A 105,439-nucleotide genomic window follows, 5' to 3' on the forward strand; every position below is an offset into this window, starting at 1 on the left:
GGAGTCTCATGGAGTTTCCTGCCCAGGCTGGCCTGGAGTGGTGACCTCAGCTCTCACTCTCTTGAGGAGCTGGGGTGACCCACACACCATTGGTTTAGCCACTTTAGGGTTTTGTTGTTGTTTTTCAAAGAAGCAGAAGTGGATTTATTTATTAATTCTGGCTGTTTTCTTCTTTTGTAAGCCCTTACCTTTGGCTTTTATCTTTATTAATTTGTTCTCCACTTTCATCCATTTTGTTTGGTGCTTTTTTTCTTTTTTTCCCTCTTCTGGAGGCACTGACTTTATTTACATTTGCTGTGATTTTCCCTCCTTTCACAACATAAGCATTTAACGCCCGGGATTTATGCCCAGCTCCAGCCCATGTATTTTGATGAGGTGACTTCTCATTATTTTTAAAGTAGCCTAGAATTGCTCTGACCCAACAACTAATTCCTTTCCATATGTCCTTGCTTATCTCTAGTTTTATTCATTGTAGCCTACAAGCATGGCCAATACTCTTTCCATTCTTATAAATTTATTAAGGATTTCTTTTTTTTTTTATCACTAGGGTTTGAACTCAGATGTCTTATCTAAGCAGATATCCTATCCCCTGTGGTGTGAGTCACAGCTCCAAGCTATTTGTTTTCTTATTGTGGAGTATTTTGTTTTGTTTTCCTGATTTCTGGGGATGGAACACAAAGCCTTGTGCATGCTAGGCAAGTGCTAAACACGGAGTTACATTCATGTTCAATTGTTGTGTTTTAAGAGCAGTATGGAGGTTCCTCAAAAAGGTCAGCATAGACCTACCCTATGACCCAGCCAGACCATTCCTAGGCATCTATCCTGAACAACAGGTCTCAGGATTTCATAAAGATATGTGTACATCCGTGTTTTTCGCTGCACAATTCACAATAGCCAAAATATGGAAACACCCAGATGCCCCACTACAGATGAATGGATCCAAAAAATGTGGTTACTATACACAATGGAATACTACATAGCTATTAGAAATGATAAAATATTGGTATTCGCGGGGAAATGGTCAGAACTTGAACAAATAATGTTGAGCGAGACAAGCCTAGAACACAGAGAACAAAGGGGCATGGTCTCCTTGATACATGACTGTTAGGGTGTGGGGGGAACAGTAGAGACCAGGTCGGAGAAACAAAAAACTTCTTTTCAAATGGTATTTCCACAGGTTTGGGTCAGCAACCTTACATTATGTATCTAAAACCAAACAACTACTAAACATAAAAAGGTCTAGAATAGATCTATCAGTGGATCACAATAGCTCAACAGCTATGTACATATGATCATATAAGATGAGAATAAGCAAAAACAACTCCAAGAGAAGGACACAGGAGGATTCTATTGTTGATGTTACATTTAAACTTCTAGGTGAATTTCCTTTGGTGTATGCCACTTGGCTACTGTATATGATTTTGGTACACTGGGTATTGTATATATGCCTACCTGATCTAGGGAAGGGAAAGAAAAACGAGGGTGTAAGATATCACAAGAAATGTACTCACTGCCTTATTATGTAACTGTACCTTTTGCACAACACCTTGTCAACAAAATTTAATTAATAAAAAAATTAAATTAAAAAAAGAGCTCTTTATATATTTTGGACCCCAGTCATTAGTCATGTATACATTTTCAAGTGTATCTTCCTAGCCTGTGACACATATGCCCCTTCAATTAGCAGTGCAAATAAATGTTGTGAGTTCTAATAAAGTACAATATTTGGTGTTTGTTTGTTTGTTTTTGTTTTTTGTTTTTGTGGCCAGTCCTGGGACTTGGACTCAGGGCCTGAGCACTGTCCCTGGCTTCCTTTTGCTCAAGGCTAGCACTCTGCCACTTGAGCTACAGCGCCACTTCTGGCCGTTTTCTGTATATGTGGTGCTGGGGAATCGAACCTAGGGCCTCATGTATACGAGGCAAGCTCTCTTGCCACTAGGCCATATCCCCAGCCCCTATTTGGTGTTTCTTTCTTCTGGTGCCTTTTGGGTTGATATCTAAGAAGTCAGAACCAAAGTTAAAGGCATCTAGATTTTCATCAGGTAGTTTAGAAAAACAGTTTATTTTGGCTTGGTGTGGCAGTTCATGTCTGTAATCCCAGCATGCAGGAGGTAAAGATGCAGAAAATGGAAGTTCAAAGTCATCCTACACACAAAAAAATTATTGACATCCCACCTGACAACAAGCCAGATGTAGTGCTTCAAATCTGGAATCCAAACTAGGCAGTAGGCAGAGATAGGAGGATCGCAGTGGTTGGAGGCATGGCTCGTTTGGTAGAGTGTTAACTAATGAGTGAAAGCAGCAGGTACTGAGTTCTAGTCCTGGTCTCAGATCAAAAAAAAAAAAAAAAAAGGGAGGCTGCAATCTGAGGCTAGCCCTGAACAAAAATACATGAAACCTATACCCTATCTGAAAAATAACTCAAGTAATGCTGGGTGCTGGTGACTCTCACCTGTCATCCTAGTTACTCAGAAGGCTGAGATCTGAGGATCTCAGTTCAAAGCCAGCCTTGGTGGGAAAGTCCTTGAAACTGTTATCTCCAATTAAGCACCAGGAAACTGGAAGTAGAGATGTGAGTCAAAGGGGCAGAGCACTAGCCTTGAGTGAAAAAGCTCAGGGAGAGCTGAGTTCAAGCCCCACATCCAACAATAACAGCAACAGCAACAACAAAATGAAGTAAAAGAAACTGGGGATATGGCTCAGGTGGTAGAGCATCTGCTTAGCAAGTGCTGGATCCTGACTTCAAACTCCGGTATTTCTTGCTAAATAAAAATAAATAAGGAAGGAAGGAAGGAAGGAAGGAAGGAAGGAAGATTGAAAGAAAGAAAGAAAGAAAGAAAACACGGAAAAATAGAAGGAAAGGAAGGAAGCCACATCTAGAATGGAATTTGAAGTATGGAAATAAAATGAAATTCTTTTGTTCAGTAAATTTATACTACTATTACTAAACAAATGTTTTTAAAATCCACACTTCTAGCTGTATGCATATCTGTATGTATGTCTGTATTTATGTATGCATGTATATTTGTCCTGGGGCTTGAACTCAGAGCCCGGGTGATCTCCCAGAGCTGTTTTGCTCAAGGCTGACATTCTACCCCTTCTGGCTCCACTTCCAGCTTTTTGCTGGTTAATTGGAGATAAGAGTCTCACAGACTTTCCTGCCCAGGGTGGTCTCAAACCTTGATCATCAGCTCTCTGCCTCCAGGGTAGCTAGGATTAGTTAGAGGCATGAACCAAGAATTCTTATTTTTGTTTTGTTTTTAGTTGAGATGATTGTTTTGTTTTAGTTTACATTCTTATACCTTTACTCTTTGTCTTGGAATGTACCAATTTCCCTGGACATCTAGGAATTATTTTACTTCAAAAATGGAAGGGCTTTTCACTGTGAACTCAGACCTTTCTTCGATTGCAGCAAAGCATCCCCTGCTCTCTTCTGGAACACTGTTCTGTCTGCGGACATCAATACTCCGCTTTGCCTTTTTCCTTCGGCCTTCTGGAATAATCTATCAAGCTATTGCTCCATATTATAGATTTGATTCTCTGTAATATTGAGTCAGATCCACACGGCACCCCAGGATACTTGAAATTTTCTCTCTTCTTTACATCCTATCCTTAGCCCTGGGGTCTCTCTGCACCCCAGTTTCAAATGTTAGCATTTTATCTGGCTACCTATTTCTAGAAAATCTGAGTCTGTTTTCATTGCTTCCAGAGCTCACTTGACATTTTCCTTCTGACTCCGGGAGAGGATTTCTGCAGCATGCACCCTACATGAATCTCTCTCTCTCTCTCCCTCCCTTTCTCTCTCTCTCTCTCTGGCAGTACTGGGCAATTGCTAGGTAGGCATTCTACCACCACACCCCTCAACCTTTGGTTGCATTGATTATATTTCTAAGAAGGTTTCACATTTATGTCCTACACAGCTGGGATGCTACACACGCACCACCATGCTCATATTTTTCTGTTGAGATGGAGTCTCATGAGCTTCTTTGTCCAAGCTGACCTTCAACTTTGATCCTCCTAATCTCTGCCTCCTGCTTTCCTGCTTTCACCAGGAAAGTCCTTGATATTCTTATTTCCAATTAACGACCAAATATCTAGAAGTAGAGTTGTGACTCAAAGGGAAGAATGCTAGCCTTGATGAAAAGCTCAGGGACAGCACCCAGGCCCTCTGTTCAAGCCCCAGAACTGTTGGGGACTCAGTTTTAGCCTTGGTGGGGAAAGGGCGCCAAGAGCGAGACACTGCCCTTCCCCCAGCCCTGGGACAGTGTGAGAGGGAGCCCATCCCACCTTCCGGCCTCCACCAGAAAAGAAGGCCCCTGCCCCTGGGGGGCAAACACATGGATGCCACCATGATAGGGTTGTCCAGCCCACAAAGGAAGTTTCATGACATCACTTGATGGGCAGCTCGGCTTAGCCAATGGCCCAAGTCCTTCCCTTTCCCCCCATTACCGCTATATAAGCCCCCCTCCCAATTAAAGCCTTTGAGACTCATTCAACCATCCAGCTGTCTCCCCGTTATCTTTGTCCTGCGGTTCCTGACACGTTATGGGGGACCGAGGAAGGGATTTCCGCATCCCACTTCAGCCTAGAGCTGTCCAGGAAGGACACGCCTTACTCCTTCTGCCCATATGAGGGGTAGGGCGGAGTTTCTTCCACAGAATCCAGGTTCAGGCATTTCCCCCCTGGTGATTGGGGGGGGAAAGGGGTCCTCGAGACCCCGACATTGGAACATCTCCTCCGGGGAAGGGAGGAGAAGGGGTCCTCAGAGATCCCGACACAGGACTACCAGCAAACAACAACAAAAGAACATATAGGGCATCTTTTCATAATTCCCACATTTGTAACCTTTGCTTACTCATTTTAATTGTTTTTCAGTGTGGGCAGGCAGAGCTAGGATGACCACAGCTTGCTGAAGGTGCTGCTGCTGGCTGCCTTGCTGGATTTCCTGGCTGCTGGTCTCACCCGTGGCCCTCTCATCCCCCCTAGCCAGCATGTGGTAGGGTTAGAATGCTTACCTAAATTAAGCAAAGACAAACCCAAGCCTGGTGACCCTGTGATGCCACCCCTGGGGACCTGCTCTCAGCTGAGGGTTTGCATCCCTAAAGAGACATGCTCAAATGACTCCGAGCAGGGCTGGGACTAGCCAAAGCCCTGGCTCATCCTCTGTACTATACACACATGAGATTTGCTGGTGGCAGTTCCAAAGTGAAGACACTCAATGTCTGTGTAAACTATAACCGAATGGTGTTGTATTCATACAAGAAATACTACAGAGCAATTAAAAGAATAAATAAAAAGTACAAAGCCAGGCATCAATAACTGACATCTGTAACCGTAGCTACTCAGGAGGCTGAGATCTAAGGATCATGGTTTGAAGCCAGCCTGGGTAAAAAAGTTTGGGAGAGCCTGTCCAACTAACAAATGGGGCATGGTGATTCCTTAACAGGTATCAATGGGTCATGCTTGTAATCCTTGCTACTTGGGAGGCTGAGATCTGAGGACTGAGGTTCAAAACCAGCCCAGGCAGAAAAAAAAGTACATGAGGCTTTTATCTCTAGGTAACCACCCAAAAGCCAGAGGTAGAGCTGTGGCTCAAGTGTTAATGTGTCTTTTCTCTCTCTCTCTCTCTCTCTCCCTCCCTCCCTCCCTCCCTCCCTCCCTCCCTCCCTCCCTCCCTCTCTCTTATGGTACTAGGGATTGAACCCAGAGTGTTGCATCGGCATCTCATCTCCCCACTTTACAAAGATGAGAGTGGGCAGGTTTTGGTGTGTGTGTTCTGGCCACATTATGCACACACAGAGGGAGCCCACATCCCAGGGTCCCAAGGGCCAGGCAAGGATGGTTTGATCTTGTGGACTCACAGAGACGAGGAACTCACCTGGCCCAGGCTGTGAAGGTCTGGTGGCCTCTGTCCCCTAGGATGCCTGCCTGCAGCTGTCCTGGATGACCCAGGTGAGTTGATGCGAACTGAATTAGAACAATCAAGTTGGCCACATGATCAAGTGCATGCTCTCAGGGTCTGTCTCTAACTGAAGAAGCTGGAGCTGGAGCTCAGGACCTAGGCACTGCTTATGGGTTTTGTTTTGTTTTTCCCACTCAGGGCTAGTGTTCTATCACTTGAACCACAGTTCTACTTCCAGCTTCAAAAAAAGTTTATTGTTATTATAAAGGTGATGTACAGCATGGTTCCATTTACGTAAGTCAGGTGAGGAGTACATGTCTTTTTAGATGATGTCACACCTTCTTTCTCTCTCTCCCAGTTTCTCCCTCCAGCTCCCACCCACAAGTTGTCTAGTTCATTTTCAACATAGTGTCCAATGAGCACCATGGCTGCATCTGTTCACCCTCTGTACCTCCATTCCTGTGCCTCCCCTTGAGGGACTTTTGTGCATGCCATCTACCCCACGCTCTGCTCCTGGACCTGCCCTTACTAGGGAAGGAGAGGAAGCCTGGTGGACTCTGGGCTTTGTGTCCCCCTGGTCCAGGGTGAGCCAGGTGGGAGATGGAGGCCACAGGAGGCAAGGGCTGCATCCAATCTCGGAAATGCATTTGCATGCCAATGGGACCTGGGAGGTGATGACACTGCCCTGCCGTGAGGAACCCATGAGGACAACTCCCTGCCTAAGGATGTCTTCAGCTTTTCATCCATCCATATGAATAATCAGCCATCCACCTGCCCATCCAGCCATCCACCCATCCAGCCATCTACCACCTATTATCTACCCATTACCCTTAGTACACCTACCCCTATATCCATCTTCCATCCATCTGTCCATCTACCCATCTATCTCTCCATCCTTCAGTCTGTCCAGATATACTACCTCTGTTCATTTGTCATAAACCCAAAGATCTGTCATATACCCATAGATCCACCCTCCCACTCCTCTTCCACTTGCCCACTCACACATCTACCATGTACAATGTTCTCTCCATCCTCTCAGTCATCCATCCATCCATCTAGGAAGGAAAGGTGTGATGGTAGAGCACCAGCCTTGAGTGAGAAAAGCCAACTGAGAGTGGGAGAGCCTAAATTCAAGCCCCAGTACTGCCCGTACACACACACACACACACACACACACACACACACACACACACACATACACAAGCAAATAAACCATTTCTATCTCTACTCATAGACCTATTCACCATCTTGTCATCTACATGTCTTTCATCCATCTACCTGTCCTTTCACGTGTCTATCCATATCTCTACCATACACCTAGCCTCCATCCATACATTCATTCCCTCATCCATTTATACTTCACTCATCTATCCATCTATTATCCATCCACCCATCCATCAGCCATCCGCCTATCCATATATATTTATCACCTACAATGTGCCATTTCAGTCCTCCATCTGCCCAAACATCTGTCATCCAACCAGAAACCTATCTACCTACCATCCACCAATTGGTCACCTCTCTGTCCATTTATCCAACCACCCACCCATCCATCACTCATCTGTTCACCCATCCACCTATCTGCCCACCCAGCAAACTATCATCTATCTGTCCATCCATCTACCCATTCACCCATCAATTAACCATCTGTCTGTCCATCCACCCATCTATCAACCCATCCACCCATCCATCAACCTACCACATCCATCTTATGTCTATCCATCCATCCATCCATCCACCTAGCTAGCTAGCTATCATCTATCTGACCATCATCCATCCATCTATTCACCTACCATCCGTCTGTCCATCTATCCAATTATCCATCTGCCCATCCATCTACCCATCCATTCATCCATCAGCCTACCTACCACCCATCCATCCATTCACACATTCATTTATGTGACAGTCTTCCAACTAGTCATCCATTTACAATCCAACTTCTGGTTCATTAGCCTATCTCTTTTACCTGTCCCCTATCCTTCCAACCATTTATTGGATGGAAAAATGGCACCCACCTGTGTTTCCAGCACTGGGGAGACTGAGGCAGGAGAGCTGGAATTCAAGGTCAGCCTGACCTTATTAAGACTCTGTCTCAAGCATTTTCTGTGCCAGTATCACAGCCTAGGTGCTGTGTCTTACCTTCTGGGCTCAAGGCTAGCACTCTGTCACTTGAGCCATAGCTCCATTTCCAGCTTCTTGCTGGTTGATTACACAGAAGAAACTCACAAACTATTCCAACTAGACTGGCTTTGAACCCCAGTCTTCAGGTCTCAATCTCCCGAGTAATGTCACAAACACTGTGGCCCCCAAGACACAGCCTGCCCCCTTCCCAAGAACCAGTGGTATCTGCATTTCAAGAGGAGGCGCTTGCTCAGGAGTATATGTCTCTGGGTCTCGGCTTTGATGCTCCCGGCCTCATGGTTTTCATGGCATGACATACATTGGGTTCAGCCTAGAAGATCCACTATCCTACCTTATCGGCAGGGGCTTCACCAGGCAGCCCAGGATGACTTAGAACCTGTGATTCTCCTGCCTCCCCTCCCCCATGCTTCCATGAAAGATGTAAGCTACTAGATTACCTTCTTTTTTTTTCTTCTTGGTAGTACTGGGGATGGAACTCAGGGCCATACCCTTGCTAAGAAGGTGCTCCGCCACTTGAGTCATGCCTGCAGCCCCCTTTTTGCATTTGTCATTGTCTACCTAGAGTTATGCTTTAGACCTGGGGTCAGCCTGGGTGTGAGTCTCCGATTTGTGTCTCACTGTATTGCAGATATTGACAGGCTCGGGCCTCTGTGCCCAGCCATTTTGATTGCTGATAGCCAGACTGAGCATGAACCACCATACTAAGCCATTAGTTGAGATGGAATCTCCTGAACTTTTTCTTTAATTCAACTTTTGAATTTTAGTAGGAAAAAATTTAATTGATTCATTTTTAATTGACATAGAATAAATGTACATAGTTATGGCATGCAGTATAATAATTTGAAACACACAACATTTATTTATCAATCAAACAAGGATATATATAATTTCTATTTCCTAAAACAGTTTTATTAAATTATGTTATGAACCATCAAATTCCTTTCTTCTAGTTCCTTATATAAATTTTTGTGAACTATAGTCACTCTACTGTGTTGTAAAAACTCTCTTATTATTCCTAAATAACTATGTGTATTTAAGTTTGAATGATAATGAAATTGGGTATGGAATTTTATATCAATAGCTGTTTCCTGGCTAGGAATGTGGTTTAGTGGTAGAGTGCTTGCCTAGCTTGCATGAAGCCCTGGGTTCAATTCCTCAGGACCACATAAACAGAAAAGGCTGGAAGTGGTACTGTGGTATAAAAGTGGTATAGCACCAGCCTCAAGCAAAAGAGCTCCCAGGTCCTGAATTCAAGCCCCATGACTAACCAAAAAAAAAAAAAAAAAATTTTGGGTCTAGGAATGTGGCTTAGCGGTAGAGTGCTTGCCTAGCATGCATGAAGCCCGGGGTTTGATTCCTCAGTACCACATACACAGAAAAAGCCAGAAGTGGTGCTGTGGCTCAAGTGGTAGAGTGCTAGCCTTGAGCAAAAAGAAGCCAGGGACAGTGCTCAGGCCCTGAGTTCAAGCTCCAGGAAAGCGAAAAAAAAAAAAAAAGAAGCTATTTCCTCTCAGTCCTTATAAGTTAACATTTTTATTTATTTATTTATTTAGCCTGTCTTGGGGCTTGGAGTCAGAGCCTGAGCACTGTCCCTGGCTTCTTCTTCTTCTTCTTTTTTTTTTTTGCCAGTCCTGGGGCTTGGACTCAGGGCCTGAGCACTGGTTCCCTGGCTTCCTTTTGCTCAAGGCTAGCACTCTGCCACTTGAGCCACAGCGCCACATCTGGCTGTTTTCTGTATATGTGGTGCTGGGGAATTGAACCCAGGGCCTCATGTATACAAGGCAAGCACTCTTGCCAGTAGGCCATATCCCCAGCCCCCCTGGCTTCTTCTTCTTCTTCTTTTTTTTTTTTTTGCTCAAGGCTAATACTCTATCACTTGAGCCACAGTGCCACTTCCAGGTTTTTCTGTTTATGTGGTGCTGAGGAATGGAACCCAGGGCTTCATGGGTGCTAGGCAAGCACTCTACCACTAAGCCGCCTTCTCAGCCTCATTTCAATGTCTTATAATTTTGTTTTTCCTTGTTTGCATTATGTATGGTGTATATAGTATCTGCTTTTGAGACATCTTTGTGATTAATGTTCTACAGTATCTCTCTGTGTTTTCTAGGGGTAGATTTCTTCTTTTTCTGCTAAGCAGTCATTATGTGTTCTGAATTGAAAGATTAGTGAGTTTTGTTACTTCCATGACAATCTCAGACACTATCTCTTATTTAAGATCTCCCATGAGTCTAGGCGCTGGTGGCTCAGGCCTATAATCCTAGCATCTCAGGAGTCAGATCTGAGTATCACAGTTCAAAGCCAGCCCTGGCAAGAAAGTCTGTAAGACCCTTATCTCCAATTAACCACAAAAAAAGCCAGAAGAAGAGCTGTGCTCAAGTGGTGGAGAGCTAGCCTTGAGTAAAAAAAAGCTAAGCAAGAGTTCCAGGCCTTAAGTTCAATTTCCAGTACTAGAACAAAAGAAAAAAGAAAAAGAAATCCTCCTTTTCACAACTGAGTAATATTCCAGCATGTGGATGCACCACACTAAATACGCTGATGTATATTTGGATTATAATGGATAATACTGGTATGGACATCGGCATGGGTATTTATTTAATTACTTTTTTATTTTTATTTTTATTTTTTTTGCCAGTCTTGGGCCTTGGACTCAGGGCCTGAGCACTGTCCCTGGCTTCTTTCTGCTCAAGGCTAGCACTCTGCTGGCCATTTTCTATATATGTGGTGCTGAGGAATCGAACCCAGGGCTTCATGTATACGAGGCAAGCACTCTTGCCACTAGGCCATACTCCCAGCCCCATGGGTATTTATTTAAACACCACTTTTTAATTATTTAGGAGATAGCTCTAGAAGCAGAGTTGCTGAATCATATACCTTGATCTTGTTTTATTGTGCTGAGAAAGGAGTGTAGGTCCTCACATATGCAAAGCAGGTGCATTGCCACTGTGTGCTCTGCCTCTGAGCCACACCCCCAGGACAGGAGGGCCAAGGGATGGCCTTTAGTTCACTCTGACTTTGTTTCTTTTTTGGGGGAGTGGTACAGGGTCTTGCATTATAGGTCAGGCTAACCTAGAATTCATTTTTCCTCCAGCTTCAGTCTACTTGTTGGAATTACAAGTGTAGCCACCATGCCCAGTATTCTCTCTGGAATGAGGACTCTTGAGGATATTTTTCTGGGGGAGATCTGAGTTGTTTGTGTGGTTTTTTTCTTTTTGCCAGTCCTAGGCTTGAACTCAGGGCCTGGGCACTGTCCCTGAGCTTCATTTTTGCTCAAGGCCAGCACTCTGCCACTTTAGCCACAGCGCCACTTCCGGCTTTTTCTGCATATGTGGTACTGAGGAATCGAACCCAGGGCTTCATGCACGCTAGTCGAGCACTCTAGCGCTAAGCCACATTCCCAGTTCCAGCTCTCAGGTTCTTGTTTGGGTTCAGTGAAGGTACGCTGGAAAACAAAGGCTGGGGATGATTCACCTATGAGCAAGCAGAGAGCTAGGTATGGAGGCCATGACTGTCATCCCAAAACTCAGGAGGTGAAGGCAGGAGAAGCCAGAGCACTAATCTAGCCTGGACTGTGAAAGGAGAGAGAGAGAGAGAGAGAGAGAGAGAGAGAGAGAGAGAGAGAGAGAGAGAGAGAGAGAAAGCAAAGCAAAAGACACAGAGGGACGGGCTGGGAATATGCCCTGTGGTAGGTAGAGTGCTTGCCTAGCATGTATGAAGCCCTGGGTTCACTTCCTCAGCACCACATAAACAGAAAAAGCCAGAAATGATGCTGTGGCTCAAGTGGTAGAGTGCTAGCCTTGAGCAAAAAGAAGTCAGGGACAGTGCTCAGGCCCTGAGTCCAAGGCCTAGGACTGGCAAAAAAAAAAAAAAAAAGAGGGAAACAAGGAACATTCACAAACAACACACAAAAACATGGAGTGGGACATAGTATCGCACGCCTATAATCCTAGCTATTCAGAAGGCTGAGATCTGAGGATTAGAGTTCAAAACCAGACCAGGCAGGAAAGTCTGTGAGACTCTTATCTGCAATTAACCATTTTTTAAAAGCTACAAATGGTAAATTGCTAGCCTTGAGTGAAAAACTAAGGGACAGCATCTAGGCACTGAGTTCATGCCCCAATACCAGCAAAGGAAATGGAAGGGAAGGGAAGGGAAGGGAATGGGAGGGGACAGGATGGGAAGGGAAGGGAAGCCAAGTCCTGTTGGCTCACTCCTGTAATCCTAGCTACTCAGGAGGCTGATCTCTGAGGATCACAGTTCAAATCCAGCTGGGGTAGAAAAGTCCATGGATTTCACCTCCAATTAGTAACCAAAAAAGCTGAAAGTGGAGCTGTGGCTCAAGTGGTAAATAAAGCACTAGCTTTGAGCAATAAGCTCAGGTATGGTGCCCAGGCCCTGTGTTCAAGCCCCAGGACTAGCACAAGAAGAAAAAGAAAAGAAGGAAGGCAGAAAGGAAGGGAGGAATGGAGGGAGGGAGGAAAGGAAGGAAGGAGGAAGGGAGAGAGAAAGAGAGAGGGGGAGGGAGGGAATGAGGGAAAGGCAGGGATAAGAAAGGAAGGGAAGGGGGGAATGGTGGAACAGGAGGGGACAAAGAAAAGAGAGAGCACCACAGAACAGAGAGCTCTAGAGCAAAAACAGGGGGCCTACAAATCACATGTGGACATGGACCCCCAGCCCTACTCTGCTCTCCATGCTCTGCCACCTCCGCAGCTACAGATTAGCCTTTGTCACCATCCAGGGCACAGGCAGGGCAGGGCCTCATCATGGTCACCAATCTCCTTCCATGTATTACAGTCCTTGGACCTGCTCGAAGTCACTGCCACACAGAGCCCCAGACACACGTGGGCAGAAGGAGGGACCCCTGAGGAGCCATGTGCTGTCTCTAGAGACACGAGGACAGCAGGAGGCCATGATGTGGGGTGTCCCTTCCTCATCCTGATGGGCTAGGTAGGGTACCAAGGAGATATCCAAGAGCACCCCTCCTGCTTGTAATCCAGAGACTGGAGCTCCCTGCGCAGTCAGACATGAACACTTGGCTCAGGTCTGGAATTGAAGAGTCTTTTTTCATGGCGCTCACCTTGTGCCTCCCTGGGTCCAAGGGAAAAGTAGAGCCTCACCCCTGCATTGCCCTGGGGCCCCGAAAAGCACACCATGTCCCTATCTAGGAAAGGGCCGGTGGCTGAGCAGACTTGGTGACAGGAACGCCACAGTGTGGACATCACGCGGCCATGGGGGCTGGCCCCATTCCGTGCCTGTCTCTGGAGAAGGAGGGCAGGTGGCCTCAGGGCTGCGGGTGAACAGGGCCACCAAACATTCTTCACAAATCTTCCAGGCTCTGAAGCAGGGAGGAAAATCCCAGCTACCAGGCCGGATGGGCCCAGGTATTCAAGTTCTCCTTCAGCCACAAAATGTCACCGCAGGACCAGACCCATCAGAGCCCATTTCACGCACACACACCCTACCCCACCTGGCGGGCCCAGCAGAACCTCAGCCTCTAGGTCTAGGTCTCCATGGGCAACTTTGACTGTCAGACTCAAACTCCCCACAATCCTCCATTCTCCCTTCTGCCCTATTGGGACAGCAACCCAATTCCAATTCACAAGCTCACCAGGCCCAAGATGGCAGCCTCACAGGGGTGAGCCAGGGGCCTTGCTGGCCTTCCCTGTAAGCTGGTACCCACTGGAGCTGGCCTTGGGCTTGGGTTTATCCTGTGAAATGAGGTTTCCATGCCCGGAACATGTCATCTTCCCAGTAGTACCAGGATACCCCAGCAGGAAGAGTACCACCATTTGGTCCTGACCTAGAGCCAGTCTAGATGGGTCAGTCAGGAGGCAGGCCAGGACCACAAAACTCCATCGTAGTGCTAGGGAGCACATGGCCCACGCCCACCATGTTGGGGCCCAGTCTATGGTTCTTAGTAGTCATCTATCTCCAGAGTCATGAGACTTACTCCTAGTCATATATAAAAGACTGATTTTACTTCTCTGGCCAACTGTCACCATGCATGCATTAAAGTCATTAGGCTCCAATCTGGAGACCCTGATCATAAATGCCTAGGTCTTCAGGTTCTGGCCTAGATCAGCAAACAGTCCCCCTTGAAGGCTCCAGCGGCCCCCAGTCTCTCTCCCCCCCCAACCCCCTTCCGGGCCCCTTCACTGAGCCTCTTCCCAGATCGATTTTATGAAAGCAACTCAGGTTCGTCAATGCTTCCGCCATCGCTTTATGCCCCTGTTTAAAAATTCTTAATTAAGCAGGTTTTTTCTGTTTACACTTGAACTAATTACACTTTTAAAACCAACAATAAAACATTAGGCCCAGGCTATTAAAGTCTTCGGTGCCGGCCTGCGGCACAGCCCATCGGGGTAATTCAGGAACTGGGTTCTTCCATAAGAGATAGGATTGCCGGGTGGCAGACGGGTGCCCAGCGTCCCTCAAGAGGGTCCCTGAGCCTTATCCCTTTTCCTGAAGGGTGGAGTGGGGGACAGCAGGCAGCCGGATGCACCTCGCTTCCGCCTGTCCTGTAGACTGCTGGAGATATTGAGTGGCTGTCGGTGCCCTGGTCTGTTTTCCTGGGCATCACTGAGAGGCCAGAATCTGTGCCAGGAAGGCCTAGGGGGAACTAGAGGGTGTCCTGAGAATCAAGAAGATCCCAGGTTCAGTGCTGAGTACCAGGGCAATAGAACACCCCGCCCCCCAGGCTTCTCTATGGGATGTTCAGTAGCCCTTCTCTGCGTGTGTGTGTGTGTGTGTGTGTGTGTGTGTGTGTGTGTGTGTATTAAAAAGGTACAGTGGAGAGCCGGGCACTAGTGGCTCACATCTGTCATCCTAGCTACTAAGGAGTTTGAGATGTGAGGATGGAGGTTCAAAGCCAGCCTGGGGCAGAAAAGTCCATGAGACTCTTATCTCCAATGAACCACCAGAAAACCGGAAATGGCGCTGTGGCTCAAAATGGTAGAGTGCTAGCCTGTGCTCAGGGACAGCAGCCTAGGCCCTGAGTTCAAGCCCCATGACTGACAAAATTTTTTTTTAAATGTACAGTGGTGACCGGGGCATTGCACAGAGGTTCAACAGTCCCTGTAAGTTCCAGATGAAGCCCCTGCTGCTCTGGGGGGGGGGGGGGCGCATCTTGAACCTCTATCAGTCGATCTCGGCATAGCTGTACCTCCCACCACCCCAGCAACTCTGCTTGGTCACTTACAGCTGCTCTGACCCCTTGACCACACTCCGGGCTCCTAATATCTCATCTGCAATCATTCCCGTGTGGGTGCCCTTGTCATAGAACACTCCCCCCCACAAACCTGCCTACGACATAGCTAGTTCCAGTCCCAGCTTGGCAGTCACTTAGCCTGGGGCTCCCCAAATGTGTCATCACCTCTGCATGTCCTTTGGGACCCTTGGAGTCCGTAGAGTGTGGGACTCTTAAGTCACCCAGATGAGTCACCAAGTGAGGGGGTGAAGCTCAAGGAGCTTCTAATGAGAGTCAGCAGGGTTCTGGGGCTCATAGTGGGGTATTTGCCACCCAGCAAGGCTCCACAGAAGGTTCCGGGCCTTGGCTTGCACTCCATCCCCCACAGAGTGAGCAAATTTTGCTCCTTCTCAGGGCACTTGACCCAGCAAGGCTGGGCCGCCTGCCAATTCCCCCCTGTGTCCCCCTCCCAGTGAGCCCCTGCCATGTCTTCCCTCTCCTCAGCCTGAGCACTGCCCCATCTCTCCCTGGCACCTCCTTTAGCTTTCCAAGCACCTTTGGGTTCCTGTTCCTGCACCTTTGCAGTGTTCCCACCACGCCTCTTCCTTGGGGCTCCCCAGAGCTCTTCTCCTTGCTAGCGGTCCAGTCTGGAAAATCTTTCCTGGGATGGACTGGAAAGGCAGGAGTTTTAGCTTTGCAGGCCCAGTCTCTGCCAATGTCGGCGAGCCATGCCCGGGCAATGGATGCTCTATAGACCTTATGTGAATGAGCGAACACAGCTGGGTACCAATAAAACTTTATAAAAACAAGCTATGGGGCCACATTGTCTAGACAAGGCCTTACTCTGCGAACTCGGAAGAAATGGCTCTTCAAAAACCCAGACTAGCCTTTCCCTATTCACACTTTCTTTTATAACCATTCTCTCTCTCTCTCCACATATAAACATGTATATATATGTATGTATATGTATGATATTGTTTGGTCTGCCTTTCACCTACGTCACCAGGCAAACCCTAGTCGCTCCTCTAAGACCCAATTCCAATGTCTCCTTCTTCATTGCCACTGGCTCACCTTAATTCGGTAAGAAGTTCCAAACTTCTTGGCCACGATCTTGGGCATTTCTTATCCCACCCCCACCATCCCTCGAGCCCTCTCGGTGTGCTAGCCCTAACCATTTGAGCCTGGAACTTTCTGTGTCTGGCTGAGATTACCAGAGACCAAGTCCAAGTCAGTTTTTGGAGTGATCTTTGTACTCAGTATCCTTATCCTCTGGGGGTGTCTCTAAGTCATGTCTTGGCCATGGGAGTGGGTGCCCCTCAAGTCAATCAGTCACATTGTGTCCCCGTGGCCATGGTGATTGGTTCACAAATGAGCCCATAGTCTTCTCCAGCCAATCACAACCCTCCTCTGAGGTCTTTCAGTCACATCCCTACTATGCAGGGAGGCCAGCCTGAGAGAATGAGAATGAACAAGTCCCTCTTTTTCTTGAACAACTTCATGTTGAATAAGAATCACCCACAACACATAGGAAGCATTTAATAAATGCAACAAATAAATAGATGCTGACTGTGAGATGTGGCTTAAGTGATAAAGTACCTGCCTGGAAAGCCCTGAGTTCAAACCCCAGTACTAAGCAATTATCCGTGGCTCACACCTATCATCTTAGCTACTCAGAGGCAGAGAGATCTGGAGGATCAAGAAAGACTCAGAGCCAGGCCAGGCAGAAAAGTTCAGGAGACTCTATCTCCAATTAACCAACAAAAATGCCAGATTAGAGGCGTGACTCAAGTGGTAGAGCACCAGCTAGGAGCAAAACAAAGCTAAGCGAGCAAGAGGATGACAGCCTGAGTTCAAGCCTCAGTGTTGACACCAGAAAGTGCTTAATAATAAAATGATATTTTTCAATGAATTTAAGCCATTACTTCCAAGTAAAAATAAAGAAATAGATGCAACGCCCCAGCCTCCTTAATTCTCCACCACTTTATTTTTCTCCACAGCTCATATAGCTCTTTTTGCATAACTTGTACTTACAATGTTCATTTATTTCAAAATAAATGAAATATCCACTTATTTCCTTTGGAACATCTAGCCCAAAAAAGCAGAGAATTTTTCTTTTACTTTTTATTCATTGCTTTCTTCAGAGCTCTGTATACAGAACTTGCACACAGTTTGCAGGGCTGGCTACAAGATGAAAAATGCAGGCTACTGGATCACAAATACAAGAATAAAACATATTATTAGCCAGATATAGTGACCATGCCTGTAATTCCAGTCCTTGAGCAGCTGAGACAGAAGGATTCTGGGTTCCAGGCCAGTTTTTATTACCTAGTAAGAGCCTTTCAGGAAGGAAGGAAGGAAGGGGGCTGGGGATATGGCCTAGTGGCAAGAGTGCTTGCCTCGTATACTTGAAGCCCTGGGTTCGATTCCCCAGCACCACATATACAGAAAATGGCTAGAAGTGGCGCTGTGACTCAAGTGGCAGAGTGCTAGCCTTGAGCAAAGAGAAGCCAGGGACAGTGCTCAGGCCCTGAGTCCAAGGCCCAGGACTGGCCAAAAAAAAAAAGAGGGAGGGACGGAGGGATGGAGGGACTGAGGGACGGAGGGACGGAGGAGAAAGAGAAAAATAAAAAATGTGTGACTCATTCAGAATCACTGAAATTCTGCCATTTGTGTTTTGTAGATTGTATGTGTATATGTGTTTGCTCTAACCAGAAAAATTGAAATACTGCACGTAACTCCTGTAACTTTTATTTTCTTTTTTTGTGTGCGTGCAAGTCTTGGGGCTTGAACTCATGACCTGAGCACTGTCCTTGAGCTTTTTCACTCAAGACTGGCCCTGTATCACTTGAGTCATAGCTCCACATCCAGATTTTTCATAATTTATTGGAGATAAAATCTCATGGGATGAGTTGGGAATATAGCCTAGTGGTAAAGTGCTCGTCTCCTATACATGAAGCCCTGGGTTTGATTCCTCAGCACCATATATATAGAAAAAAGCCAGAAGTGGCGCTGTGGCTCAAGTGGCGGAGTGCTAGCCTTGAGCAAAAAGTAAGCTAGGGACAGTGCTCAGGCCCTGAGTTCAAGCCCCAGAACTGCAAAAAAAAAAAAAAAAATCTCATGGGACTTTTCCTGCCCTTGCTGGCTTTGAACCGCCATCCTCAGATCTCAGCCTCATGGGTAGTTAGGATGACAGGCGTGAGCCACATCAGTACGCGGCTGGTTGTGTGATTGTTCGTCATCATCTCCCAAGCTCAGCTGCAACCTTGCTGTGATCCGAGCATTGTCCCATTCTACAGATGTGGAGAGCAAGGCTGGGGGGGGGGGCGTCTCCCACATCCCTCTCCCACCTTCCTCCGCCAGCCAGGCTGGAGAAGATAAAGCCATGAACCGTTATCGGGCTGCACATGGTGACGGATGAGCCGGACAATTCCTCGCCCCATCGATCGGTGCTCAGCTTCCGTGGCTAGCCACGATTAATTTATGTGGAACTGGAGAACACTAATTAAGTCTGGTTAAGAGGAAGTTAACTTTAATGCACCATGAGCACACTGGAGTGGCTGAAACCAGACTGGCCTGGGAAGACCTCGGGTCGGCAACACCTGTGGGTGGGCCAGCTATGCTGGGTCTATCTTATCACATGGCCCCTCGGAGCCTCCTGACAGCACCTCCCTTGGTGTAGAGATGACTCAGGACAGCCAGGCGCCAGTGGCTCACGCCAAACATCCTAGCTGCTCAAGAGGCTGAGATCTGAGGATCATGGTTCAAAAGCAGCCCAAGCAGGAAAGTCTGTGAGACTCTTGCCTCCAATTAACCAGAAAAAAAGCTGGAAGTAAAGCTGTGTGGCTCAAGTGGTAAAGCACCAGCCTCAAGCGAAAAAGCCAAGTTAGAGAGTGAGGCCCTGAGTTTAAGCCTCACTACTCTCTCTCTCTCTCTCTCTCTCTCTCTCTCTCTCTCTCTCACACACACACACACACACACACAGTAGAAGCAGGAGGAGCAGAATTCTAGACCAGCCTGGGTTGCATGTTAAAACCTTGACCCTCTCCCCAAAACTGGGAGCCAGTGACTCACACCTGTCATTCTAGCTACTCAGGAGGCTGAGATCTGAGGATCACAGTTCAAAGCCAGCCAGGGCAGGAAAAGTCCCATGAGATTCTTTTTTCCCCCCATGAGATTCTTTTTTTTTTTTTTTTTTGCCAGTCCTGGGCCTTGGACTCAGGGCCTGAGCACTGTCCCTGGCTTCTTCCCGCTCAAGGCTAGCACTCTGCCACCTGAGCCACAGCGCCCTTCTGGCCGTTTTCCATATATGTGGTGCTGGGGAATCGAACCGAGAGCTTCATGTGTAGGAGGCAAGCACTCTTGCCGCTAGGCCATATTCCCAGCGCCCCCCCCCCGCCCCCCATGAGATTCTTATCTCCAATAAACTATGAAAAAGCCAGAAGTGGAGCCATGGCTCAAGTGGTAGAGTGCTAACCTTGAACATAAAAGCTCAGGGTCAGTGCTTAGGCCCTGAGTTTAAATCCCAGGACCAACACACACACACACACACACACACACACACACACACACACACACACACACACACACACAGACCTTGCCTCCTGTACACACAGAGAAAAGAAAGGTAATAAATGAAGTAATAATAAATAAAGGAAGCAGAGTCCAAGTGTCATCCTTGCTTAGGAACAGAGCTGAGGCGAAGCAGGAAGAGCTGATGGAGTAACTCCCCAGAGTGATTTCAGGTGCCCTGGAGCAGGTAAACGAGAGTCCTGGCTGGTGGCCAGGTGGCAGGGACCCTTGAAAAATGACTCAAGACCTCAAAGGAGCCGAAGAGGCGAGCAGGTCTTGCACTGCAAAATGGGCAAAGGCCCTGAAGTAGAGGCCTATGGGACTGACTCCCAGGAGCAGATGGGAAGAGAAGTGGATGGAGGCCCAGAGGTCAGCCAAGCCAGGTGAGTCTGGACTTTCTCCCCAGTGCTCTTGGGAGCCATGGGCAGGGGTGTGTGTGTTAACTGGAAATAAGAGCCGCATGGGCTTTCTTGCCCTTGGCTTTGAACCTTGACCCTCTCAGATCTTAGCCTCCTGAGAAGCTGGGATTACAGGTGTAAGCATCAAAGCCCAGCTCCATGAAAGCAGGGGAAGGATGTTGTGATATTTCTTCTCCAACATCCCTGTGGATAAATCAGCCAGAAAGGGAGACAGACAGGCAGACAGGCAGGCCAGGTGGCATGGGACTGGGGGCACAGGACCACCTCAGCCAGTGAGCATCAAGCTGTCATTCACCTCCCAGAGCCCTCCTTGGTCCTCTGCGACCCCTGTGCCTCCTCTAGGCAGCCCCTCCTCTATTCCAGCCCCCGTCTCCACCCCCCCTCCTGCCAGCTGCTGTCCCCCCAACCTGCCGGGGCACACTTCCTCGGATGCCCCTTCATGTGGCTCTGAGCCTCTCCCCACGTGCCCGGCCCGCCTCCCTCCAGCTTCTCCCAGCCAACATCTTCATTACAGAGCCGAGTTGTTTAAATAAATGAATTAATATTGACGAGCCTTCAGTGACCTAATAAATGATTAGTTAAGGCGCACATACATCACGCCGTGGGGACGCCAGGAGCCCTTAATTACTGCTGCCGAGGGCCCTGCACCCCGTGTTCCCCGACCCCCTTCCCCAGCCGCCAGCTCCCCCCAACCCGGGCAGGCACAGAGGCGTCCACGGGTCCTTCTTCATCCCAGTCCCCGCCTCTGGTCCAGCTCAGATCCACATGTCACCTCTGGGGCCTGGGCTCCCCTGGCTTCAGTACTGCCCCCCCCCTTCTCCTGACCTCCCGCCTCACCTCCTGCTCACCCCAACACACCTTCCCTCCAAACACCCTGAGCCCGGTAGATGCCAGGGTGGGGCGTGGCACAGAACAAGGCCCTGAGCTCCATCCCCACCGCCACAGAGGGGAACGACTCCAGCTATGTGTCTATGGCTCATGTCTGGTCGTCCCAGCTGCTCCGGAGGCTAAGATCTGAAGATCATGGTTCAAAGCCAGCCAGGGCAGGACAAGTTTGTGAGGCTTTTATTTCTAATTAACCACCCCCCTCCAAAAAAAAAAAAAAAAAAAAACAACAACTGGAAGGGAAGCTATGGCTCAAGTGGTAGAGTGCCATCTTAGAGCACAAAAGCTCAGGGACAATGTCCAGACCCTGAGTTCAAGCCCCAGGACTGGCACAAACACAAAGAAGCACACAGACAGACACACACACACACAGATGCAGGCTTGCACACACACACACTAACAGAACTGACTCCATTCATATCCCTCCCTCACGCCATGTCCTGCTGTGGCTCCCCAGTGCCTGTCAGAAAAAAGAAAGAAAAGAAATCCATGTTCCCACTGCGGTCTACAGTAAGGCCCCAAGTGGCTCATCCCTACCAGCCTTCTTCTTCCCACATCAGTGGTGGGGCTTGAACTCAGGGCCTAGGCACTGTCCCTGAGCTCTTCAGCTCAAGGCTGGCACTCTACCACTTTGAGCCACAGCACCACTTCCGGTTTTCTGGTGGTTAACTGGAGATAAGAATCTTACAGACTTTCCTGCCCAGGCTGGCTTTGAACTGTGATCCTCAGAGCTCAGCCTCCTGAGTACCTACGATGACAGGTGTGAGACACTGGCCCCCAGCTCACAGGAACTTTTCTGCCTGACTGGCTTCGAACCGAGATCCTCAGATCTCAGCCTCCTGACTAGCTAGGCTCATGAGCCACCCACGCAAGCCACACATCATCTCCTGAACCCTTGGTCCCTCCAGTTCTCTCTATCAGGTGTGCCTCAGTCCACAACCTAAACATCCCCTCCTCCCAGAAGTCCTCCATAGCTGAAGGCCCCTGAAACCTTCATGGCTGTGCTGGCCATCGCTGTGTGGCCCTATCTATGCCCCCTTGGTGCTCCCAAATTGACTTCTTATGCAGGTCCTGGGGCTTGAACTCAGGGCCTTGTGTTCTCACTTGTCACTCGAGACATACCTCCAGCTTCCAGCTCTTTGGCGGTTAATTGGAGATAAGAGTCCCACAAGACTTGCCTGCCTAGGTTGGTTTCGAACCATGACCTCAGATCTCAGCCTCTTGGGTAGCTGGGATTATAAGTGTGAGCCACTGGAGCCTGCTTTATTTTTGTATTTAATGGGTTCCCCCTCTGTAACCAAATTGGGGGTCGCGACTGTGTCCTCTACTGCTGGCCTTCACAGATGCTTGGAGGAATAAGACGGAACAAAGCCTCCCCACCACCCCTAGGAAGCCTGAAGTGTGCAGGCCTCCGTTTGCTCCGTTTGTCTGGTGGGAAATGAGCCTGGGCGGGCATCTGTCCCACAGGCCTTGGAGGGTCCCCACCATGACATTCCCTGCTGGGAAGCAGAGGTCCTGAGGATGTCCACTGTCAGGAGCCTAGGAAGGGGGACAGACTGGATCTGGAGCCCAAGGGCTGTCAGGAGCTGGGGGCTCTGTGGTGCCCTACAGGCCCTCTGGTAGGGATGAGGGAGGGGGCAGCCAGAGCTGAGAAGGGGGGCAGAGGGATGGAGCAGAGGCCATGGAGCGGTGAGCGGGGCAAGCCAGGTAGGTACTGGTGGCTCAGGCCTGTCATGGGAGCTACTGGGGAGGCTGAGATCTGAGGACCGTGGTTCAACGTCAGCCCAGGCAGATGAGATCCTTATTTCCAATTCACCAGCCAAAAGCCAGATTGGAGGGGTGGCTCAAGCAGGAGAGTGCCCACCTTGAGTGAAAAAAGTTAAGGGACAGTGCCTAGGCCTTGAGTTCAAGCCCCAGTACCTAGTACTGGCATTAATAATAATTATTATAGGCTGGGAATGTGTCCTAGTGGTAGAGTGCTTTGCCTTGTATTCATGAAGCCCTGGGTTTGATTCCTCAGCACCACATATATTAAAAAAGCCAGAAGAGGCGCTGTGGCTCAAGTGGCAGAGTGAAAAAGCTCAGGGACAGCACACAGGCTCTGAGTTCAAGCCCCAGGACTGTCAGGGAAAAAAAAAAAAAAGAAAGAAAAAAGTCCAGGCTCTTGTTCATAAAAACAACACTTGATTATACTTTCAGGTACGGCAGCAACTACTGAATACAAACACCCCCAAAAGCTGTAAGGGTGCTTAATAAATGCACGAATCCAGCCTTGCAAAAATATCCTTGGCCTAGCGCTCCCACTTCCAAACCCACAATGGCAGGGATGCTGGCAGGGGAACTCCCCAGCTCTGAGCACCCCAGGATCAAGCTCCGGCTACCGCCCCAGAGCCCTTGGGAGCTGCTGACAAGAAGCTGGCTGGCTTCCCTGGGCCCAGTTGCGGTTCCCAGCCTCCCCGATAATCTAATCATGTTTCCAAGGCTTCAATCAATAACCCTGAGGCTGTGCCAAAACGAGGCTCTTAAAGGGCCAGCAGCTTACCCGCCGCCCCCCCCCCCCCCCCCAAGCCTCTCCTAGAGCCTGCCACACTGAATGCATAGGCCCGCTATCTGCTGGCTGTGTAGCCCTGGGCAAGTGGCCTGGCCTCTCTGAGCTACGGGCACCCCATATGTTACAGGGGGCTCAGTAGAACAGAGTGCACATGGATACCTCCTCCAGTGCCTGGAAATGCATGTGTGGAAACTGAGTCTCCAAAAAGGTGGCCAGCAGGCTGATGGCTCTCTGGGTGCTCTGTGACCCAGCAGGCCTCTGTCTCCCAGGCCCACCATCCCTTGGGCCACCCTGGGTACCTGTCCCCGAATCTACACCAACACAGGTAGTGGTCAGTGCCCCCTGGGGTGCCCCTCACTGTCCCCAGCACGCCCTGCCAGGCCAGGCCACCTTCATTGTTGTCCCCATCAGAGAGCAGAGGGCCCAGCGCCACCTCGTGACTCCAGCCTGTCCTGCTTGCCATGTCCTCTCCTACCTGGACCAGGCCCGCACCCACCGCCCTGGCCTGTGTACAGGAGTGGCCAGCTGCCCAGATGTGGAACGCTAGGATTTTCCAGAATCAGGAATGGAGGCATCTGCTAGAGGTAGAATGATCCACTCTGAATAGGCCAGGCACTTGTGGCTCACACCTGCAATCCTAGCTGCTCAAGAGGCTGAGATCTGAGGATCCAGGTTCAAAGCCAGTCTGGGAAGGAAAAAAAATCCACACCTGAGACTCTTATCTCCAATTAACCAGCAAAAGCTAGAAGTGGAGCTGTGGCTCCAATGGTAGAGTATCAGCCTTGAGTAGGGGGAACAAAGCAAAGACACAGTGCTCAGGCCTTGAGTTCAAGCCCCAGGACTGTCAATGAATGAATAAAATAAATGCAGAAAAACAGCTGAGGAGTCACAATGGAGGAATCTTCCAGTAGCAGAATGGGTGGCTTAGGAGCCACGATGGTGGAATCTTCTGTCCAGCTGAATGCCCTGGCAGTCAGTCCGGTCCACTGCCTGCCTGGCGGCAGCCAGGCCATAACCTCTAACCTTTCCCTGCTGTAATCTGGGATGAGGGAATGGCCTTCCTCTGGAGTCAACCTGCCACTGTACGGCCAGTCCTGGATTCAGAACTTGAAGTCAGAGAGGCTGCACCTAGGGGAAACTGAGGCCCGGGGATAGCCATGCCATCCGTGTGAGCCCCAGCCTCTACCACCCAGGGCTCACCTGCCCTCTCACCCTGCTGGCTACCCTGGGGTCCAGCAAGTGTCTGGCACTCAGAAAAATCTAGCTGACCCCACTTCCTCGTCACCTTCCGGGTCTGAGGTCGGAGCCACTGGGGGTGACAGGAGATCGATGGAGTCACTGACCTTGCAGCCTCTGTTGCCAAGGAGATGACCCAGGGGGCCAAGGGGGGGATGCGGCATGGGGACCACGGGAGGGGGCATGAGGGGAGGGAGAGGGAGGGGGGCGGTCGGCAGTCCTCATACTGGACACTCCAGGCAGCTTCTCAGGGGTGTGGGCAGCTCCGTGGGTCCGGCCCGGAAGTCCACCCTGACCAGACTGACCGGAAGTCCAGAGGCAAAGCTGGCTCCCTGCCAGCTCTCCCCAGAAGTCTCAGCCCATGTACCACCAAGCGGTCACATCAAGTATCCTGGACAAGGCCTGGGTGTCACAGGACCCTGTAGGATGAATAGGAGTTTGGTGGCTGGAGGAAGAGGAAGGCAGCACCAGATTCTGTCCCTGAGTCTGGCAGTTGGGTGTCAAGGAGGGGCTCTGGCCACAGTGGATGCCCACAGTGGCTGTGGCCAGCTGCCCTTGGCTGGGTTGTCAGGGCTAGTTGTGTGTACTTCTAGGGCAGAACTGTAAACTCCCAGTCACGGCCCTGTCTTGACAGTGTGCCCTGAGCCTCCTGGGAGGCAGGGAGACAAGGGAACAGCTTTGATGGAAATTAATGTAGCAAATACAAGCCACGGAGGGCACAGTGGAGAGGTGAGGTTGAGCAAGGAGAGCAAGTGGCATGTAGGGTGAGAGGGCCTTGGGCACGCAGGTTGCAGTGGGCTGCGGCTGCGGGGGGGAGGGGGAGGAGGGGAGAACGCGTGAGGGATTCGCGCCTGCGCATCTGCACCACGACCCCCACGCGCGAAGCTGGACGCAAATGCCAGCGCTCCACCTGCGCGCAAGCATGCGCATCGTACGCATGCGTAAACGCAATGGCGTGGCGAGGGCACACCTGAGCAGCCAGGATGCGCAAGTGCCCCGCGCCAATGGTCAGGTGCGGTCAGGTGCGGGAGCCGCCCCTGCTCGCCGCGCGTGCGCACACCGGGCCGCCCGCAGCGCACGTTCCTGGGCGCCGCGCGCCCCCTGGTGGACAGCGGGCTCGCTGCAGCTAGTGCCGGGGGCTGGGGATCGTGGTCTAGGGCCAGGCCTCCTCCCCAACCTCCTCCCCTCCCCTCCCTCCCCTCCCCCTCCCCTCCCTCCTCCCTCCTCCCCAACCTCCTCCCCTCCCCTCCCTCCCCTCCCCCTCCCCTCCCTCCTCCCTCCTCCCTCCTCCCCTCCCTCCTCCTCCCCTCCCTCCTCTTCCCCTCTCCTGCCCTACCTCGTTCCCCTCCTATCCCTCCTCCCTCCTATCGCTCTTCCTCCCTTCCCATCCCTCCTCCCCTCCCTCCTCAGGTCAGGTGCGGGAAGGGACAGCCATGCAAAGGCTCCAGATGCCCACAGGAGGAGCTGAGAAGTTGGATAGCCAGGCTCGGCCAGGCTGCAGAGGGTGCCCCAAGTCCTGGTCTGAACTGGGGAGGTTGTACCCCAATAGTGATGCTTACCCAGGACATGGGATCCAGAGGTTTCCAGCTGTGCAAATTCGAATTTCCCACACGTAGCCACTGGGAGGTAATTGGGAAATTCCAAGTCCTCGTTGGGATCCACAAATTCAGGGGTGGCAAGAGCGCTCTGGCTCCTTTGCACCTCAGCAGCAGGTCCCTGAGAATCCCTGGCCAGGGGTGGCTCCCACAGCAAGCAACCCACCCCCCAAAAAATCCGGAGACGGCCCCCCCCAGCCAGTTGAGGAGGCCCCATTCCAACCCTCACCTCTACCCTGAACTGTCCCAGCTTCTGTATCTCTAACATATGCAGCAAAGTTAGCAGTTCTGCTGATGTTAATATGCAAAAATGCAAATCAGGAGGTAATGAAGCCACAGCCTCCAGGATGTTTCCATGGGGAAAGGTTCTGTGTTCTGTCTCAGTCGGCTTTGAGAAATTCAGGGCTAGGAAAGAGAGGGGCACTAGAGAGGGTCCTCCCCTTGTGTTACACAGCAGAACCCTACATGGGGGACCCCGGGGCAGAGAGACAGACAGGTCAGGCTGGGTACCCACAGGTGCACATCAGGATGTTGGCCAATGGAGGTGCAGGCCTCAGGGCCTTTGCACTGACCAGGCCCCCATCCAAGATCCTCCTGGCCTCCACGTGCCCTTCCTGGACACTCCCGCGGCCCAGAGGAGGCTGGCTGAGAAGGAGGCAGAGTCAGGGAGCTGGTGGCTCCCGCCTGCCATCCTAGCTCTTCAGGAGGCTGAGATCTGAGCACCGACATTCAAAGCCAGCCCAGGCAGGAAAATCCAAGAGATTCCAGTCTCCAATTAAGTGTTAGAAAAAAGAAAGAAAAAGCTGGAAGTGGAGTCGTAGGGACTCCAGTGGTAGGGCACTAGCCTTGAGCAAGAAAGTTCAGGAACAGTGCCAGGCACTGAGTTCAAGCCCCAGTGCCTGCACAAAAAGACAGAGAGAGAGAGAGACAGACAGAGACAGAGACAGAGAGAGACAGAGAGACAGAGAGAGAACAAGAGAAAGTTAAAAAGAGAAAGTCAGAGGCAGCAGCGGGCTCCATCTGGCTGGGGGCCAGCCACCAGCTGCTGCAGCCCCCTCCCTGCACTCCCCTCCCTCCTCCCTCCCCCTCCCCTGAGCTCCCCTCCCTCCTCCCTCCCCCTCTCCTGTGCTCACCTCCTTCCTCCCTTCCCCTCCAGCCCCAGCTGCCCTCCACCAGCCCTAGGTCCCCCAGCCACCCCCACCAACAGCACAGCATGCTGGGCCCAGGAAGTGCCTCCCCCCTCTCCTCCGCCTCCCCCCCCACGAGGCTTCCAGATGCCCTCCCTCCAGGGAACCCATTTCTTCACCTGTTGATGGAGAGCAGACCTGGCAGCCCATGCAAGTCTGTGACAGTTCTAGACCTTGTTGGGAAAAGGGGAAAGATAATGAATAAAGGAGTGTAACAGGGTTGGCTCATCTCTGGAGAAAGGACATTCAATAATGAGAAAGTAGACCATGCAAAGGTCCTGTGGTCAAAATAAGGCCTGGCCTACTGGGTGCTTGGCACGCTGCTGCTTCTTCCTCCCCCCCACCCCACCCACCCACCCACATTTATTTTTCTAGATGTCTCCCAGGCCTGTCTGACCCAAGCCTGACCAAAGTGTCTGTCCAGCTCAGTGTTCCTTTCCCCAGCTGGGCCTTGCTGAGCTCCAGTATTGCCAGGTGAGAGCCACCAGCAGCCGGCTACCCTTTTTCTTGATCAAAGGCACAGAGAAGCCACAGGCCCACCCGGACCCTACCTGGACAGTCAGCGATAAGGACCCCAGAGCCTCTTGCCTAAAGCAGGGGCATGGGAGAGCAGCCTTTCGCCTTGCCCCCTTGGGGCTGTGCGGCCCAGTTCCCCTTGGGCGAGGCTTGGGGCTGTCCCTGCGCTCTGGGAAGGGAATGCCCCTCCTTGCCACCCCAACACCTGCTGGGGGCACTAGGGGTTCCTGCACCTCAGCAGGAGAGATCACTTGCTCCCTGTGACTCCTCAGGGCCAAAGCACTTTGCTTAGACCGAGCATGGTGAGGACACTTGCCTTCAAGAGCTGAGGAAGGAAGGAAGATTACACCTTACAGGCTGGCCTGAGCTCCCATGTTAAGACCCAGTTATAATAATAATAATAACAACAACAACAACAACAACAATAGTAATAATGGCAAACAGGCTGGGTAGGGTGGCTCAGGCCTGACAACTCAGCAACTCAGGAGGCAGAGACTGAGAGGATTGAGGTTCAAGGCCAGCCGGTGGCAAGACAGTAAGGCCCCATACCCACCAACAAGCCAGGCGAGGTGGCTCACACCTGTCCTCCCAGCTATATGAGAGGCCAAAAGTAAAGCCCTGGCTCTCACAAAATCATGAGACTGTACTTGAAAATTAACCTACAGAAAAAAAAAAAAAAGCTGGGTGTGCGTGACTCAAGTGGTAGAGAACCTGCCTTGCTGGTTCAAGACCAGGAGTGCAAGAAAAGTGAACATGTTTTTAGAGATAAGATGGTAGACTCCTTCCACAGTGCTCCTCCTCCTCCTCAGCTGTGCTCAGGGTCCACCGACTGGGCACTCCCCATCTCCCCCCATCCCAACAGCTCATCTTGTGGGTTTCCCCACAAGAACCCTGGGGCTGTTAGAACGTTCTTACTGAAAGGCCCAGCCCAGATGCTGCCACCCCAGAAGCACCTTCAGGGCCTCGGCTGAAAAGTTTGAAAACAAACAAAACACCAAGAACAGAAAAGTCCAATATAAAGTCTCAACTAATACCACTTTTAAATTAAATATATATATATATATATATATACAGTAAGAACTGAAAATCTCCCCCATCCCCACCACTAAGTCCTTTTGTTTAAAAAAAATTGTTTAAGCCCTGCTAAGGTTAAAGACAGGGTCTCACACACTTCCTTAGCTTTCTTACTCAAGGCTGGTGCTCACCCACTTGAGCCACACCTCCACTTCTGATTTGTGGTGGTTCATTGGAGATGTGGGTCTAATGGACTTACCTGCCTGCTGGGGCTGGCCTTGAACCAGGACTCTCAGATCTCAGCCTCCCAAGTAGTTAGGACTACAGATGTGAGCTACTGGGCACCTAGCTGTTTGGGTTTGGCTTTTTGAGTCAGGGTTTTTTTAGTCCAGGCTGGTCTAGAACTTGCAATCCTCTAGCCTCAGCCTCCCAAGTAGCTGGCAGGACCGGTGTGGCCACCACGCCCAGTTTTGTGCGGCTTATTTGTTTTTCTCTGCAAACAGCCAGAGGGGCAGCACAGGCAGGAGGACCTCCCAGGCCCAGACAGCCTGCTGGCCTCAGCTTCTCCTTCCCGGTATAATGGAGCTAACCATGGCCCCTCCTTGACACCCAGCAGGGGAGAGGGGGGGGGGAAATATAGCAAACCACAGGCTTCATGTGACCTCAGCAACTTGCCTCTTCTGGTCACAGGCCAGTAGCTCACGCGTATAATCATCCTAGCTGCCCAGGAGGCTGGGACATGAGGTTCAAAGCCAGTTCAAAGCCAGCCCTGGCAGGAAAGTCTCTGATACTCTTGTCTCCAATGAACCCCCAGAAAATCAGAAGTGGCACTGTGGCTCAAGTGGAAGAGCATCAGCCTTGAGCTGAAGAGCCCAGGGACAGTGCCCAGGTCCAGAGTTCAAGCCCCACCCCCCCCAACCGCAAAAATAATAATAAAATCCTTTCACTTGCGTATTTATTTGTATTTCTTTCACTATGGCTGACTTTTAGATCCTTTCTCTGTTCATCCTGTTTCTATTACTTCTTTTTTTGTTGTTGTTGTTTTGCCAGTCCTGGGGCTTGGACTCAGGGCCTGAGCACTGTCCTTGGCTTCTTTTTGTTCAAGGCTGGCACTCTGCCACTTGAGCCACAGCGCCACTTCTGGCCTTTTCTATATATGTGTTGCTGGAATTGAACCCAGAGCTTCATGCTAGGCCATATCCCCAGCCCCTTCATGTACCATTAATTGCTCATCTCTTTGTCTGATGTTCTTGGGTTTCTTTTATTTTCCTCGTTGAGTGTCAGGAACTGTTTGTATATGAAGGATATAGATTCTTCATACCTCCTCTAGTTCAATCTGCAAGTCTGTTAAAATTCAGAAGTGTTTAATGTTTTTGTTCGCGCGTGAGTGTGTGTGTGTGTGTGTGTGTGTGTACACCTGTGCCTGCTTGTCACTCCTGAGGCTTGAACTCAGGGACTGCCTGCTCTCCCGGAACTTGTTTGTTCAAGGCTAGCGCTCTACCACTTCGAGCCACAGCTCCATTTCCAGCTCTTTGGTGGTTCGCTGGAGACAAGAATCTCACTGGTTTTCTTGCCCAGGCTGGCTTTGAACTGTGATGCTCATCGCTCAGCCTCTTGAGTGGCTCTGGCTAGGATTACGGGTGTGAGCCCCAGTGCCCAGCTGTGGGCCTACCTTTTGATCCCAGTACCCTCAACTCAAATCAGCCCCTGTTTCACACGGCAGTGGCTAGGACTGATTCTGACCTTTCCTGTGCGAGGCAGGCTGGCCCTGATGCCCACCTTGTCCGCTGCCAAGGACTGACTGCCTGTAGAAGCTCAGCCTGGCTTCGGTTCAGTTCCTCCATCTGAATAGGGTCCGGGGACCAGGGGACCCTCCCTTATTGCCCCAGAGTGGCCAGAAGCAAGGGTAGATTTGCACAGGTCAGCGGGGCGGCACATGGGTGGGGGTGGAAGGGAATCCACTCCCCCCCACATCCCTGTGCCTGACAGAGGCACCCCGTGTTTGCACAGGCTGCCCGGAATGTGGCAGGACAGGCCCTGGGGCCCTGAGTCAGGAGGCAGGAGGAGGCAGGGCGCCCGGCCAGGAGGGGCAGGCTGCCCCTGTGCTCTGCCTCCATACAGGGACGGACAGCAGTGCCCTAGGATGGAGGGTGGATGGGTCAGACAGGAACTGAAGTGGAGGGGTGAGGGGAGGGACACCAGCGGATCGAGCTTAGCCCAGGCCCTCACTGAGGTTGGGGTTCCGTCTAGGTAAAGAAGCTCAGCCCACCCATTCATTCACTCATTCACCCATTCATTCATTCACTCATTCATCCAACCATGCCACTGCCCCATTCAGCCCTGCTTCTGTTCCAATGGCACACACCCCCCCACACACACGCGTGCGTGCGCGTGCACACACACACATGCACACTTGCTTCCCCTCATGCGGCAGCCATGGGATTGCTGCACGGACGAAGCAAGTACTGTCCCTCCCATGCTTAGTTTCCTGGTGTAGCTCCCTAGTGCTCTTGCCATCAAGACTGGCTTCCATCTTGCATTATTCCAGAACCTACTCTCTCTGTCATTGGCCCATCCCCTTAATTTCTTTCTCTCTCTCTCTCTTTTTTTTTTTTTTTTGCCAGTCCTGGGGCTTGGACTCAGGGCCTGAGCACTGTCCCTGGCTTCCTTTTGCTCAAGGCTAGGACTCTACCACTTGAGCCACAGTGCCACTTCTGGCCATTTTCTATATATGTGGTGGTGGGGAATCAAACCCAGGGCTTCATGTATACAAGACAAGCACTCTTGCCACTAGGCCATATTCCCAGCCCCCTTAATTTCTTTCTCTAGCTCTGCGGCCTTCATTTCTTAAATAGACCGTCCTAGGTATGGCCTCGGGCCCTTTGCCTCTGCAGGCCTCTGTCTGCCTTGGGGTTCTCTGTTCTCTGCCCACTGACCATCCCCCCCCATTCTTCCTTGTGGCCACAGCCCAAGAGCCTCTGCCCCCCAAGAATCCACCTTGGGTCCCAAGAGAGGCTCTCAGAGCCTGTTCTAGGCCTTTACCTGAGGCTCCCCAAACTGAAGGGTCAAGGGCCCATCCTGGGGCTGGAACACAGGGCCTGGACACTGTCCTGGCTCAAGGCTGGCACTCTACCACCTGAGCCACAGCTCTACTTGCAGCTTTTGGGTGGTCGGAGATAAGAGTCTACTCTTTCCTACACAGGCTGGCTTCAACCCTTGATCCTCAGATCTGAGCCTCCTGGGTAGCTGGAATCATCTAGCTTCATCCTGGTTTTTCTTCCTTTATTTCCTTTTCTCCCCCTCCCCCATGGTACTGAGTTTGTTTAAACACAGGGCCTCAAAGTGGCTAGGCAGGTGCTCTACTGAGCCACACTTGAGCCTCCTTTTTGTTTGGGGCGGGGGGAGGTGGATGCCAGTCCTGGGGTTCAAACTCAGGGCCTGAGCACTGTCCATGGCTTCTTTCCGCTCAAGGCTAGCACTCTACCACTTGAGCCACAGCACCAATTCTGGCTTTTTCTATTTATGTGGTGCTGAGGAATCAAACCCAGGACTTCATATATGCGAGGCAAGCACTCTACCACTAGGCCATATTCCCAGCCTGCCCCTAAGCTTTTTTTGCCCAAAGCTCACTCTCTATCACATGAGTCACAGCTCTACTTCTAGCTTTTTGGCGGTTCCTTGGGTGGCTTTGAGCCTCCACCCTCAGATCTCAGCCTCTTGAGTAGGTAAGATTACAGGTGTGAGCCACCAGGGCCTGGCCCGTGAGACGCTTATCTCCAATTAACCAGCAATAAGCCAGAATTGGAGCTGTGGCTCAAGTGATAGAGGACCAACCTTGGTGAAAAAGCCAAGTAAAAGCATGAGACTCTGCGTTTAAGTCCCAATATGGGGAAGGAAGGAAGGGAGGGAGGGAGGGAGGGAGAAGGAAGGGCAGGGAAAGGAGAAAGGAAGGAAGGATGGGAGGGGGGGAGGGAGGGAGGGAAGGAGGGAGGGAGGGAAAAGGCAGGGTAGGGAAAGGAGAAAGGAAGGGAGGGAAGGAAGGTTGGTTGGTTAATCTCTCATTCTATCCCACCAGCGAGCAACCTGGGCCTGCACCTCTACTGTACAGTGCCTTCTAGAAGTTTCCACCACCAAACTCCCATCCTCTTTCCCCTTTCCCTGGTGGAAATCTGTGCTAGGCCTGGGTTTTCCCAACACCAGTGGGTTTGGGTGGCCGTGAGCAGTGGGTGTGGCGGGCGGGGAGGGCCTGGCGGGTGGCAGGTGGAGAGGCCCCACAGGAGAACAAAGGCTGTAGTCAGGAGGGAGGGGGTGTTGGGCTGTGGGCCGCCCTGAAGGGCCCCTGGCACCAGCCACTGGCTGCCTGTCCCCGAGTCATGGTGCCAGGGCCCTGCAGGGTGCACCCAGGCCTTGGGGCTCGGGCAGAGGCCGCAGCTGAGGGGAGGCCGCTCCTCCTTGGGCTGTTCCGCCCAGTGACTCAGCCCCAACATGGGCCTCCCCAGGGAAGACAATGGTGGCTTGTGGCTGCCAGAGAGCTTCCTGGCAGGTGTGTGAACTCCAAGGTAAACTTGACCCTGGGGGTGTTGGGAACTCTCAGCCTCAGTCTCCTCATCCATTGCAATGGGTTTAATTACTTGGGCCGGAGACTTGATTGTCAACTCCTGGCTGTCAACGTCACCTTTGACACCAATAAGGGAGGGCTCTTCTGGCCTTGAATGGCAAGGAACAAAAGAGGTCCCGGCCACCAGGGCCACCCGGCTAAACACAAAGCCCACACACGGCCAGCGGCCCAGTAACACGGAAGGGCCTCTCTAGGAACACAAGCCTCAGTTTTATGGTTTGGACCCTGATCGTGAGTTGAGGAGGGGCTGGCATGGGATTGGGGCCCCCTCCCCCGCCTCAGCTGCAGCCTGACCCTCAAGAAACCCCCCAAACTGGAGTGAGGAGAACTGGAAATGGCCGGATACCCTCGGACTCATGGGGTGAGAGTCTATCACGGAGAAGAACAGTGGCTGACAAGGGTTGGGGGACCCAGACCCCTCAGTGGAAGCATGCTGAAGGAACACAGGCACAAACCAGGAGCTGTCAGAACCTGCTCCTTGCCCACGGCTGCTCTCTTCCTGCTCATTTCCTGATGGGGAAACAGAGTGCCAGAAAACAGCAAGAATTTGCTTATGGTTGAGTGCCAGTGGCTCACATCTGGAATCCTAGCTACTCTGGAGGCTGAAATCTGAGGATCCCAGTTTGAAGCCAGACTGGACAGGAAAGTGCATTAGACTCTATTTCCAATTAAACAGCAAAAGGCCAGAAATGGAGGTATGGCTCAAGGGGTAGGGTACCAGCCTGGAGCAAAAAACAACAACAACAAAAAATCACAAAATGAGTCAGTGCCCAAGACCTGAGTTCAAGCTCCAGGACTGGCTTGCACACACATCCTTGCCCACTTGTCCAAGGTCTCAGGTGAGAGATGAGATTGGAACCCAGATCCCCAGATTCACACTTCACTCTCCAGATTTGCAAATGTGGGGGGGGGGGCTCCGTGGGGTCACAAAGGGTCAGATTGTGGGTATAGCAGGAGGGAGTTGGTTTGTGGCTTTTTCAGCAGCTCTCTATGTTTGTGCCTGGACACCCACTTTTCTTCCTTCCCTTCAGCTGTGTGCCTGGGTGAGGAACAGCCAGGGCAAAAGGCCAGGAGCAGGCAGAGTCCACACCAGCACTATGGCCAAGGAGGGATGGTGATTTCACTTTGGACTCCCCAGGATTCCTAGAAGACTGATCTCGTTTTTTCTAATTGTTCTGATTCTGTAGGGTGTTGGTCCTCAAAGGCTGAAAAGCCCTCTTCCAAGGGCCGAGACCTGAAATGGACACACTAAGGCAGGGAATGTGGCTTAGTGGTAGAGTGCTTGCCTAGCATGCATAAAGTCCTGGGCTCAAATTCTCAGGACCACATACACAGAAAGAGCCAGGAGTGGTGCTGTGGCTCAAGTGGTAGAGTGCTGGCATTGAGCAAAAGAAGCTCAGGGGCAGTGCCCAGGCCCTGAGTTCAAGCCCCAGGACTGGCCAAAAAAAAAAAAAAAAAAAGAAAGAAAGAAAGAAAGAAAAGAAATGGACACAAACATCATTGAATGTCAGGAAGATCCCATTTTGCTTTTAGTTCTGTCCAAACTTATTTTTGCAGATGAGGAAATGGACCCTCAGAAAGGCAAAAGAGCAGCCTAGTGGGCACCAGTGGCTCACGCCTGTCATCATAGTTACTCAGGAGGCTGAGATCTGAGGATAGAGTTCGAAGCCAGCCCGGCCAGGAAAGTCCATGAGATTCTTATCTCCAACTGGTGCTGTGGCTCAAGTGGTAGAGCGCCAGCCCTGAGCAAAAAGAAGCTCACGGACAGCGCCCAGGCCCCGAGATCAAGCCCCAGGACCGGCAAAAAATTAAAAATAAAAAACAGCCTAGGATCCTCGAAGGGCACTCGAGCCCAGAAACAGAGTGAGACAACAGTAATACGGATCTGATGTCCACGCTGGGCCTGACGGGCACGCTCGCAGTACACAATACGGAGAGCCAGCCCTAGAAACTCAAAGATGACCGACCCAGCGTAACTGAGCGGGCGGTGACGCCAAACGGAGAGTAAAATCCCACTATCCCCCGCCCCCACTCCCGCCCCACCCTCCATCGCTTCTCGCGGACTCTGATCCATAGGGTCCCGCCCCTGTCTGGGGGCGGGAACAAAGTGGGGCGGGACCTCCTTGCGAATGGTTAGAAAATACCACCAATCATACTTTAGCGTCCTCCGATTGGTCATTCTCACTGTGTCTCATCTTTCAATCTCACGGTTCTCCCGCTTGCGTCAAAAACGATGCGCTTAGTCCTGGTACCCCTCCGCGCAAGGAGATAGTCCCTACCTCTTCCCGGGCCTTGGAAGTCGTATCTCTACCCGGCGCACCCCCTCGCAGACAGAGAAGACTTTAGAGCTTCAGGTCCTCTTTGAGGGTGATCGGAAGTGGTCTGAGTTTTTAGGGGCTGCGCCGGCGGTGCGGAAGGATTCTTGGCGTGCGGCCGGGCGGGGCGCGGAAGGGGGCGGGACTTGTCCAGGGGCGGGCCCTATCCGGGGCGGAGCCGTGCAGGCGGCGCGGGGCGGGGGGCGGAACATGTCTCCCGCCGCAGGAAGATGAGGCAGCGGCGGCGGCGGCTGCGGGTGTAGCGGGCCGCAGCGGAGCCGGACCCGAGGCGGGCGGCAGGCACCGCGGCCACCGCACGGCGCTGCCTCACCTCCCTGGCTGGCCGCGCGGGGCCGACGACGCGGCGTGGGGGGGGGGAGAGGAGGCCCGGGCCACGCGCGCCGCCGCCGCCCACGCGCGACCCTCGGGGGCTCGGCCGTGACGCCCCTTTGTCCGGGGGGGGCCAGTTCATGCCGCCGCCCCCCCGTGCTCCGCGTGCGGGGCTGTGCTGAGCAGGTGAGCGCGCCGAGACCCGGGGAGGGTGGGCGGGAGAGGCGCGCGACGCCGGGGAGCCGCGCCCGGGACCCCCGCCGCTTTGTGCAAAGTTGGCCCCGGCGCCTCCCCCACCCGCCCCGCCTGGCCCACGCGGGGCGCGGCGGGGCCTGGGCCGCGGGCGCCGCGCGGTGCGCGTCCCGCGGGGCGGTCGGGGGCGGCGGGCCGGCCCTGGAGGCATTGTTCTCCAACTTTGCGCGCCGGAGGGGGGCGGCCGACGTGGAGGGCCCCGCGCCGCCCCCCGGCGCCCGCACTTGGGAAACTTTGAGCAGCCCGGAGCCGGCGTGCGGGGGGCGCCCGAGAGGTTGTCCAACTTGGTGGCGGGGGGGCTCCCTGGGCCCCGGGGTGAGGATTCCGGGGCGCCCTCTCCCCAGGGAGGGGCCCGGCCGAGGTTGGAGTTTGGGAGTGGGTGGGAGGGGAGAGGACGGTCCTTTTGTCTGCGCTTCGGAAGGTGCCACCGCGCGCACCGCACGTTTAGGGTGCTGGGCCGGCGCTGGGGGGCTGGGGGCGGGCCGGGCGGGAACATCTGCTCCGCGTTAATGCCGGGGCGCGGCGCGGCCCGGGGTCGAGGACACCGCGGTGGCGCGGCAAGCTTCAAAGGGTTCCCGGGCCGCACCGGCTGCCCGGGGAAGGAGGGCGTCCTGGAGCCTTCTCCCCTCCCCCCCAATAAAAGATGAAACCAAGTGGTTTTCAAACACCTCTCAAGTCCGCCACTAGTCTCCTCCCCCCTAAAGTCCTGTGATACATCCCCCCCGAAATCTTGAGTTTCTCTAAAAAGCCTGTTTCAGTCCTCCCCCCAAGTCGGCTTGAAAATCGGTTTCAACTAACCCCACATAAAAGTGCGGTTTCGTACTACTCAAAAAAAAGTTAAGTTTCACACGCCCTCCGAAAAGGAAAGAAGAAAAGAGAGAGAGAGAGACACGTAGAGGGAGGGGGTGCGACGGGGTGTCCGTTTCACACCCAGTGTTGGGAGTTGGCAAACAAAGAGGGGGTTCCTCTGCTTTTGAAGTTGGGTCTTCCTCCACCTCAGACATCCTCTACCCCAGCCTGCACGGGGTTTTCTGGCAGTCCCTTGCCCAGGGAGTCCTGGAAAAAGTTCCTTTGGAAGGGAGGCCTTGCTCTAACTCCCTCTCGGGGTGGGACAGGGCCTGGCAGGTGGAACCCCTTCCCCCATTCCAAAGTGGAGCCCCCTTGGGACTGCTTGGAGAATCCTTAGTCTTGGAAACCCCCCCCACCTCCCTCCTCTAGGAGTGGGGAGGCAAAGGATGTTTTCAAAGTTGTTTAAAAATAATTGCCGGATACATCATGACAATAAAACAACCTCGGATTTTTTTTTCCTCCTGAATTTAGTTGGAGGGGGAGGGGTTAATGTGAAGGGAAGCCTAGCAGGTCCCCTGATCAGATTCTCTTTGCTTAAAGTTGTAAAGCCAGAAGTGGCCCCTCCCAGCTTTCTGACTTCTGGATTTATTTCTCATTGGATTTGGGGGTAACCAGGGTCTTAGCTGTGCTATGACAGCTGCTTAGGGAGGGGAGAGTCTAGTGAATTTCCCTGGGGGCTGGACCTGGACTGTCCCTCCCCCCTAAGGGCTGGGCTGGTGGTATCGCCTGGACATAGTTGGAAATGAGAATCCGGGAGTCCTACATCCCACTTAAATTGTGCAACTTGATTCTCTGGTGGTTGAGGGCTCTTGTATTTGACACCCCTCTCCCATTGTTCAGGCTCCCTGTGGGTTCTTGGGCAGTCTCAACAAGGCACCCAGTGGGCATCCCAGCTTCCTGGGCCCCTTCCCTCGGACTCTCATAGACTCCAAACTCACCTATTCCCCACAACCTTCTTGGGTCCTACTTACTGAAACCTTTTTCTCCCCCCCTTCCCCCCCCCGCTTCATGTGTACATGTTGCTCACCTCTACCTGTGTCCACTACTCTGGGTTTTGTACAGGGCTGTCTCTAGACCTGGGGGAGCCACCCCAGTTCCTGCACAGGCCCCTGCTGGAGGATGAACCAGTCCCAGAGAATGGCGCCCGTGGGCACGGACAAGGAACTGAGCGACCTCCTGGACTTCAGCATGGTGAGCCAGCCAGCCTCCTCTGTCTGCCTCCCGCTCCCAGGGTTCACCATCAGGTTTTCAGGAGGGAAGAAGCACCGGTGAGCCTGGAAGTGTTGGGCCTCCGGCTTGCTTCGATGGAAGGCTCCCTAGATATTGCTCCAAAGGCTGACACCTCCCATGGGTGTCTTAACTGGAAGGGCTTTGCCCAGCCAAAGAATGGATAGGTGACATTACAGGTGGGGAAACAGACCAGGGATGGAGGTGGGGAGCTGGGCACTCCCCACCAGAACTTGGCTGTGTGAGCCATTGTGGCCTGAGGGTCTCATCTAAAATGGGGCTCCTTGCTCCATCACAGATACAGAGAAGGAGAGTGGAGCCAGTGCTGAGCCAACCCACCCTGGGGACCTCAGCCTCGATAGGACTCCCTGCGCTTGTGGCAGAGGATACAAAGTGATTCCTCAATTGGCCACACTTTCTGGCAGGCAGGGTGGAGTGGAGGGGCCACAAGCCCCATGTGAGTGAGTAGGGATTTGTGGGTAGAGCTGGGCCTGGAGGTAGGGCCATGTTCACAAACCCTGTTAGTGTACAGTCAAGGTCCTGGTTGGGGAGAGACACCCTCCCCATTTGGTCAAAGGGGCCCTAAAAGGCCTGGTTTCCAGCTGTGTGGATGGAACTCAGAGATGGTGCTATCTTAGAAATGTCCCAGCACAGACTGGCCTAGCAACGCGGAGAAACCAGAACTCCTTCAAGTGCTAGGAACTGCTCGTTTTACCCATCAACGCAGTGAGATCTCCCCCATAGGAATCAACCCCCCAAACCATGACTTTTTCCTTCTCACTTGAGTGTGGCCAGTTCCCTAAATCCTACCTCCAAGCTCCATCTTGGTCTGAAACAGCTGGGTAGAGGTACTTTCAGTCTTCATTGAACCCTTCCTGGTTGACAGCCCAGGCCCCTAAGACCTGTCAAAAACAAAAGTCCCCAAACCGAAACAGCACCAGCTACCCTGCGGAAAAACAGCCCACGCGACTGAGCGGCCGAGGTTCCGGAAGGACCATGCTGGTATTTTTAAGTGCTGTTTTATTTTTGCCTCCTTGGCTGAGTAACCAGAGGTACAGTTCAGGGTTTTTTTTTTTTGTTTTTGTTAAACTGACAGGTCACAGCTTACTGGACCAGAACACAGCAGTTTGAGGGTATAGGCTGATCCTCATGGGAACAGTCAACCCCACAGTGCCTCCCATCCAAACACTCTGAGGCCCTTGTCCAGGCTAGCCCAGCAGAACATTGCACAGCCGAGAAGCTGAAAGTGAGGAACTTGCCTCACACAGTGCTGGAGTGTGACCCTCCTTGCTGTTGAAGAGGATGCTTGTGGCCGGTGGGGGAGCAGAGGCAGCCCTTTACCCCCACTCAATACTCTTCAGGACTTCCACAGCCACTTAGGCTGCTTGACCCAGCAACAGGGAGTTAAATTATTAGTTTGAGCCATGCACAGCAAAGAAAGCTCTTCCCTGGGCCAGGGTTACAGGAGGCAGAGAAAGAGGCTGCTCTCAAAATAATTATAGAGAAAAAATATGTGTCCAGTTAGAATCCCACCAGTGTCAGACGATCCTACACTTGAGCTCCCTTGTCTGAGGAGAGAGAATGGCTCTAAGGACATGGAGGTGGACTGGGTATCCTAGAAACCCCCTGCATGGGTCTAGGATTGTCCCTGGGCCTGAGGAACAAGCTTGCAAGGTAAAAGGTGAGGCCCTGTGGCCCCTCCGCCATTAGTGGCCAGTGCTTCACGCCATACACAGGTCTGTCTGCAGCCCTTCCCATGGCCAGCACCCTGAGTACATTTGACAAAAGAGGAAACTGATTGAGGGGTGTAGAGTGGGTCTGGGCCGAGCAGGAAGCTTGTGGAGTTCATGGGACAGTTCCCAGTACCCTCTGGGCAAATGCCACATCAGTGTAACCCTGGCACTCAAGGATAAAGCGTGTAGGAATAGAAACCAAACACTTCCTCAAGGCTGCAAGCCTCAGTTTCCCCATTAGGATCTGACCTTGGGAAGTGGGCTGTGTCCATGTGAGGGGATATTGACCTGATTAAAACCATCTATAACTCAGTATAGCTTGGCCACTCCTTGGAAGTGAGAAATGTCCAGCCCTCCCCCCCCCCCCACTTGCAAGACTCAGTTTCCTCTCAGGGTGGAGACTAGAGTCTGCTTCCCAGGGTCACTTCCTGGCTGGGGTTTCTAGGTCCACACTGCTTAGCTGGCTTGAAGATGTTGGGAGTCTGGGGTGGGGGTTGACTCTCGAGAAGAGCCTTCACCCTTATTCCAGCCCCTAAAGTCACCTGGGCCCTGCTTGGAGAGCCAGCTTCAGGGAGCAGGGCAGGGATGCGCTTTGTTTTCTCTGTGGTCCAAGAGTTTGTTGATGGTGGGTCTTTGAGTTAACACTGCTAAGCTGTTTGGTCACTGGGGACGGGTGAGCCAGTGTAGAGTTGGGGGCAGTGAATGGCAGCCTCATAGCCTTGGTGTCTGGGATAATTGCAGTGTCAGTTGGACGGCAGATGGATCTGGACACTTCATGCCAGGTGTCCAGCTCCACCTGGGCTCTGCCACTCTGGAACTGCACTTTCCTCTTCTGACCTGTGCCTTACTGTGCCTGCCTATCAGGTGTGGTGTGAGGAGACAGCCCATAGAAGGGTTGTGACACCCTGGCCCATGGTCCCTGTACACAAGGCTACAGTTGCATGGGCCCCGGCTTGAGCATTGGAGGCCTGAGCTTCTTCCACTTGTTGAGCATCGACACCTTACTTTTCTAAGCTGAAGATGAAGGAAATCTTCAGATCGCCGTTGCAGTTCATGAGCTGCAGCCCCTGCCTAGACAGTTTGTTGCCTAGACAGGTTACATTCAGACCCACTCCCACCCCACCTAATAACACAAACCTGGGACTGAAGCCTTGGACACTGGCCTGGTGGGCAGTATGAGGGCACGCCAGCAGCCAGGACCACTGTGACCTCTCCACCGGCTGCGGATACTTGCAGGGGCACCGAGTTTCAGGAGATAGCGGGCCTTGGGGCTGAGGTCAGTGGTGGGCAAAACACCCCCGTCAGATCTCGGCCCCAGCATCCCTGAGCTCTGCCCTTCTGAGGAGCCAAGAAGCATGTCGTCACTGCTGTCCTTCTCTGTCCCCTGCAGATGTTCCCGCTGCCTGTGGCCAATGGAAAGGGCCGGCCAGCCTCCCTGGCTGGCACCCAGTTTGGAGGTTCAGGTAGGACTATGTGGCGAATCAACTGGATGTAGGGCAGGGCAAAGGTCCCCTGGGGGTCAGTGGGGAGGGCATGCACTCGTGGCATTGGGGACTGCAAGCCAAGGGGCACCCCCAAGTTAGCTGTCTATATTCAAAATTGACATGGCCTGAGGGGGCAGCGTGGCATTCCCATGTCTTATTCTGAGTTGGGTTGGGACTGGGTGAAGTTCGCTGGGAGGACCAATCTATAACCACGTCCATGCGTGGATGGGACTCAGGCCTTGTCATGTCCAGTCTATCCACAGGGAAACTGAAGCCTAGTCTGCCTTGTCCTTTGCGTTCCAGGAGGTATTAGACCCTTGCTGTGCCCACCGTCTTACTGCTGGGCCACCCCAGTTTTTGAGGATCAAGGGGGCTTCTTGGATCGGACCTCAGAGCACTAGCAGTGGAGGCATCCCAGGCCAGTCCGAGCAAGTCAGCCACCCTGGCTGCTGGTGACTGGCCAGGGACAGCACGATGGGGATCCTTCTTAGATAGAAGAGCAGCAGGCTCAAGTCTGGAACACATCAAGGGCTTAGAGCAGTGCAGCCTAGAGGGGGTCCTGTCATAAACCCAAATCTGGGGGAGAGTATCCAGGCAAAGAGCAGAGCCCAGGAGCAGAGGAAGGGAGCAAATATCTGTGCAAAGCAAGCCCAAGAGGGCAGGGGGAGCCGGTGGATGGGATGGCGGGAGTGGAGCCAAGTGGTGAAGGCCTGGGGGGTCACAGTAGGCACCGTGGATCTTTGTTCTTGGCACCACAGAAAGCCACAGAGGGTGTAGAGCAGAGGTTATCCCTCAAGTCAGAGCCCACCCCTAGCTGTGAGCAGGGCTTGGTGGGGAGGGTGGGCAGATGCTAGTTGCCAGCACATCTGGCTGTTTTCATGGCCTTGAGTATCTTACTAGGGGCTTGGAATTGGGGCCTCCCCAGCTGTGTCCTTCCCAGCACTGGAAGAGAACTTGTTCTGTCTTATAGTGACCTCTGAGGCCTATTGGGGTGACCCGTGGGTTGTGGCCCTAGGACAGGGGTTTGAATTTATTTACACCCCCCACCCCCCAAGGAAGGCCCTCAGTCCCTGGCCTGCTGGCCTTCCCCTCTGTCTGAGGAAGTGACTGTGGATCTGGCCAGGACTCCCAAAGACATGGAAATCCCCACAGGCCCCCACTGCCACAGAAGCGGGCCCCCAACACCATTAGACTAAGGCTCCTAGCCTCAGACAGGGTTAGGCCACTGTCCATCCTGCACCTGGAGGGAGAGGGAGAGGCCTCAGCCCTCATCCACTGTTCGTGTACCCTCCCATCCCCCTCTAGCCCTTCCACAGACCCTCTGCAGCCAGGACCAGCAACTCCAGCTTGCAAAGCCACAGGACAGGCACAGGCCCCTAGGCCTGCGACCATTGCTCACTGGGCCCTGGGTGGTAGAACTGGGCCCTGTGGACTTTGCAGACTGGTTTTCATGTTTCCCATACACCCTGTCCTGCCTGCTCCTGGCCTCTGCCCTTGTGCGTCAGGGCCCAAGGAGGCCTGTCAGACTCATTTCTTGTTCTGGTTCTGGAGGTACAGGTATAGTAGTCTCCATCTTGCCACCCTGTTGCACAGTTCTAGCAGGTAATGCCAGTAGCCTCAAGGGCATTAGGGATACAGAGACCTGAGCCACCCTCTTCTCACAAATGGGTACCAGACAGACATGTCACTTGCCAGATGATGTCACTTTTACAGTCCCAGGCTTTCTTTTTTTTTTTTTTTTTTTTGGGGCCAGTCCTGGGCCTTGGACTCAGGGCCTAAGCACTGTCCCTGGCTTCTTCCCGCTCAAGGCTAGCACTCTGCCACTTGAGCCACAGCGCCGCTTCTGGCTGTTTTCTGTATATGTGGTGCTGGGGAATCGAACCTAGGGCCTCGTGTATCCGAGGCAGGCACTCTTGCCACTAGGCTATATCCCCAGCCCTACAGTCCCAGGCTTTCTTGACTGCAGAAGGATCATCTGCTTCATTCACAGAGGATGCAGCAGGTCTGTGGACCCGAGAGGGCTGGGGTTGCCCTCTCTGAGGCATCTCCACCCCTGCTCCTATTCCGTGGAACCAAGGACCACAAAAAGGGTCTTGGTGGTCCACCAGTGGGTGGTGGGCAAGTATCTTAGCTTCGTGGGCCATTCCCTGGGTAAATTTCTCCTTACTCTTTGGAGCCCTTATTTTGGAGCCAATCAACTTTTTTTCACTGGTAAGCATTTTAATTTTAAAATCCCAGTTGCAGGAAGATGCAGTGTAGAAGGTGCCTGTGTAGAGGGCCCTTGCGCTCAAGGTGGCAGCCTGTATAGCTGCCGTAGAGCAGGAATCATGCATGCATGGGTGGCGTGGGCACTGCCTGGTATTGCATGTGTATGCAGGCTGGTGTTCTGTGTAGCTTTATCCACTGGCATTGCATTTGTTCCTTAGAATTGTCTCCTATCTCCATCACTCCTGACCTTAATGCCAGCCTGTTCTCTCTGCTGTGCAAATGGAGGTTCTTTTTCTATTGCTGAGGGATCATCTCTTTAAGGACTGCAGACCGTCAGTGCACATCACTGTTCCCTAAGCACTGCATGTATTGTGCCATCCTTGGGTCACGGCTTGAGAACTCCCAGGGCTCACAGGTTGAATGCCAAGCTGCCGTTATCCTAGCAAGGAAGCTGAAACTCCAGGTTTCATTCCAGCTGTCTAGTGATGCCTCCCAATAGTGTCCTGATCCCCACCCTTTATGACTTGTTGATTTGTAAGCACTCTTTGTATAGAACCAGTCTTAGTCTTCAACATGCTTATTAGGTGGGGAGAATGAAAAGGAACAATCAAGCATCAAGGTTCAGGAGTTAGTCACCAGAATAAACTCAAGGAAGTCTTTCTAGGTGTTTGAAGTATCTCCCCTGGTCGCATATTTGCAGAGAGGATTCGGTGTGGGTAGCTTTGCATTTTCTGTGATGCCTTTGGAGCTTTTCCTCCAGCTTTCTACCTGGTGCCCTTGGCATCCCTTAGTCTTTGTACTTTTGCCTTGGTTAGCTTTGTCTTGTCCTTGTGCTCAGCCATGTTCTTTGCATCTTGTGACCTCGGCTGCTGCTTCTAGATTGGTGGCAGGGGTAGGGGTGGGGGTTGACCACAGGAACCTACCCCAGGCAAGTGGCAGTTGGCCTGCTAAGCAGGCCTTCTCCACCCTCTTGGCTGGCCTGACACTGGCTGTCACTTCCAGATAGGCCTGTCTGTCCATCCGTCTTTATCATGTTCAGGATCCTACTGACCCCACTGATCGACTCAGAGCAGTGGTGGGTCTGTCTCTGGGTTCTCTCCCTCAGTTCTGAGGCTCCCCATGATCAAACAGAGCAGCCTTCACACACAGAGACTCCTCTGGGAGTGTCTGCTCCCAGAACCTGCAGCTTAGATGCACCAACTACAGCTCCCAGGGGGGCCGTGTTGTGCGTGGTGGTCCTGTCCTTTGCCGTGCCCAACCTGCCCGTGCCTCTCCTTGCTTGGAATAGCTTCTGAGAAGTGTGGGGATCACCAGGCCAGACAAGAGAGAGGTGTTTGGTACTGAGATTTGGGGTGTTCCTTCCCCTTGCCCAAAGCAGAATTGTCAAAGAAAAGCCATGTAAGCCCTGTTTGAAAATGTTCTGGTGTGGGCGACTTTCATGGCACAAAGTCGGTGGCCTGTCATTTTGCCTGAGCCCCAGGAGGCAGCCCGGGTCCAGTCCCAGCACTTACTTTTCCTTCCTGTCCCTTTGTCCTTGCTTTGCTGCCTCCTGCTTTATCTATTTTATTGATTGGCCCTTCGCAGAACCTGCTTCAGGAGGAATCAATATGTATCCATCGATGTCTTTCTTCTCTTCCACTTTTATCTTACCTCCTCCTGCTTAAAGTTTTTTCTCTTCCTTCTTTGTGGGCTGAGAATTGAAGGCCTCATTTGCTAGCTTTGTCTCCTGTTTGGTAGCTGGGGTGCTGAGGATAGTAAGCTTTCCCCTGAGGACCACCTAGGCCTATCCCACTGGTTGCAATAATGTAGAGTTTTGTTGTGTGACAGATACTAGACTGATTTTTTTTTTTCTTCTCCTTGAGTCAAGTTGTTTGAGAGATTGGAGTTTTAAGCTTGGGGGAGAGGGCTTTTTTTTTTCTTTGTAGTGGAGATTGAACCCAGGGTCCTTCAGCTGTTTTTGAGAACTGTAGTTGCACTATGTAGTCCAGGCTGACGTAGAACTCACCATCTCCCTTCCCATTCCATGTTTCTTGCCCTTGACAGTGCCTCATGCAGAGCCTCATCCAAGTTCACATTGAGAGGTCCCAGCACCAGGGGGTAGTGCTCTAACCCTGAGGTCACCTGACTGATGTTTGCGGCAGTGGTGGCAGGACAGCTTCTGCAGCCAGCAGCCACGTTTCCCTCAGTTACCATTGAGGGGCTTGAGAGACCCTCACTCTCGGGCTGTTTTCTGTGTATCAGGGAGGCTCTCAGGCTGGGGTTTCTTTTCTGAAGACTTAGCAGGGCCCTGACCTTTGTCACCCCCGGTGTTCCAAGAGTGACTGCAGCCTCTTCCTTCTCTCCTCCCCAGCACCATACCTCAGGCTGAGGGACCCACTGGCCCAAGTGTAGAGCTCAGCATTTGGGAGGCAGAGGGTTATGAGTTCAAGACCAGCCTGCGTATGTTATGAGAACTTAATTTCAAAAATGAAAAGGAATTACACAGAAGGAAAAGCAGCTTTTGTGTGGTAGCACAAAGGGGCAGAAAATGAGCGAGAGGCTGGGTAGGAGTGTGTCCTTACCCCTGATAGCACGTCTCTCAGAACTGAGATACACAACAATTAACAATCTGCCCAAAAGGTCACAAGCAGCCCCCCCACCCCCCAAATTCAGGCTAAATTCAGGCTGTATTTCCGGGATGCCAGAAATGGGTCCCAGAGGAGACAGACGGGTTGGCCAGCATTCTGGATCCTTCAGATTATAATTAAGGACCAGAGACATAGCTCAAGCGGTAGAGTGCTAGCCACAAGCGAAAAAGCTGAACCAGAGCTTGAGGCCCTCAATTCAAGACACCTTCCTTTTCCCCCTGCTCACCTGTCCTCCATACACACAGAAAAGAAGGAAACTTGGAATTTGGTTCTGTTGGCTTGAGCATGTAATCAGTCATAGCTCCTCAGGAGACTAAAACCTGAAGGATCACAGTTTGAGGTTAGCCCACACAGAGGAGTTTGAGAGATTCCATCTCCAATTGACCAGTAAAAAGCAGGGCAGGCTGGGTGCTGGTGGCTCACACCTGTAATCCTAGCTACTCAGGAAGCTGAGAGCTGAGGATCAGGGTTCACAGCTAGCTCGGGCAGGAAAGTCTGAAACTCTTTACTTCCAACTAGCCACCAGAAAACCAGAAGTGACGCTGTGGCTGAAATGGTAGAGCACTGGCTTTGAGCTGAAGAGCCCAGGGACAGCACCCAGGCTCATAGTTCAAGCCCTGGGACTAAGCCCAGGGCAGGAGGTATGGGCTCAAGTGGTAAAGCACTAGTTGTGAGCAAGCAAGCTAATCCAAGAGATTGAAACCCTTAATACTGGGCCCCCCAAAAATAGAGATTGACGTTAGGAGAAGGCAGTAAAAGAATTGATAGACACGGGCTGTTGCTGCTGTGAAGTCACATTGAGCACCAGCTAATAGTTGATGCTGAGGAATTGTTCAGTTCTGAGTGTGGTCCTGGAATAACATGATGGTGGCGATTATAATTTTCCTTACTTAGTACACATGGCGTAGTTCCAGGAGCTCCACAGATACCAAACTCACAGATGCCCAAACCCCTCGTGCACCCTGGCATAGCATTTGCCCAGATCCTGTCCACCTCCCATAGACTTAACACCTAGTATATGCTCAGACTGTATACAGGTGTAGCACCATGTCGATGGAGACAGTGGACAGGAGAAATGTCTGCCTATGCTCAGTGCAGATAGAGGAAGTTTCTGAGTATTCTCCATGCCAGCTTGGCTGATGCCCCAGTGAGGAGCCTTAGGATACTGAGGGTGGCTGTGTTCTGTCTGTGTCTTTTATGAAGCACCTCTGATGCCAAGATCACTGGCCACATAAGCGCGTTTCCACTAGTTAAAACCGTGTAAAACTGGAGGCTCTTTGTCTAGCCACCTGTGAGGCTTTTCATAGCCTTGTGTGTCTGCAGGTGGAAATTTGTGGTTGTCGTGGCATGTTCTTTTGGAGACATGGTTGTTACCTCTGAATGAAACGAATGTTTGTGGAGCCAGTCAGGGCTCTATCTTGCATCACACATGACTTGGGACACCAAGAGGCCTCAGCTAGGAGAGCATTGAGGTGATACCCCTGAAGATGGACAAAGAAGCAGATGTGTAGGCCATGCGGCAGACCTTGGCAGGAGGCATGGGTCCCCAATTCACGTGTAGGAGACAAGAGAGTGATGAAGTCAGTTTGTTCTTTACCCTAAGGGCTATTCATGGGCGCTGTGGGGGGTGTTGGAGGGAGAGAGGACAACCATGTTCTGTTTCTCTGTCAAGCTACCTGAGGCCCTAGTGGCAGCTGCTGCATGCAGGTTGTTTCAGACTGTTTTGAGACCATAGGAATGAGGTGTGATGAAGTTGCTGGGGTTTCACCTGTGCACCTGGTACTGAAGTATGAGGATCAGTGGACTAGCAACCCTTACTTACACTGGCTACCCATCTCCACAGCAGGCCGATGGATAGCAAAGGCCTCCTTTCCACCATGGTGGCTAAGGAACTGCAGTCATTGCTGGTGCAAGTGGACTCTGCCAGGAAAACTTGCTTTACAAACATGATCAAACAAGGGGGGGGACTTGGTTCAGGAGAATGGGAGTGGGCACATGGCCCACAAGGCCCTGACCTGATTGGTGGAGACTCTTGTAAGCCCCTCCCTCCCTGATATCAAGCCAGGGCAGCTGAGGCTTCTCTGCCAGGCATGGAGCTATTACAGCTCCCTGGGTAGTGGGTGCTTGTCCTCCTCATTGCCTGGGATTGTTGAGCCTTGGGCAGATGTGAGCAAGGCCCATTGCCTCCTGTATGCACCCTGGCCCTCGCCCAGCCCCACTCTTCTGTACGGCTCCTCCAGTGTAGAGAGCAGGAATCATAAAAATTACACCCCCATGGCAACTTCTTCTATTAGTATGTTTTAATTAGTAGACAAGTAAGTACGGTTATGAATATTCATGACTAGGTTATTAAAATGCATAATTAATCAGTGGGGGAATTTTAATAACTATTAATGGTGTGGGGGAGGGGCCTTGCTATTTTTGTTCTTTCTAGAAAGGGAAGGACAAGGGGCCAATCTAGTGGGTTCCAGGAAAGGCAGTGTAGAACTCCATTCTATTGGGGGCCATCTGGGAACCCCTCACCATTGCCAGACCCCTTGGGTGCTGAGTTTGAATGCTGTTCAGTCATGCCCTGCCAGCTGTCTTGGGAAGAAGCACCCTAATTTGCCACTTGAGGGTCCTGGTGCTTCTCGGGGGAGGTGCGTCATGGGTGTCAATGATGTGGGAACCTGTCTGGGGAGGAGGGAGTCAGCCCCACCACCTACCACCTTATCAGGAACCCAGGTAGGGTCCAGACACCCTAGGCTAGGTGAGACTTGACAGCTAGAGCCTGTGAGACCGCTCCCCATTTAATCCCCCCATCCCACATGCCAAGGCAACCTCCTATCCCCATACCCCAAATCACATTGGAAGTTTTTGATTTAGAAACAAAAAAAAACCCCAAATGATGCATGAATATTCATTGAGTTGAGATTAATATGCATAATTATGCAAATCAGGCAGCAATTAAACACCAGTTCTCCAGGGAGAATGCTTAACACAAAGGCACCGAAATAGAAGGATGTGATTTGAAAGAAGTTTCTGGTGTGAGGAGCAGGGGCGGGAGAGGGGAGGGTGGTGCGGGAGCTACTGGCATGCATTGCAAGGGGGGAGGTGCAGCCCAGGCCTTGGGCTGGGCAGGGACGAAACCCAGTACATAGGTGGGAAACTGAGGTGCAGCACAGCCATCTGTCCAAGCGGGGGTACTGAGTGGTTCCCTAGGGCTGCTCTGCCCCTTTTCCAAGAGCTGTGCTCTGTAGTCCTCTCTGGGATGGGACACCTGACCCCCCGAACCCTAGCAAGCTGCCTGTGAAGAACGTTCTGGAGTCCTGGGTGGTTTCCTGTGTGAGTGGTGGGGGAGATAAAAAGAGCCCCACCCTGCCTTGCCCTGCCTCTCAGGACAAGGTCCTTATCCCTTGCCTGGTTAACCCCTGCCATGCTGCAGGCCCTGGCCTCTCAAGGCCAGGCTACAGGAGCAGCCTGAGATCCCTCCATCTGCTCCCCTCCAAGCAGGTTCTACCCCCCTCTGCCAGCCCCCCCCCCCCAGCTGGTGTGCAGTCCTCAGTGTTGTCCTTGTATCAGCAGTGTCCCCTCTCTTCCACCTGTTGAGGCCTGAGTAAGCCATCTCAGAAGGTTGGAGGAGAGCATGCCTGACACAGAACTGTCAGAGTAAGGCCTGAGTGATCTACACAGAGTGGGCACAGTGGCTGGGGCTTTGACAGAAGGGTAGGAGTTTGGTAGCAGAGTCCACTGGCACAAGTGTTACTGAGCTGCAGACTTGTAGGGGCACTGAGTCCTCTATGCCTAGGACCTTGACATTGGTGCTGGTATTGGTATTGGCACTGGCTGTGGCACTGACACTGGCTCTGCAGTGTGCAGCTGGGCCTCTAAGTGCTCTGGAGTTAACAAGCTTCTCCTCCCTGCTCCCTAGGTCTTGAGGACCGGCCCAGCTCTGGCTCCTGGAACACCAATGACCAGAACAATCCCTCCTTCGACCCCAGCAGGGTGAGCAAGGCCTGTGTGACACCCTAGGTGCCTCCTTGGGCAGGGAGTAAGAAAGGGAACTGACTACATATGCCAGATCCCCTGTCGTGTGGGGTGGGCCCGTGCCTGGAGACCCCCACCCTCACCACACTCATATCTCGTAGACCTACAGCGAAGGTGCCCACTTCAGCGACTCCCACAGCAGCCTGTCTTCGTCAACATTCCTGGGACCTGGGCTTGGAGGTGAGTGCGCGCAGGAGCTGAGGCAGGACAGCACATCCTGCCCGCGCTCTGCTCTGCACGTCTTTTACAGCCTTTTTCCTACCTGTGGGGTAGAGATCTGCCCAGAACCTTTAATGTGGGAGGAAGTGAGGCTCCCTCTGCTCACCAGCCCACCGTGGCCTCCTCTTCTCTGTAGAGCAGCTGACACAAGGCGCTGTCCCTCCACTTGTGACCCTGGAGTTGGAGGGTCAACCGCGGAAATACTCAGATGTGGGACTGGGTCTGAGTGCTAGGTGTGAACCAGGTAGCTACCTCAGTATTACTGGCAAGTGGGGAAACTGAAGCTCTAAGAGTAGTCTTTTTCCCCCCTGGGCTGAGGCAGAGGCAGTCTGGGCTTGAAGGCATGGTCCAACTGGAACTGGAAAGTGAATCCTGGGGGTGTGGGGTGCAGCTGAGCACCCACCACTGAGAGGCCGAGCCCCGTTTCCTAGAGAGGAAGATCGGGGCCGCCCTGAGCCTGGGGGCCTCCTGTCTGTGGAGAGGAGTGCTGGGTTCCTCTCTCATGCTTCCTTTCCCTGGCCTCTCCCTCAGGCCTCCTGCTGGGCGAGGTGGCGGGGCTGCTGGCTGTTCCCATTGGGGTGGCTTGAGGTCAGCAGAATGCCCAGCTCAGCTGAGTCGCCTCGCTTACCTAACCCAGCCCCAAGTGACTTCAGCCCCATGTTCTCACATCCAAAATGGAGCCAGCCTTGGCGTATGGGGCACCTGGTGGGTCTCTCTCGTCCCCACTCCCCCACAGTCACTGTAATGCACCCATAGGGAGTGGACACTGGGCTCCAGTAGCCCTTGTTTGAGGAATCCAGCTGTAATCACTCTCAAACTGGGAGCCAGGTATGGAGGTATACACATCACCCCAGCAATCAGGAGACCGGGGGAATTGTGGTTCCTGTCTACATAAGTGAGACTGTCACCAAGAAAAGACAAGAAATTTGTGGTGGTACTAGGGCTTGAACTCAGGGCCTTGGACACTGGCACTCTATCACTTAAGCCGTAGCTCCTCTTCGGGCTTTTTGCCCAGGCTGGCTTGGGACTCTGATCCTTAGATCTCAGCCTCCTGAGTAGCTAGGATTACAGGTTTGAGCCACCAACGTGTGGCCCAATTTGTCTGTGTTTGTGCCATTACTCAGGGCCTCATACTCTTAACTCAGAGCCACACCACCAGTTCTTCACTTGCCCCTCCTTACCAACTGGTTGGGATCAGCATTGCTGGGGCTGCACTCTTGGCTCATCATGGCTTGGCTGTGGGTTTACAAGCTGACCTGACATATATAAGGCTGAACTGTTTTGTTACCCTGGTGGCCAGGCCATGAGCTGGGCAGGATAGGCTGCTTACTAAAAACCTACCAAGCTGGGTGCTGGGCCTCACAGGTTCCTCACAGTTCCCTTGCCAGGTATCCCACCCCCACCCCCACCCCTGTCCCATCCCTGGAGCAGATTGGGTGCTTAGAAGCCTAGCAGCTCCAGAAGCTTCAGCCCAGGAAGGGTCAGGGTTGTCCAAGGTCAGGTACCCCCAGCAAGAGGCTGAGGTGGGACACTGAGCTCCGGGCTGTCCCATCAGTAACTCCTCAGCAAGCTCTAGGTTGGCATAGTCCACCTTCACTGGGAACCCATCTTTGTTGTAAGCCTGTCTCCAAGGGCACTGCTGCATACAGGCATGTGCAAGGGCTTAGTTGGACCCATCTTGGGGTGTGCTCCAGAGCTTTCTTGTGTCCCTCCAGGCAAGGGCGGTGAGCGGAATGCCTATGCCACCTTTGGGAGAGACTCAGGGGTTGGTGGTCTGACTCAGGTGAGTACTGGGGGTACCTGTCATCCTCTGCAGTGGTGGGAGTGTGGGGTGATCCTCCAGCATGGCTCCTCGGGTCAGCCAGTGTTCACTTTCCTCCTCAAGAGGCCACCAGGACTAGTGACCAGCCTTCTGGTCTCAGGCCCTGTCCCAGCAGTTTCCTCTGTACTCACTGTATCTGAGCCAGAGGAGGAACAGCAGCCTCTCCGGTTAGATCAGCAGGTGTCTGGTGCCCATATTGCCCTAAGACCAGCAAGTTTAGCTTTCAAAGAGGACCCAGGACCTCCTTGTTAGTAAAGCTTGGTTCTGGGTCCCCAAGCCCCAGGTTCTTGCTGCTCAGTGAGCCCCTCCAGGCTCAGGTTGAACTGAGAACAGAGGCTGCCCACAGAATGGCACAGCAGCCCAGGGCAGATTTCAATGGGCAGGAAGAAAGCCTAGTCCCTGTCAGTCCCTGCTCCCTACCAGCACAGGCATGAGTTAAGAAAAAGGCCCGGATGACACAGCAGCTGTCACTGCCCCAAAGGCACCCGCACACCCCAGTGTGCAGTGCACGTGCTCCCGGACGGCAGCCACCTCAGCTGCCTCTCTAGGAAGGCTTACTCTCTAGGAAGATTCCGGGCTGCTGCAACACAATCAGAACAAAAGCAGGGTAGATGTCCTGAAAGTAAGAGCCCCAAACCCCAAGGGCCACACTTGCCCTGTGTGTCCCACTGACGGTGACCTCTGCAATTTGTGGGTTGGGGGGGGGAGTGCTGGCCTGGGGGCTGGACACCAGCCAAGCCCAGCATCCTGTCCCTTTCACCCTCAGGGTGGCTTCCTCCCAGGCGAGCTGGGCCTCAGCAGCCCTGGGGGGCCGCTGTCCCCCTGTGGCATCAAGGGCAGCTCCCAGTGTTACTCCTCGTACTCCAGCAACCCTCGGCGGAGAGCTGCGGACAGCACTCTGGGTGAGTCAGGACAGGGACAGGAGGCTTTGAGGAACCAGGTGCCCCTCCCTTAGTCCCAGTTGAAGATCAGGTCAGTACCCACAATCCACCTCCAAGGCCCTGCCTGACTGACTCCAAACGCGAGAGCAGAGGGAGAGACAGCAAACCAGAAAGGGCAAATACGGCAGAGCCTCGTTCCGAGTAAAACCAAGCAGTTGCTCCTGGTTAGGTTCCCAGGAGCCTCTGGTCACATGGCTGTGGCCCCACACACACTCTGGATTTCACACGTTTCTGTTTAGATGGACTTGATTGTCACTACCCTGCTCCCCTAAATGGAGCCCAGCTGCGCAGCCGGGGTTCAGTCCTTCAGTGCTGTGCTTGGGCATTTTACACATCCAAGTTGGCCAAAGGGAAAGAAAGCACAGAAGTGGCAAGCCTCAGCTCTCAGCAGGCTGAAGCAGCATGGGGTGGTGAGGGGTGACGCAAGCTCTGCTGCCCTGTGTGGGTCAGGGACTGGTTCTGCCTGGCAGGTGGACTTCCGCGTGCCCTCTGAACCCTGAGGCCAGCTGGGAGGTGGTTGAGATGGCATGGGCTGACACTGTTCTCCAAGAAGGGAGGCCCAAGTATTTAATACTTCATCTTGATGTAAGAAACTTACCTCCTGACTCCTTGCACATTTTGACCCCCCGAGGTTTTTAGTAGTGTTCCTTAGTGGGAGTTTCAAGACTCTGGGGTGTAGTGAGACTTTCTGAGGTCCACCTCCAGTAGTGACATGTCCCCAGAGCACAGGACACTGGCCACACCTGGGAAGGTAGACACAGTAGTGACACCATTAATAATTCTCACTCCCAATAGACACTCAGCCCAAGAAGGTCCGGAAGGTTCCGCCCGGTCTTCCCTCCTCGGTGAGTGATGGGACAGGGGACCCCCACAAGCCAACTGCCTTCTGTGTCCCGGGGCTCAGGGCCCTTCATGCTCAAGGCCCTAAACATCCTCATCCTGCGGGTACTCTACCAGGGGCGGGGGGTTCCCCACAGGCTCTGTGTGGATCCTTCAGGCCTGCAAGCTAGGCCAGGCAGGTCCTGGTGGGGGACTGTGGTCTCCTGGTCCCTACTCGCTGCCTGGCAGTTGGCCAGCTGCCAGGCCCAGCAGATGGTGCTGAGCCCTCAGCTTGCAGCGCTGCACTCCTACGATTTAATCGCACTGGAAGAAAAGACAATTTGGTAGATTTCCCAGCTGCTCATCCCCACCCTCCCTGCCTGGCCCCCACACTGGCCACCAGGAGGCTCTCAGCCTACTAGCCAGCCACATGTACCCTTGGGGTGAATTCACTTGGGAGATGTCACCCAGCTGGGGTTGGGGTCAAGGGACACAAAGAATCAGGCCAACAAGAGGGACTCGTGTGTAAGTCATCCAGCATGAAGATGGGGTCAGCAAACCTACATGGCCCTGGAGGGGAGGTAGAGCTGAGAGCCCCCAGTTAACACTCATAACCTGCTTTCCACTTGTGTGCTGGAGCAGGCAGCAGCAGCAGCAGAGCCCTACTCTGCCCTGTTAGGTCGTCCAGTCCTTTGCCAGGACAGGCATTAGAGCAGTGGATCCTCACACTGTCCTGTCAGGCACAGTCTGTTTACAGGCAGCACCAGCTAGTCAGAACTGGTGCTGACTGTGGACCTCCTTGTGCTGTAGCTACTCGGGGCCCCAGCATCTTATGTCCAGGCAGGATCTCAAGGGACCTTGCATTCTAAATAGAAAGAAGAGCTAAAGGCATTGGAGCTGGGGTGTTAGGTCAGTAGGTTTGCTGTGTGAAGAAGGGACTAGGCATTTGTGGGCAAGGCCAGTCTCAAAGTCTCAGCTGCAGGAAGCTAGAATGGGAAGGAAGTCAGAGTACAAAATCGAGTACTGGCCGGGTGCTGGTGGCTCACGTCTATAATCCTAGCTACTCAGGAGGCTAAGATCTGAGGATTGTGGTTCACAGCCAGCCTGAGCAGGAAAGGCCATGAGACTTTTAGCGCCAATTAATCACCAGAAAACAGAAGTGGAGCTGTGGCTCCAAGTGGTAGAGTGCTAGCTAGCTCTAGAGTTCAGGGACAGCACCTGGGCCCTGAGTTCAAGCCCCATGACTGAAAAAGGAAAAGAACGGTAGAGAAAAAATGAGGGTGCCACCAGCACTGCAGTCCAGACCTGGGAGGTGGCTGAAGCAGGGATAGCCGCATGGGAAAGAACAAGGGAATAAGGGGGACCGTGGTCCAGGAGCATGGCCTTGCCTGTGTCCCTACCCCTACTGCGTCCTCTCTTGCTACAGGTATACCCACCCAGCTCAGGTGACGACTACAGCAGAGACGCCGCCTACCCCTCAGCCAAGACCACTGGCAGCGCCTACCCAGCCCCCTTCTATGTGGCAGGTAGGTCTGGTTCACCAGGTATGGGGGTTAGGACACGTCCCTCCACACCCCCTCACCGTTCTTCTCTGTGCAGATGGCAGTGTGCACCCCTCGGCGGAGCTTTGGAGCGCCTCTGGCCAGGCGGGGTTTGGGCCCATGCTGAGTGGCTCGTCCCCCCTGCCCCTGGTGCCGGGCAGCAGCTCTGCGAGCAGTAGTGGCAGCTTTGGTGGCCTGCACCAACACGAGCGCATGGTAGATCCTGGGAAGCAGCCAAGGGGCCGGCAGGATGGGCGGCTCCCGGTTGCCCTTCTGCCAATCCTTGCCTATCCCCCCCTCCCCTGTCTTACTTCAGGGCTACCAGCTGCATGGAGGGGAAGTCAACGGTGGGCTCCCAGCAGTACCCAGCTTTCCCTCAGCCCCCAGTGCCTATGGCAGCGCCTCCAGCCACACACCGCCTGGCAGTGAGAGCCTCTTGGGTATGGCCACCCCTGGGACACACCCCTGGACATGGGCACTCAGTGGGAGCCCATGGAGACAGCATTAACTGTACCCCAAGGCCATCCTCACCTCCTGCCGTGGCCTCAGCCCTCTCCAGCCACCCTGTGGTGCTGGCCTCTGATGTCACGGAAACCCATCCGGCCACCCAGTTCATGGGTAGACCAAAGTATAGAGGAGATCTTGCTCATGCCAGCCCACCCCAACAAGCAGTGTTACACAGGTGGAAACCTAGCAGTTGCCCCAGCTCCCTGCAGGAGGGCAGGAGGATGTCAGGCCAGGCTGGGACCACACTTAACCTCTTCTTCCCCAGGCTCCCGAGGGACCACAGCCGGCAGCTCCGGGGATGCCCTTGGGAAGGCACTGGCCTCGGTGAGCAGGGCCCTGGGCAGGGGTGGGTGGAGATGGGCAGCAATCCCCTTGGCATTCCTGACTACCTGTTTCTGTTATCTCTCACTGCAGATCTACTCCCCGGACCACTCCAGCAATAACTTCTCACCTAGCCCCTCAACACCTGTGGGTTCTCCTCAGGGCCTGGCAGGTTTGTGGGGATGTGGGGTGGGGGGAACACAGGGCTGTGCCCAGGCATGAGTGGAGGGCAGGCTTGGAGGGCCCTAGCAGTAGGATAAAGATAGATCTGTGGTAGTCTTACATTCTCTTGCACTCCTGGAGAGTTCCTGGGGGAGATAGCCTCGAGACACCTATAGGACTAGGCAGATAGAAGTGGAGTCCAGCCAGGCTAAGGCAGTTCAAGACTGGGAGGCAGGGCCCACATCTCACACTACAGGAGCCGTGAGGTTCATGTAAAGACAGATGGCCCCCAACATGTTACCTGTCATCATTGCCCACGTGACTGATAATAGTACCAAGCCCATGGCCTACACAGATTAAAGGGGGTGGATCTGCAGTATCAGTGGGACAAAGAGAATTAAGAAACAAGACTTTTGGAAGACCCAGACTGATGGATTGAACATACCCCCCAGAGCCAGACACAGATGGCTCACACCTGTAATCCTAGCTATTCAGAAGCCTGAGGTCTAAGGATCGCAGTTTGAAGCCAGTCCAGGCAGGAAAGTCTATAAGACTTACTTCCAGCTAGCCACCACAAAGCAGGACATGGAGGTGTGATTCAAGTGGTAGAGCAACAACCTTGAGGAAAAAGCTCAGGGACGTTGCCCAGGCTCTGAGTTCAAGCCCCCTTAGTAGTACAAAAGTAAGATATTCCCAGTTCCCGGTGTCTGGCCCTCAGGAACGCTGGGACTGCTCATCCCTGGCCTGTCTGGGACCCCCCCAGAGCAGTTGCACAAGGTAGAGCAGGACAGAGAGGAGTCAAGCTCTAGAACCAAACCTGTCCCTTGGCAGGACTCATCTGAGGCCGAGTGGGAGTGGCTTTCCAGTTCAGGGGTGCTAAGTGGCCCTTTGGGGGTGTCCAGCCATTTGCGAGTTCCCATGTGCCCACCTTGCCTGTCCTGGTTTCATCTGCTCCCCCCCCCTCCCTTCAGGGACATCACAGTGGCCCCGCGCAGGAGGCCCTGGTGCCTTATCACCCAGCTATGATGGAGGTCTTCATGGTCTGGTGAGTGTCCCTACCAGCATGTATCCCATGAGCAACAAGGCCAGAGAGACTCAAAAGTGAGGTCTGGGGCAGGGGCAGGTGGCACATGGCTAAGCCTCCTGAGGCACATGCTGGGGGTGGTGGGCGTAGTTGGAGCCACCTGCTGACCTGTTGCTCATGTGCAAATCAATGTCTTCGCTTGGCTTGGGTTTTGGTTTTCTTTTGCAGTGCTGGGGGGGGAGGGGCACATTCATGGCCTTATGCCACTGAACCATGCCCAGCCAGTGTGTATGCATGTGTGTTTGCTAGTCCCTGTGGCTCAGGCCCCTCACTGCCCTCTCGTACCAACCCCACAGCAGAGCAAGATGGAGGACCACCTGGATGAGGCCATCCACGTGCTCCGCAGCCATGCCGTGGGCACAGCTGGGGACATGCATGGGCTACTGCCCAGCCACGGAGCCCTGGCTGCAGGCTTCACCGGCCCCATGTCGCTGGGTGCGCGGCACACTAGCCTGGTGAGCATCGGGCCAGGGCTGGGCTGTTTGGAAGGCAGGACCTCTGGGCTCCCTGACCTGTCCCTGCCACTTCTGCAGGTTGGGGGCAGCCACTCTGAGGATGGCCTTGTAGGCAATGCCAGTCTCTTACACAACCACGCAGCCCTTCCCAGCCAACCTGGAGCCCTCCCTGACCTCTCCCGGCCACCTGACTCCTACAGTGGTAAGTCCTTTCCCTCTGACCATCCCCTCTGTCCCGTTGTCACTAGGAGACTTAGGACTATTCAAGCACCCGTTCCTTCCAAGCAAAGGACTGTGACCACCTGCCAAACCCATGGCCCCTGGTTGGGGTTGAGGGGGAGGCTCTGGATGCTAGCAGTTTGGTAGGAAGTGGCTCCATGGGGAGGGAACCCAGGGCAGGTACCAGCCACAGATAGGGTTCTCAGAAACATAAATCCCTCGGGGGCACTTTGGAGCCTGCTGGCTTCAGGCATCCTTCATTAAGTCTGTGACGCACATATGAAGTACCCATTGTGTACCTGCACTGTGTAACCACTGGTGACTGAAACACTGGAACAGAGGCACCCCCTTCTAGAGGTGATACCCATGTGTAGGACAAGTGTCAGGAAAAGGACGTGGTAGGAGAGTTAGGCCTGCGCTCCCAGGCCCCTCAGCAGAGGCTTGGGAGGAGAAAGTAGGCAGGTACCATGGGGGGCCGCGCCGAGGGCCTGGGCAGGAGCTTGGTGTGCTGAAGGAGCATCTATCTGGACAACCTGTGTGGCTAAAACAGAGGAAGGACTGGAGTCGGGAAGCCGACAAGGCTTTGGGCTGCAGGGAGGATGTGGAAGGCTGTGAGCTGGATTGGGATGAGCCCTCTCGGTACTCAAGGGCGCCATCTGGTGGGTGTGATCGGAGGCTGGGGACTTGTCAACGACTGGTATGGAATGGGTGGGGCCAGGTGCTGATACAGATCTCTAGGCTGTATCCTGAAGGTCCTGGCCCTACTGCTGTCAGCAGTAACCTCCATATTCCACAGGCTCCCCATCAGGTTTGCCCTCTTTTCCTTTTCGTTGTTGAGGGCTGGGAATATGGCCTAGTGGCAAGAGAGCTCGCCTTGTATACATGAAGCCCTGGGTTCGATTCTCCAGCACCACATATATAGAAAACGGCCAGAAGTGGCGCTGTGGCTCAAGTGGCAGAGTGCTAGCCTTGAGCAAAAGGAAGCCAGGGACAGTGCTCAGGCCCTGAGTCCAAGCCCCAGGACTGGCCAAAAAAAAAAAAAAAAAAATCATTTTCGTTGTTGAACCCCAGGCAGGTGGCACACTTAGCTCTTTGCTAACTGCATTTGAGTTCCACATAACTGATAACCCACAAACCCTTTGCCTTTCTAGGTTTGGGGGAGGGAGGTGTCAGTACTAGGGATTGAACTCAGCTTAGGTAGGCACTCTACTAATGCCTTTTTTGTTTAGTTAGTTATTTAAATAGGCTGTCAAGGTTTGGCTTGAGCTGGCCCAGACCTCAGTCATCCTATCTACCACGTAGCTGGGATTCCAGACATGCTCTACCATGCCTAGCTTGTTGAGCTGGGATTTTGCTGACTTTTTTCCCTAGCAGGCCTTGCACTGCAAGTCTCACACCTCCCAAATAGCTTGGATTACAGGCATGAGCTACTGTGCCCAGCACTCTTGGAAGTAAAATGAAATATATAGAAGCAATGTATAATGTATGTATCATATACATATATTTGCTATACTGAGTTGGATCTCAAGAGCTTCATAAAAAAAGTGGTACTCTCCCACTCCTGCCTCCCTTTTGGTTTGGTTTTTTTTGTGTGTGTGTGAGGGACTCATAACTTTTAAATTTGTTTCTGTGTGGGTGCCAGTACTAGGATGCAGGGCCTCACTCTTGCTCACATCTGTTGCTTTACCACTGGAACCATACCTCTAGCCCTGCTTTTTGCTGGTTAATTGGATATGGAGTCTCACAGACTTTTCTGTCTGGGCTGGCTTTGAACTGTGTGAGCTGTCACAGCCTAAGATTACAGTGGTGCGAGCCACCAGCATGCAGCAGAGTCTTAGTTTGCCCCAGCCCGCCTAGACTTTGATCCTACTATTTATATTTTGCACTGTAGGTAGGTTGACAGATGCATGCCACCGCTCCTAGCTTTTTCTGCTAAGGCAGGATCTAGTGACCCTTTCGCCTGGGCTAGCCTGTAATTCTCCTGGTCATAGCCTCCCACGTAGATAGGACTACAGGAATGAGCCACCACAGTTGGCTTTTTGACATAGGGCCTTGCTGTGTGTAACCCACGTTGGTATTTGCGCTCAGGTCCCCTTTCCTCAGCCTCCCCCATGCTAGGGCTTTTCCCATCCTTGAACTTTTTATACAAATGACTCCCTGAGGCCAAATGTTCTTCACCTGGTATCTCGCACAGTGTGAGGTCTTCCCATTTCCAGTAGCTGCACTTGGGTGCTCCACTGTGAATGCCCTGCCCTGTTGTGGACATGACCTGTGTTCCCCACGTGCCTTTCTGTGGCTGAGAGGGTCCTCCTGTGCCTCCTGGTGCACACCCACGAGTCTAGTGTGGTACAAGACTGCTTGCAGGGCCTTTCTTTGGTCTCTGCATGCTTTTGTGTTTTGCCCCGTGGCCTCAGGGAGGAGATGCCTGGCGCCTTGCTGCGGACCCCCCTGGCCTCTGGCTGGCTGGCTAGTGGTCTGCACCAGGGCTGGAGGTCAGTCCTGTGTTGGCTGTGTGGGTACTCCCCAGTGATCATGTTGTCCATGTTGATCCTGGCAGGTTCTCTTTTTGGAATCAGCTGTTTTGAGTGTTTGCCTTGCTGATTCATAAACTAACATTGCAGCGGTACAGAGTAACCCAGCCCTGTGCCATGATGCGTGGAAATTACAATGCCCTTAAGGCTTGCTCTCCTTCTACAAAAGAAGGCCCCTTTCACTTGTGTTTCTTGCTACAGGTTTGTTTTGTTCTGCAGTTTTGTTTTGGAAGATGAACTTCACAGGGCCAGTTTGTGTTTTCTTTTTGGTAGTGGATTTTTGTTTTATTTTGTGCTGGTCCTGGGGCTTGAACTCGGGGCCTGCAGGGTGTCGCTGAGCTTTTAAAAGCTCAAGGATAGTGTACTGTAGCACTTGAACCACAGTTTCCACTTTCAGCTTTTTGGTGGTTAATTGGAGATAAGAGTCTCAAGGACTTTCCCCTGGATTTAGCCCTCCTGAGTAGCTAGGATTTACAGATGTGAGCCACCAGCACCCAGCTAGTAATGGTAATATTTGAAGACAGTCTTGTTCTCCAGCCCAGACTTGTCTTGAACTCAGATTCTTGTGCTTTCACCTCCCCAGTGTTGGGATGACAGATGTGTACCACTCCTTAGCCTTGTTAATAGGAAATACTTCCCTACTCCAAAATCACAATAGGATTTCACACACTTTGTTCTTCTAAAGGCTGTGGTGTTGTCTGCTTTTCACCATTTGGTTCTTACTCTGTCTGGAATTGGTACCTGTGTGTGGTGTGAGGTAGGGATCCAGTTTTGGTTTTCTTTTTTCTTTTTTTTTTCTTTTTTTTTCTTTTCCAACCTTTTCTGCAAATGGAGGTCTGGCTTTGTTCCCAGCTTGTGTCCTCACAAGTGGGTCAAAGGAGCTCGTCAGCCTTGGGGGCCTCTGCTGCCCCAGCCCCTGACTGCTGGTCTGTTACAGGACTTGGGCGGGTGGGTGCCCCAGCGAGCGCCGGGGAGATCAAGCGGGAAGAGAAGGAGGATGAGGAGAACAACTCAGTGGCCGACAACTCTGAGGAGGACAAGAAGGAGCTGAAGGCCTCCCGCACGCGGACCAGGTGCCAGCCCCTCCTGGGCCCCTCCCCGCAGGACACACGCACACCACACCTCGTCCATGCATACCACGCCCACACTGGGAGGCCATGGGCCGTGCCCACCCGCACCTCACCGTCTCCCTCTGGCCCCTGGCTCCCCTCCTCCATAGCCCAGACGAGGACGAGGACGACCTTCTCCCCCCAGAGCAGAAGGCTGAGCGGGAGAAGGAGCGCCGGGTAGCCAATAATGCCCGCGAGCGGCTGCGGGTCCGGGACATCAATGAGGCGTTTAAGGAGCTGGGCCGCATGTGCCAGCTACACCTCAACAGCGAGAAGCCACAGACCAAACTGCTCATCCTGCACCAGGCCGTGTCGGTCATCCTCAACCTGGAGCAGCAAGTGCGAGGTCAGTGGGCGGCCCGCCGCTCCTGCCCCCGCCCCCGCTCGCCTCCCCTGCACTGACCCCCCTGCTTCCCAGAGCTGACCTACAGAGACTCCCCTCCGTCACCGTCCTGCACCCTCACACTGACCTGTTCCTGCAGTGACTGGACCTCCCCACTGACGGCCCCACACGGGCCATCCCCTCCCACTCGCACAATGTCCACCCAGAGTCCTCCTGACCAGTGGCTATCCTTAGCTGCCCTTGGTGCCCATCTGTAGAAGCACTGGGCTCTGGACCCCAGCCTGCAGGCCTTGGGGACTTGGTCTCAGAGCTGAGTCATGACCCCGGGCCACTCCCCATCCATCCCCTCAGGAAGCCCCGAGGCGCGAGTTGGTGTGTAAGCAACCCTCGCCATCCACCCTGAGCCCACCCAGCTCCTGGCTCAGCTTCCCAATGTGCAAATGGGTGTGGACTGCCCATTCCTGGGGCAGGTGAGGGTGGACAACCAGACCACCTCCAGCCTGGGCCCCATGTGACTGATCCTCCACTGGCTGCTTGCTAACCTCTGCTCCTGCCTGGCCATTAACCTTTCTTTCCTGCAGCCCTGTTGCTTGCGCTGCAGCTGGAGCCCTGGCCTGCTGCCCCTGCAGCTTTGAAGCTCCCACGTCTCCATGGCCCTGTGTGCCTCCTGCCCTGTGTCCCCCAAGCCCGCCTCTTGTGCTCTGCTCTGCCTCTTGTGCTGTCCCATCCACCTGGCCGTCCGCTGTCTTGCTCCCCACCGCCTGCCCCTAGCCCCTCCTTACCTCGCACTTGCTGCCCAAAGTGGATGGCCGCACCTCAACCTCGGGGCCTTCCCCTCTCAAAGCCAGCCAAAAGGCTTGGAGGGGGTGGCAGGGACCTGGGAGCATGTGGCCTCTGGTCCTTACAGGCAGTTTGGTCTGTGCGCTTGTCCCGGGCTCTAGTTGCCGCCACCCAGAGGGACCCCCTCTGGCCAAAGGGCAGGGTTGGCAGGCAGTGGGTAGGGCAGGTGCCCTGCCTCAGAGCAGAACAGGCCATGGAGGGCACTGACGAGGGCACTGGCGGCCAAAGCACAGGGCCAGGTCATCACATTGTAATAAGCAAGAGGTGCCCAAGGCAGGATTGGCAGTCATTCTCCCCAGGAGAACCATAAGCACAGGGACTAGTGTCCAGAGCCACAGAGCAAAGGGGACCCTAGCCAGGTCTGTACCCCAGAATGCAGGCAGTATCTAGTGACCATACAGATCTGTGGCAGGAAAGGGGCTTGGTGCCACCCCCACGGGCACTAGTGCTTATACCTACTGCTGTCACCCAGTCACTCACCTTGACAGCAAGATTCCTTGGGCCCTGGGGACTGGTGCTCATAGCCAGAGGCTGGGGTGGCAGATAGGGTTATGAGGATGCCAGCTACTCACTGTGACCCTCAGGGTCCTAGACCCCTTGGTCCTCCACTGTGGGGGTCCTGGGCCTCCACTGCCTGCGTGGGAGGGAATTGTCATGGGAAGAGGCCCCGAGCACCTGCCCAAGGCTCATAGGGGCTAGTCAGGCCTCAGCCTCTCTTGATCAGGACCCACATGCCGCAGCCACCACCCTTCATGGCAGCAGGCTGTCGTGTCACTCGCAGCTCCAGACCAGTGCAGGCCTGTCACCCACACTGCCATACATCCACACAGTCACCCCACACCGCCACCCATAAGGCCGATGGCCCTTCCACACCTCCCTGCCCCACCCACCCCCCATGACTAACAGAGGCCCCGTGCTGTGACCCAGCAGTACAGACGAGGTGCTGTCCCTGGAGGAGAAAGACCTGAGGGACCGGGAGAGGCGCATGGCCAATAACGCGCGGGAGCGGGTGCGCGTGCGGGACATTAACGAGGCCTTCCGGGAGCTGGGGCGCATGTGCCAGCTGCACCTCAAGTCGGACAAGGCACAGACCAAACTGCTAATCCTGCAGCAGGCCGTGCAGGTCATCCTGGGCCTGGAGCAGCAGGTGCGAGGTAGGCTCCCAGGCCAGCGTCCCCATCGCCGTACACTGCTTGCGGCCCCTGGTCCTGCGGCTGCTCCTGCCGTGTCCCGACCGCGATGTCCCCAGATATCCCAACTTCTGGTATCTGCACCCCCAGCCCTCCACATTGTCCTACAGGAGGCGGTGGCAGAAGCAGGGTGCTGCTGGTCCCTGCACCTGCCCTGTCCCTGGGCCCTCTCCCACTGTGCTTTCCCCCCCACCCCCAGAGCGGAACCTGAACCCCAAAGCAGCCTGCCTGAAGCGAAGAGAAGAAGAGAAGGTGTCGGGTGTGGTCGGTGACCCCCAGATGGCACTCTCAGCCACCCACCCAGGCCTGGGTGAAGCCCACAACCCCGCTGGGCACCTCTGAGCGGTCATTGGAGGAGGCACCAGCAAACCCAGGACCGTCGTGCCCTGTGGCCACCCTGCACTGCAGCGTGGGTCCGTGTCCACGGTGCATCGGCATCCGCTAGCTACGAAGGCCCCGAGGGAAGGCAGGCCCCAGCCACCTTGACATGTGACCCACTGAAGGGAATTTTGTTTTTTTCTTAATTTTGTTTTGTTTGTTTTGCCTCTTGGGTAAACAAAACCAGAAAGCAAAAGCAACAAATATACACTTTGTAAGAAAGAGAAGAAAAATGCCTTAACTATATGAACTGGAAAAGTGGAAACCTGTGCCCAAGCCAGGTTGCCATGTGCAGAACTGGCTTGTTCTACAAGAGCCACCAGCAAATTGTGCCTAAGCATAATATTTTTTTTAAGGAGAATAAAAACGTTAGTTATGAAATTTTTTATGTAGATTAGCAAGAATGATGCCTTTGGTGTCTTTTTTTTTTAGCTTTTTTTTTGCATATGTTTTGTAAGCAAATTTTTTTGTATAAAAGTCTCTGTCTCTTGCTGTTTCTAGAAGTTTGTGTTGCATTTCATATTCAACCAGATTATTAAAAATTGCATTTAAAATGTTGGCCTGGGGGCTGGGAATGTGGCTTAGCAGTAGAGTGCTTGCCCTAGCATGCATGAAGCCCTGGGTTTGATTCCTCAGCACCACATAAACAGAAAAAGCCAGAAGTGGGGCCATGGCTCAAGTGGTAGAGTGCTAGCCTTGACCAAGAGGAAGCCAGGGACAGTGCTCAGGCCCTGAGTTCAAGCCCCAGGACTGGCAAAAATAAGTAAATAAAAATGTTTATCTGGGGTCCCCCACCCTTGTGCTCCTAAAGCCTTGCACAGGACAGAGGTGGTCTGTGTCACCCTTGTGATTTTTGTCAGCATAGATATTGATATCTTTTCCTTAGATTGCTCTGTGCAGAGTGACAAGTGGTGGGTCCTTTCCCTTTTTCTCCCCTTAAGGGTAGCCTTAGCTCATCCCTCCTCTGGCCTCAGGAGGAGGCTGAGGGGGGCACTCAGTGGTGGAGTACTTGCCTAGCACAAGGCCCTTGGCCCCCTCTATAGACTAGGAGGCAACCAATGGTGGAAGGAGTTCAGGTCCTCCAGGGCCCTGCCACTCCTAGGCATCTCTCTGGGAGCCTGAGCACATCTCGGGGTTTGCTGGGACCAATGATACTTGGTGCAAGGGCCATACCTCCTAGAGCACAGTGCTGGGTCCCAGAGAACATCTATTGAGCTTTTTGGATCATGGACCCAGCTCCTCTAGACTTCTCTGTGGCCCAACACAGAACACTCAGTCATTCCCTTCCTCAACTGATTGCCGTCCTGGGGAAAACAACCTCTTGCCAACTGGGAACCCAAACACCACATCCCCTTTCCTGGGACCAATTCTCCCCCCAGCTTGCTCAGGACTGCCAGTGCCACAGCATGGCACTACTGCCACAGGCACACAAGAGCCCAGCTGCTTAGCCTGCCAGGGTGCCTGCCATTCCCCACTCCCAAGCCAGCATGTGAGGCTTCTTCCACTTGGCTGTCTCCAAAGCCAGGACCCATGCCCTCACAAGGGAGCTGGAAGTGCCCAGCATTGGGGTATTGAGACCCCAAGGTAAAACTTGCAGATAGCAAAAGGCAAGCCCAGTCACTTCTTCCAGAACTGGGAGCCCTTCAGAGATCTTTGTGGGATTTGTCCCTAAAGAAACCTGCCTCTGGGATTTGTCCCTAAAGAAACCTGCCTCAAGCTGGGTTGCAGACAGCTCACACCTGTAATCCTAGCTACTCTGGAGGCTGAGATCCAGGCAAAGTCTATGAGAGTCTCCTCTCTGATTAACCACCAGAAAAGCAGAAGTGGAGCTGTGGCTCAAGTTGTAGAGCACTAGCCTTGAGCAAAAGAGCTCAGCGACAGAGTCCAGGACTGGCAAAACCATGACCTGGTTTTTTATTTTGCTTTTCTTAATATTTGTCCAGACAGGCAGTGGCACCCTCTGGCCACATAGACTGGAACTGTGAATTATGCGTACATTAATATTAAGAAGTGAACACACAAGCTGGGTGCTAGTGTGGCTCACGTGTGTAATCCTGATTACTCAAAAGGCTGAGATCTGAGGATCCTGGTTCATACCCAGCCCAAGCTAGAAATTCAGACACAACTCCAATGAGCCACCAAAAAGCCAGAAGTGAAGCTATAGTGAAAGTGGCAGAGTGCCTGTCTTGAAAAAATTTAAGGGACATCATTCAGACTCTTCAGTTCAAGTCCAGTACAGTGGGGAACAAAATTTAACCCAGCTGTCTGGAAAGGGTCATGCTCCAAGTGCCCCAAGCTACCTGATTTGCCCCCAAAAATCTTAAACATTTTGTACATTTAACAGATGGCTGGGTTATTTGGGCCTTGTATTTTGTTTTGGTAATACTAGGATTTGAAGTTAGGGCCTCTTGCTAGACAGGTGCTTCTACCGCTTAATCTACACTCCTAGCCCTGTTTGAGACAAAGACCCTCTTAAAAGTCCATTTGGACACCCCTCCGACTAAGCAATGTTACAACCAACAAATTTTTTTTTTGGGGGGGGGGTCATGGGGTTTGAACTCGGCCTGTCTCTGAGCTCTTTTTTTTTTTTTTAATTCCATTGTCAAGGTGTTGTACAGATTGGCTATGTAAGTTAGTGAGTACACTTCTTGTCAAACTTGCTACTCCTACTCCCTCCCTTGATACCAACTATTTTGTCCTTGAGTTCTTTGCTCAAGGCTAGTGCTCTACCACTTTGAACCACCACACCACTTCTGTTTTTTTGTGTGTGTGATTAATTGGAGATAAGAGTCTCACTGACTTTCCCTGCTCAAGTGGCTTTGAACCAGGATCCTCCAATCTCAGCCTCCTGAGTAGCTAGGATTATAGGCATGAGTCTTGGTCACCCAGCTAAATGTGACATTTTTATAATGACATTGGCCATTCTGAGCCTGTCAGATGTGTCATGGATTGGGGTAAGGAATCTCTTGGTGTAAGGCAGCTGCTTGTCCACCCATTCTATGCCAGGAGCCACCCCCATTATAACAACCAGCAATGTCCAGAGGTATCACCCAGTGTCCCTCAGGGGCACAATTGCCTCTGGATTGAAGTCTGCAAACAGGCCTTTGTCCAAACCAGAAAGCAAAGATAAGCTTCCGGAATGACGGGATCCAGGACATGCTGCCCTCAAGCTCTATGCCTATTTCTACTCCACTCCTTCAGGCACCTTTATTTTTTATTTTTTGGCCAGCCCTGGGGCTTGGACTCAGGGCCTGAGCACTGTCCCTGGCTTCTTTTTTGCTCAAGGCTAGCACTCTGCCACTTGAGCCACAGCGCCACTTCTGGCCGTTTTCTGTATATGTGGTGCTGGGGAATCGAACCCAGGGCCTCATGTATATGAGACAGGCACTCTTGCCACTAGCAGGCACCTTTATTTTATTTTATTTATTTTTTGCCAGTCCTGGGCCTTGGACTCAGGGCCTGAGCACTGTCCCTGGCTTCTTTTTTGCTCAAGGCTAGCACTCTGCCACTTGAGCCACAGCGCCACTTCTGGCCAGGTGCTGGGGAATGGAACCCAGGGCTTCATATATTCCCAGCCCCAGGCACCTTTACCTCCCCCTCCTCTCCCCTCCCCTCTCCCCCTGTCCTGGGGCCTCTTGAGCCACTGCTCTACTTTCAGCTTTTTTAGTAGGTTATTGGAGACAAGAATCCCCCAGGGCTGGGAACATGGCCTAGTGGCAAGAGAGCTTGACTCATATACATCAAGTCCTGGGTTCGATTCCCCAGCACCACATATATAGAAGTGGCGCTGTGGCTCAAATGGCAGAGTGCTAGCCTTGAGCAAAGAGAAGCCAGGGACAGTGCTCAGGCCCTGAGTCCAAGGCCCGAGACTGGCAAAAATAAATAAATAAATAAAATCTCCCAGACTTTCCTGCCTTGGCTGGTGTTAAACTTTGATCCTCGGATCTCAGCCACCTGAGTAGCCAGGATTACAGGTGCGAGCCACCCATGCCTGGCTTCTCAGTAATCTTTTGATAGCTTCTACATCCCACCTTTTGCATTTCTACCAAAAGGCATTGTCTCATTCAGGTGCTTTTCAGTCCCAAGTACTGAAACACCCAGAGCTTGGAAATAATGCCCAATTCCAGTAGCTACACACCCTGGCCATCCCATTACCATTTCTACAGTCCTTAGCTAAACCGCAAGACAGAACCTGAAAACTCCAGGGAGAACTACACCAAGAGCTGGTCCTAGAAAGGTAGTCAGGATTGGGCAGGCAAATCTAGAGTGGATGGATCCTTCCCCAACCTCCCCAGGGACAAATAGCACCCAGTCCCTTATCTAGGCTGTCCTTTTTGCCCAGGTGTCTGGGGATATGTAGTCCCAGAGGACTTCCTCAAGGAGGTGAGCATTTGATGGAAATGAAGAAAAAGCACAATGGTACAACTTGGGGAAGAGGGAATATCTCCCCTTTCCTGCCTTTTAAGGGCACAGGTGGGGGCGAAGGCTGGCAAATTTATTGTGTAGTTACAATCTGCCAAGTTCTGGGAAGTTACGGGAGGCAAAGTGCCTGAGGAAAGCCGATCGACCAGCCTGTTGACCAGGGACCAACCGAGCCAGGCCTCCCTCTGCTGCCCAAAAGAGGAATCACCAACCCCGGCAAAGGGAAAAGCGCAGAGATGTTCGGAGGGGTCTCCTAGCAACTTAGGATGCGCCCACAGGTTCAGGATGGGACTGCCACGTGGGCCAAAGTCTCACAGCAAGCCCGCCACACCAGACAAATCCCAGTGAGTCCGAATCCCGTGTGCCTCTAGGCAAGTCCCTTCCTTGTTTGACCCCAGTATAAGCACAATGGCCTGTCACGCACAAATGCACACTTCAAACGGTCCCGATCATAGAAAGCCAGGTACCGACAGCGGCTCAGACGGAAGACACGAAACCGAATTACAGCCACCGCCGAGCCTGGCCACGTGTTCAGGAAGTCCCGCCCCCAGCCCTCCCGGAAGTTGCGTCTTGTCTTCTGGGCCTGCGCACGCAGCCGCAGAACAGGTGCCGGCACGGACGTTTATGCGCCTGCGTGCTAAAGGTGCGCTTGCGCAGTACGGAGGTGCCACCGGGACGCGGTGACCCTGAGCGTTCCGATTTGGTCCGCGATGCTGAGCAGGTTTCTGGGCCCGCGCTACCGGGAGCTGGCCAAGAACTGGTGAGGTTACCTCCCGCCGTCCACCCCGCGCCCCCGCTGGCGGCTGCTCTGGGTCCCCCTGTTAGTGTCTGATGTCATAGGGGGAGACTGAGGCCGGGACCCGTGAACGCTCCATCCCGGTGTGCTCCAAAGGTCGAGAGATTGGGACCAGAATCCATGGCACCCTCACCCCGTGGCTGAGCCGCTTCGAGCCTCAGTTTCCCCATCCAGCCTAGTCAGTGGTGCTGTTTGCAATGAAATACCCAGAAAGGCGCGGGCCTGGGCGCCCCCTACGAGCGCTCCACAGCTTTGTTCAGCCCGACTCCCACCCAGCCCACATCTTTGGGCCTTGGAACTGAACCTGCTACAGCGTTTAACGTGTGCTGTGCTAGGGATGGAACGGGATCTCCGGCACGTTAATGAATCTTCCTTTAAGTGACCTTAAAAAGGCGGGGCTGGGAATGTAGCTTAGTGGTAGAGTGCTTGCCTAGCATGCATAAAGCCCTGGGTTCCATTCCTCAGCACCACATCCACAGAAAAGGCAGGAAGTGGAGCTGTGGTTGACTGCTGGCCTTGAGCAAAAAGAAGCCTGGGACAGTGCCCAGGCCCTGAGTCCCAAGCCCCAGGACTGGCAGAATAAAAATAAAAAATTAAAAGTGTGTGTGCCGGTCCTGGGACCTGACTCAGAGCTTGGGTGCTGCTGTCCCTGAGCTTCTTTTAGCTGAAGACTGGTGCTCTGCCACTTCTGACACAGCGCCTCTTCCCGCTCTTTGATAATTAATTGGAGATAAGAGTCTTACGGACTTTTCTGCCCAAGCTGATTTCGAAGTGATCCTCAGATCTCAGCCTCCTGAGTAGTTAGGATTACAGGCTGGGCTGCTGGCGCCTGCCTCTTAGGTGATTTTTTTTTTTTTTTTTTTTGCCAGCCCTGGGCCTTGAACTCCAGGCCTCGGCACTGTCCCTGGCTTCTTTTTGCTCGAAGCCAGCACTCTACCACGTGAGCCACAGCCCTACTTCTGGCCTTTTCTGTATATGTGGTGCTGAGGAATCGAACCTAGGGCTTCATGTATATGAGGCAACCACTCTTGCCACTAGGCCATATTCCCAGCCCGATTTGATTTTTTTTTCTTTTTTTTTAAAGAAGCATGAAAGCTAGAGCTGAACTGTCCCTTTACCCATGCCGAGGGCTGTATGGGATTGAGATGACTTCAGTGAGAACCAATGGCCTCCTCTTCCTGTCCTTGCTGGGTGCTAAGCTTGTTTCACAACCGTTATTGCCAGAGGAATGCCTTTGCGGCCATAAGCAAAGTCCCTGGTGTGTTTGGCTCATTCCTATCTGTGCCTCGGCAGAGCTGTACCCACCTCTCATTCATGGTCAGCAAACTTCTGTGGTGTGTGTAGGCACCTTGTGTGCACACCAGTACTGAGGCAAGTCGGGCATTCTACCACTTGAGCCATACCTCCACTTCTGTGTTTTTGTTAGTTAGTTGGAGATAATAGTCTCACAGACTTTCCTTCCCCCGGCTGACTTCAAACCATGATCCTCAGTTTTCATCCTCCTGAGTAGCTAGGATTACAGGTGTGAGCCACTAGCTCCCAGCTGTCAGCAAGCATTTATTGAACACTCACTGTAAACCCTATCTACCCACGTTCCTCTTGGTAGAGAAGAAAAGGAGTTGTAGCGTAGGGTTGATCTTAAATGATAAAGTTGGGAAAGGCTAGGATGTAGGTAGTTAGCTCTGGTTGGCTTCAGCCAGTAAAAGAAGGCAAGAGTGACAAGACAGAAAGGAAAAATTAAGCTGGGCACCAGTGGCTCACACCTGTAACCTTAGCTACTCAGAAGTCAGATCTGAGGATCTTGGTTTGCAACTAGCTGGGGCAGAAAAGTCCATGAGACTCTTATCTCCAATTAACAACCAGAAAACCAGAAGTGGTCAAAGTGGTAGAGAACTAGCCTTGAATAAAAAGAGTTCAGGGGCAGTGCCCAAGCCCTGAGTTCAAGCCCTGTGACTGACCAAAAAAAGACACAACAATGTTCATTGTCTCACAGGTTCCATGGTTTGGTAACCCTGAGCTCAATTGAGTTAAATCCTGAGTTAATCAGAGTCACTCATAAGCATGTGGGCTTATCCAAAGCCAGGATGAGTTCCCAGTGGTTTCCACAGGGAAGTTGACGACATGGCAGCTGGCTATGTTGCTCCAGATTTACCACTAGGGTAGGTGGGACCCAAGGATAAAAGCCACAGCCTTTTTTTTTTTTTGCTCGTCCTGGGTCTGAACACTGTCCTTGAGCTCCTTTTGCTAGAGGCTAGCACTCTACCACTTGAGCTACGGCACCACTTCCAGCTTTTTTGTGATTAATTGGAGATAAAAAGTCTCATGGACTTTCCTGCCCTGGCTGGTTTCGAACCATGATCTTCAGATCTCAGCCTCCTGAGTAGCTAGGATTACAAGCATGAGCCACCAGCTCCTAGCAGTCACAGCCTTGTCATAACTCGGTTTTGGAAGTGAATGCTGTCACTTATGCCATGTTGTGTTGCTTAGAAGTGATTTCTTGGCACACTGTGTGGGTTGTAGGCATTAGGAAATTGCACTGCTGGGCCTTCCTAGACATTGTTGGCAATGGGGTGCCAACACAGCCCTTGGGGAGACCCTAGTAGCATGTGCTGCAGTGGAAAGTATGGTCTCAGAAAAAAAATAGGACATATTGGATTCTAGTGACTCGTGCCTGTAATTTAGCTGCTTGGGAAGCTGAAATCTGAAGATAATTGTTCAAAGCCAGACTAGACAGAAAAGCCTGTGAGGCTCTTATTTCCAACAAAATGTAAAGGGATGGCTCAAATGGTAAAGCACCAGCCTTGAGCAAAAGAAACTTAAGTGAGAATATGAGGCCTTAATCTCAAGCCCCATTTCTGGCACCAAAAATAAATAATAATAGGACTCAGTGCCTCCGTACTGTGTGCCTTCAGATGAGTGACTCCTTTCTGTTTGGCTTCATGCCCAGTGACTGTGAACTCCCTCAGGCATGCTGTTTGAGAAAAGGACATCCTATTCAGACAGCACCTCTCACCAAGGTGGCAGCAAATTTGCTTTTTTTCAGCAGCAACATTGATGTGATTAGTCATGCCTTGTGTATGTGCATCAACACAGTATGCTATAAATATATAATCATGTTGTTGATCAAAAATAAGGGCCAGGTGCTGGCGGTTAATGCCTGTAATTCTAGCTACTTGGGATGCTGAGATCTGAGGATTGCATTTCAAAGCCAGCCCGGGCAAGGAAGCCCATGAGATTTATCTCCAATTAATCACCAGAAAACCAGAAGTGGTGCTGGGGCTCAAAACGACAGAGCACTAGCCTTGACCAAAAGAGCCCAGGGACAGCACCCAGGCCCCAAGTTCAAACCCCACAACTCACCAAAAGAAAAAAGAAGTATTTGAGTACTAGTCTTGAGCAAAAGAGCTCAGAGACAACACCCAGACTCTGAGTTCAGGCCCCATGAGTGACAAAAAAATAACGGCATTGAGGGGACTGGAATATTGCTCAGTGGTTAGCACCCATCTACCTGGCATGCACAAGGCCTTGGGTTTCTCCCTGGTACTATAAACCAGAAACCTTAAGGACAACCCCAGTGTGAAATCAGGTTGGGGTGCAGGTGCTTAAACACAGAGGCCTAAGACCACACTCTAGGCTGAATGACCCTGTCCCAAACCAGAGCTCCCTGAGGACTGGTCTCGTGGCAGATCACAGAGCTCTTGTGGAGCCTTGGCTGGCACCCAAGTATAAGCTGTAGTGGTCCTGAGTAGACTCAGCTCTCCCTGTTGTTGCAGGATGCCCACAGCCAGCACATGGGGTGCCGTGGGTGCTGTGGGACTGGTGTGGGCCACTGACTGGCGGCTGATCCTCGACTGGGTGCCATACATCAATGGCAAGTTCAAGAAGGATGATTAACTAGCCCTTGGGGGCCCATCTGGTGAGTAAAGCCCTCAGGTTTGAGTGTTGGCCAAGAAGGTTTAGAGAGTGGAGAAAAGGATCCCAGACTCCCAGGAATTGGGTGGGGGTGGGGTGGGGTGAGGTTGTCCTGCACTGAGGCAGGGCTTGAAACCCATCTGGAAGCACCAAGCTACCAACCCTACCCTTACCTTAGATGTGGTGCTGGGGGTGGGCCCTGCTCCTCCAAGCTGGACAGCCCCCTTCATCCTTGGAGACTGCTCTAAGCATGTACCCAGTTCGCATTCCAGTCCCCGGCTGGATGAAGGTGACCCATTTGCAGGTGGGCAAGTTGAAGCCAACCCCTTCTACCATATCCGTGTGTGGGCCTCAGCTCATTTACGTGTTTCCCACGGCTTCACTGATGGCTTTACCTGTGGTCTCATTGTCCACATGGCAGGCTGTGTGCATACCATTGACCCCTCAATTTACACCCAGTCGGCCCATTTGAACCTGGGTCGCCCCCTGGCTCTAGGCTATGTACCACCTCTGCTAGGCACTGTCGGTGGACTTGGTGTGTCTGTAGCCTGGAGTTGTGTGTTGTTGTGGTATTCCTCCGCTGCCTGCACAGCCCGCTCACGCAGCCTTGTCCCCTCCCCCAGGTGTCTGGCGGTGCCAACTCTTCCTGCTGCCTCAGGAACACCCTGAGCCCTGGTGATGGATGGAATGGACAGGCGCCAGCGAAATCCACAGCACGCTGGTGTTCTAACAAGTATAACAATAAACTGCTCTGAAAGACTATTGGCCTGGCTCTTGTATCCCTGCCCTCAGGTTTGGGTGACCCCCCACCCCCAAAATCCTTTCTGCTTCAAAAGTTTACAAGTCTTGGAAGAGTTTTCTAGGACCAGCAGTGTTGAATTGTTTCAACAATTTAGCAGGTAATATCTGCACGGTAGTCAGGCGCCAGTGGCTCATGCCTGTAATCCTAGCTATTCAGGAGGCTGAGATCCGTCTGAGGATTGTGGTTTGAAGCCTGCCAGGGCAGGAAAGTCCATGAGACTCTAATCTCCAATAAACTACTCAGAAAAAGCCAGAAGTGGTACTGTGGCTCAAGTGATAGAGTTCTGGGCGGAAAAGCCAAGCAAGAAGCCGAGGCTTTGAACACAAGCCTCAGTACCAACACAGACTAACACAGAAACACACAACACTACACTGTACCCCATACTGTTAATAGCTTTTTTTCTTTATTTTTAAAAAATTAGCATTTTTTAATTTTGGTTCATTAGGGGGCTTGAACTCGGGGCCTGGGCACTGTCCCTGAGTGCTTCAGCTCAGCACTCTACCACTTGAGCCACATCACTTCCAGTTTTCTAATGGTTCATTGGAGATAAGAGTTGCACAGACTTTACTGCAGATCCTGGCTTTGAACCAAGATCCTTAGATCTCAACCTCCTGAGTAACTAGGAGTCCAGGTGTGAGCCACTGCCACTGGGCTGTCAAGTCTGATTTCTTGGTGTCACTCCACATGGATAACCAGCTTGCCTGTATCCCAGCCAGCATCCACTAACCTGTTAGGGAATTCTGCTTGTGTCATCTACTATTACAGTGATCTTGTAATGACATCAGATCTGTGTGTCTGGCATAAATGAGGGTCATTTGTAACATTTCCTAGTGCTTCTACCCACAACCCTGCAAAGTTGCCTGCTGCCTTTCATTGACCTTTGCAATCCCCAGGAGGATCTCAATTCAAGGCCAATCCAAGCAAAAACTTCAAAAGACCCCACCTCAACTAGCAAGTTCAGTGTGGTGAGGTATGCATGTGATCCAAGGCACACCAGAGGCAGATATAGGAAGATACAAGGGTGAGCTAGGCAGTGGTGGCTCACGCCTGTAATCCTAGCCACTCTAGAGGCTGCGGTATGAGTATCCCAATTCAAAGCCAGCTTGGGCAGGAAAGTCCATGAGTCTCAACTCTAATTAACCACCAAAAACAAAAAACTTGAAGTGGAGCTATGGCTCAAAGTGGTAGAGCACTAGCCTTGAGCAAAAAGAGTTCAAGGACAGCATGCAGGCCCTGAGTTCAAGCCCCAGGATTTAATTTTTTTTTTAAGACATGACCCCTAGCAAAAAATTGTAAGATCCTATCTGGAAAATAACTAAAGCAAGAATGGCTGTGAGTTCTTCCTGTGTCTCTAGTTTTAGAGTACCTGACTAGTATATGGGAAGCCCTGAGTTCAAACTCCTGCTGTAGAGTGAGGGAGACACAAAGCAACATTTGGGTTTGGGCTCCAAAATGGCTAAAGTTAACACTTAAAATCCTGTCAGCATGTATTTTATTGTAGTTTTAGTGCTATTCCTGCAGCTTGAATTCAAAGCCTGGGTACTAGTGGCAAGAGTGCTTGCCTCACATGCATGAAGCCCTGAGTTTGATTCCCTAGCACCACATATATAGAAAACGGCCAGAAGTTGCGCTGTGGCTCAAGTGGCAGAGTGCTAGCCTTGAGCAAAAAGAAGCCAGGGACAGTGCTCAGGCCCTGAGTCCAAGCCCAGGACTGGCAAAAAAAAAAAAAAAAAAAGCCTGGGTGAGGTCTTTTTTTTTTTTTTTTGGCCAGTCCTGGGGCTTGGACTCAGGGCCTAGACACTGTCCCTGGCTTCTTCTTGCTCAAGGCTAGCATTCTGCCACTTGAGCTACAGCACCACCTCTGACTTTTTCTGTATACATGGTGCTGAAGAATCAAGCCCAGGGCTTCATGTATACGAGACAAGCACTCTTGCCACTAGGCCATATTCCCAGCGCCCCTAAGGTCTTTTGTTCAAAGCTAGCACTCTTCCACTTGAGGCACAATACCACTTCTGGCTTTTTTCTCTTCCTTCCTTCCTTCCTTCCTTCCTTCCTTCCTTCCTTCCTTCCTTCCTTCCTTCCTTCCTTCTTTCCTTCCTTCCTTCTTTCCTTCCTTCTTCCCTCCCTCCCTCCCTCCCTCCCTCCCTCCTTCCCTTCCTCTCTTCCCCCCTTTCCTTCTCTTTCTGATAGCTGATTCAAATCTTACAGACTTTTCTGCCTGAACTGGATTTTAACTTCAGTCTTCAGATCTCAGCCTCCTGTGTAGCTAAGATTATAGTCATGAGCCTCTGGCATTGGGCCATTATTTAAATAGTTCCCATCATGATTTTTTTTTTCAAGGCCTCACACTACCTTGCTGGGTTGTTTAGCTGGTGCTCTTCCACTTGAGGTAAGCATCCTGCCCAAGTGTTTGCTGGCTCCTTTGGTATCTTAGAATTGTCTTCCTTGGCTGGCTTCAAACTCCTTTTCTCCAGATCTTAGCTTCCTGAGTAGCTAGGATTACAGGTGTGAGCCACTAGCACCTAGCATACATTTGGGTTGTTTGTGTTATGTTAGTGCCAGTGTTTGTGCAGGGCCTGTGCTCTCACTGGCCTTTTGTTGTTGTTCACAGCTGGCATTCTACCACTTGAGCCACAACCCCAGTCCTGTGTTTTGTTTTTGTGCTGATCCTGGGGCTTGAACTCAGGGCCTGGGCACTGTCCCTGAGCTTATTTGGTTCAAGGCTAGAGCTTTACCATTTGAGCCACAGCTCTACTTCTGGCTTTTTAGTAATCTAGTGGAGATAAGAGTCTCCCAGACTTTCCTACTCCAGCTGGCTTCAAACTGAGATCATTAGATCTCAGCCTCCTCAGTAGATAGGGTTATAGATGTGAGCCACCAGAGCCAGCTTTCATTTTTCTTTACTTACATACTAGAGATGGAAACCATGGGCTGTACTCTTCAGGCAAAGTCTTATTAAACCTGAACTGCACCCCAACCCTAAAAGTTCTATATTTTGTCCTACCATGGGCTGGAGGATGTGGATCCCTTGGCAGGTTTCTGCACAATGTGGATGTGTGCCCTGCAGGCTTGGTCGGTCATTCAGTATGTTCCTATGCCCTCGTGTGGACTTGCAGCAGCTTTGGGGGGTCCTCGTAACTTCCCTTGGTAGGGAGGAAGTGGAGACCAAGGAAGCTGCTCAGCACCCTGCAGTGCCCAGGATGCCCACCTGAAGAACAACTGGGTGTGGTGTGCACAGTGCCAAGCAGGCCTTCATGTCAAGTGAGGCCCAGGAAGCAATGGTGAGCCAGGGGCTGCCTGGTCCACTGGCCTGGTTGGGAGGACAACCTAAGCCCTAGAGGTTGAGAAGGAAATGAGTGCCAGTGGAGTTGGGTTTCTGAGGAGCAGCTGTAGCCACTTGTATATTTTCAAACTTCATTCTTGAGATCAAATTCCATGATTCGACACCTTTTTTCTTTTCTTTTCTTTTGTGTGTGTGTGTCTGTTTTTTCAGTTGAAGGGCTTGAACTTGGCCTGGGTGCTGTCCTTGAACATTTTTGCTCAAGGCCAGTGCTCTACCACTTTAAGCCACAGTGCCATTTCTGTTTTTCTGGTGGTTAATTGGAGATAACAGTCTCAAGGACTTTCCTGCCCTGACTGGTTTCAAATCATGGTCCTCGGATCTCAGCCTCCTGAGTAGCTAGGATTACAAGGTGCCTGGATTCAATGCCTGTGTGTGAGTGTGTGTGTGTGCTGGTACTGGGGTTTGAGATTGGAGACTCCTGCATGCTAAGCTGGAGTTCAACGGCTTGTGTCAAGCCTCCAGCCCAACTGTGTGTATATGTGTGAGTAATAGTTTGGGGCTTTAACTCTAAAACTTTACCACCAACTTTTTTTTTTTTTGCCAGTCCTGGGCCTTGGACTCAGGGCCTGAGCACCATCCCTGGCTTCTTCCCGCTCAAGGCTAGCACTTTGCCACCTGAGCCACAGCGCCCCTTCTGGCCGTTTTCCGTATATGTGGTGCTGGGGAATCGAACTGAGAGTTTCATGTGTAGGAGGCAAGCACTCTTGCCACTAGGCCATATTCCCAGCCCTTTACCACCAACTTTAACCATAGCTCTGCTTCCAGCTTTTTGGTGGTAAGAGGTAAGTGTCTCATGGACTTTGCTGCTCAGGCTGGCTTTGAATGATTCCTCACATCTCAGCCTCCTGAATAGCTAGATGAAAGGGCTGAGCCACTGGTACATGGATCTTCCCCTGCTATATAGAACAAGTGTTGCCCAAGTCTAGAATCATACATAAAAGCCAAGTAAAATCTTTAAGTTAAATTGGCTGGTATTTTGACCACCTTTGACCTGGAAAAGCCAATATCAGCACCAGGGAAACTTCTCCATTTGATGGAGGAGGCACAGCAGAGGGTGTCAACTCCATACACCTGCCCTTGTGCCAAGCTGTGCATGGCGAACAAGGCAGCCAGTGAAGGAGCAAGTGGGAGTGACTCCCTGGTCCCCAGGAGGTGTGGTGGTGGGAGGGACAGCTCCACAGCCAAGTGCTGGAGACCTCGAAGAGATGGCTGCACTAAAGTAGAGCATGGAGAGAGGTGTTCAGATTCCAGGACTTTACAAGTAGCATGTAGAAAGTAGCTCGGTAGTAGAGTGGTTGCTCAGCAATGCTCAAGGGCCTGGATTAGATCCTTAGCACGGGGGGGGGGGGGAGAAGAAAAGGCCTACGTACAATGAAATGATAAATTTAAAAATGATTTTTTTTAATGAAAAGGCCAGGTGCTGGTGGCTCATGCAGGAGGCTGAGATTCGAGGATCACGGTTTGAAGCCCGTCCAGGGAAGTTAATCTATGAGACTCTTCTCTCTAATTAATCAGCAAAAATCTGCGGCTCAAGTCGTAGAGCCATCAGCCTTGAGCGAGAAAGCTCGGGGACGGCTCCCAGACCCTCAGTTCAAGCTCCAGTACACACACACACACACACACACACACACACACACACACACACACAGAGTTGGTGGACTTCCAGTCCACAGAGAGCGTCAAGGTTCCAGCCCTGGAAGGGAATCCCCAGATCTCTAGCGGAGTCAGGTGAGTACCTAGGGCAAGGACTCCCGGCCAGGTGTACATTCACCTGACAGGTGTCTTAGCACCCAACATGCTCGGCGCGGGAACAGCTGTCCATTGGGGCGGACGCACTGGGCCAAGGCGCACGTCCTCCAATCGTAGCGGTCCTGCCCCCTGGCCGCGCGCTGATTGGCCTCTTCGGCGAGGAGCAGGGCCGGGGGCGGGGCTGGCGTTGCAGCTGCGCAGAAAGGCAACTGGCCCCGCGCGCGGGCGGGTGGGCGGAGCGGCCCCCCGAGCGGGGGCTGGCGAGCGCGGGGAGGGGGCCGAGAGGGAGGCAAAGCCGGCGCACGCCCGGCTGGGGGCGGAGGGCGGGGGCCCGTGGGCTGGAACAGCCGCGGCAAGTGGTGGCGGTGGAAGGCAGCTGAGTCGGCGGCGGCGGCGGCGAAGAGCGGGGGGTCGCGGCGGCGGCGGCGGCGGCGGCGGCGGCGGCAGGCCCGGAGGCGGGCCGAGGAGCTGGGCGCGATGGAGCGGAAGAGGTGGGAGTGCCCGGCGCTCCCGCAGGGCTGGGAGAGGGAAGAAGTGCCCAGAAGGTCGGGGCTGTCGGCCGGCCACAGGGATGTCTTTTACTATAGGTGAATGAGCACCCCGGCCGCGCAGGGCCCCAACGGGCGCCTCCCAGCGGCCTCTGCGGCGTCTTGGACGCCCCTACCTAGGGCCAGGGCCAGGGCCTGGGCCGCGCGCGTGCGCCGTGCGTGCGTACCAGCGTGCGCTCCGCGTAGGAGCTGGCCGGCTTGGCGGGCGACGGCCCAGTGCGCGTGCGCCCAGCCTGCCGTGCGGCCGCATGGTACTGGGGCGGGCGGCAGTGGCAGCTTTTGTCCCGGTCGTCGCTGTGGCCGCGAGCTGTGGACAAGGGGCGCCCGACCAAGGCCAGACGCCGCTGGGAGGCGGGGAGGTGGGGGTTGGGCTGTCCTTCTGATCCCCTCGAGGAAGTCCCGTAGTCGATTGGAGCCCTAGACGGAGTGAGGGGTAGGGGACACCCCGGGTTTTCGGAGAGCAAGGCTCGTTGGAGTAATCCATGACAGGTCTGCTTGAAAAAGCACATCCTCGGGCCCATCCCCAGCCACTTTTTCATTGGGGTATGTCTCATTGCACATGTCGTGTCTGCCCAGGCTTGGGTCCAGAGCCAGTGCTTTTTTGTTGTTGATTCTGCAAGTGGTCGGAGGCTTTCAGAACCCTCCAGCACCGACTGGGGAGGAGGACCTGCTCTTTACTTGGGAAGGGCAGCTGGAGAATCCACTTGGCTAAACAAAAGAGTTTACATGCTGGTCTCTAGCTCAGACAGCTAGCACCTGCTATGTTGCCTTGTCTTCTGAATGGTTCTTTTCTGCAGGCTGGGGACAAATCCAGGGCCCCTCAACAATAACAGCTGCACCTCAACTTGCAAGTCGCTGTTATTCCAAGCCAGTCTACTTATTTAATTTGTTTTTTATTTTAGTCTGCCATGGGGCTTGAACTCGGCCTGGGCACTGTCCCTGAGCTCTTCAGCTCAAGGCTAGCGCTCTACCACTCTGAGCCATGGTGCCACTTCCTGTTTTCGGGTGGTTAATTGGAGATAAGAGTTTCATGGACTTTCCTGACAGGGCTGGCTTTGAACCACGTTCCTCTCCATCTCAGCCTTCTGAGCTACGATTACAGGTGTGAGACACCAGCGCCTGAGTTTTTTGCTCAAGACGCATTCTACCACTTGAGTCACACATCCACTTCCCAGATTCTTTTGGAAGTTAATTGGAGATTAGAGACTTTTCTGCCCTACCTAGCTCTGAACTGCCACCCTCAGATCTCAACCTCCTGAGTTACCTAGGATTACAGATCTGAGTCACCACAACAGCTTTGATTGTTCCCTTTGAGTTGTTTTCTTGTTGGGATGCCTGCTGCTTGCAGAGTGCCAGCTGGGCAGGGACTGGCTGGGGGAGTGCCATAGAGCCTATGAGGGACAGCATCTGTCTCCTTGCTATGTTGAGCCTACAGAGGTGTATTCCCTTGATTTTCTGCTGTTCCTGTTTTGAGAGGTAAAGTGAGGGACATCTTATGTGTGGAAGGGTAGGGACTCATTTTAGACAAGCTTAGCTTGTCTTCCAAAAAGTGCAAGGATAGCAAAGGCAAGATGGGACTGTTAGCCCCTGAAGTGGTGTATAATAAGCTGGAACCTTGTAATTTCAGATGTTATAATTTCAGGTGGGGCTGCAAACAGTGTCTTTTAGGGTCCCTATATGCATTATCTGTTGCTGCCCTGCCCTGCGTCTATGACTTTCCTCCTTTTCTGTTTCCTCATAATGGTAGGGTTCTGTCCTCTCTGATAAGGGAAAGGCCTGAAGGTAGGATGTCTAGTGTATGGATGAGGAGGGGAGGGCAGTGGTGAAGGGAGGAGTGATCCAGTTAGTGGGACATCTTGGTGAAGGCTTAGGAGACTTGAGACTGGCGGCAACTTGACCTGGACCAAGCCCAAGCTGGCCAGTGTCTTGAGGATGTGATCATACTGCCTACCCTGGCAGGAAAAGGTGCAAGTGAACTGAAGAAATGGGATTTCAGGTTCCCACGGCAAGACAGAACCCCATGGAAGTGCAGGCCTGGTGTACTTGCATAGGCACTGACTGAAGGCTAGACATGAGAGAACTCTGACTGTTCTTTGTACACTTGCATAATCTTTTTTTTAAATTAAATCTGTTCATTCTTCAATAAAATGTCAGGGAAATCTTTCTATGTCAGTGCAAATCTGCATAACCCTGTGAAAAAAGTAGTCTAAGCCAGGTGCCAGTGGTTCATGTACGTAATCCTAGCTATTCAGGATTGTAGTTCAAAGCCAGCCCAACAGGAAGGTCCATGAGACTTACCTCCAGTTAACTGCCAAAAAGCTGGAAGTGGAGGTATGGCTCAAGTGGTTGAGCCCTAGCCTTAACCACAAAAGCTGAGGGACAGTGCCTAGGTTCTTGAGTTCAAGCCCCTGGTCCAGCACACACACACACACACACAGGCAAATTACAGTGTAATTCATGTTTCATAACTCACCTTTTAAAAAATTGTTATTATAAAAGTGATGTTCAGAGGGGTTACCGTTAACTCACCTTCTTAATGTGTGCAATGCAGTGGTTATTATGACATGAACAGGCTTGTTCAACTACAGCCACTGTCTCCCATATCATTTGCATCACCCCCAAAAGAACTACTATCCCCATTGGCATGCTCCACTTCCCCACTTTTTTTTTTTTTTTTTTTTGGCCAGTCCTGGGGCTTGAACTCCAGGCCTGAACACTATCCTTGGCTTCTTTTTGCTCAAGGCTAACACTGCCACTTGAGCTACAGCACCACTTCTGGCTTTTTCTGTTTATGTGGTACTGAGGAATCGAACCCAGGGCTTCATGCATGCAAGGCAAGCACTCTACCACTAAGCCACAGTCCCAGCTGCCCTGGACTCTTTTTAATTCTCAGTACCCTGTGCTCCTGCAGACCCCTAAACAACCATGTGTGCCTGAACCCCACCAGGCCTTTGCAAAGTGTTCTGCCTTTTGCCTGTTAGGACATGGAAGGTAACTTCCTAAGATACGTGTACTACCCAGCACATCTATACATATATCCCCCCCAAATTGGGGAAGATGTCATGACAAGTGATATATTTTTTTTTTCTTCACCTGAGGCCAAAATTCTGGCCTAGAAGTTTCTCTGGAGGAAGCACAAAGTGGAGCCAGCCAGGAATCTCAGGCCTATTAGCATGAGTAACTAGTTACTGAATTTGCAAAGGGGCTTATGGACCTGGCCTAGTGAGCACCACACATTTATTTATGTATTTTTGTCAGTTGTAGGGCTTGTACTCAGGGCCTGGGCACTGTCCCTGAGCCTCTTTGTGCTCAAGGCTAGCATTCTACCACTTGAACCACAACACCACTTCTGGTTTTTGAGGGGTTAATTGAAGAGAAGAGTCTCAAGGGGCCTTTTCTGCCTGGAGTGGCTTAGAACTGACCCTCAGATCTCAGCCTCCTGAGTAGCTAGGATTACAGATGTGAGCCATCAGCCCGGCTTAAAACTGTTTTTTAAAGCCTTATTGTGATTAGTCCTGGGCTATTACAGTTTGTCCATTTACATTCTGCATGGAATTCAGTGGCTTTTAGTGTATTCAAAACCCATCACCAGGGCTGGGAAGGTGACTTAGTGATAGGGTGCTTGCCTATAGCATGCATGAAGTCCTAGGTTCGATTCCTCAGCACTGCATAAACAAGAAATGGCACTGTGGCTCAAGTGGTAGAGTACTAGCTTTGAATAAAAAATCTAGGGGCAGTGCCCAGGCCTTGAGTTCAAGTCCCAGGACTGGCAAAAACAAAACAAAACAAAAAACACATCACCACTATCAACACCAAAACTTCCAAAGGAAGCCCCTTCTCTTCCCTCATTCCTGGCACCAGGAATCCAACTCCAGTCTGTGGGCTTGCCTGAAGTGACATTTCCCATCAGTGGGGTCTTTTGTGTTTGATTTTTACTGACCATGAGGCCCTGGAAGTTCCCTGCTGTGTCATCCTGCTCCCGTTCAAGGCTGCGTGCTGTTCCAGCCTGGGTGGACCATGCTTTGTATCACTTTACCTGGGGTTGTCCCACCTTTTGGATGGGAGTACAGGTGCAAGGTGGACTTTTTCCCTGCTTTGGGTGGTGAATGAGAAGGAGTGGAGTTGCTGAGTCCCAGGTATCTGCTGGCTGCCTTGGGTCTGGTGCTGCTGTTCCTTCAAGTGATCTCAGATGACCTCCCAGATGCCTATGGAGAGGGCCCACTGCCTGACAGTGAGCAGCGCCCATTTCCAGTCCTGGGCAACTGCAGGGGGTTCCAGTCCCAGTCCCCTCTCCAATGCTGTGATCATCCCAAAGGATGGTTCTCTCTGGAGAACCAGGTTGCAGTAGGCTCTGAGATTTCCCCGAACCGGGAGTAGGGGGCTTAGAAGGGTAGAAGGGCATTCCCCCAGGATGGTGATGGGGGATGGTCCTACAGGGGCTCCCCCAGACCCGGCCTGACCTACCTCTGTCCACAGCCCCAGTGGGAAGAAGTTCCGCAGCAAGCCCCAGCTGGCGCGCTACCTGGGGGGCTCCATGGACTTGAGCACCTTTGACTTCCGCACTGGCAAGATGCTGATGAGCAAGATGAACAAGAGTCGGCAGCGCGTACGCTATGACTCCTCCAACCAGGTCAAGGTGAGCAGCAGGAGGAATGCCGTCGGTGGGGGGGGGGGCCCTCACCCTCAGTTGTGCAGCCTGGCAGAGCTGCCCCTTGCGGGATTGTTGGCAGGCGCCTGGCGGGGACATGGTCCCTGAGGCCCTTGAAGCTGGGGCTGTGCCCGCCGGAGTCCCTGCCCTGGCTGAGCATGCGCCCGGTCCCCTTGGCCCGCAGTGGACCCCAGCCGGGGCCGCCCGCTGCAGCGCCTTGTCCCCGCAGGGCAAGCCAGACCTGAACACAGCCCTGCCTGTGCGGCAGACAGCGTCCATCTTCAAGCAGCCAGTGACCAAGATCACCAACCACCCTAGCAACAAAGTGAAGAGCGATCCCCAGAAGGCAGTGGACCAGCCGAGGCAGGTGAGCCTTGGTGCAGCCCTGTGGCCAGGCCCAGCCCATCCCATCCTGGAAGGAGCACCTTCCAGACCTGGGGATTTGAGCAGTCTTAGGCAGAGCCCCCGGCCCCTGTCCTCCCCACGGGTGGTAACTCCTTCCTGTCCACTCTGAAAACTTTGGTCTGTGGGCAGATGTCTTAAATGAGGCAGCACATGGTTGGCTTTGTAACCTGCTTGGTAAACTAAGGGGTGTTTGTGATTTCCACATTCATTTACAAGTACCCACTGATTACCTGGGTGTGGTGCAGGAGCTGTGCAGGATATGAGAGAGGGAAGAAGGTGGGACCCTTCCCCATTGGAGTAAGGAGGTCACAGGCCCTCCCTGTAGGCTTGGCCCAGGGAATTTTGCTTCCCTCCTTGTACAGCCTGACAGACTGTGCTGCCCTTCTGCTCCTGCAGCTGTTCTGGGAGAAGAAGCTGAGTGGACTGAGTGCCTTTGACATTGCTGAGGAGCTAGTCAGGACGATGGACCTGCCCAAGGGCCTGCAAGGTGAGTCTGACTTCTAGGCACCTTCCCTGCCCCCTCTGAAGATGGAGCCAGGCCAGGAGGGGGAGGGCCAGACCCGCTCCTTGACCTTGGGGAGATGGGTGGAACTTGGGTGGCCTGAGTCCTGGGGCACAGAGGGGCAGCTTGATTAGTCCTCCATTCTCCTGCAAAGACCTGTGGGAAGAGGGGCCTGGGAGTTTGGCCCAATGAGAAACTCCTTGCTTCGTCCCTAGCACCCCTAGAGGAGAACCCCGGTCCCCGGGAAGCTTCTTGATTTTGCCCCTGCCTTGTAAGTCATACCCCCTGCTATCAGTAAGGGCAGCCCCCAAGCCTTGTGTATTTTTTTCCTGCTGTGAAAGTGGTGGCAGGCAGAAACCTGCCCTGGGCTTTTCTGCTGCTTCCTGTGACCACCACCACCAATGGCTGTCCTCCATCCTGGCAGGGGTGGGCCCCGGGTGTACAGACGAGACACTGCTGTCGGCCATCGCCAGCGCCCTGCACACCAGCACCATGCCCATCACAGGGCAGCTCTCAGCTGCTGTGGAGAAGAATCCCGGTGTGTGGCTGAACACCACACAGCCCCTGTGCAAAGCTTTCATGGTGACCGACGAGGACATCAGGTAGCTAGTGGCCTGCCACGTACTTCCTACCTCCTCATCACCTGTTCTGCCAGTACTGGGGCTTTAGAACAGAAAGGGCCAGGCCTCGGTGTGAACTAGGAGCCCTGGCTCTTGAAGAATGTGCTTCAAAAAAAAAGGGAGGGGGGCTGGGAATATGGCCTAGTGGCAAAAGTGCTTGCCTCATATACATGAAGCCCTGGGTTCGATTCCCAAGCACCACATATATAGAAAACAGCCAGAGGTGGCGCTGTGGCTCACTCAAGTGGCAGAGTGCTAGCCTTGAGCAAAAGGAAGCCAGGGATAGTGCTCAGGCCCTGAGTCCAAGGCCCAGGACTGGCAAAAAAAAAAAAAAAAAAAAAAAAGCAAGAGGGTTCATTCAGCTAGTGTTGGGCATCTGGAACAAATGGTTTGGGGTGCCTGCTTAAAGGCCCTTGGCAGTCGGTGGCTCTGGAGCCACCCCGGCTCTGGCTGTGTAGTGGCTGCCAGTGACTAGAGCCCTGCATCTGGGCTGAAAGTCACCTCACACTCCATGAGGTGTGGGAGTGGAGAATGCCATCACGAGCCACGGATCTCACGCCTGTAATCCCAGCTACTTGGAAGGCTAAGAGCTGAGGATCATGGTACAAAGCCAATCCAGGCTAGAGAGTCTGTGAGACTCTTAACACCTATTAATTACCAAAAGCCAGAAATGGAGCTTTAGCTCCAAGTGGGAGAGCACTAACCTTAAGATAGTGTCCAGGCCCTGAGTTCAAGCCACAGCTACTGGCAAAAGAACAAAAGAAGTAAGAAAAGAACATGGTATTTTAAATGGGATCTTTAAAAGCTATGTGGAACTTGCAAAGTGTAGAACTGGCAGTAGATTTGGTGGGCTCTGGGACATGGAGGGGACTGCAAGTGGTAAGATTGGAGCCAGGCAGCCAGGATGTGCCCCCGCAAGGTGAGGGCCCTGCAGAGCAAGGAAGACAGGCCATTCCTGTGGGGGAGGGAGCACACAGGGGCCGAGGAGTGGGTTTCTGGTAACCTGAAAAAGCAGAGCACTCCAGGCAAAGAACTTCCTAAAGCATGCAGAGGAGATGATGGGTTGTGTGTGCAGGGACTGGCGAAAGCTTCTCAGCTGTGGTGTCACCAGAAGGCTGTGGGCAAAGAAATGGTCAGCGCTCATCCCAGCCCTTGGAAGCCAAGAGGCACGCACGGCTCAGACACGGCATGCCGCACATAGGTGTCTTAGGTTTATTTGCTTTTTGCTGGTACTAGGGCTTCAACTCAGGGCCTCGAGCGCTCATTTTGCATTTTCACTCAAGGCTAGTGTTCTACCACTTTGAACTACACCTTCATTTCCCTCTCTTCCACCTCCTCTCCCTCTCTCCCTCCCTCTCTCCTCCTTTCCCTCCCTCCCTCCCTTCTTTCATCTCTCCCTCTCTTTCCTGCAGGTTCTGGAACTTGAACTCAGTCATAGGCACTGTGCCTATTTTTTTTGCCCAAGGGTAGCACTCTACCACTTGAGCCACAGCTCCACTTCCAGCTTTTCTGGTGCTTAATTGGAGATAAGAGTGTCATAGATTTTCCTGCCCAGACTGGATTCAAGTGATGATCCTCAGATCTCAGCCTCCTGAGTAGCTAGGCTTCCAGGCGTGAGCCCCCAGCCTAGGTGTCATATTTTCTCTGCAAACCTACTAAGGGATAGTGAGAGAAGGACAGAGTGGGGGTTCCTTCTCCATCCATCTCCAGTACCTAGCGGCTATCTGGGAATCCCCTGACAGCCTCTGTATCCCCAGGAAACAGGAAGAGCTGGTGCAGCAGGTTCGGAAGCGGCTGGAGGAGGCACTGATGGCTGACATGCTGGCCCATGTGGAGGAGCTGGCCCGCGATGGTGAGGCGCCATTGGACAAGGCCTGCGTGGACGAGGATGATGACGATGAGGATGAGGATGAAGATGAGGAGCCTGAGCCAGACCAGGAGCTGGAGCGTGTCTAGAACAGGTGCTACAGGTCACCAGGACAGGATTCTCCACCTAGGCAAGGGTCTCAGGGATAAGTCGGGCCCATTAAAGTGCCACCTCTTTGCCTGATGTGTGGTGGTGCCTGGACAAGGTGCTCACCCTAACATCCCAGCACCCGTTGCTTGGAACCACGGTCCTCAGATCTCAGCCTCTTGACTAGCTAGGATTCCAGGCGTGAGCCACCAGCACCCAGCTGCCCAGAACTTTTTGTGTCCCACAAGAATCCAGGTTCTGCTGCCCCCTCCATTTGCTAATGGTGCCCCTCTCTTTCCAGATGCCCTGTCCAAGGACCCCATGCTGTGGAGCACCAGCTCGCATTGCATGGCTGCCTGCAGACTCAGCTTCTCTTGGGACTAGGCCAAGAGGCCAGGCCCAGTGGGTGGGGGGCACCCTTCATCCCTCCTTCCCCCATGAGCCTCTCCTCCCCTGGGCCTGGAGGGGTGTGCCTGGAAGAGGAGGCCCCCCTCCCTCGCTGCAGCTCTTCTCTGCAGGCCCAGGTTCTGGAAGGGCTGCCCGCCTCTGGGCCCCGCTTGGCAGGAGGCTCCTTCATGGTGAACTTAGGGCCAGTGGTGCCTCAGCCTCCTCTCGGTGGCCACTGTCCAATCATCCTCAGAGCAGCAGAGCCCAGCAGACCGGCCCTGGGTGCCGTGGAGCTCCAGCACCTTGTGCTTGTTCGCTGTCCTGTCTCCAGCAGATGGGGAGACACTTGAAATTTGGTCTCCCTCCTCCTTGTGCAGTGCGAGGAGGTGAGGAGGGCTGACCTGCAGGACAGGGGTCCAGACAGCCCCTCTCACACAGGACCACCCAGCAGGCAGAGCTGGCAGCTCCCAGCCAGAATCAGCTGCAGCCCGGGCGGTCACTTTCCTCCAATAAATCGATGACACAAATGGCTGGACCTTGGCTGGACCTCATGCATGAGTTGCCTGGCATCATCTGAACCACTCAGCCCCCCACAACCCCTGCCTCTGCCTCAGAAAGCAGGAATCCAAAGGGGCTACGGTGACCCCTCGCCTCTGCCTCTTTTTTTCCCCCCTATAGCAGGGCAGGAGACACTCAGAGATCCAAGAAGAGGCTGCAGCTCTGAGCTGGGGCCCTAGGCCTATTCTTCCTGCTCTCCAGGTTCCCCCAGCAGCAGCCTCTTAGTGTGTGATTGTTGGCACAGTAGCGCAAACTTCTCCCTGAGCACCCCTTGCATCCAGGCCCTGAGAAAGGAATCCACACCAGGCAGACTGCCAGGTGGACACGGAACCCACGCCTCTCCCCCAGCTCCTGAGGCTGGTGAGCTGTGCAGTGTGTGGTTGAGGCAGCACCTGCCCTGCCTGTCCCCACCTCCAGGGAAGCCCCTTGCTGGGGGCGGGGCTGGGTGAGCCACCCAAGGGGTTGGGTTCTCGCCATTTGAGGACATATGTGCTACAGAATGAAGAGTTAGTGGTGGTGTGCAGGTCCCTGGGCAGGTGACACCTGAGGCAGATCCTTGTGTCCCTTTAGCCAGGAGGAGTGGGAAGGAGACTTGGTCCCACATTGCCCTCTTTGGCTTTGGGTCACAAGCTGCCTGCTTGAGTGCTGCAGGGTAGCTGAGGTCAGACACATCCCTGTCACCCAGGAGGAGTGTCCTGGGAAGACCTCAAGGGAAGACCCAGCCTTAGGTTGGAGACCCCAAGAAGCTGTCCTGAATTCAAGGACATCCGCAGCAATGCCACCCTCCTCCACTAGCCACCTTGTCTGCTTTACAACCCTCAGAAAGTGACCCTACTTCACTGTCTCCCCATGCTGGGCATGCTGGGCCTCCTGGATGTCTGGCTCCAATCTGCAGTGCAGTGGGAAGTGGCCCAGACCCCACTCTGCTCACTCACCATGCAGGAGTCTGTCATTCTCTGTTGCGCTTTGTCCTTAAAGCAGACATGGCTGTCTTGGTATGGTCTGGTATGAGCTCTGTCCCTGGCTCCACCATAAAGCACCCTCACGCCACCTTATCTCAGAAGTGACCAGGGCTGAGAGCAACAACTGGGGGACCCCATGCTCAGGAGGTGAGAGGGGAACTGTAGCTCCCAGCAACTCTGACCATCCCTTACCTCTTGCCCTTCAGGAGCAGCCCTGAACCCAGGAACCTGTGCCCTAGCAAGTCACCATTGTGGGCCCACAGGGAGGACATTAGCAGAAGTGTCCTACTGGACAACACTTCTGGGCAGAGATCCATAGGAGAATGGACACCTCAATGTGATCCTGTAGATCTTGGTCAAGATCCAAGTGGCTCCAAATGTGGAAAAAGCCGAAGTGTCCATCACTGAATGAAATGACACAGTGAGGTCCACCCCCACACCGTGCTCCCGTCCTGTACTGGAGCATCACAGCCATAAAAGAGATGAGGATCTGATACACGCTACAATATGGAGGGACCTTGACATTGTGCCCATTGACAGAATCAGGCACAAAAAGCCCCACAGTGTGTGGCTCCATTGACAGGAAATGTCCAAAACAGGTGATTCCCCCAGGAACTGGAATCATGGGGACTGGAAAGGGGACAACTGACAGCTCACAGGGCATCTTTTGCCCTTATATGGTGATGTCCACATGTAGGAAGAGGTTGAGGTGTCCATATTAAAATGGACAATTGCCTACTGGTAATCCCAGTGTTCCAGAGGCTGAGGCAAGATTACAAGATCAAGAAAAATAAAGTTGGGCAGTGGTGGCTCAAACTGTAATCCTAGCCATGCAAGAGACGGAGTCCTGAGGACCATGGCTCAAAGCCAGACTGGGAAGAAACTCCAGGAAACTTATTTCCAATTAGCCACCAGAAAATGGAAGTGGAGCTGTTGCTCAAAGTGGTAGAGAGCTAGCCTTGAGCAAAAGAGCTAAGGGACAGGGCCCAAGCCCTGAGTTCTAGCTGCACAACCAACAAAAAAATACATAAAAACAAAAGTTTGAATTTTGATGTATGTCAATTATACTTGATTATTTTTTTAAATTCATGATTTAGGTCATCTCTAGTCTGTCCAGGGCTCCTGATCCTAGAGCAATGGAAGGTGAGTGATAGGTCCCAACAGGTGCTCACAGAGGCCCATCAGAGAGTTGGAAAAAAAAACCATAGCTTCACAACCCCTGACTAGCACCTTCCTCCTTCCCCCCTCTTCCTTCCTTCCTTCCTTTCTTCCTTCCTTCCTTCCTTCTTTCCTTCTTTCCTTGGTAGTACTGAGGTTTGAACTCAGGACCTCATACTAGACGAACAACCATTCTACCACTTGAACAATCCCAGTGTTTGTGGTGGTAGTGGTGGTGGTGGTGGTGGTGGTGGTGGTGGTGGTGGTGGTGGTGGTGGTGGAGCTTGAACTCAGAGTGCTGTCCCTGAGCTCATTTGTGCAAGGCTAGCACTCTACACTTTGACCCATAGTGCCACTTCCAGTTTTCTGGTGGTTAATTGGAGATAAGAGTCTTATGGACTTTCCTGCCAAACCTGGTGAATCATGATCCTCAGATTTCAGCCTCCTGAGTAGCTAGAATTACAGGTATGAGTCACCAGTGCCTGGCCCAATAAGTTCCTTAAAATTACAAATGGAAGCTGGTATCTGTGAGACTATCTCCAATTAATCACAGAAAAAGGTAGAAGTGGCTCTATGTAAGTCAAAAAGTAGTGTGCTAGCATTGAGCAAAAGAAGTACCCAGGTCCAGAGTTCAAGGCCTAGGAGCAGAAAAAGAAAAAAAAAAAAGGAAAAAAATATATGTATATACCAAGTGCTAGTCATGCCTGCAATCCCAGCTACTCAGGAGTCTGAGATCTGAGGATCCAGGGACAAAGCTAGCTCCGGCAGAAAAGTCCCAAAAAGTCCTGTCTACAAGTAATCAGTAAAAATATCTGGAGCCATGACTCAAAGTGGTAAAGTGACAGCCACAATTTAAAAAGTTGAGTGGTGCTGGGCACTTGTAGTTCATGCCTGTAATCCTAGCTACTAAGAAGGATGAAAGCCAAAGCCTGGGCAGAAAGTCCATAGACTTACCTCCAATTAACCATCAAAAAACTGGAAGTGGAGCTGTTGTTCAAATTGTAGAATGCCAGCCTTGAGCAATGGAAGCTTATGCCCCACTACTAGCGCGTGCATACGCACGCGCGCACACACACACACACACCAAGCCTGTAACTGGTACACATATATAATTGATGTCTCTTTAATTGAAATTCCACTAAAATTTTTCATGATGGAAAAGCCCTGCTTGATCCAAGCCCTAAAAGAGATCTACTACTTTTTCCCTTTCTTACTACTCCTCCTGGCCCCTAGCCCCAAGGAGCCTCACCGTGTTCCTGAGTGAATGATGTTCCAGCATGTAGATAGGGTGTGCTTGCATCCATTCATCTATTTTTATTTTTTTATTATAAAGGTGATTACAGGGCTGGGAATGTGGCTTAGCCATAGAGTGCTTGCCTAGCATGCATGAAGCCCTGGGTTCAATTCCTCAGCACCACATAAACAGAAAAAGCCAGAAGGGGCGCTGTGGCTCAAGTGGAAGAGGGTTAGCCTTGAGCAAAAGAAGCTCAGGGACAGTGCCCAGGCCCAGGACTGGCAAAAAAAAAAAGTCTGCCAGCGTTGGCCTTGAACCATGATCTCCACTCCCACTCCCATCCCCCATCCGGGAGGAGGCTTGAACTCAGGACTTGGGCACCTTCCCTTTCCTGAACTGCGTTTTTTTACTCAAGGCTAGTGCAGTACCAACTCAAGCCACAGCTCCACTTCTGGCTTTTTTTTTTTTTTTTTTTTTGGCAGCTTATTGGAGATAGGAGCCTCGTGGACAGACAAGATCATGGCCTCACAAGCAGCTAGGATGACAGCGTGAGCCACCAGCCCATTCTTCTGTGTATGTGTGTGTATGGTGTGCCAGTCCTGGGGCTTGAACTCAGGGCCTGGGTGCTAGAGCCACACCTCCACCTATAGTTTTGTTTTTTGGTTCTTAACTAGCGATGAATGTCTCAAGGACTTTACTGTCTTGGCTGGCTTTGAACTATGATCCTAAGATGTTAGCCTGGAGTAGCTAGGATTAAAAGCAAGGCAGTGGAAGTGGACGCTTGGCTCGAAGAAGGCGTGGGCACTAGGGGTGGCACGATCTTGAGAGCCCAGGGAGGATTCCGGGTCTCCGGCTGCACCGGGCGGGGAGGGGGGGGCGCGGCAGAGGGACCCCAGGCGCACACGGGATGTAGGAAGGTGGATGCTGAGCGGAGAGCTCCGGCGCCAAGGTGGGCGGCCCCCGAGACGGAGACCAGGTTCCCAGCTCCAGGAGAGCGGGAGACGCCCTGCGCGATCACGAGAGGCACACAAAGAGAGGGCCCCCGGCTCGGGGGCGAGCCAGGGGAGGGGGCCCCAGGCACGGAGCGGCGAGGCGCCGGGGCGAGGGGCGCTCCGTCAGCGGGATTCCGTGTTTTCGGAGCGCACGGCCGGGCCGCGCGCCCGGCGAGGGAGAGCCCGCGGCCGGGGTGTGCGCCCGGCGGACCCACCCACTCGCCGCGGCGGGCGCACGTGCGAACGCGCCCGGTCGGAGCCCGCGGCGGGGGGCGGGGCCGCCACGGGACCGCGGCGGGGGCGGGGCCGCCCCGCGCGTGCGCGCTGCCGGCGCCCATTGTTGGGCGCGGTGACGTTGCGGGGCGGGGCCGGGGCGGGGCCCGCGGCCCGGGAGGGCGGGCGGCGGGAGGGCAGGAGCGTCCCGCGCCTCCGCCGCCGCCTCGGCCGCCAGGAGCCGCCGCAGCCCGCGAACACAGAGAGTCCGGCCGCCCCCCGGCCCGGGCCGGCCGAGCAGCCCCGCGCCGCCGCCCCGCCCGCCGCCGCCCCGCCCCGCCGCTGGATGCCGGCGGCCGGCGGCCGAGCTCGCAGAGGCGGAGGGCGGCGCGGGCGGCGGCGGCGGCGCGGGCGGCCGGCGGCCGAGCGGCGAGAGCGCGGGCCCGAGCGCTAGCGCCGGCCATGCCCAGCTCCACCGGCCAGCCCGACGGCGGTGGGGGCGGCGGGCCGGGGGGAACGGCGGCCGGCGGCGACCCCAGCCCGCGCCCCCCACCCCCAGGCATCGAGGAGGCCGCGCCCCGGCCGCCGCCCGAACCCGACGACGCGGCCGCCGCGCTGCGCCTGGCGCTGGACCAGCTGTCCGCGCTGGGCTTGGGGGGCGCTGGACCCCCAGACGAGGAGGGGGCGGCGGCCGGCAGCGGAGACGGCGCGACGGCCGGCGACGCGGACGGCGGGAAAGCCGAGCCCGCGCCCCCCGACGGGCCGGGGCCGGAGGCCAGCACGCCCCTCGCCATGGCGCCCACCATAGCGGTGGCCGTGGCGCCCGGAGCGCTGCCGCTGCTGGAGCCCGACGGCAGCCCCCCTCCGCCGCCGCCCCGGCCGTCGCCGCCCGACGTGTTCGCCGGCTTCGCGCCCCACCCAGCGGCCCTGGGTCCCCCGACGCTGCTCGCCGAGCAGATGAGCGTGATCGGCAGCCGCAAGAAGAGCGTGAACATGACCGAGTGTGTGCCCGTGCCCAGCTCGGAGCACGTCGCCGAGATCGTGGGTCGCCAGGGTGAGTGGCCGCCGTCGGGGCGTCTGCTTCCCCGGAGGGGTTCTTCCCGGTCCCCCATGCCCTCCGCCCGCGGACAGACACTGGACGCTCGGACACGCCCCGCGTGGGCTCTGACCATGAGGCCGCCTTGGCGCCTTTGTCCTGCCGCCGGCAGCGGGAGAAAGTTGGGCGCAGCCGTGCTCCTCCCTTCGCGCGCTGCCCGCTGCCCCCTTTGTCTGGGCTCCGGCGTGCAGCCGCTGTCCGAGCGCCCCGCTGCCGGCCGGGACACCCTGAGAAAAGAGCCTGAGGACCTGTAGTCCGGGCTCGGGCTGTGGGTGCTCCACCCCACTAGGGGGCATAGGGCGGGGCAAGCCCAGATTTGGGGGGGGGGGGCTGCCGTAGGGAGAGGCCACTTCCAGGGTCAGGAGGGGAGTCTGGCACCACAAAGAGGGGTACATTACGGGTACCTCTCAACTGGACCCCAGGGTCAGCCTGCGGTCCCGATTGGGGTGGGAGTGTGCCCGGTGGCCCAGAACCTTTGTCCCTCGCCCCCTTCGCTCCCCGGAGCCGGGATCTCAGGGTGCAGAGACCGGGTCTGGAGCGCAATCCTACAGCCCTCCACTGGCAAGCTGGCCGTGGGCAGGCCCCAGAGTGTGGGGGTCCGGGCTGCAGCGTTGTGGGAGCGTCCCTGTTGCCGCCCCATTGTTCTCTTTGTTAAGAGAGCCAGGCAGAGATTCGCAGGGTGACATCAGGCTGGCCGATGCTCATTGGCCCTCGAGCTTCGGGGCGGGCAGGCGGGTGGTGGGCAGTGCCCAGCCCAGCACACACCCACCGCCCGTTAGCGGCCTGGAGGCCTGCCCCACCGCCTCAACTTTCTCCTGCCCTCCCACCCACTGCTCCCACTCCTAGCACCATGCCCACATCCTGCTATCAGCCAAGTTTGAGATCTTGGGGTAGGGCCCAGGTGGGCCCCCCCGGTGGGGGTGTGACATATCTCTAGACCCTCCATAACGGGAGCCAGAGGAAGGGTGTCCAGTCTTGAATTGCAAGGTCACCTGACTCCCTGGCCTAGATTGAGGACCACATTAATGCCCTCATCACCTCTGCAGCCTTACCCTACTTCCGGGTGGGTGGGGCAGTTAGCCAGCTAGCCCTCTGTCTCCCATTCATTCGTCTACTCACTCCAGGAAAGTGAGTGGGGCTTTGTGCCAGACCTGGAGACCCACCATGAGGAATGGCAGATGGTTGGTTCTCAGTGCCCTGCTGTCTCCTATGCAACAGCTCTCTCCACACTGCCACTGCCTTCCTATTTAACCTTCCCACCCCTGTTCCCTATAACTGTACCTGGGGAACTTTTAGCACAGGTGTCAGTGATTTAGCCTTTGGGCAGTGGAGGGTGGGGTGTGGCCCACACCTGAAGAGATCTGTAGCTACTGGGGTGGTGTCCGGGGTCAGGCAGAGGGCACTTGGCATTGTGGAGAACCAAACCTAGAAGCACCAGGCACAGCCCGACCTCCTGGTGTGCATCCAGAACCCTTTGTGAGGTCCTGATATGGTGGGCATCCCCAACAGTACCTGTGACCATTTGGAAATGGCAGTCCCGCTCTGTAATGTGAAGATGTAACTCTTCCCTTGGGGTTGTTTCAGAGATGTTCAAATAAGATGCTGGTTTTAGTCCTGTGTCCACATCACACACAGTAACCTCATAGATGGGAGGCAGGCCCCCTGAATATCAGAACAGGATGTTAGCTTTAGTAATCCATGCTTCTGAAACCATCTGTGGCTCCCAGCTTCTCCCACACACCCAGTTCTTAGATACATCTATTGAGGTCCTTCCAGCCCTAGCCCTGCCACTCTGTTCTTCTGATCATCCACCTTGGCAATCTTTTGAACTTCTTATGCTTTTCTGTCAAACCCCAGGATTTAGCTGGGCACCAGTGGCTCATGCCTGTAATCCTTGCTACCCAAGAAGCTGAGATCTGAGGATCAAGGCTCAAGCTAGCCTGGGAAGAAAGTCTGAGACTTCTTAGCTCCAGTTAACAAAATGTTGGAAATGAAAGTACAGCTGTGGCTCAAAGTGGTAGAGCTCCAGACTTGAACAGAAAAAGCAAAGGGACAGTGCCTAGGTCCTAAGTACTGGCCCCCAGTACTGGCAACACACACAACAAAAACAAACAACAACAAAAACTAGGTGTCAGTGGCTCAGGCCTATAATTCTAGCTACTTAGGGGGTTGAGATCTATGGGTCTGAAAGCTAGAAACCAGCCCAAGCAGGGATAACTACCAGAGAAACCAGAAGTAGCATTTTGGACCAAGTGGTAGAATTCTAACCTTGAGCACAAAATTTCAGAAACAGCACCTAGGTCTGACCCCCCCCCCCAAAAAAAAAACAAACAAACCCAAAACGTACCCATCTAACAGCTTCTTGACTCGCCAGACCCAGAGCTAGCATCTCCCTGACACCCTGCGCTGTTTTCTCAGTCCTGGGGTGGGTTCAAGGGCTTTCTGGACATAGTGGAGTTATTAACAACACTGGTGAGCTTAGGAGGCCCAGATAGGGCTCTGAATGGGTGGTACTTTCCCCTCATTCCTTGCTAGATGTTTCTTTCTTTTTTTTTTTTCCATGAAATTCTGGGGACCAGAACCAGAGCCTTGTGCTTGTGTCCAGTCTGCACTACTGAGCTGCATCTTCAGCCCCAAGATCTTTATAGAGTGTCTACTATGTAGTGCCCCTCTTCTAGCCTTGACCTGTCCTGTATTGCCAAGGATATAATATAGGCAAATGTCTGTTATCACTTTGCTCGAGTCAGGGAGGAAGGTCTTTCCCCATCACTTGACAGGCCTGGACAGAGAAGAATGTCCTCCCCGAAGTCAGCTTCAGTCATTGGAGGTCACCTGGGAGTCATGCCCACTGCCCTAGGCTCAGCTGGGAACTTGCCACCCTGCCTGGGGAAGGGGGGGTGGGTCTGGCTGCAGGGGAGGCCAGCCTTGGGTAGTCCTTGGAGCCAGAATCCTGGAGGCATAATTCTCATTTCAGCCCCTGACTGAACTCAGTCACTCCTAGGGCCCCCCTGGGCCTGCAACACTCTCTTGCACTGTGTCACGGGCAGGGGGGTGTCTGGTTTACTCCGGGGCACTGAGTAGCCCTCCTCTGTGTTAGCCACATCTCAGGGCCTGGTGGGAACAGTGTGTGCTGCAGCTGAGGTGCAGTTGGTGAACTCGGCCTTAAATTCACAAGAGCCTGACTGGAGGCTGCAATTCTCTGGGACAAGGCACCAGGGGACAGGCGAGGGGCCGCTGCTAGCTCTCCTGGTTCACAGACCCGTTCCTAGTTGCTCCCACCTCCCCCATTGTCGCTCCATCCAGGTGCTGGCTCTGTGAGGTCCTCTCACCTACATGCGACCCTCTGGGGCCCAAAGCACCTGGGCTGTCAGAATGGAAGGACCCATGCCAGGAACCCTCCCTCCCCACATCTTGCCCCTGTTGGGCTGCCCAGTGGGACAGATCAGGGTCCTCGGAGCTGAGCCAAGTTGGGAAATAGGGCTGTGGGTATGGGGTGCCAGTGAGGTGCCTTCTGAAGGAGGGGAGAATTGGCCACACAAAAGAACTTTCCTAAGCTGGCCACCCTCCCATTCACCCATCTTGGGAACTGTGTGGCCTTGGCTCACCAGTTCTGGGCTGAGGGGCTGCTGTCCCCCTTGCCACCTCCCAGTATCCTCTGACTGAACCCCCAGGACTCCCCACTCCCCAGTTCTGCTCTCTGCCTTCCTGGCACAGCACTGTATTTGTGTCTTCTCAGGGTCACTCTGTATCTTTTCCTCTGAGACATTAGCAACACTCTTACCCTCTCGGGGCACCCCCTGGTGCTCCTGAGATGGTGCCCAGTGTGGCTCTGTTTCCCACTGTGTGGGGGATCTCCGCAGACCCTGGCTGATGATGTTTAAAAGGCCCCCGGTGGCAAGGACTGGGTTTTTATACCCCAAACTGCCCAGCCCCTGGGTAAAGTGTCCTGCAAAAGACTTCTGTCACTGTCACACACGCACTCCTGAGTCCCTGTGGGTCACAGCCCAGCCTAGTGAGCACCCCATAAGCCCCAGTGCTGTGTCCCATAGCTCTCCTGTGTCCTGGCCCAGGACCCTTGCCTGCTGTGGGGCTGAGAACCCAGGTCCCTTGGGGCTGGGCCTGATGCCAATTGAAGGGCCTCGTTGTTTGTACTTTGTGAGCCACAGTGTCCCCACATGGGCCGGAGGAGTTAGTGTCCTGTTGGAGCGTCTGTGTTCATTTCCTGAGGCCAACTGTGCTTGAAAGGAGAAATTACCTGACCTACGTAGCTTGCAGGCTCACGCCTATAATCCAGTTCAGGAAGCTGAGATCCTGAGGATCAGAGTTTGCAACCTGCCAGGGCAGAAAAAGATTGAGTCTGTGAGCCTCTTATCTCTGATTAACCAGCGAAATGCCGGAGTGGAGCTGTGGCTCAAGTGGTAAAGTGCCAGCCAAGCAAGAGTGCAAGACCCTGAGTTTAAGCCCCAGTGCCAGCACCAAAAAAAAAGTAGAAATTTGTTCCTTCTCACTCTAGCAGTCCACAAACCTGAGGACAAGGAGCACAGGGACATGCTTTTTGTCTGAGGCCCTAGCAGCGTCATTCCTGCCTCCTCCAGCTCCCAGTGTCACTTATACTGTGTACCTGGCCCGTAACTGCTTCACCCCAGTCTGTCCCTCCTTACAAGAACATCAGTCATATTCTATTTAGGATCCCCCTTATTCTTCCATCCAGTATGCTGGTATGTAACCACATCAGCAAAGACACCCCTCCTTTCCAAACAAGATTGCAGTCCATTCCCACCATTATGGCAAAGCCCCTTAGTCTGGGTAGTTGATAAATGGCAGAAAGGTGTTGCCTGTGGTTCTGGAGGCTGGAGAGGCCATGATCAAAGGTGCCAGCATATGCACTGCCAGGTGAGTGTTGGTTCCTCACAGGTGTCCCTCACTTGTTAGAAGGGGCCCTCATGGAGCTCCACCTCTGAATACCATCACTAGGCATCTCCTAGCTGGGGGGTGGGTGTTGGGGGAGGATCCTCAGCCCTAGGGCTGCAGTGGATTGAATTGCTGGCGGCCTACAACAGAATCCTTGGTTTCTTTCTGTTCCAGGGGGGTCACGGGAGGACCATGGGTGGGTCTGATAATGAGCAGGTGGGCTCTGGGCCCCCATGTTCACTGGCCCCGCCACAGCTCGTGGTTACCTGGTCTAGGAGCTTTTGGTCACCAAGTCTCTCCCCTCCCCTTTCAGGGTGCAAGATCAAGGCCCTGCGCGCCAAGACGAACACATACATCAAGACTCCGGTGCGTGGGGAGGAGCCGGTCTTCATCGTGACAGGCCGCAAGGAGGATGTGGAGATGGCTAAGCGCGAGATCCTCTCGGCCGCCGAGCACTTCTCCTTGATCCGGGCCACGCGCAGCAAGGCGGGCGGGTTGCCGGGCGCCGCCCCGGGCCCCCCCAACCTCCCTGGCCAGACCACCATCCAGGTGCGCGTGCCCTACCGCGTGGTGGGACTGGTGGTGGGGCCCAAGGGCGCCACGATCAAGCGCATCCAGCAGCGGACGCACACGTACATCGTGACGCCCGGGCGCGACAAGGAGCCCGTGTTCGCCGTCACCGGCATGCCCGAGAACGTGGACCGTGCGCGCGAGGAGATCGAAGCGCACATCACGCTGCGCACCGGCGCCTTCACGGATGCCGGCCCCGACAGCGACTTCCACGCCAATGGCACCGACGTCTGCCTGGACCTGCTGGGGGCCGCCGCCAGCCTCTGGGCCAAGGCCCCCCACCCGGGGCGGCGGCCCCCCACGGCCGCGGCCGGCCTCCGTGGGGACAGCGCCCTGGGGGCCCCTGAGGCCTTCTACGCGGGCGGCCGCGGGGCGCCGCCCGTGCCGGACACGGGCCCCACCAGTCCCTACGGAGGCTCGGGCAACGGGGGCTTCACGTTCGGCGGGGACGGCCCCGGCGCCCCCGCGGGAACGTCCGCCCCCGAGGACTGCGACTTCGGCTTCGACTTCCTGGCGCTGGACCTCACGGTCCCCGCCGCGGCCACCATCTGGGCGCCCTTCGAGCGCGCCGCGCCCCTGCCCGCCTTCAGCGGCTGCGCGGCCGTCAACGGGGCCCCGACGCCTTCGTCCTCGGGCGCGCGGCGCAGCAGCGGGGCCGCCACCCCGCGCCACTCGCCCACGCTGCCCGAGCCCGGCGGCCTGGGCCTGGAGCTGCCGCTGGCCCGCCGCGGAGCCCCGGACCCGGTGGGCGCCCTGCCCTGGTGGCCCCCGCAGAGCGCCCTGCCGCCCTTCTCCGGCGGCGCCAGCTTCGCGGCGGCGCCCTCGCTGCCCAGCGCCGCCACCGCCGCCGCCGCCCTGGACCCCGCGGCCCCAGACGGGGGCCGCAAGCCCCCCATGGCAGCCGCGGCGACGGCCAGCGCGCCCGAGGCCCCCGCTGCCCCCGCCCCGGGCCCCGCCGTGGCCCTGGCGCGCGAGTGCGTGGTGTGCGCGGAGGGCGAGGCCATGGCCGCACTGGTGCCCTGCGGCCACAACCTCTTCTGCATGGACTGCGCCGTCCGCATCTGCGGCAAGAGCGAGCCCGAGTGCCCGGCCTGCCGCACGCCGGCCACCCAGGCCATTCATATCTTTTCCTAGCGCGGGTGGCGGGAAGGGGGGCGGGGCGGGGCCGCGCGGGGGGCGGGGCCACGCGAGTCCGCATGCGCTTTAACTCCTGCGCCAGGCGTGGAGACGGCCGGCCCGCGGCCCAGCGACGGCCCCTCGGCGCCGGATGAATGACAGACAGTATTGAGTGGACAGGTGAACGTGAGCGGAGAGAGAAGGCCTGCTTGCACTTTTTATTTAAGACACCCCCCCCCCTCCCCAGGGCAATCTTAAAACAAAAAAACATGATTTTTACCACTCTCCTTCCTCGTCCTCCTTTTGTATGTAGCCGTTTGGAGTTCCAGTGTTTTCCCGGCCGGTCTTGGGCCGCACGGACTCTTCCAGAGCCAGAGGGGTGGAGTGGTGACCCCTTCGGGGGTGGGGGCTCGCAGTGCGCGGTCCGACACCGGTGTCGGGACGGGGGGTGGGGGGGCGGGGAGTGGGGGCGTCCCAACCAGAAACTTCTCAACTTTGTTGTTTTGTTTTTGTTTTTGTTTTTTTTTAATTACGGTTCCCTATCCTGCTGTGTTTTTGTTGTCATTTTTTAAGAAAATTTTTTAAGGTTTTTTTAAATTATTTTTACTTTTTACCTCTTGTGTATATGTAGGGAATTTCTAGGGAAATATGTACTTTATGGAATAAATTTTAAGAACTAAAATATATTTTATTTTAAATAAAGTAATGGACCTTTAATCTTACACAGCTAAATTACTGATTATATATTTGCTGAGCTGATTTAAGGGTTAAAAAAATTGTATCAAGAGTTTTATTTTTTGACTTAAAGCCTTCTTAATAAAGTCTTTTTACTACATGTGAGCTATTGGTGTCCATGTCTGGTTAGTGGGAGGCCCCTCCCTGAGGTTTAGATCCCCTATCCTAGCGACATCCAGCCAGTGTGTGTGTCCAGGGAGGGTGGGTGGGCAAGTAGCCCTGTGTGGAGGGTGAATGTGAGAACAGGCCTCTGCCTCCTAAGCCTGCAAAGCACATCTGAGTGGTAAGTCCCAGGGCACCCTGAGGGGTCACCAGAGGGCTCTGCTGCAGCAGCCGCGTGGGGACTAAGCCCTGGGAGCCTGGCCAGGGTCAGTGGGCACCACTCAGTCCAAAGTGGAAAAGAAACCACATGCTAGTGGTTCACACCTATAATCCTAACTACTCAGGGGGCTGAGATCTGAGGATCATGGTCCAAAGCCAGCCTGGGCAGGAAAGTGTATGAGACACATCTCCAATTAACCACCAGAAAACCAAAAGTGAAACTGGCTTAAAGTGGTAGAGTGATAGCCTGGAGCACAAAAATTCAACAACAGTGCCCAGGCTGGGAGTTCAAGCCCCACAACAGACAACAACAGCAGATGTGGAAAGGAAATCTGGTACTTAACACATGTGGGATTGTAGGCCACTCAAGGGCCCAGGCTGAGAGAGGAGCAGTGGGAGGGACCAAAGGCTTCCGGAAGAGCCTCAGGAAACTCTTGAGCTCATAGTCTCAGAAGCAGAGAATGCACATCTGGGCTAAGCTCACCCCAAAGAGGGGGTCACTTTTGTAAAGTGACAGCCCCTCTGGCAATCTAGCTTTGGGAAGCCTGAAGGCTGCTTAAAGATGCTTCCCCCTCACCCACAAAACAAAGTTCCTTGGACTCTCCTAGTATAACCTTATTTGAGAAAAGGGCCTTTGCAAATGTGCTTAAGATTTCCAGAAGAGGGCTGGGAATATGGCCTAGTGGCAAGAGTGCTTGCCTCATATACATGAAGCCCTGGATTCAATTCCCCAGCACCACTTAAATAGAAAACGGCCAGAAGTGGCGCTGTGGCTCAAGTGGTAGAGTGCTAGCCTTGAGCAAAAAGAAGCCAGTGACAGTGCTCAGGCCCTGAGTCCAAGCCCCAGGACTGGCCAAAAAAAAAATCCAGAAGAAATGGTTCCAGAGGCTGAAGCCTGTAATGCTAGTGGATCAGGCAGCTGAGATCCAAAGGCTTGAGATTTAAAGCCAGCCTGGGTAGGAAAGTGAGACTGCATCTCTAAAATAACCAGCAAAAATAAAAGCAAAACAAACACAGGGCTGGAAGCACAGCTCAAGTGGTAGTGCATAGCAAGTGTAAGGTCCTGAGTTCACAATTCAGCACAACAAAAAGAAAAATCAGATGGGGACAGCCTAGCCTCAAGGCAATAAGAGACTAGGGTGGCCCTGGGAAAGCCCAGAAACACCTGCAGCCCCTGAAAAAGGTGATGGCACAAATGAGCCGCCCTGGCCAAGTGCCAGTGGCTCACACCTGTAATCCTAGCTACTCAGGAACTGAGATCTGGGGACCACGGTTCGAAGCCAGCCTAGGCAGGAAAGTCTGTGAGGCTTATCTCCAATGAACCACCAAAAGGCCAGAAATAGAGGCTGGTTCAAGTGGTAGATTGCCAGCCTTGCAACAAAGTAGAGAGAGAAGCCCTGAGTTCAAGTCCTACTACTGGCAAAATAAGAGAGAGGAGAGACGGGGGAGGGAAAGAAGGAAAAAAAAGGAAAAGGAAGGGAAGGAAGGAAGGAAGGAAGGGAAAGAAAGACATAAGGGAGAAGAGACTAAGGAAAAGACAAGGTGTCAGCCAAATGGAAGAGTCCTTTGGAAGGAGATGGGGCCACAGGACCCCAGTGAGGGACTGAACAGAGAGGACACACAGCCTTTGCTTTCAGCTAGAGGAGTGGCAGGCAGCCTCTTGAAAGCTGCCATGGGGGCTGGGAATGTGGCTTAGTGGTAGAGTGCTTGCCTAGCATGTGTGAAGTCCTGGATTCAATTCCTCAGTACCACATAAACAGAAAAAGCCAGAGGTGGCGCTGTCACTCTAGTTGTAGAGCGCTAGCTTTGAGCTAAGGCAGAGTTCAGGCCCCAGGACTGGGGAGGGAGGGAGGGAGGGAGGGAGGGAGGGAGGGAGGGAGGGAGGGAGGGAAGGAAGGAAGGAAGGAAGGAAGGAAGGAAGGAAGGAAGGAAGGAAGGAAGGAAGGAAGGAAGGAAGGGGAAAGAAAGAAAGCTGCCATGGGATCAGTTTGTGAGCTACTGTAATAATGTAGGGAGAAAAAAGCTCTTCAAACTTGTAAGGCGCTAGTACCAGTGGCCACACTTGTAATTCTAGCTACTCAGAAGGCTGAGATCTGAGGATGGATGTTCAAAGCCAGACTGAGTAGGAAAGTCCGT

At 53.4% G+C, this 105,439-nt stretch overlaps 4 protein-coding genes across 18 annotated transcripts; all 4 read left to right on the plus strand.

The window, feature by feature from the left end:
* The first annotated feature begins 36,338 nt into the window (after nt 1–36,338).
* Nucleotides 36,339–65,845, plus strand: Tcf3 (transcription factor 3). Of its 12 annotated transcripts, none has more exons than XM_048341727.1 (19): nt 36,339–36,648; nt 38,626–38,754; nt 41,914–41,986; nt 50,753–50,826; nt 50,970–51,048; nt 52,803–52,870; nt 53,676–53,811; nt 54,643–54,695; nt 56,096–56,195; nt 56,269–56,426; nt 56,527–56,650; nt 56,983–57,041; nt 57,132–57,210; nt 58,172–58,245; nt 58,581–58,739; nt 58,818–58,941; nt 62,427–62,562; nt 62,709–62,944; nt 65,171–65,845. In XM_048341727.1, the coding sequence occupies exons 2-19, from the start codon at nt 38,683–38,685 to the stop codon at nt 65,311–65,313; spliced, it is 1,947 nt and encodes a 648-aa protein (XP_048197684.1). In that variant the 5' UTR covers nt 36,339–36,648; nt 38,626–38,682; the 3' UTR covers nt 65,314–65,845. The 12 variants fall into 12 exon arrangements, with proteins under 12 accessions (XP_048197684.1, XP_048197688.1, XP_048197690.1 ...); XM_048341731.1 differs by lacking the exon at nt 62,709–62,944 and adding an exon at nt 64,709–64,935; XM_048341733.1 differs by lacking the exon at nt 62,709–62,944 and adding an exon at nt 64,712–64,935.
* A 4,522-nt stretch (nt 65,846–70,367) lies between these two features.
* On the plus strand, nt 70,368–75,239 carry LOC125348492 (cytochrome b-c1 complex subunit 10). Its single transcript, XM_048341743.1, has 3 exons — nt 70,368–70,531; nt 74,341–74,483; nt 75,103–75,239. The coding sequence occupies exons 1-2, from the start codon at nt 70,482–70,484 to the stop codon at nt 74,459–74,461; spliced, it is 171 nt and encodes a 56-aa protein (XP_048197700.1). The 5' UTR covers nt 70,368–70,481; the 3' UTR covers nt 74,462–74,483; nt 75,103–75,239.
* A 5,445-nt stretch (nt 75,240–80,684) lies between these two features.
* Nucleotides 80,685–89,983, plus strand: Mbd3 (methyl-CpG binding domain protein 3). Of its 4 annotated transcripts, none has more exons than XM_048341741.1 (7): nt 80,685–80,960; nt 85,398–85,557; nt 85,754–85,936; nt 86,371–86,461; nt 86,901–87,078; nt 88,854–89,057; nt 89,352–89,983. In XM_048341741.1, the coding sequence occupies exons 1-6, from the start codon at nt 80,851–80,853 to the stop codon at nt 89,050–89,052; spliced, it is 921 nt and encodes a 306-aa protein (XP_048197698.1). In that variant the 5' UTR covers nt 80,685–80,850; the 3' UTR covers nt 89,053–89,057; nt 89,352–89,983. The 4 variants fall into 4 exon arrangements, with proteins under 4 accessions (XP_048197698.1, XP_048197699.1, XP_048197697.1 ...); XM_048341742.1 differs by having other exon boundaries at nt 80,694–80,864; nt 85,799–85,936; XM_048341740.1 differs by having other exon boundaries at nt 80,715–80,864.
* A 5,005-nt stretch (nt 89,984–94,988) lies between these two features.
* On the plus strand, nt 94,989–102,703 carry Mex3d (mex-3 RNA binding family member D). Its single transcript, XM_048341744.1, has 2 exons — nt 94,989–95,608; nt 100,875–102,703. The coding sequence occupies exons 1-2, from the start codon at nt 95,017–95,019 to the stop codon at nt 102,263–102,265; spliced, it is 1,983 nt and encodes a 660-aa protein (XP_048197701.1). The 5' UTR covers nt 94,989–95,016; the 3' UTR covers nt 102,266–102,703.
* The last annotated feature ends 2,736 nt before the right edge of the window (nt 102,704–105,439 follow it).

This window comes from Perognathus longimembris, chromosome 3 (genome assembly GCF_023159225.1).
Source record: "Perognathus longimembris pacificus isolate PPM17 chromosome 3, ASM2315922v1, whole genome shotgun sequence".
Lineage (NCBI taxonomy): Eukaryota > Metazoa > Chordata > Mammalia > Rodentia > Heteromyidae > Perognathus > Perognathus longimembris.

What these genes read in the sequence shown, in the direction of transcription:
- Mex3d (XM_048341744.1), top strand. Translation starts at nt 95,017, where the DNA reads ATGCCCAGCTCCACCGGCCAGCCCGACGGCGGTGGGGGCGGCGGGCCG. An exon ending in CGAGATCGTGGGTCGCCAGG is followed by an intron (nt 95,609 to 100,874) that starts GTGAGTGGCCGC and finishes CTCCCCTTTCAG; the next exon opens with GGTGCAAGATCAAGGCCCTG.
- Tcf3 (XM_048341727.1), top strand. Translation starts at nt 38,683, where the DNA reads ATGAACCAGTCCCAGAGAATGGCGCCCGTGGGCACGGACAAGGAACTG. An exon ending in CCTGGGACCTGGGCTTGGAG is followed by an intron (nt 51,049 to 52,802) that starts GTGAGTGCGCGC and finishes GTGTCCCTCCAG; the next exon opens with GCAAGGGCGGTGAGCGGAAT. An exon ending in GCCTCCCGCACGCGGACCAG is followed by an intron (nt 62,563 to 62,708) that starts GTGCCAGCCCCT and finishes CCTCCTCCATAG; the next exon opens with CCCAGACGAGGACGAGGACG.
- LOC125348492 (XM_048341743.1), top strand. Translation starts at nt 70,482, where the DNA reads ATGCTGAGCAGGTTTCTGGGCCCGCGCTACCGGGAGCTGGCCAAGAAC. An exon ending in CGGGAGCTGGCCAAGAACTG is followed by an intron (nt 70,532 to 74,340) that starts GTGAGGTTACCT and finishes CTGTTGTTGCAG; the next exon opens with GATGCCCACAGCCAGCACAT.
- Mbd3 (XM_048341741.1), top strand. Translation starts at nt 80,851, where the DNA reads ATGGAGCGGAAGAGGTGGGAGTGCCCGGCGCTCCCGCAGGGCTGGGAG. An exon ending in ACTCCTCCAACCAGGTCAAG is followed by an intron (nt 85,558 to 85,753) that starts GTGAGCAGCAGG and finishes CTTGGCCCGCAG; the next exon opens with TGGACCCCAGCCGGGGCCGC. An exon ending in CCTGCCCAAGGGCCTGCAAG is followed by an intron (nt 86,462 to 86,900) that starts GTGAGTCTGACT and finishes CCATCCTGGCAG; the next exon opens with GGGTGGGCCCCGGGTGTACA.